Source organism: Nesoenas mayeri, assembly GCF_963082525.1.
Source record: "Nesoenas mayeri genome assembly, chromosome: 1".
Classification (NCBI taxonomy): Eukaryota; Metazoa; Chordata; class Aves; order Columbiformes; family Columbidae; genus Nesoenas; species Nesoenas mayeri.
The window spans coordinates 98,417,318-98,561,496 of record NC_137541.1 but is presented as its reverse complement, the minus strand read 5'-3'; the positions used below and the strand labels follow the sequence as shown (position 1 = coordinate 98,561,496).

General features: G+C 38.7%; 2 protein-coding genes and 1 pseudogene across 3 annotated transcripts; all 3 read left to right on the top strand.

Annotated features, from left to right (window-relative positions):
* Positions 1-78,241: 78,241 nt before the first annotated feature.
* Positions 78,242-90,146, top strand: LOC308053178 (arylsulfatase D-like; the record flags this gene model as incomplete). The annotated part of the gene is made up of 10 exons (XM_080363969.1): positions 78,242-78,315; positions 78,835-78,984; positions 79,950-80,071; positions 81,475-81,597; positions 84,567-84,990; positions 86,670-86,806; positions 87,834-87,968; positions 88,594-88,756; positions 89,042-89,163; positions 89,776-90,146. The coding sequence occupies exons 1-10, from the start codon at positions 78,290-78,292 to the stop codon at positions 90,144-90,146; spliced, it is 1,773 nt and encodes a 590-aa protein (XP_080220095.1). The 5' UTR covers positions 78,242-78,289.
* Positions 90,147-97,501: 7,355 nt separating this feature from the next.
* LOC308045181 (arylsulfatase D-like) lies at positions 97,502-113,508 on the top strand (annotated as a pseudogene). The gene is made up of 10 exons: positions 97,502-97,506; positions 102,180-102,245; positions 104,722-104,871; positions 106,569-106,811; positions 108,285-108,703; positions 109,611-109,747; positions 109,963-110,097; positions 111,723-111,886; positions 112,556-112,676; positions 113,139-113,508. The product of its transcript is annotated as an arylsulfatase D-like (transcript).
* A 6,459-nt stretch (positions 113,509-119,967) lies between these two features.
* On the top strand, positions 119,968-138,767 carry LOC308053177 (arylsulfatase H-like; the record flags this gene model as incomplete). The annotated part of the gene is made up of 10 exons (XM_080363968.1): positions 119,968-120,020; positions 120,931-121,071; positions 121,893-122,014; positions 122,913-123,035; positions 124,564-124,987; positions 126,017-126,153; positions 127,959-128,093; positions 130,606-130,768; positions 131,781-131,902; positions 137,928-138,767. 10 exons carry the CDS (start codon positions 119,968-119,970, stop codon positions 138,296-138,298), a joined length of 1,791 nt encoding a protein of 596 aa, XP_080220094.1. The 3' UTR covers positions 138,299-138,767.
* Between the last annotated feature and the right edge of the window lie 5,412 nt (positions 138,768-144,179).

The window sequence follows — 144,179 nt, the reverse complement described above, 5'->3', positions numbered from 1 at the left end:
AGGCAAGGAAAGGCAAGGAAAGGAAAGGAAAGGCAAGGAAAGGAAAGGAAAGGCAAGGAAAGGAAAGGAAAGGAAAGGAAAGGGCCTGTTAGTACTGTTAGCAGCCCTTTGCTTTCCAAAATTTTCTGAAAAGGACTGGCTGACCTCAAATCACCACTCTTTTCAGTCAATACAAGAGTTTTTTCCCACTGGATCTTAGCTGGGCCAAATTATCCTCACTCATTCCTGCCTTGGGAAGGAGACAGCAATGGGTGTTTCTGTTCCTGACATCTGTGGTTCAATTAGGTACATACATGTGGATGAGATGAACCCAAACCTCAGCAAGTAATATGCCAGAGGCATTCTACTCCAACTTTAAGTTATGTACTGGCTCCTTTTAATCAGTAGCTTTTTTAGGTTCTTAATTTAGCCCTTTTTCTCTCTTTCTCTCTTTTTTTTTTTTTAATTTATTTTCAGTAGAATAAACTCACTAAATATTTGTATATGTTGTTTTGTTGTTAATATCAGTGTGTATGTAGGCTTGTCATGGTTTGAAGGGGTTTGCTTGGTTGTTTTTGGTTTTGGTGGAGGATGAGGAAGACAAGAGAAGGAGGGGAGACCTAGTAGAACATACAATACAGCTGAAGACTTTAAAATTGCAAGCAGTGGACAAAAAAAGAAACAGTAAATTCTGAACATGTGTTGGAGATAGGACAACACCTTCCCATCTGCTCTTCCCTGTCTACAAGAAAGTAAAGATGTATAATAAAGGAAACATCTGGGTTAGGAAATAAAATTCCCAAATTAGATCACCACAAATCAGTAGTTAATGAAACACTGGGCTTTCCTCAATGTTGGAACGAATTATTTTTTTCCAGTTAAAATTGTGGGGTAATCTTTTCTCATTGGAATGGAATGTTTTGCAACCATTATTTGGTTTATTTGCATTGACTCCATTTTTCTATCTAAACTTTTATTACAGTTTGAATTATATAGCAAATGCTAGTTAATGAATTTCACAGTGTGCTTTATTGAAAGTCACTTGAACAATTACAAATAATAAGATCTGATTTTTTAAAAACTCTGTGTCAGACTCAAATGTTAATATTTAGGCAACTGTATATACCTCATAAATTCTATATTGTAGAACTGAGAGTGTACATGCTAGTTCTTTACCTATCTGCTTAGGAGAGCTGCATCTGCTGTGAAAATTCTTGTTGCAATCTACTCTTTATCACGTGGAAATTTTAAGAATCACAGTGCACTGTCTTACATGAACAGAAATATTTCCAGTTGATAAAGAATGTACCAGATGAAATTTAATTGCCTCGTTTGGTTCAAATGTGCACAATATTCCAAACAAGCTGGTTAAACACAGATTGCTCAAGCAACTGACATGAAGCATGAAGGGCACAAATGGTGTAAAAAAAAAAACAAAAAAACAAAAAAAAACAAAAAACAAACCATACCACACAAACAAACAAACAAAAAGGAGTAGTTTTTCTTAAATGTTTGTCCCAGATTCTTCATATGAGATGTGTATTTTGTCTACTGATGCTTACTGAGGTTTTAATCATGTTTGACTAGAATAATCAGTGTATTAAAATGTAGCACACTAGTAAATGTACCATTATCGGCAGATACATTGCTTCTGTCCATTTTGATAGACTAGTAAATTGTTTTACGATAGCAACATTGCCAGAAATTTTTAATCTAATTTATACCTCACTGGACAGAAAAGACATATTTTTGCATAACTTCAGTGAGTTGCAGAAGGCATACAAAAACTGTTCCACCACTCGTACTACCTAAAACATCACGCCCTTTTCAGAAGGGCATTGATTATCTCCCCCATTTGCCTCTAAGTTGGATAATCAGTATTGCTCTGGGACCAAGGTATTAACTTGCTGCCCCTCTGGACTACCCAGTCAGCAAGTGACCAAATGAGATATTTCATATCCAATGTTGTTCCTCACCAAGATGATCTCTGTTTACAAAACCAGTACTGAAAGGAAAATTGTGAGAGCAGTAATCATAACAGCCACCATGGGAATGCATACCTGCTGGAAACTTCGCTCTATTGAGGAACTGGTCTGTTATCCTTATAATTTAAAAAAGTCACTTTAAAGACGCTGAGGTAAAGTCTTTCATTTTGTCCAAAAGCATTTAACCCCAGATGCTATCAGGATGAAAGAGACCGTGTTGGCATCTGGAGACCTCCATATGCAAATTAATTTGTGGCAAAGTGATTGCTTTTTTGGTTTTTTATTTTCTTTAAGATTTGGTGAAGTATTTCTTTAGGTTAAGTTGCAACTGCAATGAGAAGGCCTGGTAAAAGTAAAGACATCTGTTAATGAGCAAATTAATCAAGGAAAGTAAAAAAGAAGACTGCAAACTGCTTTAAACAAACCAACATGAAGTATTACAAATGCATCCCACACAAACTGTTAAACATAAAACTCTGTATATAATAATCCATTTTATATAAATAATGTAATAATTTACCATATGCTTAGACTTTTAAGATTTCGTATCTTGAAAGCAAGTACCTCACAACTAGGCAAATATTCTGCCTGTGCACCTGATTTGTGCATAACAATTAAATAAGCAGATACAAAAACATGTACACATAGGTTCACATGCCTTTCCTCACTTTGTGCGTCCTCTAGATATTTTGACTGCATAAAGTCAAACTTATATTAGGCTTTTTGGAATAAATGAATCAAAGCTGAAACTGACGGTGATCTGTGGAAAGAATTTTCTAGCAATAAATATGTCATTACTTTTTCATCATATAGTCATAATATTGACGCTTAATTACATGTTTATATAGTGTTTTTGTTATAGATGAAATGTCTTGATTAATTCATTTTTCTTAACTGTTTTATTTCTTTCTCCTGCTTTACAACATCAGATATCTTGTCAAGAGATTTTACTGGAGAAAAGTTGTTTCTTGGAAGAAATTCAGGGACAGGAAATATTTGTTGGAGAAGGCAGTGAAAGGACAGTTGTTTTTTGTTTGTTTGTTTTTTTTCTATACAAACCACTTTTGCATATTCACATGCTGTTGCACTTGGTGTTTCCAATCAAGATCAAGGGGTGTTTCATACTGGTTTGGGCTTGTGTTAATTATTCTGCACATCTGTTCCTCCCAAAGAGGGAGCACAGATGTGAATGCTTGTACAAAAGGCAAAAGTAGGGTGGTCTACAAGTGTTTTAGATGTGTACTTGCCCTGGTCTCAGTAGGTAGACTACTTCAGACTTTTCCATGACTCTCTTAAGCTAAAGGCAACAGGGATCAGCCCAAGACTGATTTTCTTCCACCTCCCTGGAACTGTGACCTCTGAACTTAGCATTTTTCTTAAAATGACAGCATTCTCCAATGATCAATAACACAGATTACTTTCACTGAAGTGTTATAAGACCACTTTCTAATCTCAGCACTACCATGAACTGTGCTCTAGATGATAAAAGCTTTCTAATAATATTACAATCAAGTCAAACTGACTTGGTACACAAAGGAAATGAACAGTAACATATGCCTTACGTAATGGTTTCACATGTAATTAGTTTTCCATAGACTGGATTTCAGCCACAATTCCATCATTTTCTCCATTTTGTTGAATCCCTGTTGACATCTCAATAACTTCCACCACAGAGAGACACTTTTACTCTGGCTGGCTGGTGTAACAGTATTAATAATTTTTGTGGGAGCTGCTAGATAGAAAAACGTGTGTACAGTTGACCACAAAAACAAATAAAAGAAAATGTTATTCAAAACTAGAGCTGTGTCAGAATCAATTTGTGCAGCATTTTAGGTGCCAAATTCACCCAGAGTGGAATGACTGCTCAACAGCAGAGAGTAGAAGATGCGTGTCCTGCACCAGCAAGTAGCCCAGCAGTGACAACATCCACCTGCAATGGGAGCAGGTGAGATTGAGTTTCGCTTTCTGCTTGGTGTATGCCAGCAACTTCAGTTTAGCTGAGCTAAAAGACACTGATTTCATGACTTCAGAACAACTTGATATTTCTTAAGTAAATGGGTTTCTCCCCTGTTTCTCTTCTTCTGCTTTCCTCTTTTTCTCATCAATTTCAAGTCTTTTTTCATGATAGAAATGAAGAAAGAAGCCAAACTCTCTTAACATTTCATAATGAAAAAAATGCAATTCTAAACCGATCTGATCATCATCTTTGAAATTCTAAACATTTTCCTCTAAACAATTGACATGCAAATCCAAAGAAAAAGGAGAAGCTGATCTGAAAAGCTCCTAATATTCAACAAATCTTTATTTTAGCTTTTGTTAATTCCACCATATAGGTCTAAGTGAGTTTTAATGACTTAAGGCAGAAAATCTGCTAAATAATCAAATTCAAAGCTTTCTACACTGTGACGCACTGATGGCTGAGTTTGCACCAAACCATAACTGTTGACCTGGCCAGCAAAAAGAGATATTTCTGCAGGTTCAAACAGGACAGAGCTGTACCAGATGGCATGTGCTCAAAGTAATTTGCTGAAACACAGCATCACATTAACACAAAGGCATTTTGAGTACCTGAAATAGCTTAGACACCTCTTACAATGTTTTCCAGTATGGAAGGGAGCCACGATCCTAGAGTCCTATGAACTTTGTTTTCACGGAGAGGAGAGGAGAGGAGAGGAGAGGAGAGGAGAGGAGAGGAGAGGAGAGGAGAGGAGAGGAGAGGAGAGGAGAGGAGAAGAGAGGAGGAGAGGAGAGGAGAGGAGAGGAGAGGAGAGGAGAGGAGAGGAGAGGAGAGGAGAGGAGAGGAGAGGAGAGGAGAGGAGAGGAGAGAAGAGAAGAGAAGAGAAGAGAAGAGAAGAGAAGAGAAGAGAAGAGAAGAGAAGAGAAGAGAAGAGAAGAGAAGAGAAGAGAAGAGAAGAGAAGAGAAGAGAAAGAAGAGAAGAGAGGAGAAGAGAAGAGAAGAGAAGAGAAGAGAAGAGAAGAGAAGAGAGAACATCGGCATATAGAATAAGTAATGTAACCTGATCCACAGAAGGAGATGAAAGAAAGAATCAGTTATCAAATTTACTGTTGCCATTTTATGAAATAAAATGCTGTGAGCATTAGAAATGGAACACCTACCAAATGGTGAATATTTACACATCAGCCAAAGATTGCAGTCTGACTCTACTGCATCTTACTGGATGGAGCTACTCTTGTCATCTCTAAGTTACTGCAATATTTGAAGCAGATTTCAGTACTTAAATAGGTTCAATGTGGAAAATTAGTTTAAAAGTGGCTCATGACTTCACAACAGCTCATTGTCAGAAATCTATTTTATTTGGCGATGTTATTGTTTTTTGAAAGCATTGGACAGTATCAGTTTGGCACAACAAAGTGGATATTATTTTTGGTACAGCTCCTTCCTGTTACTAATAACAGGATGAGATGTATCAATGCAGACAAGAGATTAAGAAAATCAATTCTGCTCACAGTTGAATAACAGGGGTTTGTTGAGGATTTTTCCTATTTTCAGTAGCAAAGGAAGCTGTGATGTTCTTTTTTACACAAACACTTCACAAATTAGATTTTAAACTCAAACCTGCAGCAAGAATGCTGTCTCACATAGAACAAAAGATATCTCAGGCCTCCATATCATGCAAGAACTGAGTAGCAAGAAACACTCCAGTAGAGGTCCTGGATTCAGCCTGGTGAAGAGTGAACTGGGTATACACCATGCTCAGAGTGAGCAGTCAGGTTCTTCTTGACAATTCCACGCTCATTCCCTTTCCTGTCAATTTTGCCAGAGTCTACTCTGGAAAGAGCATAAAACTTTTTTTTTTTTCTTTTTCTTTTCAGATGATTTCTGCCCCTGGATTATGTCAAAACAAAGCTGTTATAATTTATGAAGGGAGAAGCAGCACTGAGGACAACGTTTTTCTTGACGAGGATATTCTCTGTATATCAGAGGTCACTTTGTGTATGTGCTTCAAAAGGGATCAAGCAAGCAAATAGTGTGATAGCATCTGAATAATGAGATCTGACCAGCCAACACTGCTCTGGTGACAATCTTCCTTCTAAAAATGAATTTCAGGAGTTACTTCCTCCTCTACAATTGTTATGAAAACATCAGAACAGAGACCATATGTTTGGGTTTTCTCTTAGATGACTCAATTCTATTTTACCTATGTATAAAGCACAAAGAACATCACTATAGATGGAGAAATATTTTACTTTGTGTTCTGGAGTACATGTTCATTTCCTTTCAATTACATGTATAAATATAAAACACATGTTGCAAAAGTCAAACTAGATAACTGGGAGATCATTTCATACGGTATGAATGGTGCTGACTGAATCGTGTTGTTTATTTAATATGCTACTTGAACTGATAATATTAATTGATTTATGACCAATAAAACCATCACAGTTCCCCCCTGAATATGAAAAATATTCAACAATAATTTGTTCTTTTTTCATATTGATAATGTCTGAGAGAATCCAAAGGAGTCTATTTGTGAGCATAAAGTCCTGTCATTAAAAAAACTTACTCAGATAATGGAAAAAAGGCATAACTGATCCAGGGTATTTAACTCTTTCTATATCAAGACTGAACATATTTTAATTCTGTCCTCTTCCCTGTCTTCTACCTAGATGTTTTTGCTCCACTTGAACATTTTCTACTTTTCTGAAGCTTGTCCAAATCTTGTTAAGTATGCTTTAGGGCACATGCCATCTGCCTATAAACAAGAGGGACATCTGAAGTTCTTCCTCAGTCTTTGAGAAGTGTTTTTTTAGATGACACAAGTATCAAATGGAGACCTTAAGCTAACAAGGGTGTTTGAAAATTAAGCTTATATGTACTTAGAATCATAGAACCATAGAATAACAGAATGGTTTGGGCTGGAAGATTCTTTAAAGAAGATCTTTCAAGATCAGCCACTCCTCATCCGACTTGTGCTCCAGACCCTTCGACATCTTCATCACCTTCCTCTGAACATTCTTGAGTACCTCAATGTCTTTCTTGTAGTGAGGGGCCCAAAATGGAACACAGAATTTAAGGTGCAGCCTCACCAGTGCCGAGTAGTTGTTAGCTTTTGAAAGAGATGTTCTGTAAACAGTTAAATTTACCTCTTTGGATTGTTCAGCTTTTTTACAAAGTAGGTAAATATGATAGCTTTACTCTTAATAGCCTGGATTATCCAGAGATTTTAAAATACTTCACGCAATCTATCTAGATTAATAAATGAATAAAAAGTTCCTTGATTGATTAAATGTGGCCCACAGTAAAATATTTTTTTCTTGTATCCAGCTGGAATATCACGTGTTCCAGTTCATGTACATTGCCTCTTGTCCTGCCACTGGGCAGCACTGAAAAAAGCCTGGATCTGACTACTCTGCTTTTCCTAGTAAAAACAAGTATTTCTCATTGTGAATATTTTTTAATTCATAATGACTTCCTGAGAATCAGACTGGTTGGTACTGATTCAAAATATTTATTCTCACATTATTTAGGACATTTGTGAGATAACAAACTCAGACTTGGAAGCTTACCTTCTGTAGAAAATGGAGGAAAAATGGGAAACTTTGGAAGGAGATTTAACACATCAGAGCACAGCAGGCAAGCCTGGACATAACTTGTTCTTTCCACGGACTACAGGGGACCTGGTTGACGTCTGTCCTCTGGATGGACTGGTTTGCAGCAAATTGATTCAGAAATCAATGCATATTTTAAAGAAATATTCACCTGTATTGGTCTTATAGGTATATAGAACCTAAAAACATAGTTTGAAATATGATTTTCTATAATTCCATTGATCTTTTTAGCTCTAAAAATTATACATTAAAAAAAAAGGTAAACTACAAGTGCTATTGCTATGAAGTTAAGTGATCTGCAAACCACATAATTAAATTGCCTAATCTGATTTCAGGCTTAAAGGAGACATGCTACCATCAGAACTAAAATGAGATACCACAACGATTCAATTTGCAACAGGTTGTTTATACCTGTCACATTTAGCTTTTCTGCAAAAGCTAAACAGTAAGCCTGAACTGACCTGACAGTAATACTCTAATCCTCTTGACTTATTTTCTATAAATTCAATTTATTTGAAGAAATGTCATATTTTTTCATTCACATTGCTACATATTAAGGGCCAGATCAAGAAATTATTTTGAGAGAGGAAAAAAGCTGCCGTCATGACTTACTTTCCTTCAGGCTAGTCTTTATTCAGTTAAAAAAGACACATTTAGAGAAAGGAAATAAGGCAGAAATTAACAGTTTAGTCTGTAGTTTCTGTCAGATGTAAAATGGTGTGGATTGTGTAGTATCATTTAAAAATCTTTATATTGCAAAAATTTTAGGGACAGATGTGGCTGTGTTCTGTAATTTATGTGCAGAGCATAGTGTTTTGGTGAGTAGGGGATCTCCTGTACAGCTTATATATAAATGATCAAGGAAAAAAAAAAAAAAAAAAAGAAGGGTCATTATCTTCTTTCCTGTATTCTCTAGCAGACTTTATAATTCATCACTAGATGAAGAAAAGACAGCTAAAAGGGAAAACTTGCAGGTTACAAGAAAATCCTGGGAGAGCTATAGCTCAAGTCAACTTTTTTTCAGCCTACCAAACTCATTTAAAAGCATAAGGACTTGAAGAACTAATGATCCAGGCCAGAGAATAATTTTTTTTCTCTTTCCAACAGTAAGTCTTTCAGATTTTTATACAATGATCCACACTAGAACAGTCTGAAGAATTTGGGTTTACCTTCCTTTCCAACATAGCGTGGGCAAATATCTGAAATGTATATATATATATATATGGACATTTTGAAAAGCCTTGCATTTTACTGTGGTTTGTCCTTTATAGCTAAGATGAAAAAAACAGGCAATAAGAATAGAAGGAAATTCAAGATGCCGTTTATTCCATTATCTGTGGATAATGTCATTCTCATCAGCATCTGTTTAACATGTTTCTTTATATGTACTTTTACTGGAGAAGAATTTACATACTTACTAAGTAAATTATTCCACAGACATGTGATTCTCAACAATGAGAATATTTTTGATCTCATCTCGATCTTACTTTCTGCAATACAGACCCATTATTTCTTTTAGGTAGCACATAAAAAGTGTATTTTATTCCCTTTTGTATTTAACTGATACACTGAAGCCAGTTATCATGTTTCTCTTGGTTTTCTTGTTTTCTAAGCTAAGACACTCTTATTCAGTCATTCTCTGGAAGCCCTTTTCTTTTTTTAAGATCTGATCATTCTCAGTATTCTTCTCTGGTCTCTGGCCAACTGGTTCACATCCTTTATTAATTGCAGTACCCTAAATAATACTTAGTGTTTCAGCTGAGGCTTCAAGAGCTTCAAGAAGACTTGAAGAACTACTTCATGTGTTGTGCAGACAATATGCCTCCTAGAGTGCCTTTTTCACAACACTCTTGGCTCACATTCAGCTTGTGCTCCACAATAAGCACAAATCCTTTGTTGTTGTTGTTAGAAAGCTGCTTTCTAGCCAGCCCTTCCCCACCCTGTGTTACTGAAGATGGCAATTCTTAATATTTTGCCTGAAGAAAGCTGCCAGCTGCTCCCAAGAACTGCTGTGCAGACATAGAAAACCAAGACTGTCTCAAGTATTGAGAGAATTGGGCTTTTCTACGCTGGGAGAGGTAAAGGCTCGAGACCAATATCGCAAAGGATGTCATTCCTACGGACCAGAGAGGGGACACAGTGCAGGCTCCCTGGAGTCATGGCAGGGCTGGAAAGAACTGCTGAATTCATGATATTGAAAAGAAGCATGGAACTGATCCCTGTATTGGGATACTCTATATAATACAGTAGAATGTTGTGATAAAAAGGGGGTGAGGGTCTTTAGGAATAGAGATTTAACTCTCCCTTCTCTGGAGCTGCCCTTTCACTAGAAGTTAATTTTCAATCTTTTGGTGACAGATTTACTAGAGGAGGCTAAGGAAGCTGCATCTCTCCTTTTCAACCCCCCTATGCATACACACATGCAGACACATGGAGGCTGCCACAGGACACATTTCCATGACTGGAAGACAAACTCTCCCATTCACAGTTGCTTCCTAATCACCCCATGGCCCTGTCATCAACCCTCTCACTCCCATTAGCTCCTGTGGCTGAAGTTATCGTTTGTTGAATGTGATTCTAACAACCTGTCCTTTAGAAAGGTAAAACACATGATTTAAACAATAATCTTTCCTATGTCATATCAGCTTTTGTAATGACCACCATGACCAAAGGAATATCCAAAAAGATGTAATTCTGTTACCAACATTTTAATTTCCTTTCCCTTTACCACTCTTTTTTTTTTTTCTCCCTTCATCTAAATCTAATAGCTTCATGCTGAAACTTGGTTCTCTGTGGAGTAGATAGGCAAAGCTGAACTTACAAGCCACTGAAGAACAGATTCAATGTGTAATGTATGTGTAATGGCATTTTTTAAATATAAAGTGGGGAGGAGGAACAAATTGCTGCCAAATGGTGAAGACTGCAACTGGTAATGGAAAAATTATTTTCCTGCATTTAAAAGAAAGTGCTGAAGAGTTTTATAGTCTGTTTTATAAAGTACTTGACAATGTCCTTCTAGAGTAAACCTGGCCAGAATAATTACTAGATTCCTTGGCTATTCTCAACAAATTAAAATAAAAGCTCCTCCTTTCCCTGTATGAAGAATCATGATTTCTGCCCCTTTAGAGGGAATGAACTCACTCTCCTCCTGCTCATTTTATCATATGGCCTCCTCCAAGCAGCTGAGGGCCAAATAAAATGCAAGTAATTTCTGCTTGCAGTTCTTTTTCCCAGAGCTTAAAAATGCTTCTGAGCCCTTTCTCTCCTGCTTCAAATTTGTAATGAGCCTCTGCCAAAGCACAGATCAGCAGTTTGCCCAAGTTATTTTCTTTGATTTAATCTTCCTGACAGGCACAGGTCTGTTGCCTCATGAAGATCCTCATTAAGTACATCTGTCCCGTTTCAGTCAGGTGAACATTGTTATATTGATGAAATAGCCCAGAGGAACTGTTCAGGCACGACTTTATTACTTACACTGAAAAACCACATTTACTAATCTTGGCAGTGAAGGGTGGTGTTCCTCTCGAACTCCCTTCTCACCAGATGGACTGCAGCAGATCCAGCAGCATTTCAGCCACCTTATTCTGGAAAACAGCACTGACAACTGGGTCAATAAACAACTATGAGGCATTTGAGCACATACTCTACTTTTACTGCTCCATTAATGCTGTCTCTGTAAAAGTTACTTGTGTTTTAATGAATAGCCTGCAAGATATTGTAGAAAAACTCTGAGTACCAAATGCATGAACAAACTTTTACATCAGATGGTTGGGACTGTTTTTTCAGAGAGGGCCCCTTGCCCCTGAAAATGTTTCAGAGGATATGGGCAGCCGATACCTGGAGTGTATCACTGTCTGAAATCCTTAATATCTGCAGAAACACCACAAGACAAGTGTCCTGTCTGACTTGGCAGAAAGCTGCATGGTGCACTAGTACAGGTTATACAATAACAACGGATGGAGTGCTCACGTATCTTTTTTTTCTTCAGCTAGTTTCTCATGTGAGTGAGAGAGAGGCAAGAAAATCTTCTAGTTTTATATGTTGCACCCCTTTGGGGGATGGTCAAAGGTAATGACCAGGTGCAGGTTTTTATTTTTCCGGATTGTGATTACAGTGCTTTCTGCAAAGCAAGGCTCATGTTTCAAAGCTTCTTTTTTAAACACTGTGTCAGAAACTTAGAAGTGTATAGCAGGTATGGAATGTCAAGTGGACTCTTACTCTTATTTTAGTTGTGGAGGGGATAGAAATTCAATTTTCTGATCTCTCAACATTTTCCACAAATTTATTGTGGGTAGGTTACAGAATATCTAACTGAGACTAAAGTACAAACATCAGTGCCTGAGAAGGGGGAAAAAATATTCCATAGTGGTCACATATAGCAAGAGTTAAAAAGTTGTCATTGGTGTCAAGCTGGTTAAATACTTGTAGCTTACCTATTTTTTCAGGAAACTCAGTTTTCTCCAAAATACTTAAGTGTGTAATCCTACAAGAATAAACTGGATTTGCCCAAAGCAGCAAGGCCTTTGATCACCTCTCTTCAGTCCTGCCATCCACCACCAACGGGATAATGCAACTCGAACTCTGTCTTAGTTTTCAAAAGCCCATAATTACAACCTGTTATGTTATTCACTTCTTAATACACCTTGACAAAGCTCTACTTGGTCAAGAGCAAGACTTTCATAAGCATGCAAAAACTAATTTTCTTTCAAACACAGATGGAACAAAGTCCCCTAGAAATAACTGAGGTCCAGGATACAACAAATAAAGCCGGACCAAAAGCAGGTCCTTCTGTCTCATGGCTAGAGGTCACTTCACCTTGAATGAACGCTGGAGGACATGGTTTATTTATTTTTCTAGATTCCCTACCTATTAAGGCTCCCTCATTAGTGAGAGAAACCTACTGAGCAATGAAACCACTCCAAAAATTAATGTTTACTGGAAAAACTGGCCAGGAAGTTGTGGACAGAAACCGCAGGGTGGCCTTCTGCACTAGCTCTGCCCTTCCCAGCAGGAGAGCTGGGTAAGTTCCTTTTTCATTCTGCTAATGAAACCCAGGGGAACTGTCTCTTTTTACAAATCTACCTGATACTGGTCACCTAAGCAAAAAGGCCCCAGGCATCCCAGCTTTTTTTGCCATCACTGAAGAGAACAGCAGAAGTGTGGTGAGAATGGAGCATCCTTTCACTCAAAGCTCCACACCATATGAGCTATTTCCAGCAAAATCACAAACAGGAGTTTTAAAAGAGAGTGTCTGCATCTCCTGCAACAACTGTTGCTGTCTAACCTCAAGATACCTTCCAAGAAACAACTGTACTTTTATATTTAAAAATTAAATAGGCCTGACTAACTATCCAGTAAAGTGAAGGTGGGTCATCTTGTTCAAGGAATCTCTAGATGCTGAAAATCCTGAGGCCTATATTTCTGTTTCTGCTACAGGTTTCTTCCCCAACTATTGTTATTTGTACCACAGTATGACCTTCAGGCAGGAGTTAAAGCTCCATTATTTTGGGTACAGTTCATCCAACAAAAAAATGACTCATGCACCAAAAAGGCCAAGTTCATCATGACAGTGATATTCTTATGGTTAATTGTTAATCTTTCACTTTATCTTCCATGAAAAATAGAGACAATAATGCTGCTTCCTAGTATGTGTTTTGAGGTTGGGAAGCATAGTTCATAAATGTTTGTAAGTGCTTGATATTTATTGTGCAGGGTACTATAGAAGTATAAAGTAATACACAGACCTTCCCTCCAGAGCAATTGTGAATCAAGCAATTGCAATATTTCAGATATTTTTTCTACATGAATACTGAATAATACTCTGTTATTTAAATGACCCCAGGGTGTCATGGTAACTGAGACCACATTCCTTCACAAGTCATCACAGTGTTTTGTTTTATTGATAATTATTCTACAATGTTCAGTAAGTTACAGTAATGATGGAAATCTCTGTCTCTTGTACAACCTCACTGTTAGATCATCAGTTTGACAGTGAAATACCCCAAATCCCAAACCAGATCAGAAATATATATCTTTCAGCATACATTAAAATTACTTGATCCTCAACCAGCTCTCTTTGGCTCATCAACAGCCAAAATTTCACAGCAGATGTGTCTGCTATTTAAGACTTCTGTTTGCCAAAGTGTTCTTCTGGCTGGGAACAACCCCTTGGGTATGGTGCTGGAAAACTTGCCAAAAATAGGGGGGCTTGTACTACATTTGGATCTTTCTGTATTTTCCTCAGATTTCATTTCTCGCTTGATCTTTTCTCCTGAAAAAGGTCAAGGAAATGGTAATGGAGTTAAACAATTATAACACATGATGTTCACATAACATATTTACATAATAAATATATCTTCTCACGAGTTCAAAATTTCACATGCTTTAAATGTAATTATATAGGAGGAGAAATTTAGAAGCAAACTTGTTCTCCTTTATGTTAAGCTATTAGATGCCCCGTCACTAAATGGAACAATACAGAAAGCGGCTGTTATAATAACCTGTCCAGTATTTTTTTATTAATTTTAATTAGGTACTACCACAAGACTTTCTGCATTCTCTGCTAATTTCCCTTGCAAAGTATTTCCACATCAATATCTTCTACATGGTAGCAAAGTGGTTGCAGGCCTGTGAAAAAGAAAAAAATGATTGGTAGTGTATGTTATGGTGAATCCAGAATTTACTAAAGTTCCTGTGATTTTTTGCTTTGATTTCCACTGGTTTCAGGATCAGACTTTAAAGCAGTGCTTCAGGAATCTTGAAAGTTTATTCTAAATAGGAAAGGATGAACTGCAAGCCAAATAATTTATGAGAGAGAGAAGAGTAAGACAAATATTATTCTTTTCTCCATGCTGCAGACTGTGGAAGGACAGTTCTGTTCATAGTGTTGAACTATAAATAACTTAATTGCCAATCTGAAAAATCTATTAAATAAGCAAACAAAAATAACTAACAAACAAAACACATTCACAAAAAGCACTACTAAAAACATGAAGAAATTTCATATATTCTGTGATGTCTTAAACACATGATGTGATTTTAGAATTGAAAATCACTCTCTTTTTGGTAATTTCTATGAAATTAGCAATTTTAGACACCTGAAAGAATTTTAGATCTCACATGTATTTTGATATCTGAATTTAATTTATCCCAACATTCCATTTTGAAGGCAACAAGATAACTGTTCAGCTCATCTCAGTGATTTTGCTCTTCCTTCACTCTATCTGGATGTATTTTCTGAGACCTGTTTCACATTAAGTGGACAACTCCTGCCTTTGGAAAAGCTACTGGAGGGCTTAAAAAGTTCAGTCTGGAAAAGAGTGATTCCAAAGCAGATTCCTGCATGTTAGTGGACTCTCCCTTCCTCTTAAGAACACAGTGGAGCATAGATTACCTCATCCCACAACAGACAAGTGATACCATATCTTGTCTCTAACAGCAGCCAGCTACGGGTGCATCTGACAAAAACAGAACGTGCATTTGGAGACGCATGAACCCATTGAGAACTTTCCTCTGGCTCCAGCCACCAAGGAGTTGACCTATTTTAAAGCTTGAGGGTTCTGTGCTCTTAACATCTTGGCCCAGAGTTCTGTGGGCTGATTATATATTTTTAAATAATTTTTAAACCATTTGCTTTCAGATTCATTGGAAGACACTGCTGTAATACAAGAGAGACTAACTAACTTAGTCACCTCTTACAGAAGGTTTCCTGTGTTTTTCTTCATTCTCACCCTATGTATCTATGCTAATAGGAAACAGGTCCAATCTCTTTGATATTTCCTTCATCTACAAAAGTCTGAAGAAACCACTTTAGACTTTTACAGCAGTGACACATGCCTTTGTATCTTCTTGTCTCTGTATTACACAAAATGAACTGAGAATAATATTCCAGCTTGTAAAATCTTATTTATTTATCCAGTGGTGCTGTAATCTCTTCCATTTCACAAACTCATTTTCTTTCTTACCAGGATTGTCTGGCATTAGATGAATGTTATTATGAGTCAGTTAATTTTCAAGCCTGAACTTTCTCACTACTTTGAGAAGGTTTTCAGCCATCCCAAGTTCTGATTGATTTTGAACAATTTGTCTCACCACTTCATTATTCTATGAGCTTTGCCATCTCTGAAAAGCAAACAAACAAATTGTAAAATCAATTGTAGGATTCTTAAGGCACTCTGCTGCTAACTATCATGTAGCACATTTTTCCCTAGGAAAATAATGTTTAAATGTTAACACATTTCTTCAAATCAATATCAAATTTCTTCACACTCTTTGGCAAAATTAAGTCTATAACTCCCACATGTGATTTAAAGGATAAACCAAAAAAGAGGGGAAAAAAATCTGCTAGTTCAATAAAATAATTCTGCCAGAGGAACGTCATAGCTAATGTCAGATTAGTGTCAAAGGCTACCCATGCTACTTGTGCCTTGCCTTTCCTGGAGGCTGCCTTTCACAGAGGGATGGTGGGCTCTCACCAGCAGCATACTTCCCACTTTAACTCCTCGTTTTTGAACAATGCTTCCTCTCCCTGCCTGTAGTAACCTGGTGACACACACAGCACTGCATAAATTGTGTGGAGTAGAAATCTTTAATTTTCTGAGTAATTGCACTGAGAAGCTAAAGAGTAAGCTGAGTACAAGGCATCTTCCATGGCATCCCCTGTCAACAACCCCCCTCTATGCAGCATGGAAATAACCCAGATATCTCAATTTCTAAGGAAAATAGCTACTGTTTTACAGTCTGTAATGTGTATTCTAGTAAATGGAACAATGTCACTGCTGTCAACAAATCCATGCAAAAATTATTTACTAAGGATTATCTATATATCAAAAGTTATCGCAGGAAAGTTAACCTGTTTAGACTTAACAAGATGAAAGGCAAATGACCATTAAAGACATAGGGTGTAACACTATAAACCACTCTTACTGAATAATACCACCATATGACAAGATGCAACTTTTTCTAATCCTAACCCAGGCTTGGAAAAAAACCACCAGTCTCTCAATAGGACAATTAACACTGTGATGTTTAACAGCTATGCAATTAGATATTTACTACATATGACATCTTCCAACTACCTATAATGTATATATTTCACTTTATTTATTACTCTTGAGCACGTTTTTAGGCTTGTGTGTGTATGTGTCCAGAAAAAAATAAACACATCTTACTTGAATTCAAAACTTAAGGTAGAGTTCCTTGGGACATCAGAGCTATCACTATTGGGTGTTGATAATTGAAATCTGTAAAACAGTATTCAACAGCTGTTAAAACTACATAAAACATACAGTAGTGGATTCATAAACCTAATTTTCTTCACTTGTATTCAGAGGAAAATTGGTCTTGATGCCTCATAGGCTTTTATTTTAGTAAAATCTATATTTAAAAGCTGGATGGAAAAATAAACTTTTGATGGGCTCTAAATTGTAACACACAGTTTGTTGAAATTAAATTTTGTTATGAATTCATAACAGAACTGTTATTTTTGTAGATACATTTATTATTTTGTTGTAAAATAGAAGTTGACTTTATTTTCATCCCGAACTCTGAAAATGGCCACATTGGAGACTGCAGTCAAACTGCACATCAACCTAAAACTTATACAAGTATTCAGTTATGCACTGGCCAGGTTCATTTCACCACAAATTGCCTTGCTTTCTGACAAACGCTGCCAGAGCAAAAATAAAATAATAGAAATTGATATTACTTTAGCAGTACTGCCTTTACAATCAAAATTTTTACAATCTCAATAACAAAGATTAATGCAGTATAAATTAACATATTTGGATTTATAGTAGAAGGGTCATATCTTGGATAATAATACTTCTTTTGAAGAAAACCCTGCTTTTAAGAAACCAAATATGTAATAACTGTAGCATTCTATCTGACTTTTCTGCCCTAGTCATGGTTCCCATCATCTCAGAGTTGATATAATATCTGCTTTTTATTTTCTAAGAAAAATCTAATTGTTTCAAATTTTTTGATTCTGAGCAGAAGTGAAATGAAAGGAATTACACTTCATCTCAAAAGTTCTTATGCTGAGATATGTTAAGAATACAGACAACTTACTGTTGTCCAAAATTTTTAACCAAGGTTAGTTAGCTCTATGAAAAGAAAAACCTGTCTCAAAATTTAACCATAGATTTCATGTAGAAATGTAGCAAAGTTTATATGGTTTTGGTTTTTTTGTTGCTGTTTGTTGTTTGGTTTGTGGTTGTTGTTGTTGTTGTTGGTTTTGTTTGTTTGTTTGTTTTACAGCTTATACCTTTTGTGCAGCAGATTGGATAATAGCAAAACTGCCCAGCTTTAGCATTCAATGTTATTTTTGTCTTCCAGACTGAATTCCACAGCTGTCAAGTAAATACTGTGCATTCAGCAAAGGTCTGACTTCTAGAGGTAATGGATCCAGCAAGACACAAAATCCAGGTCCCCGCAGCACCTCATAGTGCTGGTTATGCATTTTAGCCGAGCTGAACTCTCATTCCAAGTCACATCCATCAAAAGTCATTGTATTGGGAACATGCCTGACTAAACACACATCTTTTGTCATTTGAGGCCATCAGGTCCCACATGCTGAACATGAGAATTGGTCTGTTTCCTCCCACCCCAAATCCTTGCCCCGGTGCCTATATCTCCCCATTTTTGGTGCAGTGCCTTCACCTCTCTCCCCTTCCTTATGACCTTCTCATCTGCCGGCCAAAATCCACTGTGGTCATTGCCACAGCAGCCCACACTCAGAGGCTGTGCCCCTGTGTATTTGGCACAATTCCCAAAATATATGTCTCATGGGTTAACATTGAAGTGGCTTAAGATGTCTGTAGTTTCTTGGTGTGTGTGCAAAACTGAATGTCTTCAGAGTTTAAAGTGACATTAGGCCTGCAGTAAGCTGCTCTTCTAATGTCTGTACTGCTGTTTTTATGAAGATCAGAATATATGTTATTCAGCTTAATTATAAATATTAGTGCTTGTTAAAGAGAATAAAAACACTAAAATTCTGCTGTGTTTTTAACTAATCTTTTGTCTGTCTCTCTGCAATGTAGTGGGTGATGGATAATCATAGCACACCAATGGCACTGTAACAATGTCCTCTGCAGCAGCAGACTTCTGCATGACAACCTGATGTGAAAACAATAATGTTTTGCAACCAAAACTTTATCTGAAAAGTAAAAACTGCTGTGTAGATCTAACTTACAAGTTAAGAAACTTACTGTTTTCCTAACTTGGTTCCTAGTCTTAAGAAATATTCTTTGAAAAAAGGACATAAATAGCAAGAGATAAATTATGTGCAAGATTAAATAAAATAGTTGTATTTTAACATAACATCAGCATCTGAACAGAGGACTACAACAGAAAGTGTGAGTCCTATCTAATGAAAATGTAGGCCTAATTCAAAATCCATATCTTTAAATATATGTAGGCTGAAATTTCACTGCTTTTACAGAGAAATTGCCATGGTCACCCAAAAAAAAAAAAAAGAAGCATGATTAAGAAATGAGAGGGAGTTGAACAGCCATAATAGAAAAAAAAAATGCAACTGCGAGGGCTGGAGAAGATGAATTAAAAGAAGCTAAAAACAACCTCTGGGCAAAGAGCATAGTGTAATGGCTGCTGAAATCTGCAGACCAAACAAATCATTATTTACTTGTACTACACATCACTCATTTTAATAAATGAGAAAAATACAGACTATTGAAATCATCAGTAAAAAGGGATTTAAAAGGGATACATAACAAACCACATCATAGAAAACCTAAAAGTGTACAGAGCAAAATAGCCTTAACATTACTGCCCTGTTGATCTAACCAAAAAATGAATAAATATCCATGAGCAGCATACATTTATAAAGAATAAGTATCTGAAGATATATCAGCAAAATGGCACACAGAGGAAATCCTCCACAAGTTATAAGAACAAGGTAATTCTGGGAACACAAAAAAGGCATGACAGTGAATAATTTCACAAAGTTAAAGCAAAATGGAAAAAAAAAAAAATAAACTGAAGTTATCTCCAGCCTGGATGAGCAACGGAGTGTGATTTTTAAAAGTATAATCTTGGGCCTAAATATCTGAGATCTACATAAGGATTTGCATCTTTCATTGGAGCAGGCTATTTCACTCAGCCCACAATAGCTGCCAGAAGTCTTTATATATGATATGTTTTGCCTTGTTTTTTTGTTTTGTTTTCCTGTACAGATTTATAGGTGTTTATTATCATTTCCTCCTGTGACTCCAGTCTGCTGTGCTGATACACCAGTGATGAGTGAACTCAAAACAGTAGGGTGTTTTACTAAATTGCATAAATCAAATATGTTGTACATAACGAGCTCTTTTTATAACACAAGCTGTTGCACCACCTGTGTGTATCTTCTTAGTTGTAAATTGGTTTACAGCATGTATAGCACATTGCAGAGTGCAAGAGCTTTTTCAGAGGCATCCAGAAACTCTGAGCCTTCACTGACTTTGTGAAGGTTCCAGGCTGTGAAATCCATTGGGAAGTGCCAAAATAGAGTACGTGCTGTTTGACCTGACTCAAAGGGACAGGGGACATCAGGAAAGTGTCTGCATTCCACAGTGTGGATCCCAGGGCCTTACTTGATGGAGAAGATCCAAGCAGGTGTGGTGTGATCCTCCAGTAGTCCCTTACTTGAGTCCCAGCTCCCTTGCAGAAGTGGTTTCCCCAGCCGGGGCTGGACTCTCTCCAGCAGTTCCCTGTCCTTCTTGAACTGAGGGGCCCAGAACTGGACACAATATTCCAGATGTGGTCTCACCAGGGCAGAGTAGAGGGGAAGGAGAACCTCTCTCGACCTACTAACCACCCCCCTTGTAATACACCCCAGGATGCCATTGGCCTTCCTGGCCACAAGGGCACAGTGCTGGCTCATGGTCATCCTGCTGTCCACCAGGACGCCCAGGTCCCTTTCCCCTAAACTGCTCTCTAACAAGTCATTCCCCAACTTATACTGGAACCTGGAGTTGTTCCTACCCAGATGCAAGACTCTACACTTGCCCTTGTTATATTTCATTAGATTTTTCCCTGCCCAACTCTCCAGCCTGTCCAGGTCTCGCTGGATGGCAGCACAGCCTTCTGGCATGTCAGCCACTCCTCCCAGTCTGGTGTCATCAACAAACTTGCTGAAAGTACACTCTATTCCCTCATCCAGATCATTGATGAATATATTGAATAACACTGGCCCGAGTACTGACCCTTGAGGCACTCCACTAGATACAGGCCTCCAACTAGATTCAGCCCCATTGACCACGACTCCCTGGCTTCTTTCCTTCAGCCAGTTCGCAGCCCACATCACTACTCACTACAACTCTTTGAGCCTGACCATTCAGTCAGCTTTCTACCCAGCAACGTGTATGTTTGTCCAAGCCATGGGCAGGCAATTTCTCTAGGAGAATGCTGTGCAAAAAGTATGCAGTCAGTTCAGTATATTTTGATATTACAAAAATTGCAGAAAACACACAGATCACCTGCAAGGTATTGAGTGGCATATCCACAGTGTCCTGCATCTGCCTTGCTCCACACACATAGGTAATATATAGGTGTTCAGGTGTCCAAGGCTGTTTCTGGGTACCACCACCCTGGCTGCTCAACCAGGGCTCTTTTGTCAACAGTTCATATTCACAGCCAGAGCACTATGGGCCCAAGCAAAATGGAGAGAAGTTCTTAGGAAAATTGGGTGCTCTATTTGGTTTGCTAAATCTTAAGTGGGAGGTAAATTATTAACCCTCTGATCAGATTTTGCTTGACTCTTCATTTTACTTTTATGTGTTTATACACTTGCACTCATACCAGTGCATACATGGCCAACTTCCACTCCCACACAATACTCTTTGTGTCACCTCAGCAGTTCTGTCTTCCCCAGCTCTCAATTACTCGAAGTCAATACTTTGCAGATGCTTAATGTGCTTTGTATATCTGCCCTTTACAAAGCACAGACTTCAGGCAGGGGCAGTGCTGCAGAAGAAATGCAGGCTTAGCTGCAGCTAAACAAACAGGACTGTTTGAGCCCTGAAAAGCACACAAACTGCAAATTGAAATGAGAGTAATTGTTGTAAGGCAGGAATTACAACTGGGGGCATGTGGGTGTTGTCAAGAATATAGGGGTGGGCAACTAGAATAAAGTTAAAACAGTTTTGTCATCTATGGGAGACGGGCTTTCTGAGCCTAGTAAGTGTCAGGAAAGAGGAAGGTGTTGAATTGAGAAAGTAGATGTAGTGTCAGGAAAGAAAGTGAAAACAGGTCAGAGGACAGCTTTTCTTACCTAAAAGCTGCAGTCTGTGGGACCAAAGTACTTGACAAGAGAAAATCATAGGGAATGGGGCAGAAAATGTCTGAATTTGAGGTTGGGAAGATGTGTTGAGATGGAACAGGAAAGGGGAACTGTGGAGTTTGGGAAGGAACAGAGTTAAAAGATGAATGACACCATAAAAAGAGGGTAAATCAGTTTCCCTCCTTGCTGCACTTTGTTATCCTTTACTGAAAAATCAAATGTTTTGAAAATCAAGACGTTTCCTGCTTTTAGACTGAGAAGTAAAAAAAAAAAAACCTGAGTATTTGCATTTATCGATGCTCTATCTGTGTCTCAGCTGCTTCATTATCTTCTGTGATCCAGATTTACTGTATCACCCCATGGTATGCAAGAGTGTCTCACCAAAGTCTCATGAACCCATCAGGCATGAAATGAGAGGGAAAATGGAGTTCTTGAATAACTTCCCTTTTGGAGAACTGAAGGAAAGCACCCTAGTGAGTTTTAAGAGGTGCTTGATACCTTCGTGTTTGTGAATGTGAGCTTACAGTATTTTCATTCCAATGGACCCAGTGACTGTTTTCTTGGACTCAGTAAGTAATTTCAGACTCAGATGCTAATGATCCATGAGAGCACAATGCATCAAACTGAAATGCTGTCAAGCCTCCAGAAGGACTAAAGGTCATAAGAAACTAAAATATAAATCAGCTTTAGTCTTTAAAAACATCTTGGGTCTTGCATTTTTTTTGCAGGAAATTAATGAGATTTTTCAGGAAAAATTGATATTTCTACATGTGCTTACGTTGCCTACTGAGTCACAAGACACACAAAAAGAAAAGAACCCTCCTCATTTCTAGATGAGTGTTAATTTTCATTTCAGAAAAAGGAAGCAAGAATGAGGATGTTAAACTGAACACAGCAGACACCAGGTAAATGTAAACATTATTCTGGAATTTGTCAAGAGTGACGTACTTCACCACTTGACGGACTGATGTGACTCCCATGCAGCTGAGCTTTTTAAAGACTCCTTTATAGCCCATAGATGTGATTCTGTGTTGGTATCACTGAAACAAATCAAATTCCAAGGAAAGACTGTGGAGGCCAGCACAAAATCTAAATCAACTGTATCTTAGACAGAAATGTACCACTGAAATAGATTGCTTAAGTTGTTTAAATATAGCTTCAGCTAAATCACCACTATATGCCCTTACAAGAAAAGCAGCCTAGGTTAACTTGCAATGTGCAATGAGGTGCAAAATTACACCTGCTCAGGAAATTAAGACAGTTTCCTTGGAAAATGCAACTGTGGCATTGGTCAAGCACAATGTCCTCAAGAGTGGTGGAGTATAGGCTCAAAATTTACAACACTTATACATTGTTAATGTCAATTTACAACTTCAAAGCATTTTCTGATTTTGCATTGGAAACAGGTGATTTTTTTAGCTGTTAGTTGTAACAAACAAACAGGTGAAAGTTGCATTTTCATTGCTCCCTTAATCTCAGCACTTGCAAAAATACATTAATTGTAGTGATAGGTTCAAATCTCAAGTGCTCATTCTCCTAACAGGACTGTTTCTATACAGACCTTTTGCACAGAAAAAAGGTTCGGTACAAATACCTCAGATCTGACTCTGCAGAAGATGGGCATATTTCCGTTACTAGACTATATTCTGGCCAAAAGCACTATCACAAACCTTAAATACTTCCAGTTGTTCTACGTGACTTTTTTCCTAACGTTTAACCAAAAGATTTTTTAAACACCCATTTCTTAACATATGTGACTACATAGTGTTAAGCTCATGTTGCTCCATTTACCAAGTCACTTACCATGTGATAAAACATGCCAAACAGAGATCCTAAGGGATTCATTATTTCAAAACTCCCATCAAAGGAAACAGGAAAATATTCATCTTACAGGAAAGGAAAAACTTCAGTGTGAATTGTGAGTGATGAAATCTAGATACTGGCATTGTGTTGTGTTAGCACAGCCAAATAAACAAACATAAGCAATAATTAAAAAAAAAAATCTTTTGTAATATTTCCATTCTTTTGCAGTGCAGTTCTTTCTAATTTATATAAGCTTATCCTTTCAAAACCATTCCTAAGTAGTACATAGGTATTTTTCTCTGCCAATAAAATTAATTCATTCTGAGTGGCATTTCAACAGCCATTGAGCAGATGTTTTTAGTTTTAAATGGAGACTGCAGACGCAAAACTGATTTGCTGAATTTTTTGTCACCATAGAAAGGAAGTTAAAGAGTGTGTACTGCAGCACCACTTTCACCTTCAGTCTGCTTAGTGTTTTACAGTGTTTGTAGCCCTCACAGAACAATAGTTTCATATTTTAAAAATTTCAATATTTAGTAAAAATTCACTTTGAGGTATCATATGAAAATTATTACTTGCCATTTTTTTTTCCTAGAACATGATAAAGCTTTTTATGGTATCATTTTATATGAAGAGCTGACCAAAAAATCTGACATGAAATTTATTTAAACTTGCTTTTGCTTTAAAATAACTGAAAAGGAGCTGTGCCATGATAAGCCACTGGAAGCCATATTATTTGCTGCATCAGTAATGAGACCTAATAATCATACTACTGTGTCTGCAAATGTCATTTTAAAATATTCCCGAAAAAGGCATTAGTCTGTCTAGTAGTGGCACCAAAAATAATTTCCTCATTTAATATTTTTTGTGTGCTTGAAGTGAAACATTGCAAAACTACTTGGAATTAATAATAATTAGTGGTTCTTATTCTGAAATCTGAAATCTGAAACCTTTATCTATATCACCACTTCCAAACCACTCTGTTCAGCAATAAAATAACATGCTGAGTCCATACATCTGCTGATTTATAGGGATACATTTGACTTTGTGTATAGTTGTAGCACCACTGGATTGCCCTTGTGTGTAAAGCATGTGATGAGCAATGTTTGGTGTTACCGGATTTGCTGAACTGAAAACCAGATCTCCAAATTCAAGGGGCCAGATTTTAGACCAGAATGAGAGTCTTTCTTACATTCAGAGCCTCCACTGTAAGGAAAAAAAAATAAAAAATAAAAAAATAAAATAAAATAAAAAATAAAATAAAATAAAATAAAATAAAATAAAATAATAATAATTTTTTTAAAATCCGTCTGACTTTTAGATACAGATGATTATTTAGTTTGGCTCTTCTCTGGCCAAAGGGTGGAGACTCCTGCCCTCTGATGCATCACTGGTATGTGTGATAAAGATGATAATCCGTCACTTTTCTAGTGAACAAATGATAGACTGCTCATTGCTCTGGACTTTGTAGATTTACCTACAGCAGATAATAAAATTCAGATGTGTTTACAAGGCATTAGCCTAACTGGAAAAAAGTGGTCAGCTAGTAATGACCACCCACAGTATGAGGGAATGGAGACACAGGCTCTGTCAGGATTAGGACAACATTTTGGCCCAGAGTGTTAGGGACTGACAGGAAGGTCTAAGGAACTGAACAGTATTTTTCCCAGTTTCTTCATCCTTGAAGAACAGAAAAGCAGTCATTCATACTCAAGTTAACCCTAGTGCTACACAGAGATAAATTCTGCTATTTTGTTTAGCAGCATGTGGCTCTTGCTCTCTTCCACCCCTATGTGGCTGTAACATTAATTGACAAGATCAGCACTGAAGAATTTGGTCTGGATATGCTTAATGTGTAACAAATAAGGCTATAAAACTGATATTTAAAAGAAGCAGGAGCATGGAACAAAAGCTTTTTGAAATACATGCTACGAACAAAACCAACAGCAGCAACGAAGTAGATATTTTTAGACAACTATGATACTTGAAAAATGTTTGATCACATGTATTTGGGCATGCAGGTTGCATAAGTAACTACCCTACATCTATTCTCAAGTCTCATAGATTTTTCTTAAGGATGTTTCTCCAGTTTCCATAACTCAAATACAGATTGTGACTCCATACTTGAAGCTCGGCCCTGTATTCTGATACTTCTACTTGAGCTGGATCCTGTCTTACTCTTCAGTTAGCTTTCAGTAATTTCATTGGGACTGTTCATAAGGTAAAGACAACTGGATCTGTACATCTAAAGGGAAGACATACTTTCCACATGGGCCGGCAGGTCTTGCTGTTCTATGAGAACACTGGTCTTTTAAGGAAGTATGAGGTACAAGTTGCAGTGCTTCATCAGACCACAAAGGTTTTTAGGCAGGGACATCTTAAAAACTTTAGCTTATTATTAAGGAAAGTTCTGCTCTTTTTTTTCTTGTGAATTGGCCGAACCTCGGCACCACTTCTGCAAGCTCCAGATGTTGTTATGCCCAAAATTTCAATGCACTGGATTCCCATAACTACAACCATCTCAGACATGAGTAACACGCTCCCCAACAGCTTTCTAGTCCATAAGCTTAAAGAAACAACTGCCTCATCTAGCAGCACTGCATATTTTGGTCCAAATATTACTTTAAAACTATATATATAAAGGAGCATATTAATTTTTGGCAAGCTTTTTGAGGTTTATTACTCCTGTCAATTGCAGACTGTGGGAATTTTGAAAGCCAAAATTAGGTAGCTCAAGAGATGCATGGCAAAACTTTTAATGATGTTCTGCAGTCCTCCACCATCTAAGAAAGAAATCTTTTTTTCTGTCTCTCAAAGTTGGAATTAAAATAGATTTAATGAATTCATATACTGGGAAATGTATTTGAACTTTAGTTGATTTATTTTCAAAAGAAAAGACTAAAATAGTAAAAAAATGTGATCACTTAATAACAGAAATGAGTGAGCCAGATCCTTTTTTCTGACGCATTTTAGACTATCTAATGCACCAGATGCACCCGTGTTAAGCAAGTCCAGGTTTGTTTCCTCATCTTCACTGAAATCTGGCATAACACAGAGCAGCTCACAGGAAAACCTCACAGGACCAAAGGGAACCATCCCTGCACTGAATGCCAGCAACATTAGAGCTGGATAGAGATGAGCTTTAAGCCACTTCAGCATGTAACTGAAGACAGCAGCATGTGGCTCAGCTCTACTGTGACACCTTGCCAGAAACCTGTAGGCTTGAAGGCTGCACAGTCTTCCTGGGGCTGTAAGTACAATTGTAGCAGCCACATTAGTACCACCAACTGCAGTACTGACACCTGTCATTATATTGCAGTTTTGTTTATGCCTGGATGAGGGTTGTTCATGTGCTGATCATTTGCTATTTTATTTTAAACTTTGTTTAACTTTCTCAAAATTTATCTCTGGGACCTGAATTTATGTCTTGTGACTCACATTATAAATATACCCTAAATTGGTATCATTAACAACACACCTGGTTGGAAAGACTAGGAATTCCATAAAACAAAGATTTACTAATGATGTAATCTCTGACTTCTCATTCTCTGCTTGAGGAAGAATTTCGTTCTGTTGTCACTGTCACATCTAAACAGTGCAGTAGATTTTCCCATTTCATTTTCATTGTAGAGTTGTGATTCCACACAAAAAGGTGCTCTAAAATGTTTAATATAAAATAAATTATTTTTATTTGTTTGTTTTAAAAAAAGAGAAGAGGCAAGATTTTTATAGGGCAAGTGTTGGCTAAGCCTTGGTATTAAACATCAGGTGAGATTCTTAAACACAATTGAACTCTGAAATCTGCAAAGCTGATACAATACAGGAGTATATAAGGGAGGGAGACAGTTACATTCACTGCTCTTTTACTGCAAAAGCTGGGATCAAAAGTCCACAGTTAATAACTGTAAATTTCAGTGGTTCTTTGGCTTGGAAGTTGTAATCCAAACAAACTTTTGCAGTTATTTATAACAGAAAACCTCAGTAGAGATGCATGGGATTCCTGGCTTCTACATCTGAGAGCTGAGAATAAGGTGTTCTGTAATAGATTACTTTTATCTCCAAATAACCACACACACACACACACACACACCAAAAAAAAAAAAAAAAAAAAAAAAAAAAAAAAAAATTGTTGAAGGAAAGTAGATAATTGAATAAGTTGCTTAAAAAAAATAAAAGAAGAAGAAGAAACACGATAAGATCTGTCAATGGGGTCCAGTGTTGTCCCTGTTTACGGTCCTCATAATGCACACTACTGGACGAATTCACGTACTTGTTCAGGCTTTCATGAGGCTTACTGACCCATGACGTACACGAACTGTATGCTTGGATATGGCTGTTACCTCTCATATTAATACATATTACAGCCTACACATAGCCCAGCAATTTAACTCATTTGATGGCAGGGACAGACTTTTGGAGGGGAGGAGTCAGTAGATTTTCATTTGTCATGATGTAAGCCAGGAAAAGAAATTAATTAATCTACAAAGATTCAATATACTCCACTATCTTCAGCAACATAGTAAGTAGTTCATGGTTTAGTACTTCACTGAAGAGGGAAGATGTGCAAAAGCCTGTGAATCCATCACTTAATGGAGGAAATATTTTTGTATTTATGTCCATAAGAGACCTTGAAGGGCAGAACAGTTCCTGCACCTTTCACAGCTTCAGACTCACTAGGGAGATAATGTCAACAGGGAACATGCTGAGGACCTTCTGTAGCTGGCATGAATTTCAAGGCCTGCCTTCACCTACCCCCGACCTGGCCACTCCAAGGCACTTTCCTTTACAGCAGTCTCATACCTGACCTTGTTACTTTCCTTTTTGGTCCTTTGCCAGGAGCAGAGACAACAATTTTGGAGTCATTCACGTCTTTAAAGCTGTGGTTCTGTCCCTGGTTAGGCTTTCAAAAGCATTAGCATAAGCTTGGTACCTTGATTTCAGATCAGAATGTTTCAATGAGCTGCTGAAAATCTGTGACTATTTGCCTCTGTTTAGCTGCTAAATACTGCTGAAAATCTGCACCTACATGTGTCTTTGCAGCTGTATGTCATGTCATTTTTAAGTGACACCAACTTGAAACTGTCCTCCACTGTGCAACAAATATGTTAAATAGTGATGAAAAGAACGACAGAAGCAATAAGGAATTCTCCAGTAAAATTTTGCAACCATGTATTTCTTCAGGGACTGCTCCAAAAGTCTCCTAGTTTAAAGCACAACTCCCAGGTTTTTTAGGCAGACGGTTCCTGGCTCTTTGAAACTCCTCAGGCTGCCTCTGATTCCATGGGGCAGCCCCACACAGTGCCCTGACACAAGAACACTGCTTCAGCTATGAAACAGCTGGCTACCTGCTAGTTTTCTGGTGTAAAAAGAATGGAACCAGAACAATTTTCCAAACTTTCTTTTTTTTTTTAATTAATTTCCTTACAAAATTGCACAATTTTTATTTTTAGTTTATACTTCAAACTTTCAGCAACACAGAATCTGAGGCTCTAATCAGCTGTAGGTAGAATGTTTTGAGTGGAATATTTCAATATTTAATATTGAAAGCCACTTGAGTAATACCCAATCTGCAGCAAAAATACTAATGAAAAGATGCATTTTGTAGTCTGCTTTTCCTAGAGCCAAAAGATTCTTATCTATTTCTTACATTCTTATTTTGCCTGAGTCTTTGCCTATTACATTTTCTTGGACATACTCCAGCTGAAAAAGTTTGGTCTTTTTTTCAACAGTAATAAACACTTGAGTCTTTCATACCTTTCACTCTTCTGTGCCAACCATGAGGAAGAAAACATCTCTTTAATTTGGATCCTGAGGAACCACAAAGTCAGATCAAAGTCTGTGCATGGAACAGGCATATTTTATCTCTGGTAAATAGCTGTGTTGAAATGAGATTTACATCTTTGAGATTTATATGCTCATAAAGTTGAGTGCAGTATTGTAGATTTTTACTTAATTACTTTTGCAACTTGCTTTACTGTAGGTCTTAAATCAGCCCAAAGACTGCCTCATCTTTTTAATAAAGACATCACAGTTTCCAGGCAAATCTGTTCTGGAAATCTGCACCTTTCTTCTTTATTTGTTTTACTGTCACTCAGAGAATGAAAATGTATATAAACAAGTCATCCATGAAATTCCAAGCATTGGTGTCATAACTCTGAGACCTTTGAGTCTTCATATTTGAACAGTTCACAGTTGAGACATCTGACTTGATTGAGCACAGATGTCTATGATATCACTAAGTTCTTTGGAAGACAGGGTATATTATTGCAGTATTAATGTTGAATATGTTTCTGTTTAATATGTGCTCCAGAGATCAAATTCCCTGTGTCATCTGGGATGCTTTCTGCAGATAAGAACAAGTTAATACAGTTCTGCTAACAGTAAAATTCAGAGTCAGCCCTAAAACCAAGTGAAATTAATATTATGAGATATTTTGTTGTGGGTGCTAATAGTTGACTTGAATTCAAAAACAGATCAAACAAATTCATGGAAGAAAAACCTATTCAGGGCTATTAACTATAAAGCTCAGGAAATCCTTGATGGAGGTAAAAAAAGTATGCTGGTATTCATTCCCTGTTCATACAATTTCTCCTATACAGTTTTTATTATCACTTATATAAACAGGAAAAATTAGATTAACTTTAGTCTCATTCATTAAAGCTGTTTATATGTTCTTATCTATATTTTGAAGAAAGAAACAGCAATTAATAGAAAATATTTTACTCATGTCAGTGAATGTATAGACCTTCCAATTTAATGAAAACCTTAGGATAGTGTTATACTCAATAGCACATACTTCTGATAGAACAATACTAATACTAAAATGAATAGTAAAAGTACTATGGATTTCAGTGAAGTCTCAAGTCAGTGCTGATCAATACTATTTTTTAAAGATCTCCAGATTTTACTACTGGGAGATAATGTAAATCCATAGCAGCATACAATTTGCTGATTCCAAAGAAGTAATATTTCTTGCATTGGGTAAGTCCTTTAGATCTTCATCATCGTTTTTGGTATATAAAAATACTCCATTGACAGCATTCATAGCTGCCATACACAATGTTTATTCTGTTGAAATCTCACTCTGTCCTGCTCCCAAGGTGTTTGAGAGGTTGCTGATTCAAATGCCACTATAAAAATCAGAGCTCACTCTCTCTTGCTCAGAGTTCTGTCACAGCTCCTCATATATCGGCACTTCCTGAATTAACAACAAAAACACATCCAGAGTTTCCTGTTAAAGTAACTGTGAAAGCATTCCTGAATTCTCCCTCGCTCTCTGTCACTATTACCTGAATAGATGTGGAGTTTATTTTGGAGGAGCCATATATATTCCTTACCACATATTGTGACTATAGTTTATATTGAATTCCTTCCTTATCTCTCTAATGTCTGTAGCTTTATGCTACAGTCTCCTTACAGAAAGAGAGTGTTGATTTAAGCAGTACAATCAATCATTTTTAACCCCTGTACATTCTAATAAGTGCTGATGTTGTCATATGTTGTTTCAAAATACACCTTAACAAATATATTTAAATCAAAGTACAGTTAAGGTCAATTTAAAAAATAACAGATTGGGAATATATATCACCGTAAAAAATCAACCATCATTAGATTTCTGTTTTGCAGAATCCATAGAGTTTTCAAAGATAATTACTGTCCAGAAGTTTAATAATCCAGCTGCAATATATTTACATTAATCAACCTCTCAGGCTTTTAAATTCAACATTCTTTGAAATTAGATCTTAAACATCTCCTGAAACTCCCTTTAGAAATCACAGTTCCTTAAAGTGGTGTAATTATGTGTCTCAGAGTTCATACAAAATAACAATTCATTTATCTTCCTCCTCACTGAAGAAGGGTCTGGAAATACGAATTCTAGTGCTCAAAAACTAGAAGGGGAGGGAAAAGATCTCAGAATATCTCATTGTTAGAACTGCTAATACTTAAAGGAATACCATGGGAGCTTGACTGGTATTCATGAAGAGCTGGGGTGAAGAAAATCACAAGTTTTTCTGGGTTTTGTAATACTAATATTATATCTATAAAACTAATGTGTGATTTTAGGGTACACAAGCATAATATACCTCATTCAGGTAGGAAGTAGCTATGAAGGTGTAAATGTTTTAGCTCAAACTAGGGAGCAGAATATGTATTTGTAGAGTTTGAAATCTGATTGCTAGTACATGCCAAAGATATGTGGGTCATTACTACTGCTCACCACTGATTACATCTACACAAGGATGCCAGTACGTGCTGTCATTATATCTTTGTTTTGTTGTAGAGAAGAGTACTATCTCATGTATGTTACTTAAGAGCTTCTACTTCTTGTCGAGCCCAGACCAGGGAGCACAGGACTATGCATGTATGCCTGTAAACATCTTTATGGGATTTTAGATGGGAAAGAGGGAGGAATCTTTCTAAAACTTAAAAATAATGTACATAAAAGAGTGAAATTTTGTCTTGAACTTTACTGTAAACCAGCACTGAATTTTAATTCTGAACAAAAATAATGTAAGGATGATATTTACAAAATCATCCAACAGTGTTAGGGAAAATATAAGTCAGGACAATATGACGTTTTGCCTCACAGAAGCCTAGAGAGATTTCAATAGCATATACTTATGAATCAGAATATAAAACATAATCTGGTTCTTTCATTTATTTTAAAGCCTTAGCACCACTCTATTCATAACTCTCAATACGAAATCAATTACGTTCTTCATTGGTCTTTTTTCCTGAGATAAATGCAAACAGATGGGTACACATAAGTCAGGAAAAGAGATTAGTTCTATGGAAGAGACATTAAGAAGATGCGAGTTACATCTATGTGTTTGCAGTGGAATTCAATTAAATTTTGCCTTTTAACCTACCCTCCAAATGGAGCTCCAGGAGTCAGAGATCTCTTCTCTCTGAGGATTTTCATCCAACACAAAGAGGGTGAAACACAATCCAAAGGACCATTTCTCTCACCATTGACCACAGAGAACTCCGTGTGCCTTACTTTCTTACAGTTAAACTTAAATTATTTCTTTCCATATGCCTCAGTCTACCATATGTAGTAGATATACTAGTATGTAGCAGATATTGTAAATCTAGGGCTAAGTATTCTTCACAAGCACTTTAATTCACTTCGGAAGTTCCACATTTGAAGGTTTCTTGTGGTTTATAGCTCAAAGCAGAGTTTGTTTCTCAGTGATAAACACAGATGTTTCTCATAAACAAAGTCACAGTAATTAAAATTACAGGGCAGATCAGATTTTTCTATCAAGCTAAAAGAAATTTACAATAATGGTTACATTCCGAAGTACTTCACTGCATTTTGAAAGGCTGCAGAGCCCCAGCATAACACTTGCTATTGACACCTGCCCAGCCGTCTGCTTGAGATGTGTCGCACCAGGCCTGACTTGTCCAAAACTGCTCCCTCTGGCAGGGCAAGCTGCAGTGCTGGCTCATTGGTGGCCTTGCAAGCTCTCAGCTTCACTTAGGTTAGACTCAAAAGAATCTCTGTTTGAGATCCAAAGTAGTTTTGTGAGCTAAAAAACTTAACTGCTTTTTCAAAATACATGTTAGTTAAAAACAAGCTATGATTTCAATCTTCTAAACTGCCGTGTTTATATCCTCAGAAATTCACTACTACGTCACTACTCCTACTCATCCAGTCTCACATTTTTCATGGTAAACAGACTACCTCTGCCACTTCTTCACATAAGTAGAACTTTCTGACTTAGGTATCAATAACTTAAATAAGCCCTTTCCAGAGTTCTGCTGTTAGGGACTCCTTGGGTTTTATGATTCACCTACTCGGTTACTTACACTAACTCCAGAAAATAGACTTGCAGGCTTCATGAGGCTTCCAAATCTATTCACTTTCACTTCAGGTAATGCAAGAAACTAAGTAACTATAACATTAACCACCTGCAATGGCTTCCTTGTGTCATCTTCTTACTTGTCTGAGCAGGCTTTGGGTTCAGATGCAAATACAATAAGGATCTTCTTTCGCCCGTACATCCTACCTCTTGACTGCAGTTGTGTGGTGGGTTGGTTTTCACTTTGATTTCCCAAAAATTACACAGTACCGTTCTATTCAGCTATAACAGAAGTTAACAACTCATCCACTATTACCTTAAAACCTCTTGGCATGATCTGATTTTTAAGGAATTATTTCTGGCCTCATTTGGAAAGAGGACATGTGACCTACAGGAATGGGCCCAGGTCTATATATCACAGAAATCACAGAGCACTGGGAAACTACTTAAACACCTATACTGGGTCTGACTGGACCAGAGTTAACTTTACAGCAGCTCATATGGTGGTGTGTTTTGGATTTGTGACCAAAACAATGGTGATAACGCAGCAGTATTTTAGTTATTGTTTAGCAGTGCCTGCACAGTTTCAAAGCCTTCTCCATTTCCCATTCTGCTCCACCAGTGTGTAGGCTTGGGGTGGATAAGAGGCTGGGAAGAGACAGCTGAAAGAGCTGACCCAAACTGGCCAAAGGGATGTTACACACCCTATGACATCATGCTCAGCAATAAAACTCAGGGCATGGGTGATATAGTTGTTCCAAGGTAGCCATTGCTCAGAGACTGGCCGGGTATCAGTCAGCTGGTGGGAGATGGTGAGTGACTCCCTTTGCATTACTTGGGGTTTTTTTGCTTTGTTTTTTCTTTCTTCACTTTGTATGGAAAATTTTCCACTAGCCTGCATTAAGATTACAGTTGTAAGATGCCTACAGTCCATCAAATATGCATCTGAAAAAAACCGTCATTTCTTTTGCCCTAAGCTGCATTTTCTAATTTAAAGAACTCTTAATATACAGACTGATACTTACAAGTCAGTGACTCATTGGAGTAACAAAATCCTTGTTTCTGTTTCGTACTCCTACCTGGTACAGTGAGGACACACACGGGAGAGTTGGCTCATGGCTCAGTGTCGTGGTTGAGACGGACAAGCGACATGGACCAAATTCTTTCAAGATGAAAGTAATAGATAGATTTTATTGCTACAAGTGCATTTTTATACAATTCTGCCAGTTCATGTGTCTTTTCACTATTGGTTACAAGTTACAGCACTAACATCTCATTGGTTAAACTTGCTATCATCCATGTTATTCTTCTATCCGCTTCTCTCTCATGGGTACATCTCTCCTCTCTCACGGGTACAACTCCATATCTCCGGATAGTCCTTTACTCCCATCCTTCTCAAGGGTAAATCTTAATATCTTCAAGGCTGATCTCTACCCCCATATTTTCTGACAAGGATTCCGCAGACCCGCTGCAGTTTCCCACAGCTCAGTCCTTTGCACATATTAAAAGCCCAGGAAACATTTTTTTACTTCTTGTATGCAGAGCTTGAATAATTGGTATCTCCCTGAAATTTTCAGTGGTGTGAGCCATCCACTAGAGCCTGACCTCTTATCAGGCACACATATTTCTGCTGTTGTTAAAGCCATTCAAGCATGTGTGTGCTTCTTATAAAGGGTGGTCAGATATTGCAATTGACAGTGGATCTTTGCAACACTTTGTGGCTGTGCTTGAGGTAACTGTCACAACTACCATTAAAGCGAGGTTAATGACTCTGCAAGAAGCCCAAAGTAATAAAAAATATAATTTTTTTTCTAAGCTTGCATTAACCAGACCACACAGAAATTCTTACAGTAGAATTAACTTTGTGAAACAAACTGCATTCTTGTCCTGAAGGAAATCTCCAAACAAGTTGAACTTTTTAACTGATAAGTATTACTTGCAAAGAAAATTGTCTAATTCTGCCCAGGTGGAAGACAGCTATGCAAGTGCATCTTTTTTTAATACTGTTTGCTGAGGTTTTGTGGGGGCTTTTTCCTGTGTAGCATTAATCATATTTTCCATAAAAAGTATTTTAAGTCCTACTCTCAATTATTAAGACCTAGAGAAGATGAGTTAAAATAAAAAGTGCTCCCAGGACTCGAAAAATGGGGCCTTGTAATCAGATTGGTCTGATTGATATACTCAGGAAAACAAAAAGCTCATGAGTGCCTAGGTACTACGAGACTTTGCTAAAAAGGTGCTTATGATCAGATTTATTTAGCTAATTGCCAATGTAGTCTTGGAATCAGAGAGAAGCTGTACAATATTTAAAAGTACATCCAAAAGGCAGTTTGCTTGGAGATCCCAAAACAAAGCAGAATGAATCAGAAGGATGTTGGCAGGGAGTGGGAAGGAGGCAGGAGGGCCGGCCTTACACCCTGCTGCAAGCCCCAGTGAAATGAAGCCCTTTGATGCCACCCTTGCAACAGCACATGGCTCCATTTATTAACTGGGAGGTCTGTGCTCAAATACAAAGATTAGTACATGGAAGGGTTTCCTAAAATCAGAAACATGTTCTAAACATGGACTTTTTTCAAACAAATAAAATGTGCATATTAAAACACTGAAAAGTAAGTGGTCAAATGACACTTTAGGCAGAAGGGCCTGTGCTGCTCAAACAAAACCATGGAAAATTAAAATGAAATGGAAATGACCTTTTTGATATTAATTCCATCATCCTCTGATTGTATGATGCATGCAATTTGGATGTCAAACTCAGGAGATCCTCCATTCCTCTTGGCTTAAGCTCTGGAAAAAAAAAATGGGAGAGTGAAATTTAAGTCTGTTTTGATCAATATGCCCATCTGGGTTTAATTAGAACAAACTGCTGTATAACTTCAGCACTGCTTCTCTGCTTTCCTTTCTTCTGCTGTCCTGTGTCAGGCTCCCCATATTTATCTTCTTTTCTGTGGCATCCATTTAATTGAACTCCAGTCCTTGCTTTCTTCCTCAAATGCCTTGCTGTCAGTGGACTGGTACCATTTATTAACTTGTCATTTCAAGAGTGTGTCATCTGCTTGTTATAATTTTTCAAAAAAACACATGACTGTCAGTTTCTTTTCATGGTAATTCTTACTACTGCTAATTTGTGGGCTTTTGTAAAGCAGTGTTCCACTACCTAAGTGCCATTAGTTAAACAAAACAAGCATAAGAAATTCATACAAGAACTGAATGTCACTTGCAGACAAGAGTGAGCCAAGACAAAGCATTCAGTACACTACCTTTCTTGAAAAAAAGTTTGAAAAGAGAAAAGTTTGAATCTAAGAAAAGGAACACTGAAGAAACAAATTGTGAAATATAACTCTTCTAAATAATCAAAAGAAAATATTTGCAGGCTTAAATCAATTCACTTTCCCATAGAGATACTAATTATCACTGACCCTCCTTCCTATATCTCACTTTATACTAAAGAGTTATCCTCAGGCACCCAAAGACTGAATTCGTATGGGATAAAATCCTCAACCTGACAAGTATTTGACCTATCTTTGGGAGCCAGCATTATAGAGAATGTTTCTCATTTTTTATTTACAGACCTTGTGAGCAATCACTGCATCATGGAGAGTTTGGGTACTAGCAAAGTAGATACCCTACTCGCTTTATATGCTTCCAAAACTTTTAGCCTGACATTGCTAATTCATAATCTTCTAGTAAGAAATTTTTAGCAGTTTGTCTGATCTGAGTAACTTTAAACTGAGAGTTAACTTGCAGAATAGTACTGAATTTGGGAACGTGTATGTGTGCATGTCATTACCTAGTGTGTCCTTTCTGCTCATGCCCATAACCATTTTCCAGTAATGCTCATGTTGTCAGAGAAAGCTGAAAGCCATACTTGTAAAAATATGTGGGGAAAAAAAAAAAAAAAAAGAAAAAAAAAAAGAGATGAAGTCTAGAAAGGGCCAGCTAATTCAAACTTTTAAAAAAATGTTTCATTACACTGATGCATAGAGCTACTTCCAAAAATAACACTTCATGTGACAGATACACACGCAGGATAGAAAACTGGGCAAGAGGAGCTGAGTCTAAATGCTTAATGCATCCCAGTTTGGCAGTTAGCACGTCAGTTGTACAGGCTGTGCAGAGTCTCTTGTCTTGTGCTTGAGATGCATTTCCTCACATTCCTCTTTTTATGGACAAAATGACCTTGTCCTACTTTCAGTCTTTTTCATTGCCATAAGTAGACATTCATATACATCACTTTTCCATCCCATTTCAACAACATGCAGGTGAGATCTTTCTGGCCATTGAAATGGGATATATTAACAACACCACAATACTAGTTTAGTCTGGTTCTCTCCTGCAGCTCTTTTATGTAATATTTAGAGCTGAGAGATTTTTATGGACAGAATATCTGTCATAGTTATGGGTATTCCACTGTTGACATGACAACTGCTATTGTTTTCTCATAAAATTATGATAGCCATCTGGAATAACAAGGAAATGAACAGAAAGCACTTCAGATCGAATGAATATATATTTTTTATTTACAGTGTTACATCCAAAAACATGACAGGAAGGCGGGATTCATGGTTTTTCTGATAAAAAGGTAGCAATGGGAAGGTTTTTCAAACTATTTCATTCCTCAAACAGCTTTAGCTAGCAATATAAGTCTAGTAAGATTTTCAGTTTGTAACAATTACTCCCAATGATCTGCTTAAAATATATTTATCTCATTTTTAAAAGGTTACTAAAGATTGCCCTCATAGGAAAAAAAAAAATAATAATAGCTCTCTAATTTACATTTTAAAATAGGCTATTGATTTATTACAACAAAATAGTCAAAATATTGTTTCATTCATTGTACAGTTTTTCAAATTCCGCAGTGATCATGACACAAATTGGCAAACATATGAAGAAATAACTTCAGTCATCAATAAAGAATATCTTATTACTAGCTGTATAATTTCCAATTTTATTTGAGCAAATTATACTTAATTATTTGAGGTGTCTGAATTTTTTTGGTTAATAATGTTTTTTGCCCAAGTATTTGCTAGCATTTTGATTATTGTGCTAAATGATGTGCTTCCATTTTCCTTGGAAAAATACGCATTGGACAGGTGTACACTTTGCTGGGTAAAGAACTGGCTGGATGGCCAGGCCCTAAGTGTTCTGGTGAACGGAGACAAATCCAGTTGGTGGCCAGTCATGAGTGGTGTTCCCCAGAGCTCAGTATTGGGGCCAGTTCTGTTTAATATTATTAACAATAATCTGAATGAGGGGATTGAGTGCACGCTCAGTAACCTTGCAGATGACACCAAGTTGGGTGGGACTGTTGATCTGCTGGAGGGTAGGAAGGCCATAGAGAAGGATCTGGACCAGCTGGATCATTGGGCTGTATCCAATTGTATGAGGTTTAACAAGGCCAAGTGCCAGGTCCTGCACTTGTGTCACATCAACTCCAGGCAGCGCTACAGGCTCAGGGAAGAGTGAGTGGAAAGCTGCCTGACAGAAAAGGACCTGGGGGTGTTGATTGACAGCTGGCTGAACGTGAGCCAACTGTGTGTCCAGGTGCCCAAAAAGGTCAACAGCACCCTGGCTTGTATCAGGAACAGTGCGGTCAGCAGGACTAGGGAAGTGATTGTTCCCCTGTACTTGGTGGTAGTGAGGCCCCACCTTGAATCCTGTGTTCAGTTTTGGGACCCTCACTACAAGAAAGATGTGGAGGCACTAGAAAGAGTTCAGAGAAGGGCAGTGAAGCTGGTGATGGGTCTGGAGCACAAGTCTGATGAGAGCGGCTGAGGCAACTGGGGCTGTTTAGCCTGAAGAAAAGGAGGCTGAGGGGAGACCTTATTGCTGTTTACAGCTACCTGAAAAGAGGTTGTAGCATGGAGGGGGTTGGTCTCTTCTCCCAAGTAGCAAATGACAGGACAGCAGGACACAGCGTTCAAGCTGCATCAGTGGAGGTTTAGATTGGATATTAGGAAAAATTTCATGGAAAGGGTTGTCAGGCATTGGAACAGGCTGCGCCAGGAAGTGGTGGAGTCACCATCCCTGGAAGTGTTTAAAAGACACATAGATGTGATGCTCAGGGACAAAATATATTTTGTACGTGGACCTGGCAGTTTTAGGTTAATGGTTGGACTCAATGATCTTAAAGGTCTTTTCCAGCTTAAATCATTCTATGATTCTATTCTATGTTTTATTTTAGTACAAGGTGACAGTGGTCACCCATATTTCTGATATATGGTACTGACACAAGATTTGCCTTATTGAGTATTTATCTGATCAGTTGAGTTCAAACTCTGAATTTGTTCACCTGAGCAGCTCACCTGAGCTGGAGGCATGAAGATTTATGTTGGATTCAAAACCCAGATCTTTTTAGCTAAACTAGGACAAAAGGTGAGACTTTTGTACCATTATGATGGTTCTGATATTCTTATTTATAATTTTTTGGAAAAACAAGCAAAACAAACTATGCTATGTCACAAAAAAAAAATGAAACAAGAGAAAATGTACACACTTGTCATACAATATTAGCATAGTTCCAGTACACTGAAAATGAGAAGACTTGATTTCTTCATCAGATTTTTGTATGCGAGCCCTGTATGCAAGAGATACTTGTAAGGTTGGGGGGATTCAAGTCAAATACTAGGATAAAAGTTTTCATTCACATGATTGAAATGTGTGGTATTGGAAGAGGATATCTGAAGAGACTGAGTAGTCTCCTACACGGGTAATGTTCAAGATTTGATTAGACAAAGCTATGGCTAACTTCATGTAGTGCTGGTGCTAGAATTGTGGTAGGATGGACTTGGTAACCTTCAAGGTTTTCTTTCAACTGTCTCTGCAATTAGTTAATTTCAGCAAGATCAGCTGCTCTTGTTCAAATGCATGTCAAAAGAGCTCCAGGCACACTTGCAAGGTCTGATACCTTACAATACCGTTTTTCATTCAGGTGCAATTTCCAGTGAGTATGTGCATTCTATAGAACGATGTCCTTCCTCAAAATCCTGACAATCTCCAGGCTTTTAATGCCCAGTTCAACTGATTATATTCAAATCAGAACAATGTTATGGTTTGCCATGCATTTAGATGAAACACTATATGTGAATATTAATATCAGCTATTCTGCATTCCTTTTTGTATTCTACTCCAATATTTAAGTTGAATGATATTTTTGTACTTTTGGCTAATGCATCTGATTACAAAGCCAAGTATGCAATACACGTATAGCTAAGACACCAACAACATCTGATTAGGTCATTAATACGACTGTAGACAATAACAAGTCATTTCAAACCCAGTTACAAAGCACTGCAATAATAAAGCCCTGAAATCAATTATGAGATAGAAAATGTAATTAATTCAACACTATTTTACAAAGAAGACAGGAAGGAAAAAAAAAAAAAAGTTAAACTTATCATAAGAGTGCTCCATTTTGAAACATATGTTTGTTTCCAGTTTCTTATACAACACAGGTTCAGGAAAGTATTTTATGACCTAATTTCCCCCAACAGTGTTTGCTCTGAGGCTGAGCAGTAAGGAGCTCTGCAGTGCCACATGCTTTGCTGATTGCAGCCTTGGTGCTCTGCAACTAATGGGGCCCATATGGAGCCAAGAACAAACAAAACGAGGTGGGTGGAAAGGGACTGATTTATAGTCCTACTCATTCTCCTCCCCCTCCAAAATAAACAAACCTAAGGAAAGGCAAATCCACTCTGCTGCCAGGGAAATCTCCAGACCACATGACATATGTACGCTCTTAGAGGTCTCAAAACAGAGGAAGAAAATGAGATCATCAGATGTGTTCTTCTTGACAGGGCAGGCTAATCTGCAACTACTATAACTGCTGTATCTTTTTTGGAGCTATTGCCTTGGAGGAACATCTGACCTAAGAGGAATTGTAAAGAGTTAGATAAGCTATGTGTGATATTTCAACCAAATGGTACATATTTTCTATGTGTATGGTAGGGCTTAGGTCCTCCAAGGACTATTGCATCTGAAAAGTTTAGTATGGCAGAAGGTCAACCTGTTTGCAAGTGCCTGCTTGCTCATACAAATTATCTACATAAATATTTCATTCTAGGTATATGATGAGTTAGTTACCAGATAATGCATAAAATGAAGTAAGTTTCCTTTAAAATAAGTCTAGTCTAGAGGTAGAAATAATTCTTTCATTCATATATGAAACCTCTCACATATAATTTTTGGCCTTTCCACAATTGTTTTCCTTTTTACAAACAGATACAAAATTGTCATTCATGTAAGTCAATTTTTATACAGTGTCTCTTTTTATCTGGCCTTCTTAATGTTTGGCATAAAGTTTTGCAGTGATCCAAGAGCAATCTCATGCAGATAAATCTGGTTTATGAGGTAACAACACAGCATGATTGCTTTACTACCCCTCCAGGTACAAACTAGGATATAGGATTAAGTGACATTTTAAGATTGGGCAGGATGATAAATAAAGAAGGATAGTGAGCTGTGTTGAGAAGAATTATAAATCTATTGTCATGCCTCCTGACATCCCTTGGTTAACCATAATAAATACTAATCTTCAGTAATGTTTCAAAGTTTTCAAAAAATGGCTACGATTTGGAAATCAAATGTACATTTTAAATATTATTTTAGCCTCAAAAGTGGGACTCTGAAACTGGCAGTGTCAGACCTGCTATCTGCAGTTCCAAAAACATGTGGGGAAAAAACCATCTCTGATGTTGCAGAAGCTGGGTATGTGGCAAGGTGGCTCTGACTTCACCAAAATAATGCCATGTAATTCTTGGGCAATGATGACTCCCAACCCTAAGCTCTAGGCTGAAGCTGGCTTTCTAATTGTTTGCAGAACCTGTTGATATGTTACATAAGTAAGAAAGGCTTATAAATGCACACTGGAGTGTTAGCTTCAATGTATTAACAACATTTAACTATCTTTCATGCACTATGTAATCTCATATCATTTACGTACTTTTGTGTATTGTATTCATGTTGTTTTGTTCAACTTCTTAATTTGCTTATGAGTCTTCTCAACAGGCAGCAAGAATCAACCATGGCTTCATGCACTTTCTTTTAGGAAAATGAACTCCCTTGTTAGCAAATGTGAGATTTTGGAGGAATGCCCAGGAAGTCTGCCTCTGAGCATTACAGGAACAAAAAAGAGAGATGAGGAAAAAGTCTGTTTTAAACTTAACAAACAAATTAATAATTTCACATTTTGAAAGTATGTAGCTGTTGGTTGATGAGTTGTTCAATGTTTCAGCAAAGAAAGGTAAAGATACCCCAAGGGGGTACGTATATATATGTGTGTGTATATATATATATCTACCTTCTGTGACAGTGGAATGACTGGTAACAAAAGACCAATTCCCATGCAGGAATAAAGAAAGAGAAGATCTGAATTCCCCAACAATTTTTCCAGTTCCCCAAAATCATCCAATTAAGGGTAGCATCTCACATTGCTATATAAATAAACCAGCAGTGATTATTTTGTAACTTCACTGTACATTCTTGTCACTAAATTAGAATATGAAATCTTAGAGTTTACATTTCCCTACTTAGAGAAGGGAGAGATGCTCTTTAAATGAAAGAAAAGGCCTTTCTGTAGGTAAGCCTTGCACTACTCATTCCCACCGAAGGTGCTACTAATCTCACCAGCCTGAGGCTGTTGACATGAAAGGTGGGACTGAGCTCGTCATATGGCCAGGTGACTGCTGCAGAGCCTGAGTGATAGAAGTGACCTAGGAGAAAAAGGGCTTCATGAGATGCTGCGAGGGCAGAGAAAGTCACAGCAGTGAGACCCATCTCACCTGGGAAGTGCTGTATTTCAGCCTAAAGCGTGCATTGATTTACTTGACCCTCAAGGACATGATTTATTGGTGGGCTTGGTAATGTTAGGTTAGTGGCTGGACTCAATGATCTCAGGGGTATTTTCCAACCCTAATGATCTATGGAAAACATAGTTAAAAGCAGATGTGTACATCTTATAAAATAACAGTGTAACATGTTGCATTTCTACTGATCTCTTGTTTCTTTTATTAGGGACACCCTGTGACAGAAATCATAGCTGCCCTCCAAATTCAAAACAGCAAACTAAGGATGACACGTTGTTTTCGCTGCAGGAACATCAGGAGTTTTAAGCACAAGTCCCATTCTGTTGGGGGATCTTTAATAACCTTTAGTTTACCTTAACTACCTTGCAAATTAAGCCAGTTAGAGGGTCTGGTGGCTTCTCTTTGCCCTTCTTCGTGAAAGGCCAGCAGCAGTCAGTGTAACATTTCATTTTACCCTGAGCTGGTTTTGTTCGAAGCACAAATGTGAAACAGTATCATTAAGGATGAGTGGTGTGACCTAGCATGACCTTGCTTATGAAAACATTTTCACACTCTGCAGGCTATAAATCTATTGATGTTCCTGAGTTTTGTGAATGATTGCTGCGGAAGTGAAGAATATCCATATAATTGTATTTGACATGCAAACTGCACTATGTGTTCCAAATCTGTCATCGCAGCACTGAAATCCATCTTTGACACTAATTTGTACAAACGGCAGGTCACTTGAGGAGAAAAATATTTTTTTTCTGGAAAATAGTGCAGTTTGGTTTTATAGGAGACAAATCTTTGAAGGGCTCTTTGCCAGTCACTAAGATATGGCTGTCAGCTAGATCTGTCTCCCATGTAAATAAAACTGTCTCTACAGTGTAGTTTTTCCTCCTGGAAGTTCTTTGTTTAAATAAAAATGAAGGCAAATAGTAATCCTGTTTCTTTAAAATGGAGAAAGAGAAGCTCGTGTAGATTGACAGGGAAGAGAGTTAGCTTTCAAGAATTTTGACATTTCAGACAAACTTTTTAAAAGCATAAAACTTGGCCTTTTTGTTTTTCTTTTAATAGAGTTTTTTTGTAATAATGCATTGCTTTATTCATAGTATTCAGAAATTAACAAGCACTTAAAGACAAAGCCAACCTGAAACCAGGATACATTTTGTATTTTTATAAATGTCAGCCCATGCCCTGATTAATTTCCTTAGAAAGGGACTCTAATGAAAATTAATGCTTTACATGTGGAATATAACAAAGAAAGTACTGTATCTTAAATAATATTTGAGGCACTGCATAATTCCAGGCATGCCAAGAATTCTTCATTCTCACCGATTTCAAAACCTCACGGCATTAGGCCCTGAGTATTTTAAAATGAGTCCTAAGCTATCCAACAGTCTCATGTCCTTTTCTAACGAAAACCCAACTCACTTGTAAACCATCTTAGTGCCAAAAATATCAAAATCTGAATGATTTCCTATAATATTTTTGTTCCAAAATGGAAAGAAATGTCTTTTCTGTCATCCACACCAAGGTTTTGAGTGGCAGTTTTCACAGCCTTGGCCATGAAAACAGTTGGAAAATCTGATTTCTGTAATTCCAGTATCTTTAATTTAGTCCCCAGGCACACAAAATTAGTTAATATAGTGAGCACCGCAACACTGACTCTGCCCTAAAGACTGTTTTACTGTAATTATATAGTCATGTTAGACTGGAAAACAGGCCAGATAACAAGCAAACTTTTGAATCTTTCTCCCTGATGCACACATACATACTCTAGAATATCAAACCTTTGTCCCTATTATAGTTTAAAAGGCAAGCTGTCCCACTGAGCTCCTTTCATTTTGTTCATAAATACAGGTATTGCATAGCTGGGTCATATGCATGATCGTGTTTTAATTCTGAATTGAGATCATTATTCACTAGCTGTAAAACTGTGATGTTACTGAGACTGCCATACATGAAAAATAACTTATTTTTCCAAGGACTGTGCCTGTTGTTAGGCTCTTCTGTGTGACTGGGATAACAACAGGCACGGTCACTAGAAATCTTAAATGTCTCACTCCTTGCAAACTGCTTGAGTGCTTCCTTGGTTCGTTACAAAACCTTCTGCTTGTAATCATGCTCTAACACCACAAAGTCAACAGGAAAAGGTTTTGAAAAGCAGACAGCATTGTTTCATCTTCAAGGATTCAGAAGTTGCCTTTTTATTTTTTTTTTTTTGACAACTGCAAAACCTGGTTATGGGACACTGAACTCCTGCTGACATGGTACATCTACTTAGGTCAAATATGAAGGGACTACGCTCAAGTAATAATTTTTTATATATATTCATATTACTTGTTTCATGTGTTTATTTGTGTACAGTTGAATGTTAGTTATCTGTACTGGGGCTGAATCCCAACATCTCCTCTCTGCTTTCTGGCTCATAACTTCCCCAAACAAGTCCTTTTTTGACCTGATTTTTTATGCATGTCAGTCCAAGGATATAGAAAGCAGAAGGACAATTTCTTTAAAAATCCCCAAGCACTGTATTCCTCTCTATACAAGAAATGGTTAAGGTATGTTTTAAGTCACTGCTGCTTTTCACAGCACCAGAGACTGGACCCCCCTCCTGCTGGGGGACCAGGGGTCTCTGCCCAGGCTGAGGGACATGGCCGACACTTTCCGCTTTGCAAGCTCAACCAGTAGTGAAGATGACTGTGTATCCCAGAGACACACACGTGGACACCTTACGGAGTTGCAAGCATGTTCCACAGATACTCTAAGTACCAGCAGAGCTCCTCTGCCTCCGAGCTGCCTCTGTCTGGATCCAGGTCCTCTTGCTCACCAGCAGATCCATCATGGAGTTTGCTGTCATAGGCACATGCAGACCCCACATACACTCTGTTTTGGGGAGATATGGGCACTTACCGCTCAGCAGCTGGCACCTGGCACATGGGCTGTGACTTCAGCCACACTCCAGCCACCAGCGTGGAGCTCATCACTCACCTCATTCACTTTGGCCCCCAATAGCTGCTTTTTGGGACGCACACTGTTCCTGCCCCAGGAGCTGCACTGAGTCCCTAACCTGCTCCAGCTGGTGTCCCTGAGACTCCACTGCCTCCAGCTGCTGATACCAACAGCCCAAGGCACCTGCACCCCCATCTGACTCCAATGTCTGGCCCCAAATCCACTCACACCGCCCCCAGCAACTGGCACCTCAACCCTAAAGCACTCATATGCCCACAGGACAGCAAATGAGGTGGTGCAGGGAAAGCTACCACAGGATTTAAGAAGATAAGCCAGGCTGTGGTGAGGAGGTGCAGGGCTGGGCCAGACAAGCCTGCTGACTAGCCATGGTCTGCACACAACTGCACCCTCTTATACACAGCCCTGTTCACCTCTTACCCCTTTGCTCCTCTTTATTCCCTACGAACTCCCTTGTAAGTTTTGCAAAGTCCCACTGACATCTCCTCCCCCCACCACCCCACCCCCCGCCCCCCGCAAATATCTGGGACACAGAGCTTTGCGACTTTATCAGTGGCAAAGCCTGCAATTTCTTAATGGCACATCAGTTGGTGGGACCAAAGAGGATTGTCTCCATTATCTTTCTAGTACAGGTTTGTTTCTCTTTATGATCTCATCAGTTCCCTCTTTAATAGTTACCCCACTTTTCATAGAAAAGGCCCTTGATCAGGTCACTTTACTGGAGCAGAGGCTCTCATCTGCTACGTGCCCTTGTGGGAGTAACACAGCAGACACTTCTGAGATGTAGGAAACATCAAGTGCTGAAATGGAAAAGGGACCATCTCTGTAAATGCTGTTGAGATCTAAAAATCAAAGGACATTAAAAGGCAAATGGTTGGAAAATGTAGCTGGTGGATTCTGAAAATTGAGATGACTACAGGCAAGATTTCTGAGGAAGGGCTGAAGGCATTCCGCTGGTGTGCTCCACCCAGTCAGAGCTGCTTATCTCTTTTTCAAAGTACTTTGTGTTAATAATTTAATATCAGAAATGATTGTTTTGGAAAACATAATCTATTAGCTGAGTTTCTGCATTTCCCATGATCAGTTACACTAGTATATAGATAACAAAGGAAAAAGTAGCAATTTCTCCTTTGTCCTGTATTTGTAAACCAGACCACCATGTACTATAATGGAAAATATATTAGAAGTCCATGATACATAATAAGATCCCCTGTGCCTGTAAAGAAGATCAGTGTGTCCCTAGAGAAAAGACAGGACTCTGTTCTTCTTCCCCAAAATGTATGTTTTATTAATTTCTCCATTCAGTTTTTGCAGTTTAAGTGGTAAATAAAACTTTAGATTTTTTTAGCTCATCCAAGCAACTCTAAATCAGGGTTTACCTAATGTATAGCTTCTGGCTTTCAACAAAGCCAAGAGGCTTTTTAATTGTGGTGTCATACTGAGCATAAAGTTATTCATTTCAGTGTTAGTTTTGTTACAACTCAATCATCAGTGTTTCATTATGGAAAATTGTCAGTGGATCCTCTCTGGGCAGAGCTGTCTTGTTATAAGGAATGAGAGGTGACAGTGTAGCCAAAATTAAGAAGAAAAGGATGTGGGTATTTTCATTTCTACCTCAGCCAGCTAAGGAAAATCCAAATCTCTCATTTTAGAGTTGCTACTTCTGTATTAACCTAACAGTAAAGCTTTGGAAAATAACTCTGGAAAAGAAAATGTAACATGTGCATTAGATGAAAACCTGTCCGGTACTAGGAATAATGAATCTTTCATTCACCAAAATAATAAAAGCAAAACAAAACCAAAACAAACAAAGAAAATAAAAGGTTAATTTCTCCAAAATGTGATTGTTGAAATACGGTGAAAAACATAGTGCCAGATCTGTACTAGTCTTTTTTTCCTACTTTCCCACCTCAGAGCACTGTGACCCAAAGAAAACTTGCCATTGAACTGCCTGTATCTTCTCCATTAAAGCATGCTGATGAGCAGTAGCACTTGAGAGCTATCAAGGACTGGAAAACTCTACCTTAAGGAGTACTATTTCCATTTATGAAAAACATAGCCTTTGTTATCATGTTCTCTGGTGTCAGTACTCTGGGTTAAAACTAAATTTTAAAGTTTATTCTTTGTAGTTCATAAAATTAATATGTAACTTTAACCAAAGGTATTTTCCCACTGCTGCTGCTGAGAGGTTATTTCCAAGTGTCAGGCAAGAAACCTTTTCTTTACACATGATTCACACAGAGAAATGGAAGTGACTGCTTTGAAATCCTAGAGCCTTCTAATGAAAAACCAGCAAGGGTCTTCCACCAGACAAAAAATGCCACATTTTTGCTCCAACTGTTAGGGAGCTCAGAGCTCCAGCATTTCTTGCAAGGGCCAGCAGAGGACTTGGAACCAGAATAATTAAACTTCTCAGAGAATTTGCTGACATGCTCCCCCTGGCCCTAGGCTTCTAAGAATTAAAAATAAAGTCTTGACAAATGTTCATCCAGTTGCCACAGGACTGTCTTATGCTGGAATATGATAGAGCCACTTGATTAAGAACAGCATGTAGAAACTTAGCAGAAAAACAGCAACATACTAAAGATTAATTCAGCTTATGCTCTGTCTACTCCTCTTCATGTCTGCAGAAAAGTCAGCTCACTTTCTAATACCTTTCCCAATGAATAAGGCAGCTGAAGGTGTTTCTCCATTCAGACTGCAGCCCCAATAGTCTCTTCATTTGTCTGCCTTAGGTGTTTCCTTATTTCTTTTACTGAAAACACCCCATAAAATTGTGCTAAATAAGATCCACACCTTGGTGCTCTCTGCTGTTAATAAGCAAACTGACCAGTCACTCACAGGCACTAGAGCAGGTGGTTGCAAGCTGGAGGTACAGGAACCTATACTAAGCCTTTTCAGTCCTGAGACCTCACAGCATAGCCATGCTACCTCCCATGGTCCTCTGTCTTTAAGAAATTTCTCTAGAAGGAAATTATAGCAATGAAAGCTGTAAAATTTGCTTGTATCAACAGGCACTTATGAGTGTATTTCAACTAAAAGGTGTGAACTTTTTTCTTCTAATCTTCACCTCAAAAACCTCAACTAGTTACACATTATTTTCCATAGTTATTTCAACAGTAGGAGCCATTTGTCTTGTGAAAGTTTAATGCATAGGTTACAAAAATGATTTCCAGACTATGTATGTTCCATTAGTGCCACATACACTCCTCATCCCAGATGAAGTATACGTTCATGTTTTTTAAAAAGAATCAGTGAAGAGAAATGAAAATTAATATACTGTGCCAATTTACTGATATGAAAATGAAACTAACCAGACACTCAAAAGCCACAATGTTGCAAAGTCCTTCAACAACAATCAGCTGTGGGAATAATCAATATGCTATTTCTAGGAAAAATCTATTTGCAAACAGACATTGTAAATTAAACTAAGCTTTAGGATGTATACTTAACATTGTATTATAAAAAAATCCTTTTTTTCTGACAAGAAGTGAATCTTTTGTATTACTGAGTCTAATTTAGGTCAACTGACTAGTACAAAAAAGGTCACAAACCTAAAATTAGTTTATTAAATCCTTCCAGTGCTCTGTTTCAACCTTGTTATTAATTTTCTGTTTCTAGTTTATATAGTACTTTTTCTTTCTTCTACTTTAATAAAAACATTTCCAAGCCATTTTCTGGGTATGACAAAAGCACAAAATACAGTTCCGTATCCAAAAGCCTTACAGTCGAGAGACGTTTATGTAATATTCTTTCATAATATTGCATTCATTTTTCTACTCTCCAGAAAACAAACATAGCATATTGACAGAGTAATTTGAAGTAATCTAAAGGAGGTAGGAGGAAAGAGTCAGAGATAAACTATTTTCTTTATTATCAAATAATAATCTCTGTCTTGGAACTTAGTCTTTTCATGAAGAATTCCCGTGTGAAGGACAGAATTTTGCCAGTAGTGTAACCTAATTTTAAAATAACACATACCAAACACAATCTGGGTATAATCAAAAAAGTTTTAAAAAAAAAAAAAAAAGTCCTTTTTATTTTGCTCAGGGAATTAAACAAGACTTTCAAAGATTTTCAAACTAGGAAAGACACTCTTTCCTTATTGTCACTATTTTTTTCTCTATTCACTCTCATATTAGTCACCCACCAAAAGAATCAAGGCTTTAGTCAGGAGGTAGAATAACTAAATTAAAAACCTTTTTCTTCCCAAATTGATTTATTGGAAGTTAATGACTCCATGTTCAACTTCACTTTTTTGAATAAAAAAATTAACAATATAGTATTGGACAATTCTGTGAAAGGTGTCTGATCAAACTAAATTGGTTTCACTCTATTTTTCATTTGGCTTCTAGTCCTGTGTGATATAGTGTTAACACGTCTTTTCTTGGGACATACACACACTTCCACTATCATTTCTACAAGGCCAGAAGTGGAACAACATTATGATTTGGCTCTGAAAATCAGATTTATAAGATTTATAAAGAAGAAGGCTGTTAGTGCGTATGGACTACTCATTTTTGCACTTGTCGGTAGAATAAGCCTTGGGATCTCTAAATTTCCTCAGATTAAGACAATCATTTATACTTACTGGAGATCTGAACTTTGGCTTTTGATTTCCACAGGTGTGCAATAAACAGTCTAGTATCACTGAGAAAAGTAATGATCCAACTTGTAGTCTTCCTTGCTTACTGGAAGTGATAATAATAAATCTTCAGTGACTTTAATATGTTTTACAATTAGATAGTAAAATTCTGTGGTTCTCTATATGAAAGTGGGAAACAGATTAACAGAAATGGAAGATAAAGAAGTGACTGGTTGCCGGGACACTTGTACAACCAGTAACTGTATGTATAGTATTAGGTGAAGTAAGGGTAAGGTTTTTGTTTTGAAAGATACTGAGATACTCACCATGAACCACTTACTATCAAGTGATAAAATATACTGTATACCCCAGAACTGCTGAAGAAGATACTCAGTATACCTTTGAAGTTGATTTACTGTTTCTGGTCTGGAAAATATTACTTGGAAAACGCAATCTCTAGACAGCTTGGAAACAAGTATTTTGGAGGGGAGGCAGAGCAGCAGGTCAGCCCTATGTGCTGAAGATATGTTATAATTTAGTCATACTCTGAGATTTTGCCCCTGTTAACTGCAAGCAGCTGACACTTCAGCAGGTCTTCTTTGAAAAAGGGTCTTTAGTACTATAGCACCAGCAACAAAGTTGTTCATCATGATCAAATCAACAATAGCAGAAATTTCATTAATGGTCACAAAGGAGATGAGTGCAGATCCTCTGTGCTTATTGAGGAAAAAGAAGGGGAAAAGAAGGGGAAATCAGTTTGTTGTCATCTCTGTATAATTCAGTCAGAAAGTACTAAGTGACTTATCTCTAGCTTTATCTCCTGCACCTCTGTTTTAAAGTATTAAGTTTTTAAAAAGTAATTTCAATATAATAATACATTGGCAGTGTCATAACACAGCTAGGATTTGGTCAGGTTTTCCATTGTAAGGATCTATCTTCAGATGTCCAAACTAGAACTTAGTGAGGAGAAAAAAAATTCTGGGCCATAAAGGGATAAAATTTGACTTCCAAAACCTTCAGTCCAGGACACACTATTTTTTCCTAACTATTTCTTAAATGCAGAGACAGGAAAAAAAAAATATATATATATATACAGTCAATTTATTACTCCACTTTCTCAACTGCATTAACTTCTCCTGTCAAGCAAAAGCAATAGATTTCAGTATGATCAATAAGCATAGTTATTTGGAATATAACGTGTTTTTAATGTATTTGGGCTCCGTTTTTTGAGGTAATGGAATGTGGGTTTCCCAGAGAGCTGGACTGGGATCTGATCCAACACATTCAGATTCATTAGCAGTGATTTTGTATCCCAAGGTAACTCTTTGGAAGAAAACAAATACATCTGGATTTCACAAAGATTGTAATGCAAAGCTGCAAAAGGAAATGCTAAAGTAACTGTTTCTTTGCTAATGCAATAGACCCAAACCCTGACCAAAGTCAAATGGAGCCTAACGTAACTTGGGGAATTTAGGTAAAAAACAGACTGTCCACAATATATTACAGTGAAGAGCTTATCACTCTTATTTAAAATATTGCTACAGGTCATGAGATGATACTAAAACCATATAGCTTTTTCTTTTTCCAGACACAAAAGTTGTGCAACTTTACTTTAAAAATGCTGTCTTTTTCCCCCCCCCACAGAACCACAGAGGATTCAAATGGAGTGAAAAATGCTTATTTCTTATGCAACATTGCTCTGTTCAAAGTTGAAAGTCAAAGTCTGCAACCAACAAAAGTTAGTAACATCTCTGTGTGAAAAGGCCATGATGTTATGCAGCCACGTATGAAATACAAGCTTTTCAGTGAATGATTCACAGTTATCCAAATCTATAAAGTTTTTTCAGCAGACCTCATAATAAAAATAAGTATGTCTCATTCCTTTAGTACCATTTTGTAAATATGTGGCCTTTAAGGTCTGTTGCCAAGGGGTGCAGTTTCAAGCTATTTCTCTTTAAATTAGCAGTGTTAAAATAGTCTTTTAATTCTTAGGGGGCAGGGAAACATCACTCTCTTTCACTCTATCGTATTTATTGGCATACAGATTTGGAAGTCAGAGTATTCAGCTGCCTTGGAACAAGGGTACCCTTGGAGCAAGGGTAACATGTCTCATTTTTAATTTGGTGGATCTATAGCCAGTACAGAGTCCAGCAATAACAGCTGCTACACAGGTGTGATAGGCAAGAAGCCTGTCCAGATTATCCATCTCACTGCCACCTGTGTCTTACAGGAGCAGGATTGATTTGGGCCTGACAGACAAGATACCTTTCCAGTACCTGGCAAAACCAGCACCCAGGCTTCCCAGGCTTGGCAAGGAAATGCGCCATAGCCCCTAGGCATTTATACAGGTGTCAATGTGCGAGATCCACAAAGTCTGCCGGCACACACTAATATTTTGGATGTTTTCCCTCCAAGTAGGCAATATAAACCTAATTCCTCATCTTTGCCTGGCTGCAGTTCTGTTGCACAAGCACATGGATAAAGCACGATACAGCACACTCAAGCAACTGTAGGTTAAACTCTGATTATAAAGTTGGAAATGGCTTAGAAAAAGAACATAAATTCTCTTAAAAATAACTAGATATATTTACAAAAAACCTCTTTTTTGGCTGTGTACCTTTCACTTACAATATTTAAGAAATGCCTCAGCAGAAACAGCTCATAAGGCAACGTCCTTTTCTGCTCAACAGATTTGAAACTTTTAAATTTTTAGGTCAAGTTATCTTCTGGAGGCAAAGACTTAGTGCCACTCCTTCACACTGCAACTTGCACAATCATTTTTCTGATCCAGGTGGGGTCTCACCAGAGCAGAGTAGAGGGACAGAATCATCCGTCTCGACCTGCCAGCCCCACTCCTTTTGATGCAATCCAAGATATGGTTGGATCTCTGGCCTGCAAACACACAAGTGTATGGTTGGACTCAATCTTAAGGGTCAGTTCCAACCAAAATGATTCTATGATTTCTGGCTCATTTCCAGTTTTTATCCATGACTAACCCCAAGTCCTTCTCCATGAGTCTTCTCTCAATCACTTCATCCCCCAGCTGGTTGCCCTGACCCAGGTGCAGGACCTTGCACATGGCCTTGTTGAACCTCATGAGGTTCTCATGGGCCCACCCCTCACATCTGTCAAGGTTATGCTCCTTTATTGTATTGCTTCTTATCTGAGTTGTAGATACTTCATGGATCATCATGGGTGCAGCATTCACAGGCACTCTTAAAATAAAGCAGAATAATGATTCCCTTCCCTCATCCTATGCTCTAATTTCATTGGCATCAGACAGTGCTAGATCACATAAAACAGCAGGGAAAGACAAACTGTAAATATATCAGTTTTCAAAAATACAGCATTTCTCTTTGGAGTATGATTTTTCCCAGTCACAAGAGCTTATTAATTTGCTCCTGTACTGCAAAGTACAACTGTAGACTTTTTTAGGTAGCACGTAATGTCCTTCAGCAGCAGTCCCTCTGCACAAAGGGGAACTTCTTCATTTTTGGGTTGAGGCCAACTCTTTCCAGGCCAAGACAGAGGTTTTTGGAGCTCACTGTTTCCCTGCAGCAACTCTTCTCCAACAGCTCCAACATCTCCAACACCATCTTCCAAATAGATGAAAGCCAACAGCAGTGAGAGTGTTTTCTACAAGGGAAATCCTTTAGCGGTTCTCCATCTGCTTCAGGAATAGAAGTCCCTCTTTTTACTTTGCTTTGGAGACAAAGAAAAGAGGAAAAATGGGGCTAATGTTCCATGCCAAAAAGCACATTAAGAATTGTTAAGCTGATTTTAAATCCATGGGAATGCATGTGAATCTTCAATTGACTTTATAGCTTTAGAGATATCAAACCCCATTTTTTCTGGCAGTTGCATATATTCGCAAAAACTAAGGGCACAAGTCACAAATATATTTTTTTCAGATGTCCTTCAGCAAAGGAAGATCCACAAAGAGCTCCTTAAGGTAGCAGCTGTCAGCTGGTCTCATGACAAAGGAGTTTCCTTCTGTTATTTCATGCTGCAGAAACAGGACACTCTGCAGACAGATAAATCTTCTCCCTTACGTTTTTTATTACTACTTCTTCCCCCAGTGACATGTACTCAGACATACGCTAGAGAAAACAGTGTAATTTTTTGCTTTTAGACAATATTGACCATTGACTTAATTTTTTGGCTCTGTTTTTTAATAGCTCTGAACACCACTTTAAAATATACGATAGTCTTAATAATATACTAGTTAACTTTGCACATGGGAATGTAAAAAAACTTGCTGGGTCCTTGAATCTGTTTCTTTGCCTTTATGGGCAGATATTTCATATTTAAAAAAAAAAAAGAAAAAAGTTATCTAGATATATCTTTAAAGTACTTACAGGTCTCATTACCTTGGGAAGGTTTTCAGAAGCTGCCCTCATAAAGCCAGTTTGTACCCATTTAGTCCTGGAACATCATTGTCCTTAAATCAGAAATTCTTTTTCACTGTTTACCTACCTGAAATATATATAGCCAGAATTTATGAATGATGCCACTCTTGTTTCACTGTCTTTATTGTAAGTTCTACAGATTCAGCTGACCTATTAAAGGATACATCTCCCATCACATGTAATTTTCTGTCAATTATTTGTATATGGGAAGAGAAATCGTCTCTTCTGGACAGAAGAAGCACAAAGTGCTCTTCTATTGCACATAGCATTATAGAATACAGTGTATTACACTGATGAAGTTTAGCAAACACAGAACCATAAACAGCCCAGGTTCAGAGGAGACACTCCTTTGCCCTCCATGGATGCTTCTCATGGAACCCCTCGCAGCTGGGCTCTGAGTGTGTTGAAGACGGTTCTTCTAAAATCCAGGATCTTTGTCCTAATATTGCTATTCATTGTGCTCAGCAGGATCTTAAACTCCCCAATCTTGTGATCGCTGTGTCCAAGGTTAATGCTCATGATTATGTTATCAAGTAAGTCTTCTCAGTTTGTGAGCAGTAAACCCAGCAATGTGTTGATCCTTATTGGCACATTCAGCATCTGTAGCAGGAAGAGGTCCTCAGCATGTCCCAGCAACATGATGAACAACTTGTGTGCCGCCGTGTTGTTTTCCCAACAAGTATCTGGGTAATTGAAATCACCCAGCAGCACCAGGTTCTGTTGGCCCAAGACTTCGTTGAGCAGTCAAAATAAGGTTTCTTCACCCTTGTCATCCTGATTCTGAAAAAAATATTTTCATTTAAAGCTTCAACCACACTTTACCGATAGACAAATGTTACTCGGATATAAGCATTGCAGTTCTGAATAAATATTAATATTATCTATCACTCACTTTTGTTATGGTCAGATAACTTGCAAATAAGCAGAAAACAGTGGCTTCTGCAACTTGTTTGTGTTTTTCTATAGTTGCACAAAGATTCTACATATGTCTAACTCCCATATGAAATAAATTACTGAGAACATGATATGTTTGATGCTTTGACTCTAGAGTTACTTATCAATTCTTACCATTTTATATATTATTTTTAAGAGCTTAATGAAAACTCTGGTGTAGAAATAATGAATTACAGAAATTTAAATTTTAAAAAAAAGCACCTGGAACACTGCATAGAGACACTATCTGTAAGTTCAAATAATGAATGTGAAGTGTTTATACAGTTACTTAATAACACAGACTGTTTTAATTCTCCTCAGGTAATCAGTCTTGATTAGGTAATCTACATTGATTATCATAAAATCTTTTTTTTTTCTTTTACAACATTGCACAGTTTAGGACAATGAATTTCCTTTTAAGAAGCAAATGACAGATGAGTTAAAAAAAAGCTGTCATTCAAATATCCTTTTTCACTCTAAAGGATCCCAAAGCTATTTAGAAATATTGTGTGCGCAGCAAATACTTCATCATTGATGCACATCCTTCTGAGAATAAGGGAGGGTAGGAGCACAATAAAACAGGTTAAGTCTTGCAGCAAAACAAGACAGCTGAGGTTAGTGGAGGAACTAGGGGAGAATTAAAAGGGTGCTGGCAAGACTACAAGACTAACATGAATCCCACTCCAGGAACAGACTGTAGTGTACATTTGTAGTGTGCAAGTGCAATGTTGAAGCATACTGCCCTTGTTTTCCTGCACTTTGATTTCCCTGCTCAGTGAAATCACAGCTCAAATGCTGTTTTAGGGACTGGAGGAAAACTTAAACTGCTTTTACTCCTACAGACACTGCACACCTATCTATCAGTGCGTCATCATTGACAGGTATCAGTCAAGATTTGAAAAGAGAATATCAGACAGATTATAAATAAAGCATTAAATTAACATGACAGACACTTTAAGACTACTAAGAAATTGAAACAATATTATGCTTACTTGTCATCAGAAGCTATGGGCCTACTATTGTCCATTAGATATTTCTATTTTTTGCTGCTGTTGCATATTTGTCTGCAAGAATCCAACAACATTTTTACAGTGTCATATTTAGATGTTTCACACACACATATATATCTCCTCTCCTGATCTTCATTCTGAGTTATTGGATCCACGGTCACACTACAAAGTACTGCATTGCCTGGCCTCTATTGAGCTTTAAGAAAATGGTAGCATCTCAACCCTGTCTCAACTTCATTGCCGTATTAGCAAAGATATTCTTGCCTGGGACAAGGAGTAACCATTTTCTTAGTCCATCATTATACTACCAGCCACAGCATGCAAAATTTGTAAAACACACATCCTGGGCATGTTTGCATTAACCAGGCTGGTTCATACCCTCCTCCTTGTTCTCTGAGCAGTTTAGCACCTTGAGCTCCCCACAACTCAACCTACTTCTGAATAGCTGAAAGAGACAACTATACACCTGAGGTCTCACACATTTTCTGATTGTTTCTGCCTTTTACAGTCTCCATTTGGCTCCACACTGCATCTGTGCAGAGAGGGGGACACACACAAGTCTACAGTCATTTCCTATTTTTTACCTTTCCATGAGTCGAAGGACAGTATTTAATATCTATTTAAAGTCTATGACATGAAAAGCTTATCCAGAACTACACCTCATCTTGCCACTACTGTCAGAGTCTTGCAGGGCCAGGGGCTCCCTGGGGAATGTGGGGGCTCCCTATGGGACTCAGGGCAGGGCCTGGCAGCCAGGACCCATCCCAGCCCCCACCAGCAGCAGGGGACTGGGGGGCACTGAGGCAACCTGATCTCCTTCTATGACATGGTGACACACCTAGTAGATGAGGGAAAGGTTGTGGATATTGAGTACATAGACTTCAGTAAGGCCTTTGACACCATATACCACAGCATTCTCCTGGAGAAGCTGGCAGCTCATGGCCTGGATGGCTGTACTCTATGATGGATAAAGAACCGTCTGGAGGGCTGAGCCCCAAGTGTTGTGGTGAACGGAGCCAAATCCAGTGGGTGGCCGGTCATGAGTGGTGTTCCCCAGGGCTCAGTATTGGGGAGAGTTCTGTTTAATCTCTTTATCAATGATCTGGATGAGGGGGTTGAGTGCACCCTTAGTAAGTTTGCAGATGACACTAAATTGGGTAGGACTGTTGATCTGCTGGAGGGTAGGAAGGCCATAGAGAAGGATCTGGACTAGCTGGATCATTGGGTTGTATCCAGTTGTATGAGGTTTAACAAGGCCAAGTGCCAGGTCCTGCACTTGTGTCACATCAACCCCAAGCAGCACTACAGGCTTGAGAAAGAGGGGATGGAAAGCTGCATGACAGAAAAGGATTTGGGGGTGTTGATTGACAGCCAGCTGAATATGAGCCAGAAGTGTGCCCAGGTGGCCAAAAAGGCCAACAGCATCTTGGCTTGCATCTGGAATAGAGTTTCCAGCAGGACTAGGGAAGTGATTGTTCCTCTGTACTTGGTGGTAGTGAGGCCCCACTTTGAATCCTGTGTCCAGTTTTGGGACCTTCACTACAAGAAAGATATTGAGATTCTGGAGAGAGTTCAGAGAAGGGCAACGAGGCTGGTGATGGGTCTGGAGCACAAGTCTGATGGGGAGCAGCTGAGGGAACTGGGGTTTTTTAGCCTGGAGAAAAGGAGGCTGAGGGGAGACCTTATCGCTGTCTACAGCTACCTGAAAGGAGATTGTAGCACGGAAGGTGTTCGTCTCTTCTCTCTAGTAGTAAGTGATAGGACAAGAGGAAACAGCCTCAAATTGCACCAGGGAAGGTTTAGATTGCATACTAGGAAAAAATTCTTCATGGAAAGGGTTGTCAGGCATTGGAACACACTTCCTAGGGAATTGGTTGAGTCACCATCCCTGGAAGTGTTTAAAAGGCATTTCGACAAGGTTCTTAGGGACATAGTTTAATGCTAGAGTTAGGTTAGGTTAGGTTATGGGTGGACTTGATGATCCTGATGGTCACTTCCAACTGAAATTATTCTAAATCTTCTAACCCCAGCATCCAACGTTGGGCACCTCCCTGGGAACCGGCCAAGCCTGGAACATGGGACACAGGCCCATGGGTGGGTCCCACTCAGGGGCCCATGGCCAGGCAGGGCAGGTCTGTGCAGAGCTGGAGGCCAACCCTGCTGGGGTATCACTGGGGCAGGGACTGACGGCCCTGGTGGGCTAGCATGGGGTCCTGAGCAGGGTGGGGAAGCCCCAAGGGTCCTGCAGGGACAGTCAGGGTGGTGGGGGCTTTCAGGAACATGACAAACACAACACACCCTGTGTTCAGAGGGAAAAAAAAACCTTCTAATCTACTAAAGGTGCTGTTTTTGCAAACTAGATTTTGTTGTTATTATTGGGAACCCTGATCCACTGGCTGGGCATGCCTGTGCCCAGGAACGTGCCTACCCATAGGGTGCAGATAAGTCCAAACACACCCTGCCCATCCCATGCTCTGAGGCTGCTGCACTTGAGCCGGTTTTGACCTAAAGGTTGTGCAGTTTGAGTCAGTTTTGTAACCAGCCAAGCTACTGATGTTGAAAGAGCACAGCCCCTTTAGAGCCCAGCAACAAGCTGAGGAAGCCTGCAAGGTGGGTGTGCAGCAGCCTGGAGAGCAAGTGAGACAAGCTGGAGTTCGTCAAGCCCCACCTAAGCACACCTGCCATAAATTATGGCCTGATGTTGGACAGCTCAGCATTTAGCTGGTTTTTAGATACTTCTGACCTAACATTTTTAAGAGACAAGAGCATTTTACTGAGGCTAGTTGTTTTAATTAGCATTACAAAAAGCAATTCTGTAATTCACAGAAGAATTGACAGCATAAGACTGCAATCCTTGACAAGTTTTTTTCCACATAGCCCCAGGCCACTAAGTGAATGAATCAGAAGCTATGAGTATGTTGTTGCCTTGAAATCATAATGTTGTGCATTTATTTAGAAATCCCTCCTGCACATAAAAGGATCTAGTGTTTTGCTGTTTGCAAAGACTACATTCTCCTGTATTGCAGTCATAAATGGATCAAGTCATGCTTTTGCTTTCAATGGACACATCTATTCTTTTAAAGAATTTTCCCCTGCACTTTCATGTACATGGCACATTAGTTTGTGCAGTGGAGCTAGTGGAGCTGGCACGCAAAAACTGCATTTCTTTCAGGTGAAATTAAACTGAAAGATGAACTGCAGGACCATACTTAATGTACTCCAGCAGCTCCAGTATTCAGTCCCTGGGACCAGCCTGATGTCAATCTATGAAAAAAAAAATAATCCCTTAAGTGTGTTGCAAGGCTGTAGCATCAAATGCCTGATGCTGCAGATCCAGCAAGCCGTGTGTGCATTGGTTCCCCATCCTTGCTAATGTAGATAGAGCTTAAATAACCTTATAGTTGAGGTTTTTACCAAATTTTTACCCTTTTCTTTACTGATGCAAAGATACTTTTCATACAGAAGCATGTAACGTGATATGTTTAGAATTCATATTTCCACACAGCATATTGCAATTTCAATGTAATTGTTCCTCTTGTAAAATGGCCTTATACCATGCTATATTCTACTGCATTGCCATCTCATATGACTGCTTTAAAGAAGACAATTCATGTTCTGTGTTTCTCATTTTAGGTTCCTGTATCTTTTATGTCTTTCAGTATTCCTCGTAGTATTTCTAGAATTAGAAACAAGAACCTACCAAATGACTCGTATATTGATTTCATCAGTAAGGAAGCATGTAAATTTTGGTAGATAACTTCCTGAAGAAGGTGGGATGAATGTTCTGTAAGCCCTTTGTCACTGCACACTGGCTGAACTGAGAATTTGGGGTGACATAATATATTTTTCCATGGAAATGCAAGAAAGAAAAAACACAAAGGAATCTAGGTTTCATCCCTGATGTCACAAAGTCTGGTAAATGCATTAGCTAAGGGCAGTGATTAATTCAGCACTTGTGTAAATGAAATATGCTGTCAAAGTAATTTTTACTTTTAGTCCAAGTTTAATTTCATCATCAGCTGTTGATAACATGCCACTTCTTAATTTTGTTTATTTCTCATCCATCTGCTCACTAACATATAAACTACATTATCACAATAATGCATCTTTCAATACAGCTGCATCAGTGGTTTCTTAACACAACCAGAACATTTTATAATGGCAATACACTTTAAATATCATGTCATTACTAAATTATTTCTGACTTGCTGCCACATAGACCTGTGGGTCATATATGATTTTTTCTTAATGGTTGAGTAAAAATTCTACCATATGGAGAGAAGTAAAATATATGTAATAAGGAGGAAAACACATCCCTTGATGGGACTGAGGCAGGAAAAAGAAATCTTGTTCAATCACTGCCTTCTCTCCCCTACCTCTGATTTATCTTTGACCTTTTTTCATGTAATTAAATGCAACAGGCAAAGGAACTACAGCATTTCTAAATAATGTATATTGCACCAGCATATAGGAGGAACAAGGTAAGTGACATAATTTTCAGAATACTTAAAAACAAGAGCTCTGTAAAATAGAACTAATGCCATTGAACATGGAATGGATGCCATTCCAGATCTAACTTTCTTGAAAACTGGAGACAGTACATTGAAGTACAGTTATCCACATAAGGAACAGAGGTCTCATCATGTTGTTTGTCTCCCTTAGCTTGGCTGAAACTCCCGTAACCCCTTCCCTCCACTTTGTGCCCATTGCCAGTCTTCAAGAATCCTCATAGAATGCACGTATTTGCTTGCAAGGCTGCAAAAACATTTTGCAAATGTCAAATTCAGGGAGTAGCTGTTTTCAGACTGTAGGATTGCTTTCTGTGTGCTTGGTTCCAGCAAGAATACCGCTAATGCAGTGTAAGCACTTAAACGGCAAGAACAACCATGCAGTTTAATACATTTCCATTACTTTGCTACTAAGAACTCCCTTGGAGGTCAAAATTTTCCTTGGAAAAAAACAAACAAACAAAACCAACAATGCAGGGATCCAAGAGCTACAGCTCAATAGTGTTAATAAATAGCAAAGCACCTGGCAAAACATTATCTGGAATAAGATAAACTAGTGTGTGTGTGTGGGAGCCCTATTATTAATATTTTCTCACCAAGTCTTATTTCAAGACAATGCTTAAATCAGTCAAACCATTTATATGATTTCCCAGTTAACTAGACCTTTGGCTAAGATTTCTGTGTAAATTTTGCTTCATAGTATCATTGTCCTGATAGAAATTGCTGCATCTAAAAGGGGAAGTACCAGCATGTGGAAGTGTTGCTCTTATAAACAGCATGGCAGAGGAGCCGAAGGCTTGTTTTGAGACTACATAAAGATTGTTTTGCCACATTAACACCAACTGGAGGTGTAAAAGCTCCCGATCTCTGACAACTGAACTGTTTATTCAGTCAGGTGCCTAAAAAGAATCAGACATTAAAATCTGCAGGCATTTAAACTTGAGGATTGTTTGGGGTCTCTAATAATAACGCACAAGATACTTGCAGTCATGTGAAACGGCTCAGCCACGTCAGACAGACTGAAATGGTTCACAGGCACCAGTCTGCACTTCTGTTCACGCACTCAGATTTGCCTAAAGAATGTCCTGTATGAAACTCACAGAAAGAAACTGGTTAGAGGAGTCAGAGTCTGGAGGAAAGCCAAGGAATTGTTTTATCCACAGAAAGATTCCTAAGTAAAGTTGCAAAATCTGGGCAAATATGGATTAGTATAAGAACTGGATTAGTATAAGAACTATGAAGTCCCTTTGTATGATGTGTTTACTCCAGCACAATACATAAAGCTGCAACTGTGCTTGTATCTTATATCTGCAAATGGTGGAAAGGCAGAAAGGTTATGTCAATTTCTCTATTTACACATACAAGTCTAGTACTTACATTGAAAATAAATGGAGGATTTAGACTTAGAACTCCTGAAAAAAAGTACATTCCACAAAAAGATCCTATTAACAAAGTCCTAGGGCCTCAGGATTTAGGTATGCAGTAGTGCTGACTGCATCTTTTAAAACCTAAGGCAGAAGTGTTCTTTGTAAAGTCAGTGTATCCTGTTCTTGAGCAGCCACTTAAAGTTATGGCCAAAATAATTTTTAAAAGATATATAATTTAACAGATTTATAGTACCCGTAAAGTCACACATGCACAGTTACAGGAGTCACTTGAAAGAAAAGATCCACTATGAGTTTTCTATACTAGATTATTGAAAGTCATATATTAATATAAAAGAGAGAGCAAGAAAAAAATGAGAAATTTGTTTGAAGCCAAAACTGCAGGTATTTGTACTAATCTGCAGAATCAATCATTGAGAAGGGGTAGATTTTATGAATGAAGAACAAAATATATGCTGTTTTAATAGTGAACATTTTGTATTGGCATGAGAAATATGGCATAATTGTTTTCTCATATGCTCAGGAATGAGCCATAATTGACTTGACTGAAAAAAAAAAAGTACAGAAAGTTGGAAGAACAAACTGAAAACCATTTCAGAAGAGCAGCAGTAGCTTTCAATTACTCCCTCACTAGACAACACCTTACTTGTTTTTTAGGCATTATTATGAGCCTGCCAAGAACAAACAGTCCAAGAAGGTCATTCCTTCTTTAAGGCCTGTTTGGTTTTTCTCCTGTACTAAACCAGTGTGTTTTATTTTATAATGAAAAGAAATCCTGCAAAACTGCTAAAAACACTGATTCCTGGTGTGTGCTTCAGTCTAGACTGCTTTGTCTACACAGAACTGCTAGAACATGTTCGGTGACAGCCTTTTGAGAGATTCACAGACTTGTATGTCAATAAGGACCATTACATGATCTAATCTGACCTGCAAGATATCAGACGACCTTGCATTTCATCCACTTATTTCTGCATTAAGCCAAATAATCTGTTTGGATAAAACTTTTCTTCCAGAAAGGCATCCAAGCTGGAGTTGAACATGTTAAGAGAGAAGTCTATAGCTTCTTCAATAGTTTATTGCAATCTGAAATCAAAGATGGTGGGTATGTCCTGTTTGCAGGTGTCAATCCAGATTCTGCTGCCAGCCACTGGTATTTGTTAAGACTTTCATCATTGATATGTTAGTGCCTCTCGTACTCATTATCCCTGCGACCCTAGAGGAAGCTGCATATTCATGAGGAATCACCTGGTACATTCTTTAATCCAGTCTTTTTAAGCGTCCCACTGTAAATTGTGTTCTGTGACTCTAAAATTATTTTTCTGTACCTCTTCCATTGTTTCAAAAATCCCTTTGGGAAAGCAGATACCAGAAGAACAGCATATTAGCACTCCACTGCTGCTTCCTCATGTGTATAAACTCAATGATCGCATAATCCTCCCTCTATGCTATCATTCTAGCAATTCATGTCAAGTTAAAAAGACACTATCACCAGCCCCTTTTCACAGCCACTCTTTGCAGGACATGGTCCCTACTTGATACATCGTGCCACTCACAGTCCAGCATGTAAATGCCCTGTCTCTGTTGAAGGGACCCACTCTATCAAGCAATCCAAATTCCAGTGCAGGGCTGTCTTGTCCTGATGATTGCTTACTTGTCTTTGGTCCTTGGAGCAAATGTACTCACCAGTACATTTTTTCTCCAAGTCTCATGGACAATGTCGATTGTGCTAGAGCTAAGACAGATATTTATAAACACAAGTCTTAGAGTAACATTTCCTCACTAATGACTGCTTTATTCATAATATGCCAGTTAGTCTATTCTTAACTTATGTCATATATGCTACACTGGTATTGTGAAGTATTTATTACACTTTTTAAATTCGAACTCATTTTACTTTATATAAAGACTTTCAAAGCTGTAGGTAGATTGCAATCCTGCAATTACCATCACCTCCCAAACTAGTAATTGTTAAGAAAAATATCAGGATTTTTAACAGGTACTGTTAGTGTAGCTAGCCTAGGCTTGCTCCAGTCAAACTTCTTGTTCATTTTAAACATCACCACCACATCATCACCCTGCTACTTCTGTTTTTTAAACTTCACTGGTGTTATCAGTATTTATTTTAAAAGCATGGCATCAGGCCAAAGATTTTCTTTGCCACTTATTCAACTATGTAGTCAATGTAGCACTCAGTTCAAGACAGACAGAAGGTACAATGTCTCTGCCTAATTATCTCATCCAGTTTGGGTAATAACTAAGCTATCCACTTTGTAGCAGGTCATAGATGAGCTGTGCCTGAGAGTCATTAATCTAGCATCTCCCACAGTTCCTGCTTGGGCTCAGAAAAGGGCACTTCTCCCAGTAACTCCACCCCACAACTCACATGGATGGGTTTAGCAGCTGCAGGACAGAAAATTACAGGATGTGTCTTCTAGAGGCCTAAGACCACAAGAAGGACAGAGTCAGGAACACACCACTAATGAGGAAACAGTAACTGAAGAGAAGGCTAATATGTATTCTCCGAGCTGGATGCCAATCACTCATATGGTGCCTGCAGTGAACACGCACCCCCAACAAGCACAGCACCAGAGCAAACCCTCGGCTTTCCCTGCATCCACCTCCTTATTCACAGGCTCAAGACTACAAAGAAGCCAAAAAGACTCTTGCCAAAAACTTTTGCCAAAAAGACTCTTCCCAAACAGCCTCCGTCATTCTCTTCTGCTTCATTTTTCAGCAGCATTAACACACCTGGCACAGGTCAACTGCTTTCCTCTGGCTCTGCTTTTCCCACAGCTTTGGTAGATTAAAGTCGCCCTTTCTTCTCCAGAGCACCTCGAGTAAAGGCTATAAGTGCTAGGGCTATAGGTGGTACTCCATCTATAGGGCATGCTAGGGCTATAGATGGTATTCCATCTATAGGGCATGCAAGGTCTATAGGTAGTGCTCTGGCCATAGGTGCTACTTCACACGAAGAAGTTTGGGTTGTTCAAATTCCCACTCTTATTAGGCAGCCTGTGCCAAGAAGTGGGGAATAAACAGGGTTCAGGCCATTCATTCACACTGGTCTGTTCCCTCTTTGTTTTTCTTTGCCTCAGCCTGAGCTGCAGTGAAGTTGTTGATGTGTACGGCAGCAGGCAATGAAAGGTGACTGTTTCAAGGAGGAATTCCTTACAGCAGATGTTTTTTAAATAAAGTGGGATTTTTCATATAATGCTTTTAGCAAACTCTAAGGAAGTCAAAATCTGTTCTGAATATATAAAACCTCAGCTTTGTGAATAGTTGTACTTGTCTTCTGATTCTCTTTTACCTTACATATAATTTGAGGGATTCTCTTTTTCTATCTTCTAATTACAGTTGTGCTTCTAAAACAGGATTCACTGGCTTCTAATAATTTTTACCTAAAGATAGCAAGTAATGACTTGTTGGAAGAGGAAATTATTATTTTCTGATCAGGGTTTTACTCCAAAGAAGAAAACAAATTAATGTGAGAAAACAGAAAAAATCTCCCCAGTTAAAATATCATACTGAGAACTAATAAATTTCACTTTACAGCATAATCAGTGATATCTATTCTTCATTTTTAGAGTAGCTTCTCATATCTGACAAAGGCTTGGCTCCCCTGGAGTCCCAAAATCCTCTGCATAGCATTACAATAGAATCCTACTATAAATTCTGCCAAAGAGGAGCACAGTGCTGTAAAACTCAAGTGACGATGACTAGAGTCCCTGCACCAGGTGGCTGTGGGTGGTGTCGCTGAGAAATGTAAAAACAAAGCCCCTGGAACACCTAAAATCTCTCTTTTGCAAGTGCTATGGCATTTTAAACTGCTTTAGGAAAGTGAATTAATTTAGCTGGAAAGTCATGTGGAGATTTTAATCCCGAAAAATATATAACTCATATTACAATATACCCAATCCATCTAGTACCTTTCAGATTGATGAATGAAAGGAAACATGTATAGGGTGAAATTAGAAGACATCCATATAGAACAAAATCTGAGTGCAGAGATGCCACTTAAAGCCCTGTACACCATTTATATCTCTAAAAGGCTTAATGAATCCTTTAGAAAATATCTGAGCACTCTGTAACAAACAACTTGAAGTTGCTTTCATTAGAGGGCAAATTTTATTGAGTTATGTTTGATCTTCTGAGTGACAAAGGATATACATAACCATCCTCCATTTCATGCATTTTATCTCTGTTGTATACATTCAAAATTAGTTGTCTTAGAATTCGTCTACGTTGTGACTTACAGATGCTTTAATTGCAGCACATAAACCTTCAGATAAGTTTATCCAAGAAGCTGAGTTTAACCTTGAGACGCTACAGTAATATACTACTCCACATACCATATTTTAGTTATATCACCAGATGTTTAGAAATTAGTCTAATTGTATTTTAAACACATACCTATTCCCAGATTATGTATTCTTGCATACAGATAAATTCTCTCAGAGGATTTTAAAACACATCACAAAAATCGCTGTCATAATTACAGAGTTTTGGGTTGCAAAGCAGAGATACAGAGGACAAATACTCACAAAAAATCCCACCAGCCTTATGAAAGTAGGCTTATTAAACTACTTGTGTATTTTAATAAGTATTTTAGGCTGCCTAACACCTAGCCAGGCTTCAACTTTCCAGCCTCAGAGAACACGTGGGCTCAGGGTTGAAAACTTAACCCTCACGTTGAAGTGAGCTCTTATGTTCAAACACATTGGCAGAAGACTGTTTGCAAGCAATCGAGGTAATTATCTGGTTTTTATTCACCTCTTCTCTGGGAACTGTATTTTGTTTACTCCATCTAAACAGTCATTTTGAAAGGAACGATGGAGGAGCTTCTGGATCCTAAAAGCAACCAAGCAGAGTTCTTTTCCTCCTAAATCAGGGCATTTTTACATGCTGGACAATGCTGTATTTCTCTACCCTCTAGTGGTGAAAATACGCTCTTTTAAACATTAGTAAGTTTTAAAAACATCATCAAGATTTTAGCCAGAAGATATTTAAGCATTTGGAAGTCCTTAATGAAAGATAAATTACTTTTTATGTTGCAATAGGATATAGGAGCACTTAAGGCACCAAAATATAATAGGATTCCACAAGTACCGAAGTGTCCGCATTAACAAACCCAGCCTGGAACAAGGGCTGCAGAGAGTGAGACTATACACAAGTAATAGATAGTGGAGCATGACTCAAATGACTGCTTGTTACTTCTTCCATAGAGTATTTTACCTAGGGATCTCATTTTGAAAGTGTAACGCGTATGCGACATGTTGTTAGCAGAAGCATAAAAAGTTATAGTTTATGCAAGCCACGTGGCTTCTAACCAGATCATTCAAATGTATGTTATAGTTGGACCAAATAAATGGAAAATTCAGACTTGATTTTTATATTAAAAAGCTTGTTTTCCCGAAAATTACGTTCAAGGCTTTTTTCCATTCATCAGACTGAAGAGTATTAGTTGTGGTGTACTGGGTATATTCCAGTCGGATTTATTATGTATTTTGCATAATTTAAATTCCTACCTGGCTTTCTGGCTAAATGAAGTCAACAAGCTGGGATAACTGAAATAACTGTCATGCACATGCTATATACCCAAAATGTGTTAAAATACTTAAAATGTATAGGAGTACGTAAATAACTTTCTCTTATTTCTCCCTAATTTCACCTTCTTCAGTTCTTGTCCTTTTAGATAATTTCTGCCTTAGAATTCATAGTATGTTGCAGTAAATACAATGAAGTTTTGCTGATTGTTAACATCAGAGCCTAAATAATGAATAGTAAAACTTCCTTATTGGTTTGAGCATATGGAAACTGTCAATACATTCTGGATCACAGTTACTATGTTAATGAATGCCTGAAGCTTGCATGCAAAAATAATACCAAACACTGTTCATGTAATCTTCACTTCAATACAGGAAATTGTTTGGCTGTGTTAATTAGCATTTCTTCAGATACATTTTCCATACGTATTAACAAACTGTTTAGCTCCGTAGTGTCACAAATATTCTCCTAATTGCTGCATCTAGACTGTTCTCACTGCTAACATTCTGCTTTTAATTTTCTTGCATGCACAGATAGACAGATACATGTACTAAGCATACACATATGTACCACAACAAAATATACATGAAAAATAATTCAGTCTCATAAGTGTATAAGAAATGTAAATCAATTTAACATTGCTGAAATGTATTTTCCCTAATGCAGAGTCTGTAAAGGAGCGAAGTGAATAGTTGTGTCATTTGAAATCCCACTTCTGCTTTTACGGATGGGGGCAAACTTCTGGGCAGCCTCCAGAAGTGATTTGGGGAACTGCAGATGTTGGAGCTGAGCCTGCTGAAGTCAGAGTGACATTTCCACAATTTTTATGTCTGTCTAAAAGAAGTTGAGCTTCAAACTCCAGCACATTTCTTTCTTAACCAGACTAGAGGAGAACGAATGAAGGCAGAGAGAGAAAAGAGAGGTGTAACACAGCCCTGGTGCTGTCAGAAACAGAAGCCCATGGTCAGGAGACATCAGGGTCATGTTCCCGATGCTTTAGCCAACAATGGGACAGGGGCAGCCCAGACTGCCTGAAACCCCACGGAGTGTCCCCCACACGGGGATGTCTAGAAAGAGAGAGCTGGAGAGAAATCAAGACTCTGCTCAGGGAGCACATGAACTTCCAGGTCTTCCGAAGTGAAGTGAGTATTTAGGGTGAGTAAAGACTCTGAAACAAGGGGGCTTGGGTGCGGGTGTGCCGAGGGGCTGCAGTGGGGCAGGAGGGGAAAGGGTTTGCAGGGGAAAGAAATCTGGGAATGGATGAAGAGCCTGGAGCCTTTTGGGATTCTTAGTAAACCTGGATGTGTAGGCCATGTTGCTGATGATCAGAATCTAGGAGACCCCTAGAGACAAATGTTGACTTTGGCAGCACAGCAGAAATAAAGTACCTGGAATTGCTGGGCACTTATGGTTGGAGATCACTTACATTATAAATCTACAGAAAAGACTCTCGGTTTGTTTAATATTTTGAAACTGGCCAGTGCCTGTAACGCAATATGGGAAGGAAGGAAGGAAGGAAGTCTGCAGTTTGTGGGAAGTCTGACCCACTTCATAGGTAAACCCAAGCTGGCAAATTCCAGGATAAAAATAAAGAGACTTCTAAATGAGTGCTATAGTTAGTAAATATGTGGCATGTAAAATACAAGGAAATTTCACTTCTTTTGTGTAGAATTATTTTGCCAAGTATGAAAGACTTGTTCATTTTAAAAATGAAAGAAGGGAATTCTAGTTCTGCTCCTGAAAATCTGCTTAATACAATGCCAGCTGTAAAGTCACCAATAAAGACTCAATAGATATATATAGAAGGAGCAAAAAATAAAGCTTTCTGATTACATTTGTGGATATATGCTGCGGTGGTGACTTGCCCCAAGCTACATTAGCAGTAGAATTTAAGTCACTGGCCCTTAAAAAGGGGGGGGTTATGGTACTTAATTACGAACCACAAAAAGCTGGGAGGGAATGGCTAGGAAAATCAGACATATTAAAATAAAATGTGCACATGGGGGAAAAGGAATTAAATGTATAACTTCATAAATGGATAGGTAATTGGTGTAGAGAGAGCAAAATATATTTTTCAGCATTTTTATAAGGCTACAGATGCTATAGTGTTTGTATTCCAGATCACAGCATGTAAAGTGCTAGCAAAAATTCCAAGGGTATTTTGATATGTTTATCTACTCACCTTCCCCCAAGCCTAAGGCTGTTGAAGTGAGATTATAGAAGAAGCCACAGCACATTCATGAGTGAAAAGCATGAGACTCCATCCATTTTTGAAACATTGAAATGGCACAGTGAAATATGGTATCAACCAATCAGTTCTGCTGAAGGTGCATTTTGTACAACAAAAAAAAATTGCTTCTAGCATTTTAGTTTGTTTTAGACATTTGTTTCCCACAATATGCTGGCAAAAATGCCTTTCACAACCTTGACCAACATAGCTGTGTGAGCAGAAGTCTGTAGTACATCCTTGGCTTAAGAATGCCATTGATATAAAAACACTTCAGGCCCCCTAATCCATGTTTTTGTTCTGTGCAGACCATCACAGCAAAGCTGTTTCTTTGTAGCTTCATGAGAAATGTTCCCACCATTGATTTCTGGAGCAAAGTTGCATTCCCTGAGAGTGCAAACAACATCTCTGTGATGAAACTGCACTTCTGCTTTCTGCAGTGCTGGAGCCATTTGAGTGCTTGACTGTTGTAACTGCAATGGAAGATTTGTGTGACTTGTGATTTTAAATAGTCAAGAGAATTTATTCTGAAGTCGGCCCTCAGTTCTGAAAGACAAGTGCTCTGCTGCAAGCTTGTAATACAAAAATACTGTTTAAAGGACTTTTATTTAACAAGAACTATTTGTATTGCTCTGTATTTACAGGTCAGTGTTATCCGTTTTTTCTCTCCATTTTTTTTTCCGCGGTGACAATTACAATTACTAGGCTTGAAATCAATGTGTCATGGCTTTTGAAATGGCAAACTCAGAAACCACAGCTTGTGGCAGTTGCCAGAAGAATACTGAAAAGATATCTTTAAGCTGACTTGGGAACTGTAGTAACAAGGAACAACACGTCTATAAATCTAGAAAGTAACCATTACCAAAATGTACTCCAGGGTTTCTTTTTGACTTTGCCATTGGTTCTGTTTGCAGACAAACATGACTGTTCTACCTCTGCAAGTCGTATGTAATACTTGCTCTATGGTATGGCTCCCAGATTTTTAAGGAATCTCAAGACATTTTACCTTTTAAGATTCCATACCTTTGTGAATGCTGCAATATAGATTTTCTCTTCCATGTGATGGATTAAATGATCACTTTCCAGTAGAGGGAAAAATTGACCTGAATATGAAATACCCAAAGTTGTTAGGCTGTTTATTTTGCTAGAATTTTATATAATATCCAATTATTAATACACATTATTATTAGGTGCTAATCAATAAGCAACAGAAACTAAAACCTCCTATACTGCTTCTTGAAAATCTTCAATAAAGCATATAAGCACAAAGGCATTCCTGACTTCAAACTACTCAACTTTATAAAAACACCAAAAATCTGTGATACTCTGTGTCTTATCCAGTCTTTATCTAGTGACATTGGCGGCTTGTGGTTTTTCACTATGTGAAGTTATAAATTATCACATAAGTAAAAACATTTTGCAAAATTCTCGTAGTAATTTTTCTATATAGTCTATGCCTATGTGAATGTATTTAGTCTCAGCATCAGAAAGCAGTCTGAAATAAAATACAGTAGACTTTTAACCATCCTCTGTAGTTGCAATAGCACCCCACTGAGACTATAGCTCTTGGTATCTGCAAGAACAGCTGCAGTGCTGGAAAATTCATAAAGCAGCAGAACATGGGATCATGTAATACCTTCTGATCCTCTTGCACTATTGTGCTTTATCCCAGTCTCTAACAGATTTAAGCAGTTTGAAAGAGCAGAGGTTTTAAGAACACAATAGGTATGTGTCTTGGTTCTATCAGCTATCAAAATAAAAATCTGGTTTTTGTGGTTTGTAGCTCATCAGGAAAAATCCATGTTGTGAGTTTTGTTTTGTTATGGTTTGTTTTGTTTCAGTTTTGAATCTCTCCACTCTGTATTGATATTATTCGTGAAACACTCTTATTTTGGTTTGTTTTTTAGTATTTTCAGCGTAAATTTTAATCTAGCAGCCTCAGCTGCCTAAAAACTGTTTAAAATCTATTTTGCATTTCTTTATCATGAGAAAAAAAAAAAACAGAAATATTTGAAATAAGCTCTATAAATTCTGGTGTGCACGTGCGTATTCACGTACATTAGGCTATCACTACTCTCACTGAAGTAGAAAAAGGAGAGGACAAGAGATAACCTGCCTGTTATTAAGCATTTGACTTACATGTGCCTGTTCCTAAAAAGCAGTATCCATGTAGACTGCCATGGATGCACACATGACCTGCATTGTCCAGGATGCTCAACATCAGGAGCCATGATCTGGTGTTTAGAGGAGGTGAGTGCTCCTCTAGGGCAGCATACAGAGAAGTGGCCAACTCTGTGGGAAAACACAAGGGCTGCGAACTCCTCACTGTGAAGGAGACAACAGAAAATAAAGCTGTAAACCTGTGACAAAAAAAGTGCATGACCAAGGACAGCCTCGGGAGTCTGCAGACAAGCAGAAGGTGGCAAAGGCTATTTCTTCGCTGTTGAAGATATCTACAAGAGTTTTTTCCTGAGCTGGACAGAGTGGTCACGGCCTTTTTCGCTTTTAACTACCTTATAACAAGCTAGAAGCTCCTCTGAAGTGAGATAACATCTGTCTCTCTTATAAAACTTGGGATTCCTGAAGGAGAGATCTAGAGTTATGGTTCCTATTGTAAGTAGTCTTTATACACCTTATTCGCAGCTTTTAATTTAAAGAAAAAAAAAAAAAAAAGAAAAAAGAAAAAAAGAAAAAGGCAGAGCAATCCACCAGGAATCATGGGAGCAAGATCCAGAAAAAAATCTGCTGAATAGTTGGATCAGACTTACATGCAAGTTCCTGGCCCCTACCATTCATACTGGCCAAAGGAAGATGGTATTCCTAGACAGTCCAGCAAATTATTTTTTCAGAAATGGAAACACATACTGTTTTTTTGGATTTCCTTGAGAGGGTAGATAGTGTGTAAGAAATCTTAATCATTTCCTGAGACTTGTGAGCAGCAGCCTTTTAAGTCAAGCCTTAGGCAGGAGTTGGGGCATCTAAATTACTGCTTTACCCCAGACCAGGAGTGCACGTTTGAACTGACTCCTCCTCACCCTCACTTATGTCACTTGGGCTAATGTTGCAGAGTAGTCCTGGAGGGCACAAACCAGGTTCCTTCCCAGTGTTGCAAACCTGGATTATGTAGTCCAGGACAACAGGTAAGGCTCTGCAACTTCTCCTGGGCATTCAGACCTTGAAGGCTTAGTAGAAATCAGAGTTCAAAGAAATAACACCATTTTACGTCTTTGTGCAATGACTTTTAGAAGGGTAGAGTGTGAATCATGTGTTCTCTGAAACATTACAAGATTTCAAAAAGAAATTGGTCACTAGAGGGAGCCTCTTAATCACCATATCCTAGTATCAAACCACTAACTTGGGCCTTCAAATCTTAGATGTGGAAGGACTTTAACGGGGTCTGTGAGTGCTATTTCCTCCAACACCCAGTTTGAACAAAATGAGGGTCAGTGACAAGAGTATGCAAGACTTCTGCAAAGTTATACATTCATTCCACGTTCTGAAGAAACACAGACTTTCTAAAGATTTCCCCTCAGAAAAAGAGGTAGAGCCAGCTATTGCAGTGCCAGGGTACAGAATTAGCTTTGCCTATACCTTTTAAAAATGCCATCTTTATGTGTCACCAGTGAGAGGGCATTCACCCTTTCCTCCTTCAGAGATCAGACATCAAAATAAGCACAAGCTGTCACTGTGAGAGAAAAGTCTTTAGACCACAAGCACTACCCTCCCTCCTTTTTCTTCATTACACTGTAGATGTGCCCAGGTGGTAATACCCAGTGCCAGATTTCATCAAGTGCTGCTTACAGCAACGATCTGGTTTAGGTCTCTCTGTGTTAGAGGGCTATGTACACAACAACAAAGATGTGTTTCTGCAGTATAACTGTATATATGCATTTAATTTTCTGCTATAATCTAAATTTAGTAAATAATATACCAGTCATAGTTTGTGGTTCTTGGTTACAAACACTATAGTATTATCAATAAGTCCTGAAAAAACCACAAGGAGAATAGGAGAGCAGTGGAGGAGACCCCAGCTGCAAGAAGGGCTCTCCCAGCCCACATGGCCCAGCTGAGATTTATTACAATCTGGACAGAAAAACCCAGAACCTCAGAAAGTGCTTTCTTTTTAGAAAATATACAGCAGCAGAGGGCATCAGACAACAAGAAATCTTATATACATTAATGAATCCTGAAACTAAAGGCACAGTGAAGGGGAGAGGGAAATGGAAAGGTACAGATTGAAATGCTATAACAGGGGTGGGAATAAAGAAGCTGTCACTGAGAGAAGGAAAACCAGGCACATCGCTTCTCCTGTGCATACTGGCTGTAACCACTCTAGCACAGAAATTTTGGGGTGGGAGAGAGCTGGGGAAGGATCACCCGTGGTGCTGTAACTTGCCTCAGAGGTGCTTCACTAGCAAACCAGTCTGAGCACTGCAATTGGCAATGAACCACAGCCTCATAACAATGTCTCCTTTCTCTTTTAAGATATGAAAACACAGGAAATTCTTTGTCAGTAATGCAAGAATGCTGTTTGATAGTATCTCATGCTCTCCTGAAACATTCCGGACAACAGGACTCAAACAAGAAAAATCAAGAAAGCAAGCATTAGCCAGCATGTAACCTTAATTTGTCCCTTTGAGTGATGATTAAAAAACAGGCAGAACTCAGAAGTGAAGCCAAATGACTCATTTTCTGAAAAAGTAAATTCAGATCTCTTGTCGGCATTTCCTCCCCACGCCCTAAAACTGTTTCTCACCACATGCACAGATATGACCTTGTCATTGCTGCAGGCACTCAGGACTGCCACAAAACGAAGATATAAGCTCAATTTCTATTACTACTAGGAACTGCTGCTTTGTAAGTACAGCAATTTTCTCTTTTCCTTGGTAGAAATGAGGAGAGGTTTATGGGAAACTGTTACTCATACTGACTTTCATTGGAGTGTCTCAGACTTGAAGGAGGACCTTCCCTTGAGAAACCTCTGCTTGGGCAGAAAGCATTTTAACTACATTTTAACTTCTGGTGTTCTCTGGCCCAACCCTCAGGCATGTATGAATGTCACCATTGTGCAATCAGCAGTGGGACGTGTGGTTTAAGAGACTCTGGGATAAATTAGACCATCCAGCAGCCTGCAGGCTCCAGTATAACACAGCTTTCCTGTGTCGAAGCGCGCATGAGCAGCTGGGGCAGATTTAGGGACTGCTTTCAAAAGCAGATGTTAGACGCTGTGCTAAGCGGCAGTCGTCATGCTGAAAAATTGGGAATGATTTTAAGTTGACTGAAAATAAGTTCAAGCTCAAGTTTATCAGCTGCCTGCCTTGAGTGTAACTTGACCAGGTACTATATTCCTCCCTTACTATGTTGGAAAGTGCACAGGAAAATTTTAATGGGCATTTGGAATATTTTTTTTTTTCGCTGCTGTAGATAAAAATATCTTGAGGAAGTTTTTAAAAGGTATTAACATTATTCTTGCACAAACCTGTGTATAAAATGAGAGCTGCAGGCAACGCGTTATCATGAGTCTGGCTTTTATCTATACCAGGTCTACAAAATAGGAATTCTTAAAAGACATTTTCACAGCACCAAATTGACTGGAATTATCTGTAAGACATTTCACTGAGTGTTGACAAACTGATGCCACAAATAGGTACAGTTATTGTGAAAAGTGTATCTGAGTGCATCTAAAAATTAGAATATCTTCTTTTAAGCAAGCTGGCTCGAATTGGGATTTCAGTATCTTATAAATATTTTGATAGAAAAGTAAAGATAGGTTAAAAGAGTTCAATCAGTAAAGGAAAACAGTACAGTTAGTAAAATATGAAAGATATGCAAGCTATGCATATGCTACCCCATGGGATTATTAAAATGGATAAAGGGAAAAAAATCTAAATTACTCTGTGGAGGTTAAATAATGGGAGAGAGAGAGAAGTTTCACTTTAAGCCAAATTCAATTCAGATAGCAAAGTGGCTTCAGATTGCTGCATGGCATGAGAGCCGCTTTGGCCGAAGTGGTCCCAAAGAGTTCCCAAAAAGGCATCCTCCTCACTGCTTGGGGCTGAATCAGGTGGCAGGTGCTCGCTGCTGCTCCAGCTGCTGGGGCTGAGCAAAGAGCTGCACTGCAGGGCAGGGACCTGGGGTCTCCCCTGACATCTCCCCGAAAAGGGATAAACAGGGCAAGATGTTTTCACTGTCCCTCTTGTCCCCACCTGAGCTGCTGAAGTTTCTCTGACTGGACCTCTGTCACCTCTCTGTAAGGAAATGTCTTGACAGGAACAATAGCAGCCAGTGCAGTGTTTTCTGTATATGATCTGTTATTTTAAGGCAGCTTCTGAGGAAACTCAGCCTTGAGCTCCTGCATGTGCTTTGAGCCAGTGTATCTCTGCCATGAAGCACAGGCAGTTAGTGACAACCAATTACACAATTCAATTTGAATCTTTCCAACTCCCTTTCATTTCAACTGTTTTGGAAGCACATGGTATGTATATGTAAAAGATGGCTGAAGTCTTTTTCAGTGTCTTTCCCATACCTACCTAGGATGCAGCAAAGACATAAATCCAACTGCAGGAAGCTGAGTATCTGTGGATTAGAGAGGCTTCATAAGTGCTTATGACTGTTTGGATGACAATTTCCTAAGCACAGAAATTAAAATTCTCCCATTGAGGTCTGTAGTGTTGATGAATGAAATGCAAGAGCTATGAGTATTTACAAAGCTGCTAAATACTTTAATTTCTGGAAAACAAAATGTGAAACAAACATAATTTATAAAATTGAGATGTTTGGGATAGTTTAATTAAACATGAGATAAATTTGAAAGAAGTCTATTTTAATGCTTTACCGAGGTCATTTGGCCCTCAATTCTGAGCCTTTAAAAAGTTTGACTTGTTCTGGCAGTGAAAGAGAAAATCCCAGAGGAAACTTTGCAGAAAGCTCTGCGGAGAGGGCGGAAAGACCATGGCACCCTGAAATGTGATACCTACATAGAAGGAAAAGGCTCGGCTCAGAGGTCACAGATTCATTGTCTTCTAAGGAAATGTCAGCATTGAAAGAGGACAGCTAGAATTTCTACAAAGATCTGTCTCACAAGCCTGAAAGGAAACTTGGCATTTCATGTAAAGAAGAAGCAGGCTGCTACTCTCTTTGCAATTACAGAAAAATAAATTATATTGAGGACTGGACTTTAAAAACCTCTTCCTTTCTGAACAGTAAGTATCTTTCATACAGCTGAGTTATTTAACAAAAGATAATTTTTGCTATTTTAAAATAAACTTGTCTATTAAAAAAAATTCCTCCGAGAAATGAAAAAGTGCTAGCAACTAAAATTAACGTCAATGCCTTTACTCTTCTTCATCTAGGGTTTGATCTGAGAACCACTGAAGTAAATAAAACAGAGAATGGTGATAGGATTTCATTAGGTTTTAATCTCTTTTTATTGGAGTGACTACTAAGAAGATGTGAACATGACAAGGCTTTCTCCCTTGGTTTTACAGGATCTGAACACTCCAAATGCAGAAATGATTTGGCAACTAATACCTTATTGGTAAGCAAAAAGTTAATTTTTTATTGTTAAATGATACTTAGACCTAAAGTGAACAAAGTTTAATAATGACATAATACTGTACAGTAAAAAAGTAGGGTTGTTTATCTATAAAGTACACTCACAACTTGATTTTGGTTTTACTTGTTTGTTCTTCTTGTTCTTATCTTTTTCACAACACAAAGGTCCCATTCTGGGCAAGAAGGATGCCAGAGGAAGTTGATCACATTCCCATTTTCCCAGACCAACTTCTAAAAAACACTGAAGCAAAATAACTTACATGTTACGTGTCACATGCAAATTATCAAGTGAGACTGCTCATAGGAAGTTTGTAAACAACTGGAAAGGGGGATTTTAAAGTTATGGTCCTGATATTTTCCTTTTTGTGACATCTGTTTGCGTCAGTGATCAAAATGTAACACGTCATCTACATCTGGGCAGAGATGGGAGGGCCAACAGTCGCTTGCAGTGGAAGAGATAAATGGTCAGGTCATCAGCTTCTTTCCTTCTTCTGTGTTTCAGGACATCCCTGGTCACACCCCTGATTTTTGGTCTGCTTGTGCAGCCACCACTGACACAGCTTTCCATTGTCACACAGCCCAACATCGTCCTGTTGATGGCTGATGACCTCGGCATAGGGGATGTAGGTTGCTATGGGAATGACACTATCAGGTAAGAAAACTAAACAGAATAGTGAACAGAACTGGTGTGTTATCTGATGTAAGACTGCAGTTATCTGCCCATCACCAGCTATTAGAGCTCTCTTCGAGTTCATTTCCAGAAGAAATGGGAGTATTCCCCATGGGTGCAATTAAGGGTAAATGTGAAGCACTACCAGGATTATCTTACAGCCTAGAGGCATTCCCAGAATGAGCTCTGCCATCACAAGGTGCTTTGTTGTGGGAATGTCAACCGTTCTTGTGTATTCCTTACAAGCCTGATATTGGGAAACATGAAGTTCTTACATATAACTGAAGATAGAAATGTCATTCAGTCTTTTAATATATCAGGGCTCCTTACCTCATTTAACTCTCTTTTGCCTTTCTTTCCCAGTCTCACATCAAAATATAGTATAAATCACTGCAGTGATCTGTCTTACTAGGAAATATTTTTCAGACCAAAGGACTAAAAATTGTCCTTCTCTTTGAAAACTGTGCCACGGAATTGCCTGCTGGCTTCCCACCAGCTCGTCACTTCTTTGAAAAAAAAGAAAATTTGGTATGGTCACTACCCTCATCCAGAAAAGTTTTCAGAATGTCACCCTGATTGACACCAGCTGGCAAGTTTCAGATTGGTAGCTGATGAGCACAGGCAGCCGATGGGGCTCTGCATGGCTGGGCCCCCACTTCAGCATAGTGTCATCCTGAAGGCATGAGTTTTCTTCTCAACAGCAGTGGGGTAGATTTCTATAAGGCCCTTTTTAGGACTTGGGAAACAAGAAGGATTTGTTGGCTTGAAATTTATCCTGATAGCGGTTGTTAATGAAGAAAAAAAATAATATTTCCTCATCACATGAGAAAATTAAAATATTTTTTAAAAAAAAAAGCCATCTTCAAATTGAAGAAGCTGTTATTCCCCATCCCCTTTCCCTTGCAGACCCTCTGAATACTACCTGACAGTGTTGGTTGCATTTTTAGGACCCCGAACATTGATCGCCTGGCAAAGGAAGGAGTGAAACTGACCCAACATATCGCTGCCGCTCCACTTTGCACCCCTAGTAGAGCAGCTTTCCTCACCGGCAGATATCCCCTCCGATCAGGTTTGCCTTGCAAAACTAAGCAGCCTTTAAATATTGTTTTCGTGTTGAAGGGAACAATGTCACACAATGGGCACAAAAGAAATGAGAGTGTGCAAATAGAGGGGTTGCCACAGACATGTCATCCCTCATTGAGGCAGATAAAGACACACCAGCTAGATCTAGTACCTTCAGGGTGGTATCTATATTTATGGGATACAGTGAACCACCCTGAGGCAGAAAAGAACCAGCTCTGCAGAGCAGTTTGTTTCCTCCCAGCTCACAATGTTCATTGCCTCTTGGTGCTTTATAGCACAGTTTGCAGCCAGAATTGAGTTAGTAGAAATTGTTAGATTCAAAACAGTCATTATGCAGAACATGGATAATAGTAACAACACATTTCTAAAGTACCAGTTACATGAATTCCTGTCGTGGGTGATTCCTCATTGGATATCAGAAACAGCTCAACCCTGCAGGGAGCAGAGCAGATCTATGCAGATGTGTATCTATTCCCTCCAGTCGAGGTGCAGGACGAGGCATTATAGGAAAGCTTTGTTACCTATGTGTCAGAATTCATCTACCCTATGAAACAACAGTTTGGCAGTTATATTATTTTTGCCAATTCTGGTTTTGAATTAAACATACTATCCTGTCAAACTGCATCCCTGAGATGAAGAGGTATGAAAAGCAAACAGATCTACATGTTTCTAACATCAACTCTCTTATATTCATGGCCTTCGTTCTCGAGGCATTTTGAAGCTGACATGTTGTTTTACTTTTATCATGACAGTTCCCACTGAGGTAAATAGCTTGAAAATCCACACGATCTTGTACAGACTCTCTCCCACTGTAACAACAGGGCCAAGATATTCAATGCATCTGTGACAGATTGTACTTCACATAACATTGTATGATGGGGTTATAGCCAGTATGTAATCTTAAATAACAGGATGTAAACCTGCAGGTGAGTAGAAGATTGTGGTGCCAAACTCTGTGGGTTTCAGACATCAGCTATACCACTGTGCAGGGAAATCTTGAGTTCCCAGGCAGCCTTCTGCAAGCTGGAGTTTGAGGCTGACAGAAGGCTGAAGTGTCCCCTGCCAACATAGTCACACTAAGTAAGTGCACTTGGTAGAGCCTGGATGCCACTGTGACATATAAAAGCTCCTGTACAACTGTGCCATTCTGAATAAAATGAAATGAAATGTCTCAGTATACAAAACAGGAAGAGTAAATATTCCATAACTGAGAGATTTAACTCTTTCTTAATCTTGTCTAGAGTCTTAGATTCATTTCCCCAAACAAACAGCATTAGGATACATTTTTAACACTATAATATCTGTGAAACCAGGAAACAAGAAAGTATGTCTGATAAAAGTACTGTACCAGTTATACTTACTAAGATTATTTATTACTGTATTTTTTAGGAATGGATGCTGTAAACAATTACCGTGTTATTTTTTGGAATGGTGGCTCAGGAGGGCTTCCTCCAAATGAAACCACTTTTGCCAAAATATTGCAGCAGCAAGGCTACAGCACAGGACTGATAGGTATGGGTATGCTCCTTAGGATGGCCTAGAATGTGTTTCATGTGCATGTCTCAGTCAAAAGATTTGTTTAAACATAGTTAGCAACTGCTCATACCTCAGTTGTAATATTTTTATTTCCTGATTTAAGAATATCTTGTAAGAAGAAATCCTGACCAAAAATAATCTCTCCTAAAAGAATAGGCATCTAATAAAAAGAACAGTCTTAAGGTTGACCTCCTTTCAAGCATAGCTATGGTTGATCAAATATATAATGGAAAGTATGTTAATATTTCTTGAATGCTATCCTGCTAAGTATGTGATAATTATTCCAATGTTATTTCATTAAGAAATGAGTGCTATATAAATATGCATGATGATGCTTCACACAGCTCAGAGCAGACTGACAACAAAAGGGAAGAGCTGCAACTTAAAACAATAGAATCAGTTCATAATATTGCAGGATTTGACCTTTCAGAAACAAAGCAATTATTTTTTCTTTAATTACAGCATGCCACTATAATTCCCTGACCTTTCAGTACAGCCCACAAAAGGGCATCTAAATGTCAATATCCAAAATCAATGTCTGACACGTAAAAATATTGGCTGCACAAATAAACTGAACTTACTAATAAAAGTGTCAACAGGAATGGATTTGTATTAATTCAGCAGAATAAATCTAAACCATACAGGACAATATTAAGCAAATCTCTCAGAATATTTTAAAGTCTGTATTGCTGAACCTTCTTCTCTTCTTAGTTCTGCAGCACTACTAGTTTAGTTGTTTTAATCAGTTCATTAAAAAGGCTATGTTTATTAGCCATGTACTTCAGCTTGGATTCAGCATGTAATCACTAACAGAACAATCAGATTTGTCTCCACTTTGCTAAAGGAATTGCCCTGCAGGGAGATTGTGCTGCACCCCTTCCAGAAGCTAGCTAGCAAAATGGTCTGGCATTTTCCCTCTGGGCATCTCAGCTAAAATCACCCTACAGACACTGAGAGCATTACTTAGTTTAACCAGATTGACAAATTCTGATTAATTGCATTGTAGGAGATGATAGAAAGCACTGGTGATACCTGACACAAATAAACGCATAAGTACAACTTTACATTCAAGTTATGATGCAAGAAATCTTACACAATAACTATCCACATTACCACAGTTGAATGAACACTAAATAGTCTCACCTGAATGGGATTGTTTTGCTTCAAGCACAACCAGTTTTACTGCAAAGTTAAATCTTATTCATGACCTGCAGCTTGATATGATAATGAGACTTTTTGTTGGGAAATGCTTTGCACACTCTTTGTAGTCAGAAAGCCAATGTTGTATAACATATACCCTCAAAGATTAAGTTATCTTTATTATACACTTAGTTTGTCTTCTGGAGATTTGAGTCTTTTGTAATGTGTCAGAAGCGTTTGTCAACTTCAGCTGGAGATTTAGGTGTTGGAGTGCATCTGAAGTCCAAGGACACTTAAGCTGCACCTGTATTTATGACCAATACATCTATGTATTGATTACAAACCTGTTTCATTCTACAGTTGGCTCTAAATATGTCAAAAGGTAAACTGAGTAGACATTTTAGCTGAAAGCAATTAATCCATCTAGAATAGAACTTTCAGTATTTCTTTATGTTTAAAACCAAAAAACAGATTTTTTTTTTTCCTATGAAGCAGGTTTTTCTGCTCCTATTGTAACGCACAGCAATTCCCTTGAAACCTACTTGGGGTCAGCTGCTACTATATATATTGGTAACAGTCAACTATTTGTTTAGGATAATCTCCTTCTGTAAGTACATAGTTCCTTACTCCACAATAAGAATTAGTTGCAAGTTAGTTTTCAAGTAAAATTCTAAAAGTTCATTTTTATCTATAGAACTTGTGTCTAAGGCCTGCATTACATCAAAGATCATCAAATGCCATTAAACTCCATCTCTCTGATGAGAAGTACATTTTGATTGCTTGATTCAAATATTCACAAGCCTCAGTGTCTAAGCCAAATGAGTCAACTTTTCATGTCTCCATGTAAGCATCTAACCAGTCTGTTTGGAACAAGTGGAGGGGAAGCAAAAGCATGGTTTTGATATGCCATTCATCATAATAGTGGACATGTGTGCATAAAAGAGAACAAATTGTATTGCAAAATGTCATAAGATGTTCCTTTTGATACATGAAGATTTCAGAACTTAAAAGGAAGTGGCTTTGACTTTTCAAATTTGATGAAATACAAATAAATAGCAACAATACTTATAAAACAAAGCCTTTTATTCTCATCCAGTATGCAGCCATATTATCAGCAAAACTACTTATATATGTACAGCTTCACGAGAAATTCTGATCTCCTGAGTTCAAGTTCTTCTGGTGGTGGTTTGTCTGCTAAACCTACTGTTGAACTGCTGGTTACTTAGCTATATCATCCATAGCTTCCCTAATCAGTCCAGCATCAACATGTCACTGAGTGTTGCCATAGTCCTGACATCAAGCTGTTCAAAACTTGCCAGAAACCCGTCTGCATAGCACCTTGTAGGTAAAGAAACAACATGACAACAGAACAATGGCATTTTGCCCTGTGTTTAATAAAGGTCTTCTTCCTCCTATGTCATATCCAACAGGTCTCCAGGAAGGCCACACGTTTGCTCAGTTCTGAAAATCTGATTTTTTTTGCAATTTCTAGTTCCTTTTGTAGTCTAGTTTTTTACATTTGATCAAAGCTACAAGACATTAATATATGCATGGAGCACCAATAACTTTTTTGGAAATTTATAATTTGTTTACTTTCATCAACATAACATATATCCCATTATATCAGTACATACTCAGTCTACACGTATATACGGATATCCTACACATATCTATCTTATATGTATAGGATTAAGAAGTTATCATGAGTAGGAGAAAACTCAACCATTTTTAGAGAAAGGTTTTGTGTGAGGTAAAGCCCATTTTTAAATACCATGTCTTTACATTTTAATAATCTGTATTTTCAGGGAAGTGGCATCAAGGTGTTAACTGTAAATCCCGCAATGACCATTGTCATCATCCTTTAAAACACGGGTTTGACTATTTTTATGGGATGCCTTTTACACTAATAAGTGACTGCCAACCAACGGAACCACCAGAGATGGACAGAGCTTTTAGAAGGAGACTCTGGCTTTACACTCAGATGATTGGCCTTGTTACATTCACCGCTGCCCTGGGAAGGCTGACAGGCTTGATTTCAGTCCGCTGGAAAACGCTGAGCTGCCTTGCTGGGTTTAGTCTCTTGTTCTTCCTATCCTGGTTCTCAAGTTACGGGTTTGTACGATACTGGAACTGCATTATGATGAGAAACTATGAAGTTACTGAGCAGCCAACGGTGACAGACAGGACTACATCTCTTATCTTGAGAGAGTCCATTTCATTTATTGAAAGGTAAAGTGTGTTTCCTTTGATCACAAATTTTTCTGATTCTCACTTGTCTTGAGATTTTTATTATAGCACTTTCCCATGTGAAGTGTTTAGAATTTTTAGTATATAGGATTTTAAGTATTATTGTGCCTATTAATCATTAATATTATTAGTAACTATATTATATTATTAAACAAAAAAAAATAGCTGCTGCTTAAGGATGTCTGTTATTCCTAGCTTCATGAAAGCTGAGAACACTTCCAGACTTCCATGGATTGGATTGAACATTTCTAGGCTGTATAGAGGAAATACATGTTTCTACCAATGACACCAACATAGCAGTTTTAAGGGTTAGCAGCTGATGGCAGAAATGCATGGGTGGGCTGGGAAAGCAGCAGAGCTCTGTCGTAGAATGGGTTTTAACACTGTATCAGTTTAGCAGCGATTTGAAATTTATTGGGGTAGATCACAGGTTTTATATACAATTTCTAATAGTATTTGATCAATAGTTGATTAATTAAATGAAGTAAAGAAATTCAATAGGATTTGTTATAATTAAAACAGTAACTTTATTACAGACACAATAATAGCAAGATATAAAAGGGATAAATCAAGTCATATACATATAAACACACATATAGATACAGGGATAAAGACAGAAAAGTTTATAAGTCACACACACACTTGTGCACATTAATACATACATATGTGAATATATGCATAGGTATACCTACTGGTAAAATTTCTCTCTAGAGCTTAGCAAACTACTCACTTTCAATGTGTCAGCATTCTCAATGGGTGATAGTTGAAACCCCAGAAATCTCTTTGCCCATGTCCTCATGAAATTAGGCCTCCAAATCCTCATGAAATCATCAGTAAATGATCACTGAATTGTCACAAAACTCAATCTGTCAGGCGTTGCCATTAGAGGGAGATGCTGGTCACAGCTGCTGCCACCAGGAGAGCTTCAAAAGGTCTCACTTTAGGATGTCTGTTTGCAACATCATTGACTTTAGTCAGTGAATTTCCACCCTGGCCACACTTAGAGTGAGGTAATTTCTGGTGCTTTCCACCATTTGTCTACATCCAGAACTATTCAGATCACGAAGTTCTGGTACCATCCTGCTCGAGCTACAATCCAGGTAGCAGGTGTGCCAGGTGCCAGAAGCAACCCATCATTGCCACCTTTCCCACGCAGAAGGAGGGTTTTTTCCCATACGGTAGGAGCTCTGAGTACCTCACTGCTTTGGCTCACTACACCTGCATTATGGGAATGTTCTCTCCCAACATGCTTGGCTTGTTCAAGTATTGAGGTGGTTTAGAGGGCACTGCAACCATCACAACCTGTGAGGTAGCCTTACCATACAGACTGATATGTGGGCAACAGCTGGTGGGAGATGAACCTGCTGCCTTTGTTTCAGTGGCACAGTGGTTGTTTGCAAGAGCAGAAAATGGAGCTTCAATCTAGAACTTTTTTCTCTATGATTCTGGGAAAAAAGAGGTTCGTTTTATATAAGCCAAACATTATTTTATCAGATAGATCCTAATTACTGGGGTCTAATAATTTACAAAGTAAGATGTTTCTGAAGTGATTGTTGAAATATATAGATGCAAATCATAATACCATTTTCCATTACTACTGACCTCTGCATGTACTGAGAACCTTTCCCCCCAATAACAAAGTTTTAATTTCTGTTTTTTAGAAATAAGCACAAGCCATTCCTCCTCTTTCTTTCCTTTTTACACTCCCATACTCCCCTTCTCACCACAGAGAAGTTTCTTGGGAGAAGCAGACACGGTTTATATGGAGACAACGTAGAGGAGATGGACTGGATGGTGGGTAAGTTACCATAGCAAATAACAATGTCTCCAATGACCTAATACCTAGGTCTGAATATATAATTAAAATGTAGTTGTTATTAAAAGAACAAGGAAGAACATTAAAAACAAGCAGGACAAAAGTCCTAAGTTTTTCGTGAGCTTCTTTCAATCTTGTATGAGCACTGTTGGCTTACAGCATTGGCTTTTTATTTCCTCTAGTCTTGGGCCAAATGAGTCTTTCTGTTCATTTTTTTTTTTTTGGTCTAGTATTTACAATTTTTAACCACGTCTGCTTGGCTCCCGTCAGCGAGGTCTGCTCTTCTGACTACATAAGTGAAAATTATTTAGTTTTCTGTGGTTATTAAAGATAAGGAAATTTCAGCCTCTTATGGTCATGTCTTATCTATTTCTAAGTAGGACACATCAGAAAGTGATACAACTGATAAGCAAATTAATTCCAGATGTAAATAACCAAGCTATTTCTCTGTAACTGCTGTCAAACACTTATACACCACAAATATAATTACGAACATCAGGAACAGCTCAAGAAAGACTTTTTAATAAAAAATATTCATATTATTAATGCATATGATATCCTGTCAGTAATTTAATGCAAATAATAACTGTGGTCTAGACAATATAAGGGTACATGACACTTTTTCCTCATTTCTCACGATGGCCACCACTGATGCAACATCTAACTTTTTGAGGCCTTGGATCATGTTTTATTTCCAAACGTTTACAGCACATGGCACTTCTGCCCTTTACAATACAGGTTTCTAGTCTGTGACTATGGTTCTTGCACTCCTTTGTTATAATACAAGTAATAAAGGAGTTACAACACATCACAAATTTTCCGTGCTTTTACAGACAGTCAAATCACAAGTATAAATCTCAACCCTAAAAAACTTCTTTTAAACATTAAGCAGCCTTACACAGATACAGATAAGAAATGAGTGATGAAAGTTTACAAGTCCAAGGCTAAAATTTATGTAGTATAAGCAATACTCTTGCTTTTTAATACACACGTATTCCTGTGTTTACAGGCCAGGTTCTAGATGCTATTGACAAGGAAGGTTTGAAAACTACTACACTGGTTTACTTTGCCTCTGACCATGGTGGATGGCTGGAAAGACAAGAAGGAAAAAGGCAGCTTGGTGGCTGGAATGGAATATACAGAGGTAAGAGTTGTCAGTGATGGTGACAACCCAGCAAAAAGTACTCAGGACACCCTTAAAGCTTTGATAACACAGTATGCCCAAGGAGTAACAGTGTTTTATCACTGAAAGGTGAATTAGCCTCATTCTCATCAGGCTTTTAAAAATGTAGCCTGTTCTAGCCTGTACAGGTGTTCTTTATAAGTATGAATTCCCAAACTGTCCTTTCCTCACAAGGCAACTGATCATAATTTTTATTAATATTGTGTAACTTCTCACTAAACATTAATTGCCTTAAATACAACAGGTATGTTACAGGATTGTAAAAGAGGGAAGAGAACTAGGCTAAGAAAACATTTAATGCCTGAAAATTGTATCTACACTGAGACCCGATGGAGCAATGTGTTTGTAAAACAATAGAAGGGAATAAGTGTGTAAGGTCACTCGAGGGGTCTGATATAGTGAACACACTTTCACTGATGTTGACAGGAAGCTTAGCGGTAAAAACAAAATGGTAAGAAAGGCTCATAAAGGTAATATTAGCTTATGATAATACAATAATATTTGTCTAAAATGTCTTTATTTCAAATGAAGCTTTTTTAAATGAAAATTCATTACTTTTTTTTTTTTTTTTCTTTTTTTATGAAAGGTGGAAAAGCTATGGGAGGCTGGGAAGGAGGAATCCGTGTCCCAGGGATATTCAGATGGCCAGGAGTGTTACCTGCAGGCGCAGTTATTGATGAACCTACAAGCCTTATGGACATTTATCCTACAGTTGTTCATCTGGCTGGAGGGGTACTACCCCAAGACAGGTATAAACACAAGTGTTTTTATTTCTCCTTCTCTCCCAGAATGATGGAAAATCTAATTTGGAAACATATTCTAAAAATCTGATATTTTCTTTCACACTCCTGTTCCTTCTCTAGACAAAAATGTTACCACAGCTTAGTCACTCCTTCTCTACATTTGAGATTTGGCAATCTTTTACAAGCACATCCCTTGTTCAAAGTTGCCAGTTCCAGCAAGAGGTGGCATGCAGAAGGAACACAATCCTGTACAGCTTACCCCAGTCTGATGGTCTCCATTTTTCCTGCTAGGGTGATTGATGGCCGGGACCTAATGCCTTTACTACAAGGAACAGTTGAGCACTCAGAGCACGAGTTCCTGTTTCATTACTGTGGTATTCACCTACATGCTGTGCGGTGGCATCAGAAGGACAGTGAGTGCAGAACTTCTTTCACAAGAATTAGGTTTAATGTATGGGAGGGCACATTTGTCTAACACATTTTTTCTGGGACCAAATTTGCCAAGTAGTTCCAGGTGTAAGGTGGTAAAGAACTTGATAGCATGTATTGTATGGCACAAAGAATTTCTTCATGGCTTCAAGGCACATGGCATGCCAGACAGGCTGCTGGAACTCAAGATGGGCCTTAACCCACCTCTCTATCTGAATGAAAGGCCTGTGGAGTCCATGCCCTCCTTGTCTCATGGAGAAGTCCTTGTCTCAACCCTTTGTCCATCCTTCTGCTACTTTAACAAGGAAGTAAGACATAGAAAACCCAAATCTTTTTTTCATGTCTTCATAAAAAAAAAAGTAAGCAATAACTTATACTTGCTGAAAATTTTGGAGAAATTTCAAAATGTAAAAATTTATGTTGCATTCTTGATTTAATTCTATGGCACTTAATTCTAAATGAAATTACAATATTTTATCAACTAAAAAGTGCAGAGCTGAAGCGCAAAGAGAAACAATCCCTAGAAAAACATTCACTCTTCTAATGCCTTGTGATAACCATCAGTGACATTGCAAGTGTTCTTTCTTTCCTGCCAGGTGGAGCCATCTGGAAGGCTCATTACATGACCCCCATCTTCCGTCCACTCGGAGCTGGGGCTTGTTATGACAGAGGATTTTGCCCATGTTTTGGGGAAGGTGTGACCCATCATGACCCGCCCCTGCTGTTTGATCTCTCGCGAGACCCTTCTGAAGCCAAACCTCTGTCAGCTGACACCGAGCCCCTCTTTGACATTGTGATAAGGAAGATTGGAAGAGCCATAGAGGAACATCGCAGTACACTGACTCCAGTCCCAGAGCAGCTCTCCTTGTCCAATGTGGTGTGGAAACCATGGCTACAGCCGTGCTGTGGGACATTCCCATTCTGTTGGTGTGATAAGGAAGGTGATAATGAACTTGCCAATCTATAAAGGAAAGAACCAATGTTACTTCCTCAAAAGCGTTTTTAGATCAAGACTGTTTCCTTTGGGGTGTTGATTGATGGGTTGGTTGGTTGTTTTGATGGAGCCTTTATATGAGAATTGCTCCAGTGATTGGCACAGTATTTGGTAAATGTGGCTTTAGGCTGGACACTCTAAGGGAGACAGCAAGGCAGAATGATCTGAAGAACATGTTTGCACTTGCATCTGTTGGCAACTGAATGAATAGTTCAAATGCACTGAAGCAGGCCAAGATTAGAGCTGTACAAATAATTATATAACTTATGTTTTTTGTTCTATATTTCCAAATAATTTGTGGATTTAGATCTCCCTTAGCTCTGTTATCCTTACTGGTGATGCACAAGGTCTTGCTATAAAGAATTTTTGCAGACCACTGCCTCCAAAATAGTTTTACCCGTAGTTCCCCACAGAATCTCCTTTAAAAGTAGCTTCCATCCTTCCTTGTAGCTAGTCTTGCCAGCAGCAGTGACAATGGCAGTTGGTTAGCCTGGGGCTTCTGGATCAGGAGAAATTTCCCAGGTGACGCATAAAGCTTGGAAACGTGACACACTGGTATCCTTTCTGATAAAGATGAGACTCCTCTGATTGGAGTCATCCTCTTTTCATGAAGAACATAAAAGGGAAAAGATTTTCCCTTTCCAAAGCTCCCATTGCACCCAGCTGTCTAAGTAGCACTAGCAAGGACGTAGGGGCATTGGTGGTCACAGAAGTGCCACACTGATAAGCACTTCAGTCATATGGGCACAGAATTACACAAGTTACCTTGCTGTTCACATCTCAGCCATAACTGGTTCCTGCTAGCATGCAGTAGGTTCAGAAAAATACACTTTTGAGAGATGCCCAATACTAAATATAAAAACAAGCAAACTTTAATTTATTATTCTAAAACGCATAATTAAGGTATTTTTTGCTTCACAAATTTTCATCCCCCAAACTGCTAGATTTACTTAGATCCACCTCCTCTGCTGCTGTAAATTCATTAATTTCTTTCTTTGTGTTAAAATACTTGTTCTTATTAAAGTGGCCTTGCAGGTAATGCTTTTCATTTTAGGGTATAACATATATCCGTTCACATAGGCAAGTTTACACCAGTATGTCTGAATATGTAGGCATCTGAGAATATAATTTGCCCATTCAATTTATTTCACTTTTTTTTTACTATTTTTTAAACTAACGTGCTAGGGCCCTTTTCAATTGTTAATTTCCTTTGAAAAATGTTTGGTTTATTTTGGTTTTATCTTCCCTGTTGTTTCCCATAATTCAGTCACCAGGAAATCTGCAGGTAAACAAAGCCCTCCAGCTTAAAACCAAAGTTTTATTGTATGCTGTGACTTCATGCATTTTACATTCTCTTATAATTCACCCAGATGCTCCACTTTGAGAATCTGAGTGGTCCCATGGATTAACCTTTTTGTCCCTGAATATATAAGTTTGCATCTTTGATGTCTATGCTTGAGCATTATCTCAAGCTCCCAGGCTCTATGCTGCTCAAGGTTACATTCATTTAGTAACACTAGGTTTGCTGCTAACAACCCTGGATTAGAGTTTCTTGGAGCACAGATTCTTTGAAGCTTTGGAAAGTGCATCAACAAAATTGCTTCCAGAATTAAACACTCACATGAAAAGGAGGAGGAAAAAAAAACCCGTTAATTATACTCTAGGTGAAACACATTAGTACTGGTAAAAGGTTGACTAGCCTCCAAGGATAGAGAATGCTTGTGAGATTTTGCCCAATGTTATGAGTGTTGCAGTAGCCCTTTAGATTATGTAACTTCCGTCTTTAGTCTATTTATGATAGTTTGGATAAACAGCTCATGAGAAGCTTTCTTCAGCCAAATAAAAATAGTTCATTGAAAGCTCTGCAGGGTGCTGCACATTCCTGCACTCACCGGCACACTCCCCTGGGAGCTTCACATCTATCAAGACAGAAACCTTTTTCCCCATTGCAACAAATGTGCCACATCTGAGAACCAGCAGAGAGACCACGTGTCCCCTATCTGGCCTGTGCTGCCTCTCCTTTTCTCATTGATTTCCCTCTGAAACTCTTCATAAAATTGGGGCCAGGCCCTCCATCTGATTAGGTTTCAAGGAATCACCACTAAGTCACTAAAGCTCTTGTTCCACTTCTAGGGAACTCCCTGAGTCCCCTATGATGGGCTCCTTCTCTCTCTCTGCAGGACAATCTATGGTGAGTCATGAAGGGAGAGAGGATTAATTGCTGTCTTGCTGGCACAATCAGTCAGAGCAGATGAGAGCTAGATAACCCACATGTTGAAGACAGTGGTAGTCTCTCTGCTGAGATGTAACCTTCAAAAAGGCAAACAAACATAGTGAAATATAAATAAACATGGATATTATTTCCTGTAACAGATTACTCCCATTCAGAAACATTAAATCATTTAGCGCTGCAGGTAACTGAACAAATCCATGCAGATTCCTACTCGTTCCTTTCAGGCAGCATTACAGGCAGGACGGCAGGTTTACAGGACCATTTTTGTTAGCTGTGTATCGAATTTTGTTCATCCCATAAAATAGCCACCAGTTTGACAACTATATTATTTTCTGAAGTTCCTTCTTTCAAGAAAAGCTATTCTATCAAACTAGAATCCTCAGAATTCTCTGAAAAACAGATAACTATATACGGCTCTATCAGAAGCTGCCTGGTACTGCAATGGTTTCAATGTGTGCATTCTTGGAGAAGTGAAGAAGATTATATGTCTCCTCAGTCCCATGCTGAGACTTCCCACTGACATCAGCCAAAGATGCCAGAGAGAGCCAGACAGCTGGCGAGAGCCAGACATCGCTGCCAGTGTGTGTCTTAAAATAGCTGATATGGTAATATCTCACTGCCATTGAATGAAAGACTCATCTCATCTAGCATTCTTGTATACACACATGCATAAGTTGTTTTGAAAAGATACCTTCAGGTGACTGTTAGATATGCAGAATAAAATATATTTAACTGTATCAAATGATATCATTCGCAGATTTAGCCCTTCAGAAAGAGAAATATCACTGGAAGGATGTTCAAAAGTTGTAGGACATTGGACCATACAAAAACATCCTGTCAAATAGTATTCAGTTTGTTCACTCTTTTTTATTTTTTTTTTTTTTAATCTGATTGATTTACTACTATTTCAGTGCAAATCAGTGCCTAAGACTGATTTTTACTGCATAGTCACAATACAGTTTTCACCTAGTTATATTTATACTGGTCATAGCCTGAGGTGACTTAGATAGTGTTCAAGATGGACTTCAAGAGCATCTTACAAAACCTCTAAAATCTAAATTTGGATACTGAAAAAATTTTCAAACACAACAGCAATCAACATTTGAGCATGCAAATTAAGCTGTTGAAAATCTAATGATCTCTCTAGTCATAAAATATTTGTCTGTTTTCTTGAAAAGGAGATCTTCAAAGCTTAAAGAAGAAAATAATTATTGCCTGTTTTGTTTTGTTTTGTTTTTTTAGTAGTATTTAATCTTTTTGTTTGTTTGTTTTAGAATAATAGTAGTATTTTTAAGCTGGTTTTGAACTCTTCTGATCACACATTGGTCAAGTGCTTCAGCTTGACTTCCACATGTAATCACCAACAAGGTCACATAGTTTTCAGTATTTCAAGCTAAGTGTTCCTCTGTGGAGACCATGATGCAACATTTTGAGAATCTGCCTGACCCCACAGATTAGAAGTTTTGTGCCTGAATATATAAGTTGGTATCTGCAATGTCTATGCTTGAGTGCTGTCTCAAGCAAGATTGACAATTTCTGTCAAACGGCATCTCAGGGGCAGAGCAAAACGTCAGCAATCAATGGTAGTACCCGGAAACGTAAAAATCAGAATTATAAGAAAAAAACCTTACATAGTATCTGTCTGTACCATGAAACTCGAATGGACACAATATTGTCTCATTATTTCTATTAAGTGTCACATCAAAACATAGTACTTTATAAGTAAGCATTTGTATTCTCTGTAAAAACAATAATTAAAAAAAAAAAAGTTAATAGTAATATGATATAAACAGCAAGCACTTACTGTCCTGGTTTTCAAGATTCAGCTTCAGTTGCCATTATTTTCTCCTTGGTACTTCAGTGTTTTTTTCTTGTACACTTCAGTATCCTTCACAGGAATGTTTTGGGTTTATTTTTATTTGAAGGATTTTACTGATCTCAGTAGAAGATTGAGACACTTCCAAAACTCAAACACATGAGCTAGTTACAGAGTTGACTTTCTGCAGGTTTGGGGAAGAGCAGAATGTTGGGCTGAAAAAGAAGTCAGTATACCCATCAGGCAGTCAATTTTTTATTGATCATTGCTAAAATTACTCATCTATTTATAAACTCATTACTTGTGTTCCTTTATTCCATGAAATCTCATAATCTCTCTCTAGGCAACAGAGGTAAAATGAGAATGGTATTTTAACCTTTGCTTAATATGTGTTTTCTACTTCTTAAAGCTGGCAAAATAAATTTAAAAAAAAAAAAAGGCCAGAGATATTTGTTTTGTTTTAGAAGCTTGGGCTCTTCAAGACTATGATTCATACCACTTTCTTGTCTGTGATCTATGTTATCAAGGAAAGGAACAGCAATGCCAAGGCCTAGCAGATTCTAAGTGATTTTAAGTATTTTTTCTTAACATTTAAAAATATTAATATTTTCAGGAAGCCACCATCAAGGTGCTTACTGTGAATTCACAATGGCCAAAGTCATCACTGTTTAAATGATGGGTTTGGTCATTTTTATGGAATGCCTCTTAGCTTAACAAATAGCTATCAGATAAATTAGCCTCCTGGACCAATGAGAGCCTTCAATGTGAAGCTTTGGCTTTTTAATGCAGATAACTGGCTTCATTACACTCTTGCCTTTGGGTGACTTACTGTCTTGATTTCATGCTGCTGGAAAACCATCATCTGCCTTGCTGGGTTTGATCACTTGTTCTATGCCACCTACTTCTCATTATCAATTTGTTAAACACAGGGACAGGGTTATGATGAGAGCCCATGAATTTACAGCACAACCAGTGATGATGGAAAGGACTTTATTTCTCATCTTGAGGGAGGCAGCATCATCAACTGAAAGTTAAAATAGATTCCCCTGCAAATCTACTTTTGTTTCTGGAGCATCTTCCTTCTCTGTTTGAATGTCTGAGAAATGAATGATCAGTAAGTTAATTGTCTTAAGCCAAGATTTCAAAAGTAAAACTGACTCTATATGAATGATCATATTATGTCTTCATTCCAAAAGCTAAGGTTGCCCTGAATTTTCCATGATCATTAGCTCCTTTAAGGTACTGAAAATTTTTGAAAACTTTCACATTTTGGAAGAAAATTGTGACACTTAAATAGACACTTAAATAGATATTTTTTTTTGCTGAGGAGACCAAAACTTTTTAAAGGATTGTAGACAAAGATAGCAGTAGACTGGCTTCCCAGATCAGTACATCCTATGATATGTATTTCATGCTTACTTCAGTCATGGGTGCACCAAATTAGTCACATCTGATCATACTTTCCTTGAGCTACTGACCCATGTAAGAACTACAGGGCCACTTTTTCTATCCTCTTCACAGCACTTCCCAGCAGGAAGGACTTTTCGTAACTTCCAGTCTTCCCATTTCTGGCAGTACTGCTTAGGGCAGCTGCCACAATAACAAACCACACTCATTTCTAAAAGGGATCAAAAGCCAGGGAATCTTGCCTGCTGTGCAAATCACAACTGTCTTTGAAGTTTTAAACTTTTTGCCTTTGTCTCCCAGTCACATGTCAAGAAATGCTATCACAGCATCTGTAATCATAACTGAAAAATCAACACATATCCGCTGAAGTGCAAACTAATTTGTTATTCTACTGACTGTAAGATTAATAATATAACTACCATATTTTGATTATAACTAATACATTTTGTTTAAAGTACCTAATACCTTATACAAGCATATTCTTCAAGTACAATGACTGTTTAGTTGTTAAAATATGCAAGTGTACCAATACAAGTATGCTCAGTCGCTCTGATTCTAAGTCATGCTAGATGAGACTCTTCAAATATTGATACAACTGATAGACAAATGCCATTTTAACCTTATTACTACTTGTCAGTCTTCAAAATTCAGAAGAGCACTGACTGCTGATGAACATTTTAAAATATAAAAACAAGTTTATGCATTTTAATGTCTAACACTTAGGGGCGCTGCCCATTCTCTGTCTCTGCATTGAGTGACAGGGTCTTGGTCTGGAATTGGGTGTCTATATGTGGCAACAAAGACTGTGCTAACAAGGACCCCCCTTCACAAAAAAGCCCTTTTTTGGCACTTGCTGACTTTTTCTGTGATTGAAAATACTGGTCCTGCAAAAACTGATGTTTAGGCTTTGCGCAACTGGTCTGTCCATTAAGCTTGGATGATTAGGGAGGCTGAATTTAAAGCCAGTCTTCGGTTAATCCTTTATGTTGGTGATCTACATGTTATTCAGAGTGATTATGTATTTATAATATCAGTGTCTAGTTAATAAGTTCTGATTGTTTTCTCCACCTTGCCATGGTGTTTTATATTAATATTTATTTTGGCCTCTGAGCAATTTAGGATTCTCAATGATATGTCCACACCAAGAACCTCAACCCTTTTTCCTGTCTTTAAATAAAGCCATTATTCAATGGATTGCAGCATGACACATTTGTATCCTCTTTTTAAAACATCATAAGCACATGGAGTCAGTAAAAAGAGGGGTCTGGTGCCCCCATGGGTCTGCAAAGTTGCGAGGCAAGCCAGACTGCGCAACCACGAGTATTTGCATTGGCAAAACAGAGCACTCACAGATAGAGGAACTATAATAACATAATTGGGAGTTAGCCAGGCTGCCAGAGTTGGTATGCAAACACGAAGGTGACACTATGATGACTGATCTTCTTTGATTTCAAGAGGGTTAGTTGGCTCACCCTCTGCATTAGCTATGGCTCTCCTGTTTTCATCCATAGGGTGTTTTTCCATATGGGTTGATGTAGTCTACAGTCTCACTGCCCGTGATCTTACACTCAATGATCACTAAAGTTCTTTCTGTTGGCCCTGGCTATTATAGGAGCTGTATTTCCAGCTTCTACTTTAAAACAGCTCTTCCTTGTTCAGCCCCTGGCACCAGGAGCAGGCAGAGAAGCCCTCCCCTGCAGCAGGCAAGATGACATGCCTTTAGCAAGATATTTAAAGGAGACCGATACTCACCAATTACTCTTGAGACAGATACACAAGCCATGCTTTATGGAAAAACTATCTTTCGAAGCAAAGATCAGAAAGCCTGAGACAAAGAAGAAGGTGAAAACAAAGCTCCTTCAGTGAGTGAGAATGGAGTAAGTAAAAGATTAGGGTTTGATGGGGTTTGTTTGTTTGGGTTTTCTTAAAGAAAACCATCTCTATTTTTCCTTCATGAGGACTTTTTCTTCCTTACTTTACACCCTTAACACAAGGCTGACACGTCTCCAGCAGTGTGGATTTGCTACCGCTCCCCGCCCAGGGGGCTCTGGGCAGGAGCAGCCCCAGGGCCAGCGCTGTCCCAGGAGGCGTCCAGCCCAGTTCCCGTGAGGCTTTTTTGGGAAGCTGAACTGTAGCAGTGAACTTTACCCCACGGAGCTCTTTCCTTAGGCAGCGACCTGCTTCTGCACCTACTCATGTCTTCCCCTGCAAAGCTCCAGCTGCGAGGGCACCCAGCTTCTGCCTTCCTGCCCAGCTGCTCCACCAGCTCATAAATAGCAAAAACAATGTGTGAGCAGGGTTAGAGGGCCTGGGAGGAGAGAAGGGAGGTGGTTACCATAACAATCCATTTTTCTGTCCTCTTCACCGTTTCAAACCAAGCTCCAGTTTTTGGAAGGTTAGGTGGTATTCTGATTTTATTATTATTGCTAGTTATTGCGGCTTTACAATGGTATACAGAAAGCATAATCTGCTTCCATGTGATCTTCACTGCTTCTTTAGTAGCTGTGCTCCTAATTGCTGTTCTTTTTATCTCATTTGTCTGCCCTGTTTCTGCCTCAAATTTTCTACCCTTGTCCCAGCTGTAAGGAAAGCTGCATGTTTCTAACTGCATAGTTTGAAGTCAAAGGCACAATTAGATCATTTAGGCCGTAGAGTGTTAATCATGATGTGAAAATGCATGAGTTAATTTAAAGCCTGGGGTCAGACTATTCCCTTTTGCTGTTGCTCTGAAGGCGGGGGGCTGCTGTGCAGCAGCAAGAACAAGGTAGCCATCATAAACTAAAAAATTTGGGTTGCTTACCATGAGAGTTTTGGTTACTAACAATGCGCAACAGTAAGTGGTAATAAAATGCTATAATCATGATAACAGATAACAACTGTTGTTATTATCCAGGTCTGTAAGAACTATATCCCCCTCACTGAGCACTGTTGCAGTTGATTCCTTGAGAGTGCAGAATGGGCAGGGAAAAAGACAAACAGCTAAGTATCTCCTGATTTTTGGCTTTTACCTTTCTTGCAAGGACATCTCTTGCTTTATGGTTGATGAACAGCTCCTGTTCCTGGCTCACCAGCTGTAAGCACTGAGCAAGTGATTATGTTCACACCAGCTAGAAGATTTTTCTTTCTTATTTCACTTGTTCACCACTTGTTGCCTCTCACTTCTTGAACATCTGGATGCCTGGAAGGTATGAGAGAGGAGGAAAGTGACAATAAGGTGGAACAGCGTGATGCATCTGGAATGTTGTACGTGTTTCTTTCAGACTCATAATGCAAGCTGAAGTTCACATTTTAAATTGCATTCTGATATACTGTTGAATGTGATTAATCTGTTATGTAGTATATTTTTATAGAAGGCAGAAAGTGTTTACTTTCACCTAACAGTTAAACAGCAACATATCTCCATGCATTACTTGAAAATGTCTGTCCGAATACTTATAATTCATTTTTGTTGTATTTAAACAGTGGTTTAGGATTTGTTTTTGATGTTGTGTTTCGGGAGTTTGGTTCTTTTTTGTGTCAGTCTGCAAGTAATTTCTTTCACTATCTTAAGTTAGACAAGGAAAACAAAAGGAAAGCAAATTCTTTTGCTGTGTCAAATTACTGACTTTTTGCTGAACGGACAAGAGTTTATTCCAAATTTTTCTGTTGAAGCTGTACCTCTCTTAACACTTTTAAGAATAAGAAGTTTCTTTCAACTCTTAGTGGATTGCAAGAGCAAGTAGCAGTGTTGCCAGTCTTCTGGGGATGAGGGTGAAACATGAGATACAACTGGCTTTGATAAGTATTTTTGAAGTGAAAGTTTGTCTTTTTTCTTCTGAGTAAGACTTCATGAAGTATAGATTCTAGTCTCAGACTATGTTCAACAAGTGAAATATTTTGAGGCTGAGGGAACTGCCTGGAGCCAAGCTGTAGTGGGGAAACAAGGGGCTAATCCAGTAGTTTCAGGCTTGCAGAGCCTGCTTTCTATAAAGTAAAGCTAAAAAAAAAAGGAAGAGTCTGCAGCAGGCAGCTGGCTAGAAAAAGCTTTGTAATGCTACTTGGAGTTGTTACAATCCATTTGAGTTAGGATCACCTGATTCAACCACTTAATAAACCAAGAAAAAGTCTGTTTTGCTAAATCTTTTCAAGGGACTGTTGAGGCAGCTGCAGGCTTTGTGACATTCCTGGCAGATTGGATGAAATGTATTCTAAGTCGATTAAGCCTTCATTAATGGTTAACAAATTTGGAGAAAGGAGGGGTAGGGCAGTCGTGTGTAGTATCAGCTGCAGAAAACAGTAAGTTTTGGATAAGATGTCACGGAATATTACCCTGAGGTTAATTTAAGGGACAACAGGGTCCAAAACAACTTTTATTAAACCAATGAGAAACAGGGTTTTAGCACTCCAAAAGTGACTTAAATAAAGGTTCGGATATCAGATGAGGAAAATTATTTAGGGGCAGCAACCAATACAACAGGCGTTTCACAGTGCACATGCACGTGGCTTCACCCAAAACAATGCCGGAGTCGGCCCTGAGTCCCGGAGAAGTACATGCTTGCCTAAACACGGTGCAGGATTATTTTAAAGAGATACACGTACTCGTAGTGAGTACGGAAAGTGTACCCTCGCGATTCCGCAAGGGTAGATTTATAATACACTTGCAATCCTGCGGGAGTTAATTTACTTACAAGTGCAAATGTGCATGGAATATTACACGTGCTTACGTGGAACCACGGGAGGAAAATACACCCGCGATTCTGTGAGGATTAATTTTACACGTGCTCACATGGAGCACGGAGAGTTATACATGCATATGTGCACAGAAAGTATAAATATACTCACAATTCTGCGAGAAGTTTTACTCACAGCCGTGGCGGCGAGGTAAGCACAGTCTCCATCCCGGAGAGGAGGGGGCTCTCCTGGCGGCAGTGGCTAAGCTCATGCTCCGAGAGACCTGCGACAATGGGCAGAGTCTCGACAAGAATCCCGTTTTTGTAATCTGATCAGACCTGACTGTAGGCATTGTATAAGCTCCTCTGCCCCCCACAAACGTCCCCCCACACTGGGCATAGGCACCCAGCGGCTTCGGCACTCCCTACCATTGCTAATGACCCTGGTCAGGGTGCTCTGGGGCCAAACAAAAGAAGCTGTTAACCTCAAGTAGCCGGGAGAGAGGGAGATGTGCCCACTCCTCCATACTGAAGGAGGCAGGGGAAGAGTGGGGGCAGAGAGGGGGAGAGAGGGGAGGGGTTGCATTCTGCCACATAAGGTTTACAGGCAATTAAAATTGTTCAACTGAGAGGAATATGTCCAGACAAAGTTCTGTTGTCCAGTTCCTGCTGTTCATGGCTCTGTAGGATTTGGCATCATTTTGCAGAAATTTTTAGACCGAATTATTATAGAGTCCTATGACTTATGTGGAGGTACTAGACTGAATAACTGATGTTTACTTTTGGTTGTAAATGAAATAATAATGTTTTTAGTTAATAATGACTTTTGAGAACTCATCAGTTGAAATTAAATAGCAGCAGCAGTGATAAATTGCAAGACTCTACTTGCTATCAGCTTGAAAATAATCCACTCAATTAGACCTTGGGGAATCCACAATTGCCTCCAGTGATCCTTTGGTGTGACTTTTTTTGAGAACAACTCATCATCCCATGTACTCAGAGTCCCCTTTGTCCATGCAAAGACCATTCAATCTATATAATTAGTATTTTAAGGTTACTTTGAGATTATATGAACCAGAAAAAAATACCTATTGGAGAGTCTCATTAGCGTGAGAACTAAGAGCAACCTGGAAATTAAAAAGGAATGATGATGAGAAGCAGAATCCTCAAGGGCCATTTTCTTCAGGTTATTTGAACTCTTTATATAAGAGTCTTAGAATTTTATTTTAATTTAGCTGCTTTCAGTAGCTGAGGAAAAGATGGCTCATGAAGTGGCTACTGGGGAAGATACTATGAAGTTTATATCAAATTGTTGCTCTGATCGTGTTTACTGTGAACTGTTAAATTTCAGCTGACTGCCCGTTACAGAGTTACATAACTTGTGTTTCTTTACAACACTTTTCTTTCTTCCATTTAAGGTACACAGTCATGATGACATTGTAGTCTTCTTCGAAATATGATTGAATAACAAATTGCCCTGCTTGCACAGTGTGAGTTCTATTTCTCTGACTTCACCTTCCAAATACTTGCTCTATTTCAGCAAAATTGATGAGCTTTCTAAGACCTGTGTTTTCTCAAGGTGAATTTATGCACTAATTCATCTTTTACTGTCTTGTGCTTGATTGAGCTCTTATTCTCTCAAAATAAAACATCTCTTCCCACTTTTGAATCATTTGTGGTTTTCTGCCCTTCTCCAGTACTTAAACTTGACTTTGAAAGTAGTCTACTTTTGGTCAGTACATAGTGTGATCCCATCAGTACACATGCCTTTCAGATAAAGTTATCTCAGTAGTTCCTCTTTTGTAAAGAAATATGAGGAGTGATGGAGTTCTTTTTTTCACCCAATATCACACTTGTGACAGCTCAATTTGTTGCTTCCTATAAGCTTAACTTGTTTTCAGGATTGCTGCCTACCAGGAGATGATTGCACCGCTGCCTTGCACAGCCGCTGCTGCCTTTCTGCTCAGGTGAACACATTTCTGGCTCCTCTCTGTATGTATTTGTTTCCACTTCACAGAATTAAAATGGCATAGTTTGAATTGACCTACCTTTTTTATTCCCAAGCAACCCTCTGCTCAAATGAATCAGTTTTCCTGATGCTTTCTTTGCTTTAAGTCTTTGTTGTTCCCTTCCTTACCCCTATGTAAGAAATTGAACTCTACTAAAAATCATGTTGTTCTCTCTTCCCCTTTCTCCTCACGCTTTTTTTTAATTCCTCCCTGACTGTGAGCCCCACACTGTTCTGAAGTTGTCTCTCCCTTTGTGCAAGCCCTTAAGAGAAACAGTGCCAGGCTCTTACACAGATACAACTTCTCCATTAAATCTTGTAGAAAAAGCAGATTTCTTGAACAGAAGGCTGCTATAAGCTCGTAATGCTGCAATTCTCTAGTTATGCATTAAGCACAGCAGTATCACCTTAGAAAATAACTCTAAGGTAAGTACAGGCCCCAAATTTGATAGTTCAGTAGGTTTTTTTCAACATCTGATTGCCAGTGCCAGTGTTTTCTAACCTGTCCTTAGAAGAGCTTTGTCAATAAAGCTATGGGAGCTCAACTACGGTGTACATCCAAATCAAGTCTTTTATTTAAAAGTTACCTGTATTTTCCTAATGTTCTGCAGATGTTGTAAAATCACTTAGTAATACTAGCTGCTTTGTGATTGTCTTTATTTATCTATTTATTTATTTATTTATTTTTATGGCCATCTTAACTACCCACTTATTTAATGCCTTTGTGTTTGTAAACAATGAGATGAGTTTCTGGCTATGATTTTAACATTATCATTTACAGAAATATCTTTCAAGATAATTCTGAAAATATTTATTAATATGCACACACATGTATTTATATGCATGTTTTATTTTCTACTTTCTTTCAACCCTATTTTTTTTTGAGTTTTATTGGTGCTTAGTAGCTAAACATTCTCTTGCATTCTTCCTCCCTGTATTGCTGAAACATGATCACTTGGAGCTGTAGGCATAGTTATTTTATAATGTACAATAATTCTACATAATAACTTAGGATATGGACTTGGAACTTTAAGCAGTAGGTTACCCAAGATGGAATTTGTCCTTGACCCCATCTTAATCCACAAGCAGGATTACCACAGGGATCAGCAAATATCCAACACTCAGCACTTTGTTTTCTCATGGTGTTAGGATCTGGCCGCAGACATCAGTAAAAGCAGATTTCATCATTTGCCTTTTTTTTTTTTCTTTTCCATTTTTAATGTAGCAGAAGGAGGTGGGGAGAACTACTCTTGTCCCCAGCTTGGAGAGAAAAATGCCTGGATGCCTGAAATGGGCTGTTGGGGACTGCGTATTTCCACAGTCCTTTAGAGACCTTCCCCCTGCACCTCTAGCTGAATGCATTAGTGGTCTGAAAGGATTCATTGTACCAGTATAGTGCCCTGTAACTTTTAGGAGATATGACACTGGCAAATAGAAAATTCTCCTTTTCTTAAACTGTGTAATCCAAGTAGACAGATGGAAATTGCCCATAGTGCTTCTAAAACAAGGCTTCACCACAACTCTCTAAATTGTAGAATGTATAAAAAAAAAACAAACAGCTGGAACTTTGCTCTTGGATGATTCAACCCCCATAGCCACTGGTTACTTATTTACAACTGGGAGTTCACAGTCATGTTTACAGAAAGTTGTGTGTGTGTTGTGTTTTCCTGTTAAAAGTGGTGGCTGCTTGTTCATTGAAACATTGTTCACACCAAAACTGCAAATCCTCAAAGGACTTGCAGGACTTTCTCAGTCTGTGCTGGAGAGCTGCTGCTGCCCCATGTCCTGCAAAATTGATATATATTGCACTGATAACTGTGTGCAAGTGAAAAATCATTCCATGATTAGATTTTAAGACTATTGATAAGCAATACTTACTTGGAGAAGCATGTGGCTTCAAGTGTTCTAGGCATATTTATCTATAAAGTCTGTTATGTATGTGAAAAATATGAATTCTGGTTTTTACAGCAGATATTTATTATAGTTGATACTGGTATGGCACCTTAGAATGGTGGTAGAGGAGATGGCTTCAAGTTCAAGTACTTTTGAGTTAGAGGGGAGAGTTTCTTCAGGTTTTTTTTTTTTTTTTTTCACTTCCCTTCCAAATATAATTAAAACTGCTTTATTCACTGGAGATTAGATATTCAAGAAATGCTAGAGTGACTTTGGAACGTAACCTGAATTTTCACAGAATTTATGAAACTTAGAAATGCTAGTTTTTCTCAGGTCTTTGAAGTTTTTGATACATTTTGAAATCTGTCTCACTGACTGAAGCCTAAAATTCCTGGGGCAAACAAATAAGATGACAACCTTCATTTATGTCGTTGCTTCTTGGGCTGCAGAAAAGCTACTGCAGCCTCTCTGACCAGAGTGATCTCATCACTCTCCAACCCTTACAAGTCATGTATGTAAAAAGTTATTTTGTTGTGTTTCAGGAGGTGTCTCCTAATGGCACTGACTTCATGTTTGTTCTGGAACACATTTGGCTTGAGTGCAGCTATGAACTATAAACCCAATATAATTCTGTTTCTGGCTGATGATCTTGGCATTGGAGATATAGGTTGCTATGGCAATAATACCACAAGGTAAAAAGTTCTCTCGGTACAATATATTTAACATTATAGAATACCGGTCCTGGGTAATTAAGCCTAATTATAAAAGAAGAAATATCTTAATCCAGGTCTCTAGTAACTGTGTATTTAAGTACTTTTTTTAAAGTTCTTTCTGGGAATTCCTCCCACCATCTGCTCCATGTGCTAACTCTCCAGCCATGTGTTTTATTATTATGGTTACTGTTTTCTCTCCTTCTCATACATTAATTTCTTTGCTCCTTTTCATGCATAGTTAAGCCTTATTCTATTCACCCAGTTCTTTTCAGAATCCCTCACCCAATTGCTTGTCGTGTCCTTCAAACCACTCTTATCCACACTCATGGACCTACCCACATAATTCATTATGTGCTTATGTGCCTTCAAAACTAGTGGTTACATTCCTTCAAAACTAAAAAGGCAAAGCAGAACTGAATGTGCATTGGGAGCACATCTGAAAAGCCTCGACTCATGTGGAGCACAAACATTTTCTTGGCATGCTCTGGGTGCAGCTCTCTCACATGATGGTGGGGTTGTACAGAGAAATGGAAATGTGGTTGTGGAACTCTTGTTGTCCTCTGCTGGTGGTGAAGATGGAAGGAGGAGGGACTCTTTCACTCTTTGTGGTTTTGTAGTCCATTATTGTGAGAGAACTAGGCTCCCACACAAATGTAACAATGTAAAGACACCACTGTATTATGAAATTAATAGCTCATGCTAAAAACGTGGAACAGAAAGTCTTGGTTCCAGAAGCTTGAGATACCCTGTAAGATTCTCTGACTCAATTAACTTTTTGAATTCAGGGTCTAAATGTCCTGGCAAAAATGATCTGTTGGAAGTATTGGAATAGGAAAATATTAGCCTTTCTTAGGTAATTCTTTCCATTTCAGTTTTATTTTCAAACCAAACACTACTAACAACACCTAGGTTTATTTTCAGTGTTGTCAAGTGCACTCTGTGGCTGTGTCCTGATAAATGGATTCTCCAGTGGCTACAACCCACTTCACTCACTGTGTTAAACTTATTACTATATCAGTCCTGGAATATGTAAAGAGAAGTGTGTGTTTGTTTTTTGAGGAACTGTTCAAAGCTCTAATTCTTCTTAGTAATTTATTAAAATAAGTTTCAGGTTGCCTTCCTTCTATTAAACTTGATAATGTTTTTAGGACGCCTGGAATGTCTTCAGGGATGGGGCATCTACCACCTTTCTGGGCAACCTGGGCCAGTGTTTCACCACCCTCAGTGTAAAACATTTTTTCCTCATGTTTAGCCTGACATAGTACAGAAGATCAAAATACTCGGCTGAAAATGGAGTGTTGGATCCATTCCCCACCCACCATAGGTGCCTTTTGGAGGACTTAATATTCACTTCCACCAGGCATTGTACAGGAAAATTAGGTGCCTACTTTGAGAGCTATTTGCAAAATCAGCGTGTATGTTGGGTGAATTGTATCTCGCCTAACATCGTACAACATCCTTCTGATCTAGGGAAATGCAACTGTTATCTATCATTTTAGATGAAAAGCAGGGACCAGGCACAAAATAAAGCCTACTACATACTGTCATCACTGATTTATTATCAGTTTGATGGTAAAACTTGTGCCAAGCAGTATTTGTTTTGAAATAGAACTCTTGGCTACCTGAAGTACTTGGACACACTTGTGTGACTGTCTACAAGATGTGCTTGGCTTTACATCTTGTGATGAGCTCTGGCTTCAGGGTGAACTCTTGGCATGGAGGTTGGCAGGAACAGCCCAGCCTCTGCTGGAAGAGAGCAAGAGGCCCACAGGAGTGACCTGAGCTTTTTCCATCAGGGATGGCATCCAGTAACAGCTACCGGGTGCTGCAGTGGAACGTTGGGTCAGGAGGGCTCCCTGCTAATGAAACCACATTTGCCAGGCTGCTGCAGCAACAAGGCTATACCACTGGACTCATAGGTAAGGGGAAATGTTTCAGTGTGACCTTGAAGAATGAACTGGGTATATGAAGGGAGTTTGAGGATTGTATTCACCCAAAATGGTCAGCTGGTCAGAGTTACGAATCCTCTTCGACAAGCTGAGGGAAAATCCCTCTTATTTGCAAGAAGACTGAAAATACCACAGTCTGAAGAGTTTTAAGGCAATGCTAATGCCTGTACAGGGCACTGAAAACAAGAGGAATTAAAAACTGCCTCATGTTTATAATGGATGAGCCTTTATTTTACTTGGCCTAAGATTTTTTTTTTTTTCCCAAAGGCGGATCCACTGTGAGAATTTCAGTCATGTAGAGATTTTTCCAAAGAAAACAATGTCTTTAAGTATTTCGTCTGACTTTAGGAGGCAAGAGGCAGAGAAACAAAAGAGGATAAGGAAAGAAAGGAACAAAGTTTGTACCCACAGAGGAGATGATGAAGCACAGGTGTCTCATGAGGTCTCAAAGGGGCATGATATGGTGTCTTTCCTCAGATGAAGCCAAAATGCAAGACGTCAAGGAAACACTGTCCAAGAGCACCTTCCTGTCTGTAACTTTGGTCAGATCTCAACAATTTCAAGGTTCATCATTCTTTTACCAAATATTTCCAGCACCAACTGGCAAAGTCTCTTTTTTATCTTCCATTCATTTTTACTACTGTCAAGTGACAGACACGCCCACAAAGGATCCCTTCACATAAAGGGATAGGTAGGGTAAGCATTGTATCCCTTAAAGCCAGGGGGACTGGGGCCAGCTATGCCAAATTCATTGTCATCTCCAAGTGCTGGAAATAGATGTGGTCGCATTGAATTGCAGTCTAATGAACTTTAGTCTTCCTGGCTGAGTCTGTAATTACTTGGCAATCACATAACCCAGCAAACCTCAGAGTCCTTTGATCCAGCACATTTTCTAAGCAGACAAGAGCTTTTGTCTGCTTGCTCTATTTTGGGCAGGGATAGAATGAAAGGCTGGTTTACAGCCTTTTCTCCTTTTCATATGAAGTTGAGACATGCCTGAGAAATCATCTTTCTGGGTCTGGTGATCAAGATATCTGTTAACATTGACTAAAAGTTTACTGGATTTGTAACATTATGTTAAAATGAAGTTGCAAGTAAATGAGTGAAAGTTAGGAAGGAAATGTATCTAAGCAGCCAGAGAGTCAGAGTACTTTAATTCCTTGATCTTCGTTGAAAGTTAATTAAATCCCATCCTTATGTGACCCTAGCTGAGGAACTGCATGTCTTGCAAATTTCTGTTTATCACCTTTATGGTATGACATTCACCTGATCAGGCACTGGTTTCACCCAGTATCCTTGTGCACCAGGAGAATGCATCAATACTCTGTTGAAAAACTGAATGGCTTGCTTAATTCCCAAACAGATCCTGATGATGCTACCTTGGGCTCCTTTTGAGTCATCTGCATTAATGTTCTAACTTCTTCCATGCTTTAACACCTTCAGGACAGTGGCATCAAGGTGTAAACTGTGAATCCTTCAATGATCATTGTCATCATCCTTTAAATCATGGGTTTGACTGCTTTTATGGTATGCCTTTCACACTTCTAAACAACTATCAAGAAAACCAACCTCTGGAGCTGGATGTAGCCCTTCAAGCTAGGCTTTGGCTTTACAGTCAGATAATTGCTCTTGCTCACTCTCACTGCTGGAAAATTGACTGCTTTGATTTCCATCTGCTGGAAGATACTTGCTTGTTTCACTTTGGCGGGCAGCCTTTTCTTCATTTCTTGGTACTCCTGTTACAGCTTTGTACGGTATTGGAACTGTATTCTAATGAGGAACCACAATATCACTGAGCAGCCCATGAGGTTAGAGAGGACTGCTTCTCTCATGCTGAAGGAAGTGGTGTCATTTATTGAAAGGTAAATGTTTGTCTGTAGCTTCTTTAAAGGGACCAGAATGTTCTGGGCACTTGGAACACAGTATTGTTCTCCAGTAACTAGAGCTGTATCATGACAACTGCTTTGAAACTCATATCCAAGTTCTCTGTTTAAAAACACAGTGCACTTCAGTTTTAAGTGCAACTGTCTCACAGTGGAAGCTACAGTAAGTGAGATGGATTTTAACCAAATGATACCTGACCATCTCACTATGCTCTGGAATCTGTAATTACTGTATTTGCTTCAAGATTGACCAGCTAATTTTTACACTTCACTCTACAAGCCTCATTTATGCTCTTTTTCATAAATCCTACAAAACATGTAGATGAAATACATATGAGGCACAAAATTATTTTATATGCAAATCTCAAAACACTTTAAATCTATTTTTATGGATTGAGAAGGAAGCCAAGTAAGGTCACTAATTTTCCAGATTCAAGTTCTACCTGCACAGCCTTCTAGAATATTTCTCTGCATCAAATGTCTTTCTGTAAAACAGGGAAAAATAACTATTATTTTCTTAACATTTGTAAAAGCAAATATACTGAAAATGTTAAGTGACCATCTTAGAAAAGTCACATGAATATGAGAGTGTATCCAATTGCATTTAATTAGAAAGGCATCAGACTTAGGCATCTGATTCATTTAAGCACTGTGCAAATGTTATGCCAGTTTACAAATTGGAATTTGAAAATAATCTGGCTGAAAAGATTTTTCTTGCTCGCTTTTAATGCAAAAAGAAAACGGTCAACTGTGATCAATGGAGATTCATAAGATATAGGTACAGTCTAGATCTAATGTGTGTGTCTGTGCATGGATGAATATGAAATCTTTCAAAATATTCCAAATGCACAACTCAAATTATTTGTATTTTTGGTTTATTTTTAAGAAACCAGCATGGACCATTCCTCCTCTTTGTCTCCTTTTTACATGTTCACACTCCCCTCTTTACCACGGCAAAATTTCTTGGGAAGAGCTGTCGTGGTTTATATGGAGACAATGTAGAAGAAATGGACTGGATGGTGGGTAAGTATTCTTCATGAAGGATTTGTTTCAGACATATACACCTCTGAATTTTAAAGCCAGAAAACTAATATAAGGCCAAAATGCCTACAGACATCTAAGCTTTTAAAAGCTTCTTCTAGGGCATTGCAAAAGATTATTATTGAAACATTATAAATGTGGCTTGATCTTTCTAGTTGGTTAATAGGAAACTTGCTATCTATTTTCTTAAATTTAAGGCAAAACTCTGAATTCGCTTGACAAACAAGGTTTGAAAAATCATACTTTCACATACTTTGCTTCTGATCATGGAGGACACTTGGAGGCCCAGGATGGATCTGCCCAGCGAGGTGGCTGAAAGGGTGTTTATAAAGGTAGGAAAAACACTGAATTTACATGAAATTTAGAATCAGAAACATAATGAATTTGCATGGCTGAAGCTATCAAGGCTGGAATTAGTTGCATTTTTATGCAACTAAGAAGTGTTTTACTCTTAAAGTCGCCTTTTATTTCAGTAAAGTTGCATTATTGCACATCTTCTTGCCAAAGGTATTTTCTTTCTTGTACCTGTAAATCATTTGGTATTCTCAGTTAAGAGTTACAGGAAAAAATGTGATAGTTCCCCATATTGAATTCTCTCTTTCTCTCTTTCTGTGTCTTTGTGCCTGTCTCACTTTTTTTTTTTTCCCCTCTCTCTACAATAGGACTATGTCTTAATTTCCTTGTTTCTTTTTCTCGTTGTGTTCCAGAAATCATTGCTGCCCAGCTAATTGATACAGAATAGAGTGAGGGCACTTGTGTCATGACTTGTGGCAACAATTTATTCCCTGCATGCTTTTATATTCCACCTAAAATCAGTGATTGGCATAAAATCCAAATGGTCTTGGTGGTCTAAGAGGTTCTTGCTCTTTATCTCCTTCTCATTCCTTTCTGTTGTGAATCGTTCTTCAACCTGCTGAGCAGTGCAGTGGTATTTTCAAGTCAAAACAATAAGCATTCATTGCATTTTCTCCCATCTACCCAAATAGCCCTGTAACATCAGACCACCTCATTCTGTGACCTCTTATGAACATGTCACAATGTGTCAGGGCTTCAGCTCTGTTATCACCAATGAATCATCTACCTCTTGTCCAAAATTCTGATGGTTTTGTTTTCCTGAAAAAGGTTTCTTCCATTTCAAAACCTTCTTGAGCTGTTCTACAGGGCACAGCAGAGGTCAAAGACATGGTATTTTGGCTCCAATGAGGTGGATGCTCTGCTGCTGAGCAATGGAGATTGCTGGCCTTTATGAAAGAGATGGACTTTCAGTTGGTCTGTTAATCCTTCATCTGACTCCCTGCTTTTACTTGAGAAAGTGCTTCTCTGTGGATGATGACTGATGAGATCTAACAAGTTAGGTAAACATTGTCTTCATACACCCAGTACTAGGGTGCTTTATTAGGTTAGTTTCTGTTAGTAGCAAGTATGAAAATTATGTTTTTCTTTCATTTGAAGTAAAGCATATATGGTATCTCATAGGTTCAGATTTTTTGCTTCTGAGTTAAGATGTGTTGCATTAAGAATTGAGAGAGTCAGGTCCAAATCTCAATTTTTAAAAAGGAAGAGATGCATAAGGAAATGTAAGTGTTAAGGGCACATATTTTAGAGGGGATCCCTGACTATAAAGAGGCTTTTTTCCTGTTTATTAATATAGGATACTAATTAGTAGGATTTTCAAAGTATAGATTTTCAAAGGTACATTTATTATTCCTACCCTCACCTGTGGTCAAAGTTGAAATAGAGTTTGTCAAGCCTTATCATTCTAGGTTTTAATGAGTTATATGTCATATTTTGAGGCTTTCTAAAGTGTGTGAAGTCTAATGCAAATGAAGAGTCAAATCTGTTGGATAAGCAGTGTATTATTGCACTTTTTTTTTTTTTGTACTTTGAAATGCAACAATTCAATGAAAAGGTTTGTGTTTACTTCTGAGCTGCCATGTTTTGATTCATTTCACTTCAGGTGGAAAAGGCATGGGAGGCTGCGAAGGAGGGATCCGTGTGCCAGGAGTATTTAGGTGGCCAAGAGTTTTACCTGCAGGCGCAGTTATCGATGAACCTGCAAGTCTTATGGATATTTTTCCTACAGTTGATCATTTGGATAGAGGGATATTGCCGCAGGACAGGTATGGAGATGTTTTCAACAGAAGAGATTGATAGGAGAGCTAACTACTAACAAGTCACTGTGTTTCTTATAATTCTTGGGGAATACCACAAATATCTTTTAGCCTCAAGACTAGTCTGAGATTTTAAAATAGTGAGCAAACTCTCATAGATATGCCCACAGATGTGGATGTGGCTGGAGCAGTTGTTCCTGCCAAAGTGCTAGTTTTAGAGCTAGGTTCAGCCTCATTCAGCAAAGAATTGATGGCTGAGGTTGTTTCGGTACTAACTGACTTGACTATGGACACTTGCAAATATCCCCTGAAGTCATTAAAGCCATTCTTCCTCAACAGATTTCCTTAAACTCCCTTGAAAATCGCTAAATGTTAGCAACTATGAGATTGTTATTGATTTCCTGAATAAATTTTTTTGTCCTGCTAGACCAAGCTCTTAATATTGTTTCTGTATTGCTAAATGTTATGACTTGACCCAGCTATTAAAAAAAAAATAATAATAATTATCTAGGAGTTTAAATATTGGCTCAGCAGTCTGCTGGCTGCTCTAAATATGTGACCAAACTAATTCTGTACACTGTCTCAAACACTGGTGCAGTAAATGCAAAGGCAGTGATAAGTGTGCTGTTCACTGTCAGGTTTGCCCTCGCCTGAATACCTTCCTCCCCATTACATTAAGGTGATTGATGGATGAAACTTGGTGCCTTTACTGCAAGGAAGAGCTCAAAAGGCAGAGCACGAGTTCCTGTTTCACTATTGTGGGTCCTACTTGCAGGTAGCGTGGTAGCACCAGAAGGACAGTGAGTATAAATGTTTGTTTTGTGGTAAATGCAAAACATGAGTTTTCTCCTTTCAGTAGCTGCCTTGCTAACTGACAGATTTATTGCATGATGGGTGTTTATCAGTACTGATCTCTGAGATTCTTGAAATTGTTGTGCATGACATAGTGATGATTCTGGCTAGCTGAACGCATCTTACAACAAATAAATATTTATGAGTCACAAACCTGTAGGAAATGGAGTGGGAATACAGTCTAGGTACTACTGCACTGGCAATTTAATGTGGCTTTCTTCATATTTCTGGTGTTTACTATCTTCAAAGTAAGTACTCTAAATAAAGAATCTGATTTGATTTGTGGCAATGGAGGTGACAGAGTGTGTGAGAAGAGATCTCCTCAGTAAATAACTGTACTCTTATTTCTTGAAGGCACTTTGTATTTTCTTCTGTCTTGTAGTTGTACCATAAGATTTCTTTCCTGCCAGGTGGAGCCGTCTGGAAGGCTCATTATGTGACCCCATGACTCCAAGCCCACTCTGGGCAGGGGCTTGCTATGGAAAAGGAATCTGCCAGTGTTTTGGGGAAGGTGTGATCCATCATGACTCTCCCCTGCTGTTTGATCTCTTGCGAGACCCTTCTGAAGCCAAATCTCTGTCAGCTGACACCAAGCTCCTCTTTGACGTTGTGATAAGGAAGATTGGAAAAGCCATAGAGAAGTATTGCAGAACACTGACTCCAGTCCCAGAGCAGCTCTCCTTGTCCAATGTGGTGTGGAAACCGTGGCTACAGCCATGCAGTGGGACATTCCCATTCTGTTGGTGTGCTGTCACCTTCCTTATCACACCAAGTATGTGAGACTGATGTCTACTAACATGTCACGTGGCACTGAGTCCTCTGTTGACCAAACTTTTGGAAAATAATTGTTTTCTTTCTCTCTCTGGGAAGCAAAGTGGATGACAATAAAGGAAAGGAATGTTGATCGGAGATTTTTTCCCCTTCGTTCTTCACCAAAGGTCTAAGGAAACGCTGTCTGGTATGGTAAAGGGCTTGAACAGAGACTGGTTTTGCATTTTTGCATGTAAGAGGCTGCTGTAGAGCTGTGTGCCTAAACACTGCTTGACTTACGGCTCCTTGGAGAAGACAACTGGAGAACTCTGCTGAAAGCCTAGTGTATGGTGCTGAGCAGGCAGCCATAAGAAATAGTAGACTTGCACAGAACTCTAGATATTTGCAGTCATGACCCTACGCTCCACAAATCATGGTTGTACTCTATCCAAACATAGTAGTTTGTGTCAGTATTGTTTCCTGTTGTTCCCTGTTATCACTGCAGTGATTTTGTCAAGGTGTTGAGCAGCGCCCGAGACAGAGTGAACCCCATTTAGGGAGGGATCATCCTGAGGTTGTGAATAGTTTCTTGGACAGATCTGCAGCTTTAGCTGGGTGACAATAACATATATCACAGACAATGCAAAGTACAAATCTCAGGGATTTGTCCAGTATAACTCTGCAACAGTTGCAAAAGAGAGAGAAGAATTTTGCTCTTCAGAAAGAGGTCCTGGTGCTTACTAATTTGACAAAACAGCTATTTTATTGAATATAAGATGGGTATAAAAATGATTTGGATCAATACCTTGTACTGTTTCAATGCCAGTTCCAGAAAAACAAGGTTCATTTGAGAGTAATATTGGAATTAATACTCAAAAATATTTGCTAGTACTATACATACATAGGTTTACAAACTACAGCTTGTAAAAAGGGGTCCTGCTAATAGCAGTTAAAAAAAAAAAAAAAGTCCTCCCCACAAAAAAACCCCACAGAAATAGAATAAAAATCCTGCAGTGGTGTGACCCAAGCCAGATTTTCTAAGGAAATATGACTTTGCACTGAAATTTGCAGTGAAATTGCAGAGATTTTAGGGCTTTGAATTGCATTAATGACTGAGTATTTTGTAGGGGTAGATGAAGTCAGAGTTTATTATAAGTGTGCTGCTAGAACTCTGAAGAACTTGAAGGTTGGGGTGAGTAAATGGAAACATTATTTTAGCTCATTTTTTGTTATTGTCATCCCATCCCCCACTCGTCAAGGAATACCCCTACAAATGTTTTACTTGCTCAACCAGTTCAGTTGATTAACAATTTTCTTTTTACCTCTTAGTCTTTTTTTATATGTGTGACATAGAAACAATTTTTCGAATTTCTGTTTATGTCTTTTCAATATTTTTGGTCTTCACTACTATAAGGTCACTCTGAAAACTTGTCAAAGGTAGAAAGAACTATCTGAATGCCAGTGATTGCTTTTAGTACTCAGACATGTGCAATAAGCCAGATAGAAAGTAGTATAAAGCACACGATGACTCAAAAATTGTAGTTTTGCTGGCAGAGAATTTGCCTGTATGCAGCACGGAGTGAAGAGAAGCTTCCTGTGCTCAGGCACAGTGAAAAAAATGATTAGCCAAAGAGGAATAAATACTGTAGGGCTTAGAACGCAGAGATAAACATTTAAATGAGTTTTGTTTCATTGTTTTTTTGTTTAGAAAAACTCTTGGTTTAAAGCTTAGTTCTGTTGAAGGTAGCAAGTCATCATAGCTGTTACCTCTGTATTGGGTCACTAATGTAGTAGTGAGGAACAGGATGCAAGGTTTGTGCAAACCTTCCAGATCCCTTCCAGATAGAGCTGTGTTATCAGGGAAAAAATTAAAGATGGGGGTTTTCGGGGTTTGATTTGGGTATTTTAGGCACACCAGCAGCAGCATGGGCACATCTTCATTGGTGATCACATGGTGAGAAAGATGTAAACAGTCTAGAAAGGCTGAGAGAAATGTTTAGTCAGAAGTTGGACCAAAGACAACTGGAAATTAATACTTATGCTACTGGTGATTTTCAAAGATCCACCTTTCCCAAAGTGTGATGTAATTTTTGAGAAATGTATTTTTTCAAGAAAAATATTTGCAGCAGAAATATTGAAGGTTGTTGTGTAGTCATACAAAGTAAGTGTTATAGTCAAATAGGTGTGAGCAAAAAGAGCCAAATTTGACAGCTTATATCTTATAAAAATAACTGAATATAGTCATAAGTGCAAGGAGGCCAACAAATAAAAAACTGCCTCCAACCCTGGTTATCTCTTCCACTGTATTATATGAGTCTGATAGTTTAAGCTGCTTCATCTTTCCACCTCATTGATCCCTACTGACTTCTCCAGAACAGTGTTAAATTCAGCATTCACTGTATTCAAGTAACTTGGAGAACTGAAATGTCAGGCAATGAAAAGACAAGAGCTCCTCCAAGTAATTGCTCAAGACCTTTTGAAGGGTAAAGTGTATTACAGCAGAGTTAAGTTCTGAAAAAAGCAGGGAAGGGAGAGGAATACTAAACATTCAGTTCCTGAGTGTAGGGAAAGTGCAATTAATATCTTTAGCACAGGTAGGTCTACCTGTCCTGAAAATATAATGAAGAAAAAACATGACAGAAGAAAAGGGGGAGGACAACCTAGTCCCGTGAAGCTGCTTGGAAGGGTGGAAAAGTAGGGTGGGAGGAAAAAAAACCCAGGGCTATTTCCATTATTATTTATAGAACCTCTTGTTATTATTGCTCTTATTATCTCTTTTGAGGCACTGAAGTAGAGCAGTGGCAGGCTTTATAAAAATATGCACTGAATTAACTAGATAGCGACTCTAGCAAAGGCAGTAGCTGTGTTGTGCCAGTTTTTCAAGAATAAGGACTTTGTACTCTGCTTGGAATTAATGTAAAACCTGTGTGACAGTTCCAGCTTGGCTGTTGCTGATGGTGGTCCCGGGCACTGTCTGTGCTGGAGACTAGGAGCGTGAGAAGAAAAGGAGCAAGTCCCAGCTCGCTCCCTCCCATGCACATCTTGGAGGATCAGGACTGCTAAGGACACAAGGAGCAAGAGGGATTTTGGAGACTGAAGAATAAGTGAGACAAGGTTTTGTTTTCCACATTGTTATTATAAAAGGGGTTGACTTTTTTTAGTAGCCTTGATGGTAATTTATTGTGGTGCACTGGCTTACAGAGGGAATTACTGTCTGATGTTTTCTCAGATTTCTGTAACAACTTAATTCATAAATCTAACACCAGCCACTAGAAATCAGTAATTTAACAGCTAAGGAAATTGGACAAGCCCTAGGGCCCAGTACTGGGTTCATCACATACTCTGGCTCTGCTTTTAGAAGGAATCAGCCTCTAACAGAGAAATGTAAATATGTATATTTAAACTGATTTTTTTTTTTTTGACAAGTTTGGTACTTATTCTAGTCCTTTAGTAAGGGCAGTGCTCCTAAAATATTCTTGCATAAATCAGGAAGCACTAATTGTAATAATGCCACCACCAACGGCACTAAGACTCAATTTTTTTTTTAATACCACCCTATTTTTTTAATACCACCCTGGTGTGAAAATCACAGCTGTCATGAGGGACATTACAAAGTCTCTGTCTAAAACCCAGTGTGCCTGCTGTGACCAGCTGGTTGTTCTGCAGGAACCTGTGGGGAGCAAGTGAAAGGCTGGACCAACTTGGACCAACTTGGAAAGCTTGTCAACACCCTTGGGAAATTAAGGAGTTTTTTAGCTCTCCAGATCTGTCTGTTTCCTTTGTTCCACTATAGCTCACAAGGGCTTTGATGATCCCCAGCTACTCAGCGCAGGCTGAGAACGTTTTCATTGTGATGGTTTTGGCCCAATCATGTACCCCAAGCCCTTTAAAGGCAACGCTGGCTACCAGGTGCTGGGAAGGCAGAGTTCTGCCTCCATTGTGAAGCACTGTAAAGACATTCTCATTATAGATAAGGGGCAGAGCCATTGCTAGTTCTTCCTTCTCATGGGTTAATGCCTTTTTGCAATTGCCGAGTCCTCACCTCAGCTCTCCCCTGAGAGGCCACAGTTCATCAGGTCTTCAGGGAAACTGCTGCCAGGCTGTGGTTCTGAGACATCACTGTCATACAAATAAAAGAACTGAGATCCAAGTAGCAAGTATTTTGCTTCACATTGATAAGAGCCTGCTTTTCAGAGCATGATATTGGTCTTCTGGCATCTGCATTCAGTGATGTCTTGCTTCAAACAGCCAGTGCTTTGGATCAGGGGGATCTTGCTGCTTCCCCATTAATCTCTGACTCAGCCAGTGGGCAGGGAGGATGAGCTCTCAGTACTGACTTTCAGGATCTCACCAATAGAGAGAGGAAGCATTATCAATCCTATGGAAAAATCCATATAAAATAGAGATCAAACTTTTTAAAAAATTATTTTTATTTCCCATATTGGCTTGGTCACAGCCAAACAAGCACCTAGGCATTACTTGGAAAAATCATCAAGGGACCCCATGTTTAGACTATTTTTGTACTATTTTCCTGGTCAGAATAACAGCATCTGCAATTTTTTATTTTGTATCCTATGGCTTATCCTTTGAAATGCATAGGGCAGACTTATATTCTGTTCTGGGCAGTTTAGTATTCCTCAGACATTCAAGGTAACTGTAACACTCTTATGTAATAGAAAGGCAGAAAAAAAATTCTCAGAAAATGTGCTGATTTTGGAGAAAAAACAACAACAACAAACAAACAAACAAAAATCTCTCAATAGTCAAGATAGAACTTTTCAGTTTTCTGTGTCTAGAAGTGACTTTGTTTACAAACATGGTTTTAGTTGTTATAGAAAGTAAATAATCTTATTAGCTTCAGCCTGTTCATTAATAGAGCAAACAACATCTTCATTCTTGTCCTGCTTTGAAATGGAATGTGTGGAAAAGTAGGGATTTTTGCATGGATGGGATATCTCAGATTTTTGTCTTTTCACAGTGAAGGAATGAATGTCATCTCTCATTTACTTCAATATACACCATGAAGAGAAGTGTATGCCAGTCCTCAGTGGAGCCAGCTTCCCACGTACATCTGCATGACTCTTTGCACAATTCTGGTGCAATATTTTCTGTAGATCCCTTAGACTGTAGCCATTCACAAGAAAAAGGAATGTATTTCCCAAGCCATTCTTTGTCCAAAGCAGCTAGGTGTGCTTTCTATTTCAACAAGCACAGGAAATTGCTTTCACTCTTAAAATTTGACTTGCCAGATAAAAATAAATATTTAGAAACTGAAGAGTTATTTCTGCGTTTTTAAAGTCCAGGTTAAGTTTGTAGAGTTGGTAGGTAGAAAAACTGGGTTGTTAAACTTATAAATGGCATTAAGCTTTGAAGCCCTTTCAGGAAATAAACTGAATTATAGTTATGTTTCTGAATGGTTTTTAGTAACTAGAGAACAAGTCTGATGAAGAGCGGCTGAGGGAACTGGGGTTGTTCCACTTGGAGATAAGGAGGATGAGGGGAGACCTTATCATTCTCTGCAACCACCTGAAAGGCAGTTATAGCATGGAGGGGGGTTGGTCCTTTCTCCCAAGTAACAAGTGATAGGATGAGAGGAAGTGGCCTCAAGTTGTGCTGGGGAGGTTTAGATTGGATATTAGGAAAAAATTCCTCACAGAAGGGGCTGTCAAGCATTGGAACAGGCTGCCCAGGGAATTGGTTGAGTCACCATCCCTGGAGGAGTTTTAAAGTTGTGTAGATGAAGTTCTTAGGGATGTGATTTAGTGGTGGACTTGGCAGCGTTAGGTTAGCAGTTGGATTCAATGATTTTAAAGGTCTTTTCCAAACAAAATCGTTCTATGATTCTAACCTTAAGATAGAAACACCTCCTTGAATGTACTAGATGGCCTCCAAACTGAAGAACGTGCAAATATTAGTTTCCAGGATGGCTTTTCTTTGAGGCATGTTTTGTAGTTTTTAAGATCAGAGTAAGGGATAGAATATTCTCCTGGACCTTAAAGATAACTTGAGGTTAAGTAAAAGTGAGATATAGTTTTCCTTATCATTTGTAAAATGGTAAAAACCTTCCTTTCAGTGAACACCAATGGTTCTTTGCATGTATTGAGTAACCGGCATCTTAAACACTTTTTTTAAAGCCATGGGCATTTACCCTTCTTTCCAAAGGTTCACAAGCCCTCCTGGAGTTATTGGAAACAGGCCAGATCTCATAGAACTGCACGCTGTGCTATCTGGCCTCACTTGCCCTCAGATGTGCTCTTTCTGCCTTGCAGTGACTGTTCAACAGGCTCTGCAAGAACATGTCCAGGAAGGCAGTGCCTGCACCATCAAGCCCTGGTAGCCCAGCCCACCTCTGCTGTAGCCAGCTGCAGGCAGGGGCGGCGTGACTGCGGTAATTCAGGCCAGTTAATGACTAACCTAACAGCCAAAATGACCAGAGATACTTTGGCTTTTAATTTTACTTTTTTTTTTCTCACCAGAGTTTGGGTGACTATGTACCTGTTTTATACAAGTGGAAACTGTGATGTTTACCAGGGAAAGCAATGGTAAGAAAAGACATTTGCTGAGGGTCTTTCCTAGCTTTTAAGTTTTCTGCTTAAGAAAATATAAACAGATCTCTCTTTTCTCACCCTCACCCCAAAGCTCATTGATAATCCAAGAGTAGCTAGTACAGTTTTAGATCTATTGGTATTTCAAAGTCTTTTATCCTGTTTTTGAAGACCATGGAGGTTTAGGACTATCTAGAATGTATAGTATGTTTTCTATGCATTTATCACATTGCAGTGTCTGTTAATGAACTAGCCATCCATATAAATGTTCTAGCATACGTATTTTACTTCTGGTGAAAATCTGTAAGCTGCCTCTTTCAAATGCCTTTAGTGACTAAAACATGCTGAGATATTCTTAGGGTCTTCTAGGAAGATAATAAAGTTTAAGTCTGTCGCTGAAACCTTGATTTTGCAGATGGCCTTATGGCTGAAGGAGCCTTTTCCAGATGTGTAGCGCTGACTGCAGTGGATGCAGTACTCAAGCCACTGCCATCATGACCAGCGTGTCTCCATACCAACCACCTCCATGCTGCTGTCTCACTCATTCCAGCAGCCCTAACACCCCCGTACAAGGGGTATCTCAGGAGACATGCAAGCATCCAGCCACTCATTGTACTAGAAACATTTGCTGAGATCAGTGCACATCTCAATAAAGAAAGGCACACACAGAATTCGTGTGCAAAAAATATATTTTTTAATATATTTATATATGTGTGTGTGTGTATATATATATATTTTACTGGTATTAAAAACTCAAGTTTTTAACTATTCAGGAGCTCCATCTGCTGGCAGTATTTGGTGAATGCATCTATACTGAGTCCTAAAAAAAAACTTTATGTATAATTTAAAGTCTATTGGAAAGCTTACAAATGTTTCTGTAATACTACCTCTTTACTTTTAATTTCAGGAGCTGCCTAAATATTTGGCTAATTTTATGGTTGTTTCCAATAACCTGTGTATCAGACCCTTCAAAACCTAATTTTTTACTGATACTGGTTGATGATCTTGGTATTGGAGATGTGGGTTGCTATGGCAATGATACAATAAGGTAAGAATGTATTCTAGAAAATGAGATATCCCTTTCTGGTGAATTTCAGAGAAGAAACACTGATGACTCTTAGTATTAGAAAATCCATTATTAATGGATTAGTTTCTGTAGATACATTTTTTTTTCAAACCATGTACAAAAATGTTATACAGTAATTCCTACTACAGTAATAATTGTACACGTATGCTTGAGCAACCTCCTTGCACTTCTAATCTTCAGCATAGACAGTCAGAACATTGCAAATGTGTCTGCATGTTGTATTTGTCAGGCATGTGTATAAGTCAGAAATTTCCACAACTCCAGGGATGAAATATGAAGGATTGAGATTAGGATATAATGAGTTAACAACTCTAGGAGCTTCATTATGAAATGATAAGTCGGTCTGTGATATATTTATCCCTAGTGCAGTTATCAATCTGTATATAGATTTGTTCATAGGATGATTGTATTTATTTTCCTATATTTACTCACATCTATTATAGTTTTAGAAATTGCATTGCACTGTATGTATTAATGGAATCTTTTTCATTATGCTGCATGAGCTTTTGTTACTGGATAGACCTGAAATACCTTTTTTCTTTTTTTTTTTCTTTTCCCCCATCTTAGTAATTAATAAACATGCATGCATCTGTGGAAAATTCATTTCTAAGGAGTCGAGGTATCACAAAAAATATATAACTTAGCTTTCCTAGTTGAGTTGTAGATAAAGAAATAATTTTGTAAAAGTGATGATGATGTGCTCAACAAAACTAGGAGGAGCAGGATACCAAGAATTTCTGTGTAATACATTTTTATCAGAGATGGGGTTTTTTTCTCTTTAGGACCCCTAACATTGATGACCTGGCAAAGGATGGAGTGAGACTTACTCAGCACATCGCTGCAGCTGCTGTCTGTACTCCAAGCAGAGCAGCTTTCCTGACTGGCAGATACCCCATCAGATCAGGTTGGGCCTCTAATGGTTTGCTGCAGTTTGTCTAGTCATTGTTACTACTAAAAATACCCTTAAATAAATAATTGTAAAGACTAGTTAATCTAGGGATTTGGGGTCTCAGTGAGATGGGCAAAAATAAAGATGGCTAGATTTAGTGATTGATTTCTATGGGAAAATTGCTACATAAAGCACGTTTACTATGCCTAAATGACAACAAAGAAATGGATGAAAATCTAAACAGTACAAAGCACCCAGAGGTAGAAACATGAAGACGAAAAATGTCTTAACACTATGTTCAGTGGTATTAAGATTATATTAAGTAAAGTGTAATATTTTGAATATCCTGGCAAACTTTTTTATAGTGAAACGTGCTGTGTTGTGGAATAGTTCTCAACAATTTTATTTTAAAGCAGATTTACTTCATTCATTTAAATTCATGACAGAAAAATTCAGCCACCACATACGGCAGTAATAATCAATGTAGCTCCTCTGAATGCAATTCTGACTTGCTAAAGAACTGTAATCATGAACTGTACATTTCAGAAGTGTGTACCCCTGACTCCGTAAGCCTTTTGTTCTATATGAGTCTTTTTCTTTTTTTTAACATTATATTTGGATAGAAGTTTGGTTGTAAGAGGTTGTCTGATGTCCAAACATAGGTGTCATAGTGCCATTTGCAGACACTCCAGCACAGCTGAGGCATCTGCACTGGCCTAGCAGATAATGATAGGGGACTTGGAGGAGCCGACATTCTGGGGATCAATCAGAATACCCCAGGGTGCAACAAATGTCTTATAAGAAATTATTAGGCTTAAGCAACTACATCTCATTCATTAGAAAGAACAAGCTGAGCAGGCTGAAAATCCAAAATCTGGCTTGTTTTATTTAAAAGACTGTTATTCCTCTTCAGGCATGGCATCCAGCACTCGACAGCGGATTATCTTTTGGAACGGGTGTTCTGGTGGGCTTCCACCGAATGAAACTACTTTTGCCAGAATATTGCACCAGCAAGGTTATTCCACAGCACTTGTAGGTATGAGACACAGCAACTTGTCACCTTTAATTGCTTGTTATTCAAATGAGGCCGCTTCTGTAAAATTTGTTCTTTCCCAAAATGTCTAGGATCAGTTAAAGTAGAGTTTCTTATATGCATAACCTTCAAAATCAGCAGGGGTTTTAGAATGCTATCCACAAGCTCCAGTGTCAGCACAGCATATTTGATAAATCTGAAATAAGGATGTATGGAATACATAGATGTACACTGCAAACAGAAGTGAATGCAATGGAAAGAATCTTGTTTGCCCAGTACAGATTGCTTTAGGAAGAACCGACAGAGACATTCACTGATCTATTAGAGCAGAAAAATGTTGTCTACCAGTTGGTGTCCAGACACCACAGTGATCTTGGTTATATCTGCTGGCTAGATTTTCTGTTATTTATGTATGCTGATTATTATCACAGTTAAGACTCTAAAAGTGCCTTATTTTCTGCAAGAAGAAACTCTATTAAAAAAAAAAAAAAAAAAAAGCTGAAAGATTCCTACTAACTTTAGCGTGTTTTGGATCAGAATACATGTCCAAAATCAGAAAAACCTCTAAAGTCTGTGCTAATTTTGCCTGAACAGCAATTAAAGGCTGTGTCTTTCAAGCACTTCTCATTTTTAAACTCTCTTTCATGTAGTCAAAGGTGTTATGTACTTAATTGTAATTACTCTGATTTTCACACCTCTGCTATGCTCTGGCACACTGAGGTATCAGTTCCTAAACTGAAGTGAGTCTTCATGATGTGCTGACTGCACACAAGCCTGTGCAAAGGGGGTGAGCTTTCCCTAGCTCACTGCAGTCTGATATAGTTTATACTGTAAACTACACTCAAAAACACAAGGGCAGAGCTGGTAAGCAGTTCTCAGAAGTTATTTGTTTACCCAATTGCCCCTAATCCCACAGTTATAGACTGTTTGTCCTTCAGTGTCAGGATATTCACACTGTTCTGCAATATGACTTCTTTAAGGTTTGTTACCAGTGTGTGACATATTCTGATATGGCCAATTGTGCTGGATAATTGGAATGGCCTATTTTTGCTATTCATGTTAGGAAGGATATAGACACACAGAGCCAATATGTGCATCTTTTTCCTGAAATTTGTTCCTGGATTGTGAAGGTGAAATAGAAGTTGTGTGTCAATTAGTTCATATTTTTGCACTCAACTCTTTCCTTTGGCACAAGGGTTTCTCCACATCAGACTACCCACTAATGAATGACTACTTTATAATGTAAAAAATAAGCACCAACTACTGCAACCCTCTTCATTCTTATTCAGAGAGGCACCTGAGCTGGACCATTGCCCTACATGGAATTTTAACAGATAGGTGAGGAAAATCCACTGTTCTAGGCAAATAAAGCACCAATGCATGATTGCTTCCTGAGTTTCTGTCCCTGTTGCACACCAGCTCTGTCCTTGGCTGTACCTTAACAGAGAAGTGCAGCCAGCCTATTAAAATGCAAGCAGACATACCCAGGAGCAACAATGATGGATTTAAGATCTTTGTTTTTTATTTTCAGGGAAGTGGCATATGGGTGTAAACTGCAGATCCCGCCATGATCATTGCCATCATCCTTTAAATCATGGCTTTGATTATTTTTACGGCATGCCTTTTTCACTTTTGAATGAGTGTCAAGGCTCAGATGATCCTCAACTGGCCAAGTCTTTGCAAGATACATACTGGCTTTATACACAGATGATCATCCTTGCAGTGCTTACTCTTTTGTTTGGAAAACTTACCAATTTATTCCCAGTAAAATGGAAAATAATAATATGTCTGGCCATCTGTGGTCTCCTGTATTTCCTCTCCTGGTTCTCTAGCTATGGTTTTACCAAGTACTGGAACTGTATCCTGATGAGAAACCATGATATCACTGAACAACCAATGAATCTAGAAAAAACTACTTCTAATATGCTGAAGGAGGCAGTTTCATTCATTGAAAGGTAACCAACAAAAATTGTATCATGTTTATAGCTTTTAAAAGTAATGTGATTGCTGTGTCATGCAGGTTAGGCAGCTGGCAAACTGAACTACCCATCCTGGTGCAGGCCACTAATTTGTTGTTTTCTGACATCCCTCTACCTGTCAGCATCCAGCTACTGTCCTTCATCTTCATCGAGCTTGTCAGCTCCTTAGGAAAAGGTAGATGATTTTTGTGTGTGTGTTTATGATTTCTTCACCTAATACAATGGGGTCCTGCCCAAGGACTGGGGCTTCTGCCAGTAGGAACAGAAGAATTATTGTAGGCTGATGAATGGACTGCTATACAAAGTGTCATATGAAGTTAATATTTTACAGACAGGAGAGTAATAGTGAGTATTGGTTTATTTTCCAAAGGTGTTGTTCTTTTTCAATACTATCAGAAACCTTGACTGGTATTGAACAAACGAATTAAGTGTTTAAAAGTATTCCTGTGTCAAGTCTGGGCCTATCCTTGATTAAGATTGTACTATTTCTGTCAAGGCTGAGGGGTTGTTTGTTTGTGTTTTTTTAAGGGAAGTTGGAAGTAATGTAAATCCATCTGTAAAACTTCCAGCATATATAATCTCTGGTTCTTAGGATATCCTGCTTGGTCTAATTTCAAAGGGATATGATTCCCCTGTGTGTGCAGTGCATATCTGCTTCTTCCATGAGGATGTTTCAGATGCTCAGTGACATCCGTGTTTAAGCGAGTCCTATTCTCCTTGATTCTGAGAGTGTGTCAGTCTTTTGGCTATGAGCTTTCCAAGTTATTTATTTAATGTTCTACACATGTTTAATTTGGAACCAGGAGGAGAAAGGGTTTATTACTATTTTGGTGTTTTAATCCCCTGTCTCCCAAAACCTCAAAAATGCAAAGATGTCAAAATATTTTTTGTTTTGTTTTGACACAATAATATTTTTTTATTGACATAGTCACTACAATACCACTGTTATATTTTGGGTTGAGTGACAGTTTTCCGAGAAATGACTATTGTTTTATTTTATTTCAGAAACAAGCATAGGCCGTTCCTGCTCTTTTTTTCCCTTTTACATGTTCATACCCCTCTGATCACCACAAAGAAGTTTCAGGGAAGAAGCAGACATGGCACATATGGAGATAATGTAGAGGAGATGGATTGGATGGTGGGTAAGTAGTCTTCTTGAAGGAAATCATTAATTTATTTGAATGTGGAAATGAAATTGAAGGGGTGGTCACAGAACTTCCTTTTTTGCATATGACAAAAACAGTGAACTTGTCTTGGATACACAGCTCCAGAGATTGCTATTCCATTACCACAGCTCATTTTTTCATTCTTAAGATGGAAGCCCAAATTTTTCTTGTTAGGATTTGATTTTTGTATTTTCTTAATTGACACACTTCTGTGCTGCAGTGTTAGATGCAGTCAATCAAATATATGCTTGATCATGTTGTTAATCAAAATGTATGATGTTTCTCCAGTTCTATCTAGTCTCAGAAGATATAAGTGGTGCTGCTGTTGAATATTATATTATATGGTGGTTGTTTTGTGTACTTGGCTATTTTTATTGAAGGATAATCCTTGGAGCAGAAACGAGATCCCCCTACTAGCCAAAAAGCCAATATGGAGTTTTACTTAATAATTGCGTGAAGTCAGTACATCGTGAAGACTCACTTAGGTCTAAATATAGGTGCCAATTAGGTGTAAAAACTAAACTTAAAATAACTTGGTTTTGTTTGTTTGTTTGTTTCACTTAATTGGCACTCAGAACATGGATTTAGACATAAGTCTCACTTAGTAGTTCCTTTCTGCTTCAATGGGAGGGACGTAGCTTCTGTTTGTATTTAGTCAAAAGTGAAGACTCTATTGGCCCTTCTGTCCAGGCTAAGATTCAACGCCTGAATGTTTTCTTCCTCTGGTAACAATGTTTGCAACAACTACATTTTGAGAGAGGCCTCATTGCTTCTGATGGTCAGGCTGGGAGCCTCTGCAAGACCCAGTTGAACCAGAGAACTCTGCTGTGCTTCTCTTTCAATTTTTGGCACCGGTCACTTTTGGGCACAGGCTATGCAAAGCAGAGCTGGGTGGCAGAAGTCCAATGGTGTAAGAGTTGAGCAACTAAGTAAGAGATTTGGGGTCTAATTCAGAACGAATATGCCTAGACTCAATCTAAACTCTCTTTTTGAGGGAAGGTGTCTGTTTTTAGGTAAGTTCAATGAGTAGTTTGACCAAGGAAGTCTGTAAAGGAGAAGATCAAAAGAGCCAACCACTGCTTTATGCTTTTTTCTTGCATACTTTAGCTTTTGCTGCTGCTTTTGTAGCTGTGGAAGCTGTTCTTGGCAAATACATTTGATGAAGTAGGTGATGAGGAGAAGCAATCAAAGATAAATCATATTATGTATAAACATTTGATACTCTCAGTACTGAAAACATTCCTTATGAAGTTAGGCTTGAACTGTGCTCTGTGGAGTTTTCCCATGGGCATCAGGAGAAGATTTTGGTTGTTAGTAAGCAGTTGCATCTCAGGCTCCTTATTCAGCTCCCTGTGAGACACAGCAGTGTCTATGATTAGGAGTCTAGGCAGCACTGTTATTCATGCTTTTCAAGATGGTTGAGGCTACACAATGGAGATGATCCTTGACTTGGAGAATTTACAGCATAAAGCTGACAGAGTATTCTGAGTAGCTTGAATAAAAGGGTCATTCATTTAAATAATTTTTCCAGTCAGTTTTATTTTTTATTTTCCTGGTTTTATGGACACCACAAACAATTTTGGGACACATTCAGCAGCTTTCCATTGGGTCTTATTATTTCTATAATGCAGGATCACCCTTTACATTGCTTGTGGTAGTTCGTAACAGAATTCATTCAGGTAAATGGAAAGACTTGATCTTCACTGAATTTTGAGTTAAGGCCTAAAAAAAAAATCTGACTGCATCTCAGGGCATAATTATGATATTTTCTTTGTTTGTAGGCACACTTCTGGATGCTATCGACAAAGAGGGCTTGAAGAATACCACATTCATTTATTTTGCATCTGATCATGGAGGATCCTTAGAGGCTCGCAGAGGAAATACTCAGTTGGGTAGATGGAACGGGATCTATAAAGGTAAAATTTGGGTAGTGTGTACATGCATAAGACTTCCTCTTAAAGAAGATGATAAAATAAAATACATCCTGATAGACTATATTTACTAATCTACAGGGTTGGATATAGTCTTTTAAGTATTGTAACTATACTATCTAATCCATAACCCAACGCACTGCCTGAAAATGTAGTACCATAGGATCATAGAATATCTCAAGTTGGAAGGAACCCATAAGGACAATCAAGTCCAACTCCCTGCTCCATACAGGGCTATGTAAAACTAAACCATGGGACTAAGAGTGTCACCCTGATGCCCCTTGATCTCTGATAGGCTTCGTGCTGTGACCATTTCCCTGAAAAGCCTGGTCCAGTGACCAACCACACTCTCAGTGAAAAACATTTCCCTAATGTCCAGTCAGAACTTCCCCTGATCAAGAACATGCTGTTTGGAGTCTCACTTCAAACATCGTTCTGTTTTTCACAGTAGACAGTGTCAACACTGGCAGATATCTATGGAAATTAAGATCTATGGTATCTCTTATATGTGCTCCCTCCAGGCTGCCAAGCCTTCAAAAGCCACTGTGATAACCTGGGCAGCTTGACATTTACCATATCGTGAGGCCTGAAAACTGCTCCCATCACTCATTTCCCTAAAGAAGATTCAGGTGTCTTTACCTTGCTCAGCATCAAAATGCATGTCTGGTAGTAATTTACTTGATGAGCCACACAAGCAATGTTTGATACAGCTGAGACCTCACCCAAGAACAATCCTTAATGCTAAATTAACCTTCAATTCCAGATACGAAGTTTCCATACTAGTAATAGGTGCAAAAAAGCCAATAGCCTCACTTGAATAGCTCAGAACCTAAGGGCATTCACTTCTACTGGTCTAATACAAGCATATTGGTAGCAGGAGAGTCCGGAGAGGAAAAGTGAATGTGATCAGGGAGAGACTTCAGTATGAGAGGGCAATCATGAAATCATGGCTCCTTAGAGAGGAGACAAAAGGATATATAGTATCAGTGTAGATATTAATAACAGAAAGGCATTCCCATTTATCTACACATACAGCAGAACAGGGAACATCCCCTTGAGATCAACTAGCAACAAACTGAAAAAATATTTTTAAAAATTAATTCATAAATATCTGTAGAACTCACTGTTGCTATTGCTACCAGGATGTTAAAACCAAGTAGACAGATAAACCACACATGAATAATGAGAACAGCTGCTAGTGAATAACAGAACATGAGATACCATTATCTTACATGGCATAAAGGTTATTGCACAAGCAGCTGGAGCTGCCCTGTTTATAATCCATCATGCCACCCTGTCAGCCTCTAAAACCAAGCTCTGGGAACCTTGCCTCTCCCCAGTAACTATGAGCACACCTCCACAATAGTGAAGTCTGGCATTATTTAGCAAAGCCAGAGATTAGAATAAACTACCATTCAGCTGTTGATTTATTAGCTGAGCTAATAAGTTAGCCTCAAATTTTGTTTGCCGATTTTCCTACACCATTTTCGAGCAATGACTTCTGATTTCTGCTCTTGACAGGAGAAATAACAGAGCAAAGGTCATCCAGGTACCTGACCTTCAGCATTTTCCATTTTTTGTTTTCTAACTGGGTCCTCAAGTTGGGAGTTCTTGCTTTAAATGACATTGTTTCATTATTATCCCCATCCTCGATATCTATAATTTCCATGCATAATTAATCAATAATGCTCACTTCTAAATGCTATTCAAAACAATACTTTGACTTTGAAACAATGCACGGAGGAGATAATTTAGAAGAAGACTAGAGGAATGCAAGAGAAACCAAGTTAAGAAAGACTCTTTGGATTATCTCAAGACAACTTCATCACTGCAGTATAGTCAGAGCACTCCTCTATTTACTGCACAGGTTCTGTGCTCTTCTGTCTGGGATCAACTCAAAGCACCCCATGGACCTTAAACTCTTAGAGGGCAATCAGATGTGATCCTGATTCCCCTCACTGCTCTCCAAGACTGCAAATCAGTTTTTACTGTTCCCGCTGCCTCTGACTATGAACTGTCTGACAACCAGGCTGGCCTTGTGTTAATCCCCCTTCCTCAGGTACCACGTGGGGCTGCAACCTCTATTCCATTGACACCAGATCAGGTTTTGCTTTTTATTAATAACGGAATTTTTTCTTGTGCATGTTTTTAGGGAGTGTGGAAACTAATCTCAGACATGACATTCAGTTAAGATTATGGGTCAGATTGTCAGAGAGTGGAATTGTTCCTCTTCTGCCAAAAATACTGCTTACATAGTGGGTTACTATATGTGGCACCCAAGAAAGCACTGTAAAATAGAGAGATTAAGAATATTTATTTTTGAAGAAAGGAATTTGCACTGCAGTCCTTCTACTGTTTTCCAGGATTTAGTGCATTTTCATTAAGGTTGTTAGAATATTCTAAATGTTTTAAAGCCTTTTACTATACATGCATAATCAATATGTAATATCTTTCATTCTTTCACCTTTTTGGGTACTTTTTCACCCCTTTCTAACAGGTGGAAAAGGAATGGGAGGCTGGGAAGGAGGGATCCGTGTCCCAGGAATAGTTAGATGGCCAGGAGTGTTGCCTGCAGGAACAGTTATCAATGAACCGACAAGCCTTATGGACATCTTCCCAACAGTGGTTCACCTGGCTGGAGGAGAAGTGCCTCAGGACAGGTACATAACCATACTTGCTTCCCTTTCTTGATTCAGATAAAAGTTGACTATAAATGTCATGCATCCTAACAGCCACAGGCTAAATTATGTTTCTTTCTAAACCCAGCAATTCTATAGCTTTCTTTCTGTGTAGCTTTCCCCATCTTGCCTGCTTATATGGAACAGACAAAGGAAAACACAGTATGTTTTATCAAGGGCCATTTAGCTAACTCAGTTTTTTGATCACTGAAAGGCAATCTGGTTGATTTGGGACATTGTGATGACTATATATATATATTAAAAAAAAAAAAAAAAAAGGCACACAACCACAGTTGCCCATTTTAATTTTTCTTTTTATGAAAAATCCACAGATATCTACAAAGCTATTCAGTCCTGTTGGAGTACTAGGACAGGCCGTGTCCAAGACTAGAAAGCCTGGTTCTTCGTGAATAGAGAAGGTGGAGCAAATGGCACGTGGCCTGCATTTGGCTGCAAGTACTGGAGAAGCAGCTTCCTCAATAGTAAACAATTTGTAGCACCTATGTTAGACCTATGTAGCATCTATGTTAGAAAGTGTGAGTGGCTAAGACATTTGAGCAAAAAACATAGAAGTACAGGTGGCATGTAACTAAACCAACTGTTAGTCAATTCAGTAAGTGTTGCATATATATATATATATATATACTTTTTTTTTTTAATTTTTTTTTTTTTTTTTACAAGGCCTGGAGCTTATGGAGTTATCAGTGACTTCCGTTACAGGAAGCAAAATTAAAGGCTATGAGCCGTGCCTTTGCCATGGTTATCACTTACTCCCAGGAAAATTACAGTAATGGTAACTCCTCTCCTCAGGCAGGATGTATGAACTAGCAATAATAGCAAAAACTGCTAGTAACTGCTAATCACTGGTCTCCACCCATCCACACAATTGAAAGTCTCAGGGCTTATTAGCTAAACGGTAGCTTGAATACTGCTCTTGCTTCAGCTGCAGACTGAAATTCTTAAGCAGTCTGGTGACTCCTGTCCTCTCCAATAGGACAATCGACGGGCACTCCTTGCTGCCTTTGCTGCGGGGGACAGCTCAGCACTCAGGGCACGAGTTCATGTTTCACTACTGCGGTGTGTTTCTGCATGCAGTGCGGTGGCACCAAAAGGACAGTGAGTATAAATAACCCCCTCCTGCATATCAGAGATGACTTATTGACCTTTAGCTTCCAATAGAGTACAACAAAAAAACACATGTATGTGTATCTGGAGTAAGTTTAATTCCTCGAACTTTCAGTTCTTCTGCACAGTGCAGAGAGGCCTTGTAACTTTGCTGCCTTTCCCGACATGAAAATTTTGGTTCCTGAGCAGCATTGCTTCAAAAATCTCCCTGTTATTGCAGTGTTTCTATTGCTTTTGCTGCAAAAGCATTTGACATCAGCTTTAGTGTAAGACTGAGGAAAAACAAACTGCACGCATAAGGTCTTTATCTTAAGCTGTAGTTTGTATGTTTTCAATAGCCCTATCTTATTTATTTTATTTTTTTGGTCTGTGGCATTAGACAAGCTGACAGCAACTGTAATGCTTTCCTGTGCTTTCAACAAGCACCCCATCTTTTGCATTGTCACCTTCCATTACAGTGTAAAAGAAAACAGGCCAGTGACTGGTAGCTGTGTTCATATTCCTGCTTAGAGTAGAGGATGGCATTTGTGTGATGCAACACAGGTGCCTGGATCTGAGCTTGTTGGTTTTTAGTCACTGAAGAGACACAGATGTTTACAGGCTGTGACTCACCTCCTTCTGATTAGCACATCTGGGCTAGATCAGTCACACCTGACTACATCTGATATAAAAGTTGGCTGGGATGAACTGTGCCTTCTATGACTGGCTGTCAGTGTAAAGTGGATGAATTTCTGCCAATGAAGTATTCTTTCTTTTTTTTCTTTTTTTTTTTTTTTTTCCTTTCTGCACAGCTGGAGAAATGCAGAAGAAGCTGAGGGAGTAGGCTATGCCTACTCATCCTCTCATCCTTTAGAAACTTGAATGAGCCCCTTTAATTTTTGTTTTGCTTTCCCTGTCTGTGAAGTGAGAGAAGAATTAAAGAGTTCTTGAGAGACTGCAATTAGATAACAGCTATGAATGCTGGGGGATTCCACCATTGCCAGCTGTTCACATTCAGCTGGTGTGTTGACAAGGAATCGGCTGTTTGAAGCAGCACTTTGCGTGCTGACTGTGGGGTGAGACAATCTTTGCCAGCCCAGCAGGAAATCCTTCTTACATCACAGTGCTAACTGAGTGATCCTCCTCATGCCCATTTATGTATCCTTTATGATACAATGGCAGTATCAGATATAGAAAGTAGCAAGCTAAGAATCTCCTTGCTCAGTGAACGCTTCAAGACTACAATACTTACTCGTACTTGCAAATCTTTCGAAATAGACTTACCTATTCCCCTAGACACACAAACACAAGAGTATCAGGGCAATGGCTGAGAACCTTGCTGTCCTCTTTCTTGGCATGAGCAAACACACAAGAGTTGCAACACCGAACTTTCAGTCATGCTGCCAGTTTAACCTTGAGGTCAGTGTCCCTGTCATCACAACATGTTTGACAGAAATGTGGCTCTTTGGCAGGGAGTCACTGCACTCAGGTGACAGGAAATATGGAGAAAAGGACTAAGTGTAAGGATGTTGATACCAGGTGCTGCAGTGAAATTTTACTTTTAGGTTCTTGATCCCCAAAGATTAACATGGGTACTTCATTCAAGGAAAAACGTGTAAGCTGTATGAGCCATACATTACTTGAGGAGCTCATCCTTTCAGGGAGAGATCCGGAGCAACCTGTGCAATGCTGAAGGAGTTGTATGGTAGAAAAGGTCAAGTGCAAGGGTGTTTCATAAATACAGTTCTTCGAGGGAGTGAAGTTAGTATTTCAGTTTGCTTTTTGTGGTTGATTGTTTGGTGTGGTTGGTTGTTTGGTTTAGTTGGTTGTTTGTTTTTTTTTTCTCTTGGGAATCCTCAGTCTGTTTTCTCTGGAGAGAAGATGCTGATATTGTTTTTGTCTAAAAAGTAGGAAAGAGATCAGGCAACTGCCTGTCTTCTGTCTTGCAGCCGAGTGCTGAGGCCTTCACAACCCTATCAGCCTGACTGGGCCTCTCCCCTAGGCTGGAGATTTGAGTGACCTGATACCACCATGGTTGTGAAACCAAGCGATCTCAGTGAGGCAACCAACCACAAAGTGCTCAAGGCCAACATTTCGGCTGTTTCAACTAATTGCTTATCAATGATACCGGGACTCAGTTCTTTCCTCTGTTTGGGCACAATCAAAAGATAGCGTTTCTAAGTGCATTTTCGCTGAAATGATTCTGTGACACCGAGGCGGGGGCATGAGGGGCTGGGTCTGGAGCGGTGACCGCGCTCCCCTCAGCCGGCAGCGCGGTGAAAGGACGGCGCCGCCAGGGGGCAGCACGGCACCGCCAACGGTCACAACCGCCGCCCGGCAGGGGGCAGCAGCCGGTCGGCAATGGGCGCTTCAGAGGGGGAGGTTATTAAAACAAAAAAACCCCACATGAGATAAAATAAAAACTCCTTGGCTCTTCCGCCCGTGGAGCCCACAACAGCCTACACTTGGCAGAAACGTGAGGGTCACCACTTTGAATTTCTCTCCCCCTTTATCTAATACTCAGCACACCAGGGAGCTTGAGACAGCAAAGAGTCCAGCTCTTAGAGCTGCCACTGGAGAAGTGAGAGATCGGTTCACCTGACACAGGCTGGTGGCAAGCGAGCCCCACACCAGATCTGTCAGTAGCTCCAGGCTTGATCACATCTAACCCCGAGCCCATTCGCCTCTTTGCATCAGCTAAAGCAGAACAGCCATCAGAAGCTCACATCTATTATGCCATCACTATTCTTAGAGACATCTCTTTACTTCATTGTAATGTATGTTTTTTTTCCTGGGTAGAGAAAGCTTTTTCTTACTGCAGCAATTCCTGGAGAAAATTCCTACTAGGAGTCATGCTGCACTTCAGTGAAACACTAAATGCATACCCCATCATGGGATGAGTTCGAAGAACTGCTTTTCAGATTAAAGGACTGTTGTTCTCATCCTCTCCATCTCTTGTTCTCCTAGGTCATAGAAGGTTTGTCTACATTGCAATATTAGTTCAGATCAGAGGTGTGCTTTAAAGCAGGTCCTTCTTGAACCTACTCCCTCACTGTGCTTTGGGTTCCATAGTGGTATGGACTCAAATATCATGAATTTAGCTTAAACTAAACCATAGTATAGGCTCCAGGATCATACCTAATATGCTCTAATCACTAAAAGATTTTGTGTAAATTGGACCAGTAAAGAGCTAGCCCTCAGTAAAACACCCTCAGACAGCTACAGCCTGGATGTCAAGCCATCGATAACTATTCTTCTCTACGGGTCAATTTCTAAAAGAGCTCACACTACCTGTAACATGAGCACAGATACAAAGTGCAGATGTAAGGTGTAGTTTGTCTTCTCATGAAACCGTAAGCACAGCTACATCTCCTGTGCATGCCTTTCTGCAGTTTTTCCCATTGAGCCACAAATGCTCATGACATGGGGGTTGAAAACAATGCGATGTTCTGCATAGGAAAGACTGGCTAACCAAATATTACCATGGGGCTCAACTTAAAGCCAAGCCAGAAATTCTGATTCTTTGCTCCAGCTGCCATTACTTCTGACTGGGCTGACAGACTTTTTAGTCTGTTTTAGCTCATTTACAAGTATATCACGTTCATATTACATATTTATTGCCTGTTTACTTCTATCTGTTGGACAGGCTAGATATGAAGCCATTGTGTCCTGATGTTTCCCCAGCAGGACTCATCAATTAAGCCCTTCAATGAAGCCAGAAGAATCCTTTGTCTATATGTTAAACAGTCCTTTACCACAGCACAATAAGGCTTATTAGTGACAGTTCATTTCTTTCTGCTCGTTAAACTGACTGATTGTTACCAGATGGGTTTGAGAGATGTTTGGATTGAAGAAGTAGGCTTCCTTTCCCTTGGAGATATTACATTAACATGTTGCCCTAAAATTCACACGCATCCTTCAAATTCTGACAGAGCTACTTCAGTAGCAAATTGCATATCCCTCTTTGCTTCCTGGAGATGACTGAAACCCCTGCTGCTTTCATCAGCACTGATTTCTAACACCTTTTTTTTTTTTTTTTTCCTCTTTTATCCTGCTCTAAGCCAGCTGTCTGCTCAGCTCACCAACACAGGTTAATTACAATCAGCCTCACTGTATCCTTCAGAATGAACTAACAAGGACCTGGCTCTCTCCCACGCTGCAACCCCAGTAATTATTTGCAGCTGTGAAAAGTGAATGTTAAAATTTTGCAGAATCAGAACAATTCTCCTCAGACACTCTACACTCACTTCTCTGAACTGCCCTACAGTGTTTAAGTTATGAAGAATTCAGCTGAACTGTTTATGGAAAAGAATAAGTAATTATTTTGTGGAGTTTTTTTCTGAACATTGGTCACAAATTCCTATGTGTAGCTAGGTAAGTCTACCTGCCCATGGTGTATTTATCTATTAAATGGTTATTTCAGCAAAATCACAGTAGCTCTCTGACTAGAGCCAGCTAATCAGAGGCATATGGCCCAGCGAATACCACAGAATCACAGAATGTTAGGGACCTCCTGTTTAACTCCTCCTAACACATATCCATGCTACCTGACCACAGATGTAAGACCTAAATCCCATGCTCGAGGAACCCTGATATGACAGTAGATGCTCGTATTTTTGTCACAAGACAAATGCTCTTTTAGTCAAAAGACAGGGAAAAGTGGAAGGACCTGGAGCACATCCCAGCCAGTAGTGAAGCACACACCCAAACAGAGCTAAGGAATACCTGTCCTTAGTTATCCAGCAGGAAGTGAACCTCTTTCCTTTGAGAAATCCACCTACTGCACCCTTTCTCTAATAACTTCAGAAATGCAGGTATCTAAAATCTGAACATTTCTAAACGTGTTATGCCAAAACATTTCAGAACCATTGAGACATCATGCCTCCACAAAGGAACAGAAGTGTAGCTTAGTAGGATGTGGAAACTACAGAGAGAAAATAAATAGATACATAGCTATCCAGCCAACAACTGAAGAATTTAAGCTAAAAGATTACCTGAGCCTTAGTATCTGTTATTTGTTTCTTCTCACCTCTTAAGAAGTTTTTAAATTTTATTTATTAACAAAATATGTTCTAGCAGTAGTGACATGACAGAGACAAAAGAATCAAGCTGCAGACTCCCAGTCATGAAGAGCAGCTCCAGGGACAAGAGCAGGAAGGACAGTTCAGCTGATTCCATTGAATCAAAAAGAACATGCCACAAGGGACAATGCAGTTGTCAGCTACTTGTGCTCAATACATTACAGAAGTGGCTCCAAGTGCTGAATGTCCCCTTTCTTCTCCTCTCCCTTTTTCAGACATCTAATTGCTGCCTTCTTGCTGGGCATGTCCCTGCCTCTGAGTTCAATGTAGTGCTTTCTAAATGCAAGGTGAGGAATGGGGTAAAAGGAGGAGGGAAAAGGAAGGAAAAGCTCCTATTGAACTGCGTTCAGATTTAGTCCTAATCATTTGTCATTTCTCCATTACAAGTTACAGACCTGCACTTATTCAGTGGTCAGTACAAGAACCTGATGAAGTACAAGCTCTAAAGCTGCAAATTAATTGCCTTCATCATGTTAATTTAAAAACTAGACTCTAGATTTTACAGTTTTGATGGTCTGCAATTTATATCCTATTTGAAAGTGTGCTGGAATGCAAGCATGGAAAGAAGCTGTGACCAGTTTCTGCTGAGGTGCTCTTCTTGGCTCGCATGTACAGACCCAATAGAAGAACCACCTATGAGTACCTGCACCTAGAAATCAGGGGCTACATTCTACATTTTTCCCCACATGAGGCATATAGAGTTTTAAAGGGATGCAAGAAAGCGGCAGAGACTGCCTCTTTACCCAAAATATTGTGCCTGACCACCCGCACAGTGTATATGATCCAAAGCTCACGTGTGCCCAAAAACCATTCTGAATAGCTGCCAGCTCCCAAAAGGCCTTTCACCCGTACGTGACAACCACGACAAAAGCTTGCCCTAGGAATGACAAATCTTTCGGGGTCTCCTCTGACTCCTAATGCCATTAAGCTGTTCATATGTGCTTCTTCTCTGACAGGTGGAACCATATGGAAAGCTCATTATGCTACTCCAGTATTCCAACCAGAAGCTTCTGGGGCCTGTTTTGGAAGAGGAATTTGCCCATGTTTTGGGGACGGTGTAAGCCATCATGACCCTCCACTGCTGTTTGATCTCTCGCAAGATCCTTCTGAGGAGAATCCTCTATCAGCTGACACTGAGCCCTTGTTTGATACTGTAACAAGGAGAATAAGAGAAGCTGTAGAAGAGCATCGCAAGACGCTGACTCCGGTCCCACAGCAGCTGTCTCCTTACAATAATATATGGAAGCCATGGCTGCAGCCATGCTGTGGCACATTCCCGTTCTGTTGGTGTGATAAAGAAAATAACAAAGCAGATAGCGTAGTTTAAAACCAAAATCTAAGTACAGGTAGCTTTAAAAAAGCTGATAGTTTTCACATTCATATGACTACAGTCATACAGAGATGTGGGTCAAATTACACTGGAATAACTGAAAGGAACGTTATTTATGGTTTTTTATTCAACCTTTCCCTTACCCATAGAAATTCAATAAGCCTGTAGTTAAAAAAAAAAATAAAATTAAAAATGCTCCAAACATATTCTACCTATGGGTCACCTGAATAATTTACCCCTCAAGTGCATAATTCTGGATCAAAAACCCAAATAAATGAAATGAAATTTCTTTCCTTGCTGATTTCCAATTCAAGTAAATTATGAGTTATGAGAGCGCAAACTTTAATTGCAACTGTTTGTACAAGTAATGTGCTTATTAAAAATGTCTATTCAGGCCTTCGCTTTTTGATGAAAAATACTCTCCTGTGTTTAAAAGCACAATTGCATATTTAATTTGGAAACATACCAAAACACATTGACCTCTAAGAAATAAACACCTAGTAATGTATAGCAATTTTTTTGCCTCATCTGTACATTCATTTACCTATCATGTAAGAATTCTGAGGAAAAACTAAACTGACAAGTATGTTTTTAAAATTAGGTAGCTAACGTTATCATCTGAAGTGCAGCAGCAAAGTATCTGGCTATTCCTAAATGCTAAACCACAGCAATTCCTACTGACATACATTTTTCATGTTCTTCAGTCATCTTACTTGAGAAAGCATTGAAAATCATCACCTAGCTGCCTTGACCAGATAGGTCCCAAATTTCACAATCTGTGAGGCCATTTCATAAGCTGCATGTCCCATTTGAGCAATAATGCTCCTGATTATCATGAGACTGCTACCATACCCCATGAAAAATGTGCTTTGTTTTGTGAGACAGCACTTCGTTCTCAGTAAAAGGTGTTAAAAAATTCAGCACACATACTAATCACTTCAGTATACAGGTCATCTTCAAGCCAAACAAGTGTCAGCACTCTGTACAGTCATTAGGGAAAGGGAGGGAATTAAAATATCTAATCCTCTCTTGCTGCCCTCAGGTTAAATAATTCATCTCTCAACATATAATCCTAACCATGTTCTTGCAGGGTTTCTGTGTCAAATCCAATTTTTAAGCCAAGATTCCTGCATTTTCTGCTTCTAAAGAAGTAGATTATGTGCCAGAGTCTCAGATTCAAACTTCTAAGCCTTCCTGAATACTATATATTCACTCCTACCACACAGCTAAAGGTCACTAAGATTTTAAAAGTAACAAGTTGCAGCAAGAGCAGCAAGGCAGGTGCTTCAGGTGACCCATTTCCTTAAGGCTAGCCACCTCACAGACCCACACCAGCACAGCCCTGTCCTATACCAAGGTTATCTGTCTGTCATTTTTTGCCTTTTAGAAAGCAGAGGAGATAAGGCAGCCCAGGGCAGTTGACAATCCTAGAGCAGTGTGCTGCTCTCTCAGCTCTTGAGCTACAGTGGCCCATCCCAGCCCTTCCACCAGCCCCAGGACAGCAGGGTGTGCCTGGACCATGCACCTCTCACAGTGTTTTCAAGCAAGCTCCTGGCTCACACCACCAATGTGGTATGCCACCCACATGGTAAGTCACTGTTATTTTGCTCTAAACGGCACAGGTTGTGACCATGATGCAGCACCAAATTAAAGTCTCCAAGAAGCTGACCAGACATTTCTTCAGGTTATTTTCTCTGTTTTACCTTTCTTCTAAAAGGTCACCAGGCAAGTTATGTGGAAATTATTCCACAGAAATCAAAGGGCTAATCTGACAATGAACTGATAGGACACATCAATGTCAGACTTGACGGAAGTATCTAAAAATACAGTTGTTCTTAGTGCCTGATAGCAATGCTGATGTGAATTTAAATGCAAAGAACTTGTCAGAAGATTTGTCATTATTCTGTGGCTGACAAGGGTTGAAACCAGAGCAGCTGCATTTCACTGGATTCATACAGAAAGAAGAGAGCACAAAAGACCACACATTTTCAAAACCAGTTTGGCCAGTTCAGAGATGAAGGACAAATCTTATTGCTCAGTGGGGAACAAAGCCAAAAGCTGTTCTCTAGAGTCAAGCCAATTGGTTCAGCAACACCTACACTGTCAGCTAAGCATGAAGATAAGCTTTTTCTCTCATCACCTAACTGCCCTCCCCACCTGGTTTACACACAAGAGCATTCCCAGTCCCAGACTAGGCCAGGATTAGAGTGTTTACCAGGGGATGAGAAGGTGTTCAGGCACTCACACAACATGTAAGCATAGGTCCAGCCTCCTACTGACAGACTGGGAAGCCCAGTACATCAGCAAAAACCCTGAACTCCATCTCTGAGCACCGTGTGAATGCTTTTGACCCAAGTTTAAAGCAAGACTAAGAGCTAGGAACGTGAGCAGAAAGCATTTGGATTGGCTTATACCATGTCAATCTTTAATGCCTGCCCTACACCTCACAGGAAAAAAGTCAGCCTCTATAAAAGCAAACATTATAGAATCATAGAATAGGAATGGAAGGGACTTTCAAAGGTCATCTAGTCCAACCCCTTGCAATGAGCAGGGACATCTTCAACTAGATCAGGTTGCTCAGAGCCCCATCCAGCCTGGCCTTGAATGTCTCCAGGAATGGGGCAACTACCACCTCTCTGGGCAACCTGGGCCAGTGCTTTTCCATCCTCATTGTAAAACATTTCTTCCTCATGTCTAGTCTGAATCTCCCATCCTTTAGTTTAAAACCATTACCCCTTGTGCTATCATAACAGGCCCTGCTAGAAAGTCTCTCCCCATCTTTCTTATAGGCTCCTTTTAAGTACTGAAAGGCCATAATAAGGTGTCCCCAGAGCCTTCTCTTCTCCTGAACAAGCCCAACTCTCTCAGCCTGTCCTCACAGCAGAGCTGTTCCAGCCCTCTGATCATTTTCATGTTGCTCCTCTGGCCACTCTCCAACAGGTCCATGTCTTTCCTGTACTGAGGACTCCAGAGTTGGACACAGGACTCCAGGTGGGGTCTCACCAGAGCACAGCAGAGGAGAGGGGCAGAATCACCTCCCTCGATCTGCTGGCCACATTCCTTTTGATGCAGCTCAAGATACAATTTGCCTTCTGGGCTGCAAGTAATACCTTATCAGTTCATGTCCAATTCTTCATCTACCAGTACCCCCAAGTCCTTCTCTGCAGGCTTGCTCTCAAGAGTCATACTGGTGCACACTTCCACATAAAATACATCAATAGGTTAAAAGCTGTTACAAAAACTGTTTGCATTTGGATAATACTGAAAGAAATTGACTTTTAAGTTACCTAGGTTTGCTTGAAAAATCATCTATAATTATATTTTTTTAAAAATACATTAATATAAGAATAAAAGCTAAATTGTATGTTTTCTCCCTTATTTTCTCATGGTCTCTTCCTTCAGAGAAGGCAGCAAGTGCCACATGAAACAATCCATTGGAAAAACCTGAAGCAACTGGCAAATCTCCAAGCCACTGTTAACCATAGGAGAATGTGCCCACACATGGTTAAATATAGACACTGTAGAAAGGGAAGAATTACTCTAACAAATGAAGTTAAGCTTTACTGAAAGAGCTGTGTCTGTACTGTATAAATGTTTGACATGCATGTTGTATGAAGCTGACTTCCATCTAAATAATTTGATCATTATCAAATGACATTTGAAATCACTGCATTAGAGTGACTCAACAAAAGAATCATCGAGTCTCAGGGTAGTGATACAATAAGCTTCTAAGAGATCTCTCTTCACTGTGTTTAAATATCACACATGTCACTTTGTACTCTGCTGGGACCCAAGGGAATGCCAGTGCATGGAGCACAAGATCCCATCGTTTGAGGATGCAAAATTACTGTGTAACAGATAAACCAAGAAAAGCAACTGGAGCTCAGAGTTTATCCAGCTTGAAATTCCTGGGGACTCTAGTATATTTGAGAAGCATTTACATGAATCACCAAAAAGAAGGAGTAAATATCAAAAAAACTTTTGCTTGCTGCCAGACTGTAGTTTAAAATACACAGAGATACATAGTGTGAATAATATATTGGAGCATTTTTGTAGAAAGTTTTGATTCTAATGCTACATCTAAACAATTCTGTAAAAATCAAACTTATTAAAAACCTAGTTTTTTCTTTGAGTCACCATACTACTGCATTACTAAGATTTTTTTGGGGGAAAAAAAATACCACACAACCACAAAATAAAACAAACAAAAAAACCCCAACCCCACATATCTTACATTTCTGAGATAAATGGGGATATTACAGGTTCCAGGTGACCCTGGTTTCTGCTCTGCCATTTGTCTAAAAGCTGTAAGTAAAAGGTTTGGAAAGATAAAGAATTTAAGGAGGTTTAAAAAATAACTCTTTAGATTAAACAAAACATAAACCAGGTATCCACCCATCACATGCCATCAGATTTTTTCCAAGTATTTAATACTGTGCGAAGACTTTGAAAGTCAGAATTCTCTAAATGCAACAATCACCTGTTTCAAATATTACACATCTAAAGGAAAATCACTTATATTTATCATAGTTCAGCAACTTGTACAGTACCATTAAAGGGAACAAACACTTTTCCAAGGTAGTTTACATCATAACATCCTGAAGTGGGAAAATATTGAAATAATCACAAGTTGGAGCCAAGGTCTCTTGGGATTTATTTTTTTTTCCCCACTCCACTTTCTCAAAGCTGAAAGGGTTCTGAAAACAGTCAAAGTGAAACTCAGGAAAAATGCTTGCAACTGTGGGGTTTTTTTTTTCCAGTATTCATAGTATATCATTGCCAGTCTTCTGACAAACAGTTTTTATAATGTTTTAAAGTAAATTATACATAATGTTAATTTTTTAACTACCTTTCCTAGGATTACGGTATGCTGGTATTAAAACAAGTAGAAAGTTTATACCAGGATGCAATGCATTGCATGAGTGTCACTGCTTTTAACTGTGAACACAAAATAAACTGTTACTTAGGAGCCAGCCAACTCCAGATGAACAAAATTTCAGCGGAAGTATTTTGCAACCAATAGATTGAAAATGCAGACTATTTCAATGGCCAGTATTAACTGACATGTATTTTTGCAGGCTATGCTTTTGACTGCTATGCTGTGTATTTAAGCTTATATATAGGGCTAATTTATAGAAAACAAGCAAACAAACCCCAGAGAAATAAAATCCCCAAGTGATGAAGAGAAAACTGGAGTGGGGGCGGGGGGAGAGGAGGAATCAAATATATGAAACATTTTTTCGTAGTCTGACCTAAATACCTTTACACAACGGTAAAAATATTAGAGATGTGAATTAAGAAAACAGGCCCATCTCATGTTATTTTCAAAGTCATATGAGTCAGAACAGTTTAGATCAGCAAAACAACAGAACCAGAGCTATTAAGGAATAAAAGGATATGCTGCAGACTTGTTTCTGTTGAATAGACAGACATTTTTAGGAGCATGTAAACATATAAAGCCACCTCCTACTAAACCAGCCTCCCATTCATGGATAGAAAAATCAATGTTTCAAAAAAAAAAAAAAAAGGCATTTTTTTCAAATACCAGCCTTACAAAACAACTGATACAAGCTGAATGAGCTAGAGAGACAAAGAAAACTTATTTCCCAAGAACAACCCTGTCGGAAAGGTCCTTGCAAGACACCAGGCAGTAAGCAAAGTGATATTTCAAGAACAACAATCTCCTTTTCCTGTAGACTAGGAAAGTGCATAAACCCACATGTCTAAAATTTTCAAGAATTTTCCCTGTGGTACACCCACCCTATCTCCTGTTTATACATGAAGAGCACCAACAAAATTGTTGTATGGCAAATAAAATCACCCTCTAAGTCTAGCTGTGAATAATTTTAAGCACATGACAGGAGAAGAATCAGCATGT